General features: G+C 40.9%; 5 protein-coding genes across 7 annotated transcripts in view; 1 reads left to right on the forward strand and 4 right to left on the reverse strand.

Annotated features, from left to right (window-relative positions):
• LOC147230959 (guanine nucleotide-binding protein G(q) subunit alpha-like) overlaps positions 1-3,702 on the reverse strand; it is a 12,099-nt gene extending 8,397 nt beyond the window's left edge. Inside the window, exons 1-3 of the mRNA XM_086151932.1 lie at positions 3,524-3,702; positions 3,136-3,291; positions 1,713-1,897 (exon numbers count right to left, since the gene is read on the reverse strand). Coding sequence (XP_086008058.1) covers positions 1,713-1,897; positions 3,136-3,271 — 321 coding nt within the window. The 5' untranslated portion in view covers positions 3,272-3,291; positions 3,524-3,702. The remainder of the gene's footprint in view (positions 1-1,712; positions 1,898-3,135; positions 3,292-3,523) is intronic.
• A 351-nt stretch (positions 3,703-4,053) lies between these two features.
• hnrpkl (heterogeneous nuclear ribonucleoprotein K, like) lies at positions 4,054-21,104 on the reverse strand. Of its 3 annotated transcripts, none has more exons than XM_086151934.1 (16): positions 20,519-21,104; positions 17,935-18,041; positions 17,245-17,342; positions 16,513-16,569; positions 15,497-15,540; positions 12,906-12,978; positions 12,270-12,383; positions 11,223-11,351; positions 10,774-11,078; positions 10,640-10,693; positions 10,383-10,416; positions 9,476-9,491; positions 7,766-7,798; positions 7,573-7,640; positions 7,319-7,488; positions 4,054-5,277 (listed from the first exon to the last, which is right to left on the reverse strand). In XM_086151934.1, exons 2-16 carry the CDS (start codon positions 17,993-17,995, stop codon positions 5,247-5,249), a joined length of 1,287 nt encoding a protein of 428 aa, XP_086008060.1. In that variant the 5' UTR covers positions 17,996-18,041; positions 20,519-21,104; the 3' UTR covers positions 4,054-5,246. The 3 variants fall into 3 exon arrangements, with proteins under 3 accessions (XP_086008060.1, XP_086008059.1, XP_086008061.1); XM_086151933.1 differs by having other exon boundaries at positions 17,935-18,044; positions 20,519-21,103; XM_086151935.1 differs by lacking the exon at positions 17,935-18,041 and having other exon boundaries at positions 20,519-21,103.
• A 4,072-nt stretch (positions 21,105-25,176) lies between these two features.
• ntrk2b (neurotrophic tyrosine kinase, receptor, type 2b) lies at positions 25,177-45,914 on the forward strand. The gene is made up of 16 exons (XM_086151938.1): positions 25,177-25,491; positions 27,094-27,168; positions 27,271-27,342; positions 27,422-27,490; positions 27,573-27,724; positions 27,900-28,036; positions 31,230-31,362; positions 31,745-32,050; positions 33,384-33,457; positions 33,639-33,738; positions 34,646-34,834; positions 36,258-36,388; positions 36,515-36,687; positions 39,944-40,184; positions 41,534-41,692; positions 43,989-45,914. The coding sequence occupies exons 1-16, from the start codon at positions 25,292-25,294 to the stop codon at positions 44,172-44,174; spliced, it is 2,397 nt and encodes a 798-aa protein (XP_086008064.1). The 5' UTR covers positions 25,177-25,291; the 3' UTR covers positions 44,175-45,914.
• Positions 45,915-50,659: 4,745 nt separating this feature from the next.
• Positions 50,660-60,368, reverse strand: kcmf1 (potassium channel modulatory factor 1). The gene is made up of 7 exons (XM_086151936.1): positions 60,186-60,368; positions 56,816-56,983; positions 56,492-56,631; positions 54,355-54,456; positions 54,046-54,229; positions 52,020-52,314; positions 50,660-51,495 (listed from the first exon to the last, which is right to left on the reverse strand). The coding sequence occupies exons 1-7, from the start codon at positions 60,199-60,201 to the stop codon at positions 51,231-51,233; spliced, it is 1,170 nt and encodes a 389-aa protein (XP_086008062.1). The 5' UTR covers positions 60,202-60,368; the 3' UTR covers positions 50,660-51,230.
• A 1,860-nt stretch (positions 60,369-62,228) lies between these two features.
• Positions 62,229-121,559, reverse strand: itga1 (integrin, alpha 1). The gene is made up of 30 exons (XM_086151939.1): positions 120,744-121,559; positions 95,480-95,600; positions 90,168-90,277; positions 85,206-85,294; positions 84,154-84,268; positions 83,422-83,549; positions 82,649-82,797; positions 82,277-82,427; positions 81,871-82,045; positions 81,666-81,739; positions 80,337-80,484; positions 78,823-78,965; positions 77,612-77,752; positions 77,278-77,529; positions 76,379-76,509; positions 74,709-74,884; positions 74,445-74,596; positions 72,356-72,466; positions 70,754-70,830; positions 70,248-70,374; positions 70,097-70,174; positions 69,943-70,019; positions 69,724-69,813; positions 68,163-68,265; positions 67,932-68,048; positions 67,765-67,857; positions 67,063-67,167; positions 66,880-66,975; positions 66,395-66,508; positions 62,229-65,620 (listed from the first exon to the last, which is right to left on the reverse strand). The coding sequence occupies exons 1-30, from the start codon at positions 120,781-120,783 to the stop codon at positions 65,564-65,566; spliced, it is 3,540 nt and encodes a 1,179-aa protein (XP_086008065.1). The 5' UTR covers positions 120,784-121,559; the 3' UTR covers positions 62,229-65,563.
• Between the last annotated feature and the right edge of the window lie 11,987 nt (positions 121,560-133,546).

The following is a 133,546-nucleotide window of genomic DNA, read 5'->3' on the forward strand; positions in this document are numbered from 1 at the left end:
AATGCGCCACAAAGCCCATTTGCACTTTTTAGTTTGTAGTGAATGCTATTGCTGTGTATGTGTGTGTTACGAGCCTCCTGGATAAAACGGATTTAGACCAACTCTGCACAGGCCTGAACTACGTAAGATGCACTGCGATGCGAATTTACCTAAAAAAGAAAACATTTTCAGAGCAAAACACCCAGAAAGGCGCGGGTCGGTTTGCTACTCTGGCGGATGTGCGCTCGCTCCCTCTGGTTTCAGGAAGTGCACTCTGTAATTAGAGGATTGGAAGCAGCCTCAAGGAGGTGACAGGGATTCTGCTGACGGGAAAAGAGAGAAAACGACTGATAAAAAGACCGTTTTTAGGCGCAGCCTGGACGTCTGAAACTAAAATATCGTAGCCCTTCTTCGTGTAATTCTTAGCGTTGCACAGTCATTTTGGGAGCGATCGGAAAATGTGACCGGCACTGGCTTCCAACATGTTTGTGATGCTGGAAAAACAGCAAGAAACTAAATAGAAAAGTCAGTCTTGAAACAGCTTTCTTTTCTCATCTTTTTAAAACAGCCAACTGCTCAGTTGTATTGTTTTTATTTTTCTTGTTTAATTTTAAATTTCCGCTTTGTGTATGTGTGTCCGCACAACGTCCTTGACTGAAGAGTAAGATGCATCAAATAAAATGTATTATTATACTACTATTATTATTATTATTATTACTGTCATATCCAAACAAATGATTAACATCTGCAGTTGGGAATGTTGATTCTCTAAAGCAGATAAATCAATGCTACTTTTACTACAATGGAGAGACAATAATGTTGTAACATTTCAAATATACAAACAGTTTATATACTTTTTATCTTTACATTGAGAGGAAGTTGATTCAGTCCGTTAAAAATCTCGTCAGCTTCTGACAAATGTTATTGATTTTTAAAATATTCTGGTACGAATATATTTAAAATATTCTGGATTCATTAAATGAATCCTCTTGATGGTAAAAACAATCCAGTGTGAAATTTAACAATAGAAAATATCAGAAATCACATAAAAAAAAATTTCAATTAAATCTGAAACAGATCTGTCAGAAATTACTTTGAACATCAAAAAGTGGTAAAAGAAAAATGGCAGATATAAAAATGGTGATGCTGCTTTTTAATGTAATAGCTTTCAGATCTGTAAAATGAAAAAAAAAAAAAAAAAAAAAAAAAAAGGGGGCCTCTGAGTGATTTTGAACTTGAATCATCATGTGTACTTGGGCTTGCTTATTTCTTCAAAATAGTCACGACAGAACCATAACAATCCACAACCCCCACCCTGAGGACGGGAGACGGGAAGTAAGCCCTCGCGCTTACCTGGAAGTCCCATAGCGTGGCTGCGGGAACGTGCAAACGTGTGTGATTAATAAACTCTTGCCGCTGGTGCAACAAGGACAAATTCCTACATGATGACAGCGACCTTCTCTCGTGTCTTTTTACTGGTGTTTGGCTCCGAAGCGCCTGCCCGTACATGCTTGCGGGGTAACATCACGAGTAGTCTCCAGAAGACGGCCTGCTCGACAAATGACTCTCTGGCAGCGGGTTTGCAAATCTAAACACGGTTGTGAATTACTACACTGTGAATATACAATGACACGAACCGAAGCCCTGGCAGCGGCTGACGGCGAACCTCGCAAACGCTCGGCCTAGGATGGTAAGTGTGTGTAAGGTATCAAAAACACAGCTGTCCCTTGTACCTTGTTGTGTTCACACTTGAAGGGGATTTGCAGGATCTTCATAGCCTGGATCATGGCCTGCACGGCCGTGAAGATGTTCTGATAGACCAGCCTTGTGAAGCCTCTCTTGTCGTCATCCGAGTACCCGCGGCCGTGGATGATCCGCATTTGCTTGATGAAAGTGCTCTTCCCACTTTCACCGGTTCCTGGCCACAGACGGAGACGCGCGATTAAGGCAATATAATGGATAATAAGATATAACAGAGATAATAATCTCCACATACCGCCCGATGTTTGTGGAGACTTTCCGACACTCGGCTTTGAGGGTCAAGACTGATCGTTGGAAGTTCACAATTTCATTTCATAAATCTGCCTGTACTTGGATATTACCTATAACAGAATAATGGAAAATCTCCCATCCCCTTATTTTCGAAATCAAAAACACATGTTTGACCGCATTTACATTTGAGCAGTCATAAATAAGTGCTGCTCCTGTCCACATCGAGGACAGACAGATGTTGGGTTGCTATTGAAATGAATAAATCAAGCTGAGCATGAAAACACGGCTATATTAATGACTATTAAAATTCCGTGCAAGAAAATCTGATCAGATATTTGACACGTAATAATGTTGACATGTGCATTTGCATGTAGGCCGACACATCCACCGCTACTGAGGGGTTTGGAAAATAAGCGGATTAAAATCTTGCTGACCAATTCTCAGCCCATGCGGTTTTAAGGTTTTGATTTTAAATCAGGAATCTCTATGTCTTTTTAAGCGCTCGAAAGAAATAGCCATATTTCCCTCGTGCGTGACAGACCGTATTCTTAGAGTGATTCATCTATCAAATTACACTCTTGTTTCGTTTAGTTTCTTCATGTCAATCATTTCAGATTTTGCCACACAATCAGCAGCCATAAGTTACGTTTCTAAACTGTAAAGAAAAGTAATAAACCTAACAACATAATGTCTTTGCTGCAGTAAGTAGGGGTTAAGCAACAGATTCAGAACAGCCGGGCTCCAAGATGCAGATTAGTCTCGGTTATCCTCCGGCTGAGACTAGTTTGTGTGTGTGTGTGCATGATGTAGAATTACAGATAATTATAAACAAGCTCTGATGGGATTACGTTCAGCGGTGAAATGCAGAACAGAAACACAAACATGCGCTGAGCCACTTTCAAGTTTTAACACACACATTTGACAAATGGGCAACAAAAGTCTAAAATATATTTCCACATCAGTACTTCCCCTGTGTTATTTCTAACCCCCTCCTTATGTAGCCATGGCTACTCTACCATTGGGGAGATGATTATTATTCCATGTTTTTAAAATTTAAAAAAAAAAAATCTTCAAAAAGAAGTTGGAAGAGAAAGATGTGATGATGATGCTGAAGATAAGACAGATGGGAAATGTAGTGATAAAGAAACTAGCAGAAGAAGTTACCGAGCAGCAGGAGCTTGTATTCCCGGCGGGAGTCCCTCTTGTCTCGGCGTAGCTGCCGCTCGATCTCATCGTTGATCCGGCGAGCCTCTTTGGCCTCCGGGCTGAGGCAGCAGGTCCCCACGGAGCTCAGGGTCATCTCCTCCCGAGGGACACCTTCTACCACACACACGCGGAAGGATACATGATATCGGATGATGAAGCTAGCGGGGAAAAACTAACAAAAACAAAACAAAAATAAAAACAAATCTTCCGATCGATTATCGATCTCGCGAGAACGCGGAGAAACGAAACGACCCCCCCCACCCTCCCCTCCTTTATCCTCCCAACCCAGAGGCGACCGAGAAACGGCTATAAGGAAGCAGAAGTTGCGAAAGGCTGCCGGAGTTACCTCGGTTCCAACTTTTCTTTTTTTTTTTTCCTCCCCCCAGCGGGAAGGGGGGGTGAAGTGAGGCCGAGGGTTCGACCCCCCCCGCCGGCCGGCCAGCCGAGCAGCTCCCGGGCGTGGTGGCAGGGGGACGAATATGGCGGAGTTTGACTTCGATGCGCAGCGATATGAAAGTTAAACTTGGCAAAAAATCGACAAGGGGGATGAGAGTTTAAAAAAAAAAAAAACGAAACTTTCCGCGGTTTTTTTTTTTTTTTTAAAAAGAAGGAAGGGGTTGTTCTCGATCGGAGAAAAGTAGTGCTCGTCGCGGCTTCGGGGCAGATGACGGAGGGCTGAGCTGATGGGAAAACAGTGTGGGATCTCAATATTACATTAAGCGGGACTAATTTCCGGTGTTAACCAGACGACCGCGGATGCGAGTGACAAAACATTACGAATACATCACTGGAAAACTTTTTTTTTTTTTTTTTTTGCAAATGAGCGGGGTAGAAAAGTTTATTCCCCTCTAGGACAAAAAAATAAACACTACAACACATGGTGCGATATGATTTATTGACTGAACACCTGCTGGTACAGATATTAGACAAGGAGAAGGCGTGGCCGCCACTCGTGGACTCAAAGACAGTCTGTAAATACCCTTTCAAAATACTCTAAAATGCTTACAAAAATTAGAAACATGTATCCGACACGTTGACTGAGTCCATCCTGACGAGTGGTGGGGAAAATGGATCAAGAGGAGACGTCGTTTTAGATCTTCCTTTTGACCCTCGGGACCGTGAGAGAAGAGGGGAACAATGTGATGAGTCATGGTTTCTATGTAAATATATACAGTCATTTTTACAACGTCTTGTCTTTCAAAGAAACAGAAAAAATCTAAAAAGTCTTTCGATCACACTGGCACATTTATCAAAACTTAAAGCAAAGGCTTGACGTTATAGGAAATATGCTTATTTCTGTACTATCCATCAGTTTTGTATGCTAAATGCTAGGCTAAAGCTAGCAGCCTGTTAGCATGTGCGAGGAAACTGAGCGGGAATCACTGAAACTCGCTGATCCGTAGTTTGTTTTCAATTTGTACAAATACCATAAAGGAGTAGAAAGTATTGATTGAGTTTTTGAAGCACCGCCGGGGGGGTGATGTTAGCTTTGGACAAGCAAAAATAAGCATAACCCCAACAACGTCTGTTCTTTTAATGTCCATCTTACAAAAAAGCACTTTTATTTTACAGTGGAAAAGGATTTTTTTTTTTTCTTTTAATGAAAAAAAAAATATTGGAATGGTTCTTAAACCATTCTGTGACCATGCATTTCCATCTGGAGAGTGTGCTTAAACAATTGAGGAGGAGGTAAAACAAACAAACCAAAAAAAAAAAAGATTACATGAAATCGGTTACAAAAGGCTTACATTCTGCATGCTGTACTGTAATGGGGTGGCTCACAACATCAAGTATCACACAGATGGATTTACTTCAATTATGTCACAGAAAAATAATTACACCGGCACAGAGACTGACTGACTCCTTGGGTTGACTGCTGTTTGACAGCTTTAAGTTGTTTTGTTTTTTAAACTCCTAAATTAAAGTTGTAACATACAGATGGATGTTTTCATGGGTGATAGTGAGGAGACCGGGCACATCTACCCGCAGCAGAGGAATGTAGACTCTGACTAGAAGGAGCAAACAATATGGCAGCATGGCTTCTCTTCTTCTTTTTTCCTTCCTTCTTGCTAGAAGAATCGACCCGAGTACTGCTTCACACTGAAATAACAGAGGACGGTCATAAACTTTATGATCGGTCGCTGGCTCTAACAGCTTAGAATCACAAATCCATGTTCAGACAGTGGTACCCCTTTTTTCAGTCAAGCCATACTGCACTTACGGTTATTGCTTTACCGTTATTATAGATACCTCAATATTTTAAGGACAGGAAAATAATGTAATATTTGATTCTGCAAATGCTCGAAGTAAAAGATCACCAAAATATATTCATATGGCGGAAAATAAGCTCGCAGACAAGGGTTATTAGCCTCTCTCTCAAACCATATGGGGTCTGACTGATACCTAGAATTATGAACAAAGCCCAATCAAGATCAGATTTTTGCAGTCATTACCAATATCAGGGGTTAAAAATTCAAATCTACTCATCTGCCGATTTGAGAAGCAGCCAAACGTTGTATTACGGCAAAATTCAACCCTACTAACAACCATCGGGAGTCTAGCGCACATCAATTTTCCAGAGAGTTCAATGCAATGTCAGCAACAGCTCAGCATTAGAACGACAAACAGATGTTACTTTCATGTTGAAAACTGAAAAAATGCAAAAGTCAAAGTCAAATACTGGACAGTAAGACCCACACATCTATGTTCGTGTTAAAAAAAAAAAAATCATGCCACCTAGAAGATATCATGATCAATGTCATCAGTAATTTAAAGTAAATGGTGGGCATTGGTCCAAATGACATACATGCTCACTAGGTACTGAATATAAACCCTAATCACTACATCATGGAGCGCATCACTTTTTAACCTGTAAAGGCCAGCATACATTATGATACAGATAGATGGACATCTGCACCCTCCTCGATATTACGAGCTTGTGTACTCCTAAAGCAACTCATTTCAAAACACAGGTCATTACTGTGTTGCCAGATTACCCAGGCTTTCTGAGATAGAAAAATGTGGTTGCGGCCACGAGCACTGTCAAACATGCAGGAAGAAGTATCATTTCACAATGCAGCCCACTATTTCAGTGATTTTCATAACACGCAACGACCATACTTGAGATTTGAGTGCTGGTGTCACTGAAACAAAACAAAAACCAAAGATCCACAAAAAGCAACACAAGAAATAGATATGAGAACAGCAGGAAGAACGTCATGATGAGCAGTAATGAATCATATTTATCAAGACGGGCATTTTTCATTTAAGCACAAACTGGAGAGCGGTTATGATTTCAACACTTCCTCATTGTCTACGTGACCAATCACATTCATCATAACTTGATATTGTATTATGACAAATTGTGCTCTGCAAACCTCGAAACTGTAAGATTGACATATCATAAAGAGTATGAAGAACTAGCACGCTTCTAGTCACGGTCAGTTAACTCTTGACACCTTAATTAGACCGCTTTAGATAAAGTTGAATTTCGCAACTAAATTAAACTTCTGCAGGCTGGATAAGAAGCTGTGATTTTGCTGTTATATGAGATGAAATGCCTTTTTTCAGAATTTGGTCATGTGGATTTCATTGTAGAAATTGTAAGATGTGTGCCAAAGTCAAGAATAACATATGTCTGTAATGATCACTTTGACTTACTTCCAAAACCAAAATGAACCACTAGATTTAAACTTCAGCTTGAAAACGTTAAGTTGCAGCTATCAGTTTCTGTCAAAACCTTTTCTTTCTTGAGGACTTGTTTTATTGGTAAAATGCAAAAAAATATTCTTGAATCATCACATTCAGTTGAAACTCCCATTTTTTAGTCCAGCACCTTTTAAGACATTTCATTTACATTTGGAAAACTAAAAAGACGATGCGTCGTTTTTCACTCGACCACCCATGCCGACTGCTGCTAAAATAATCGCAGTTCAATCTCAACCGAATGCTCGAGTTTTGAAGAAGAAGAATGATGAAGAAGAATTCGGCGTCTCAGACGTTAACGTGACATGTAGAATAAATACTGGATAACACAAGTGAAACAGCATTAGGTGAATCTAGCCGTGGATAATCTAAGGGGCCGGCAGAGACCACATAGCTCTGCTGTGATGATTTCAGCAGAAATCACTTGTACACTTGCCTGTTCTGCAGCAGATACTGGGCATTCTGGATCTGGTCCTGTGTCCCTGTGATGGTGATGATACGGTCCTCAGAGCCCTCTAGTGGTTCATCAATCTTAATAGATGCCCCAGACTCATGGCGGATCTGTTTGATCCTTTGGCCACCCTTGCCGATGATGGAGCCAGCCAGCTGAAAGACGGGGGAAATTGGGGGTCGTCGTGTCTGTTTTCCCACGATGAGATTAATATCCCTGTGTGTTCCGGTTTTACTCACATCTTTCGGGATGGTGACCTGTGTCGTGATGACTGGGCCGCCTATATCGCTGTACGAGCCTCTGCCACCTAGGAGGTAAGTACAAGGTAAAATGGGTCTTAACTACAAGCATTGACTTCACAACAAAGTGAGAAACAATCCCTTTAGGAAAGAAACCGATTCACGGGGACAATAATGATCCATCTCCACTCACCAGACTGAAAGTGCTCCCAGGAAGAATTGTTGTCTTTGGAAAAAAAAAAAAAAAAAAAAAAAAAAAAACAGGAGGGGAAACAAGGAAGACAAAGGGTGAAAATACACCTCATATTGTGACAGTAAACAAATAATAAAACCTCCCAGACACCTCAAAACAAAGATGTAATAAAGGCAAACAGAGGGGTATTTGTTACTGTTGAGATCGGGAGACGTTATTCAACCTTAACAGTTTTACAACAGCGTTCAATGAAGCAAGTAATAGAAGATTTCAACTAGGCCAGCAAAATAATATCACTTTAACCCAATTATCTGAAACATTAATTGAGGACTTAAAAATAACATGCTATTAAACGACTTTTAGCGCTATGCATTACTTTGTAAAACTAAATACTTGAAGCGAGAAGAAGTGGAAGGGCTGTAGTACTCCTGTTCTAATATCAGTGGTAAAGAGAAAATGAATAGTTTTCCACAAGACTAAAAGACAATAAAGTATCCCTGATAACGGTCACAAAACATGCACGTACCAAAGTGGACAACTATGTGCTAAATAACAGTGTTGTGTGTGAGTGTGTACAGTTGTTCAAGTGTGGTTTCACACCTATTGATGGGGCTGGGCAATGAGGAAAAAAAAAAAACAACCAAATTATTCAGTTCCAGTTTTATAGGTAATTATTTTCTCACTTTAGTTTGTTTTAACCTGACTTTGAAAGCAAGTTCATTTGTTGAATAAATTAGCAAACACAACACCTAAAACAAATGTGCTTTTTTCTGAACAGTGACTTTGTTTTCAGCTGAATAAGTTATGCTAAATGTAAAATTAATGCATAGAATTGCAGCCTGACAAAAACATCACATTGCGAATGTTTGCACATCTCCCAACAGCGAAAAGCTTGTGGATGTAAGGTAAAAATCAGTAAAAGCACTTGCAACTGCTGCAGAAAACTAAAATGTTAACATTAACTGCAGTAAAAATGAATGGAAGGCGAGGTAAGACATGGGATAAATGATAACTTCTCTCTTTTTCTTGGTCAATAGCCAATGTAATCTTTTCAACATCCAATGCAATTTATTTTCGACCACACTGCAGAGAACATCTGTCACTTCTGTGGTATTACTAAACATATTATGACTGCCAAATGGCAGATGCACACATTTAAATACAATGCTTTTCAAAAGGGAGCCAGACACGGACAAACATGCCAACAATTTCAAGTCTGCAAAACTCAAAAATCATACTGTGAGTCCACAGTCTATTTACAATGCGTGACTCCGGGTCAAAAATGTAATTAAAGACACTTCCAGTCACTGCTAACTTTTCACTGAGAAGCCAATAATGGTTAAAACCAACAAGACGTTTATTACAGTGTTCAAAAGATGCACTGATCAAACTTTTTTTTTTCCCTTTTTAAGACTCAACACAGATACCGGCTTTGGTACCAATCAATACAACGGAGTAATCGATGACCTGAATGCTCCAGTGTTTTCAAAGAACAGGGATAATTTTGTACGCAAGAAAACTTCAGATGTCACATAAAGACAAGACACAGACCTTACTCTTTGTTCTTGAATTAGCATTTAGTAAAAAAAAAACAAAAAAAAACAATACAAATATCCATAATTTGTTAAATAAATCAACATTAATATACACTAAACATGAATGTTAGTTTACTGTATCATGACACATATAATACATATATTGTGTACTCACCGTAGCCGCCGCCACCCTGCATTTCAGGAAAGAGAGAATAAAAGATAGGACATAAAATTGGTTTAATTTTATAGCAACAAAAGCCATCAAGTCTCTTAGTTTTCTACAAATCTTTTCAATGACTTCATTAAAACAAACAGGCTGGATCTATTAACTTTGCAACAAATGATGAGACATGGATCTGGCATAGTTGTGGGAATATTACACAAGAACCTAATTTGCTAATTCCACAGCATTAAACAGTCTCAGCACATTTTCATAGACGTTCACGCTACAAATATCCCCACTCGCATTCGCTTGAATGATGTATTACTGCTCTAAAATCTTGGCCCTTCGGGTCACTAAAACAAAATCAAATAATTCTGGGGCTGTCCGGAGTCACAGTCATGCTCGAAGCGTTTCAAAAATGTGATTACGAGTCCAACTTCATTCCATAACGTCATTACATTTTCAAAATCCCACATCGGTGCAAGTCTTGCGGGTAAAAATGGGATTTCTGATATTTAAACTGATCAAAACATATGATCACAAACACATAACATGAACCGGTATGTAGTCCGGCCTGTATCCAATTTTGGGAGGGGGGGGGCCCGTTTGTTGCTAGGACCTGCGGGGAACTTGCTTTGGATTTGCTCTGGTTTCAGCTCAAGTTCATTTGCTAGCGTGGTAGATCTCCGGACTACGTGCTTGGCTGCTCTGTGGTAACCAAGGGAACAACTGTTGCCAGGCAACTACAGGCCTAGATCAGTGTGCTTACACAGCGAAAAGCATCAGTTTGCAAGTCTCTGTGCTTGTAGTACACCCATCCAAGAAATTCCACTCACCTATTGTCCAAGATAATTCACAGACATTCACACCCTAAAATCGGAGCGGCTGCAAACTTTCTGCGGAGCGACAAAGCACTCACCATGCTGTCATAACGGTCTCTGCCTCTTCTGTCACTGCAGACAAAAAAAAAAAAAAAAGATTTGCACTTCGGCTGTTTGTCTAATCTGGGATACCATAACATGACAAGGATCCGAATGGTTAGTTTGGTATGAACAAAGTGGTGATTGCGAGAAGGAAAGCAGATTTGAGAGTTTCTTGGGATCATTCTGCTGCTAAAAAACCTCTCCTTCTGCATCTGTGCGAAATTTAAATGACAGAATCAAGCTCCTCGCTCACCTTGGTCTGTCGTCCATGCTGCCATGATAGCTGCCATGTGAGAACCTGTCACCCCTACAAAGACGGGTAAAGAGAAATTCTATAAGTATGTAATTCATATTAAACTTTTGGAGTTTTAAGGTGAGTGTTCTCACCCTCTGGGTGGCGGCGGGGGTGGAAGGGGCAGGTTGCGAGCTCTGCTGCCCCCTCGTCCACCTCTGCTAAGCGGAGGTGGAGGACCTCGCCGCGGACTCATGTCGTCGTAATCCCTTCTGGAAGGAGGCAGCGGTCGACTGCCACGAACGGGGGGCATGCGCTCGAACCCCCCGCGGACACGGATCGGGAAGCCACCGACGGGTCGTCTGCCTCGCTCCTCGAACAACATCGTGAACCCTCCGTAATCGTACGTCTCGTCGTAGAAGTTCGGGTCGTACGGCTGGGCGCGACCTTTAATCGGTGCCTGTCGGGAAAAAGACACACGACATAAACGTGTTCAAGTTCTGTGTACTTTGCGACGGCGGATTCCAACTTTAACTCATAATATTGTGCAGCTATTTACAGCATTATTTTAAAGCTCGCAAAAAAAAAAAAAAAAAAAACAAACCTCTGACACCAGCTCCAGGATAACTTTTATACATTCAATGACACGCTCTGGCTTTCCTCCCACCAAGACAACTCTGTCAGTAGAGTGTGGGCAGCATTCCTGGAACAACTTGATGGTGGTCTGGGTATTCTGGCGCAAGGAAACATAAGCACGTTAGACCTCTGTCAAGCAATATTCTGGGCTCGCCAACGGGACCAGCGAGATAAATCATTTCTGCGCTTGCAAACGAATGCCCCTTTCACTCTGGCAATGCAACCTTCATCTTCCATAGGCAGTACTTGAACCTTGTAAGTACCAACACTAAAGTTCAGATTAGGTTTGGGCATTTGCAAGATTTGAGAGTGCAAAAGTAGCTCAGGCAAAGCCCAATTTAGTCAAGTGCCTGATGTCAAATTGACAAAAAAACAGCTATGTCTGAAATGGAACTAAGCCACATGATTTGCTCATGTGAACATGCTTTAACTGAAAGAATATGGCAACAGAGATCAAAATTGTGACATCATCCATTGTTAGGAATTAATTACCAGTAATATTGCATGTAAAATATTCCAACATATTTTTTCCCCATTAACTGGTGTTGTTGAAAGTAAAGGCCTTTCACTGCACACTGTACAGTGATATTATTACAGATTATTACAATGTTTTATATTTTCAATGGCTCAATAATCTCAAATATGGATGTAATATTTCTTGTCCCACATTTGGGTGATTTAGTTTTACCATCTATAAAGTTTTGTCAACATGGCCCGGCAAAAGAAGGCATCTAGATTTAAAAAAAAAAAAGAAGTTGTAATAAAAAGATTTCTCAAATATTCTGTCTCCCAGGTGTGTACTTAAAAAAAAAAACGGAGGAAATAATGTGGTTTTCCTGACATATTTTACAGTGTACCATTGAAACAAGTATGCTCAACCAGAGGCCGTGTCTTGTCCACACTAAGTCAATGAAAATGAGAAACCATTTGACATGGACCAACACATGCCATGTGCAGAACTGAAAAAAATGAGGGTGAGATGGGGAGAACCCCACTAACCAGGACTCTGCCCTACCTCTCTCAGCTCCTTTATCTTGGTACCTTTGACCCCAATGATGCCCCCCGCTAAGCTCTGATGGATCAGCAGGCGAAGCTCACAGTCAAAGTCGATCCCACTATAATGCTGGTACTACAGAAACACAGCACTGAATCAGGAACTCATATTTCACTGACATGATCATAGTCAGACTCGGCGAGGTCGACAATCGTCGGCACGGCAGAAACGTGATGGACACACTGGGGCAAAAATATGATATTGCATATTGTTTAGAATAAAATGTCCTTACAATGGCATTTACCAGGCAGTCATGTCGTGCAAACACACAACTATCGGTCCTGTCCACACTTTTAAATGCCCATAAATCTGCTGCTTTTAACCACTTTGGGACCGAGTATGTTTGTGCCAACTTCAAATGAAACCCGTCTTTATTTGATCAAATTTGAGTAAGAATCAAAGTGATAGACCAGCCAACAGATCTTGAACTAAATTACAATGACAAGACTCAGTACTGAAACAAGCAGATGGCGGTCTGACTTTAAAAGGCATTGTTTTTCATGCAAACTATTTATTTTCAGAATGCCTCAGCAAAATCTAGTGCGTGTCCACCAGGTTCTTAACAGCTTTCTTTTTATGGATTCATAGCTGTCCTACCTCCTCCAACGTTGGTATGATTTTCAGCAGAATCTCTCCGATTGTGTCAATGCTGGCATTCACACTCAGGATCCTGTCAGGGACCATTTTGGCAAACAGGAAGCAAGGAATTACAAATAAGATAAAAACCAATAGTGTAAAACAAAACCTGGTAAAACAGAAAAGCATGAGAGGCTCCAGCAAGAATTACAGAGAGACTTACATAACATTTGAAACTGAAAGGAAATATGAAGACTGCGGCAGACTTCGGACAATTTGAGCTTTTCCCCAACACTAGACCGATTGAATAAGCAGCTGACATGCACTTCATCTAATATTTTCAAAGTAAGAAGCCTTGAGAGAATGGGCAGCTTTAGATGGGCTAAAATTAACGTGCGACTGGCCACACAGAATTGGGAAGGGGAAGGGAGGGGGGTGAAATAGAGAGAGAGAGAGAGAGAGAGAGAGAGAGAGAGTGAGATAGAAATCATCTATTACCATCCCACCACCAGCAAGTTGGGGAAAAGGAACGTGAGAAACTGAAACAATAACTTGCCATGACAACTGTGCCACCAGCACACCTTCTCGTTGTGACCAGGGGTTGGAGAGGTAGAGTAAGGCAGGAGGGGGAAGGCTTCGGGCAGGGAAGGGGGTGGGGGGTTGGCGTGAAGGCTCTAGCCCCTTTTACACACATTTCACAGATATGGAACAACACCGCCCCCACCACTGTGTCGCTTTGTTTGCGCTGAACCAAACAAATGTGATGTTGCCCAAGTCGCGACCTTTATACTAGAATTTTGCAACTGAAGATACAACAGTATGTACTTATTTAAAATAAGCTGCCCAAAAGCGTCGACTTCAAATACAGCTGTGTGGTTACCCTGGTGACCAGCTAAAGCTTCGTCCGTACTGAGAGAATTTCATTTTTATAGTTGCCAAAGTTGTGCTACGTTTATCGCCCCACTCCAGATTACTCCAAAGCTTTCAGACCGGTCAAATGCAGAATAGATTTGATGGACTAGGCGCCTTAAATGGCCTTTTCCACAGAAACCGACTTCCTCTCCACTCATCATTGGACGGACAGAACAATGGTGCGGTGGCAAAGCCGAAATGGCTGCTTTTCTGTGATTTTAATCTCACTCATTCCGCACGTCACTGTTGGTCATGTACAACAATTAGCTAATGATTGGTTTTGCTTTAGCAGGTCAGCAGTAAACAAGGTTGAAGTTAAATCTTGTTCTAACCCCATCTGCGTGATGGCAAGCGTAGCCGCGCCATCAATTCAAACAGCCCGCTTTGCATGACAGCAATCGTGAAAAGCCCATGAACAATTTGAAAACATCATGTCGGGGGTGTCGTCCTGACATGCTAGATGCTACGTTTTTTTGGTCTTCAACTGTCTGCTTGCCAATTAGAAAGTCATTATGCGAGCGTCTTGGAGCTGATGGTGAGAATGGGGAAAATTCAATGGAAACATAACATCTAATTCAGCTCCGATCAGCCTCAGCGACAGACTACAGTCTGCATGTAGAAGGAACAACCGTCAAAAAGCTGCCAGCCGCCGCCGCCGTAGTTATACAGGAAACGTGGCTGTTATATTGTCTGAGTGAGGGGGGGGGGACTCCAGAAATCACCGTAATCCAATTTTGACAACCCAAACTGGTTTTCTTTGTAAAATGTGATATGCATTTCTGGGTCGTACAGATTTAGATTATGCTCGCTAGGATGGAGGTAATTTCACATCATAAAATCAAAGTTTAAATAACGGAATCTTCTGCTGCTTTCTACGGTTGTGGACTTTAACAAATGGCATGGCCTAATAGCTGGGTAATGCAGTGTAAAAGGGGCTAAGGTAGGTAGTGAAAAAGAGGAACAGATCAGAGGCTTGAGGTGTGGAAGGAAATGTGAGTGGTTGCAAGTACTTTATGGCACAGGATAAGGAGCGGGTGTTGGGGAGGTATGAAAAGTTTGACAGGCAGGTCTGATCTGATGTAGCCTGAGAAATTCAACAGAGGGGGAGGGGGGGGTCAGCAAAATGAAATAAAAGAGACAATACGAATGAATGACACACGGGGGAACGGAACCGACAACAACCAGCAATCTGAGATCTCATGGACTCCGATGCTGGAAAACAGTGGGGTTTGTAGAGGGGATGGGATTAAAAAGACCAGGTAGGCCAAAGGACAGAAATAGGAAAAAAAAAAAAAAAAAAAAAAAAAAAAAGAGGTTTGCTCTCCACAAGTTTCATGGTAAATATTAATTTGACAGCAAGGAAGGAAGAACATTTGTGGTGTTAACCATTAGATATTTGGTAGTGGGTTGTCAATGACTTTCAGCATGGACAATAAACTGACAAGAGTCCAAATCAATGGAGATGCTTAAAATGGACAGGAAAAAATTAAAAAAAAAAAAAAAAAAAAAAAAAGGAACAATACACGTCTCTTACAAGTGGAGGGGGGTGGGGTAGTGGTGTTTGGGGGGGGAGGGGAAGGGGGGGTGAGGGGACGGTCATGTATATAAAAAATGTTAAAATGAAACAGAAGGCAGGTTATCAAAAGACATGTGTTTCACTGATCTAATCAGGCAGTGAGGCAATAACTGGTGGGACATACCGCTCTGGGCCACTGCTGTCTGGGACTGATACACTGGCATTGTACTGCATGGGCCGAGGTGGTGGTGGTGGTAGTGGTGGTTGTGGTGGAGGAGGTTGGCATTGGGTGGGGGCATTCAATCACGAGATGTCAAGTTAGGTGCCCGTATAAGGTGGGGCACAGTTTATGGGCAGGGCCAACCGGGTGTGTCAGGTGGGCGGGCGTTCAGGGGTGGGCGGAAGTTGGGCCAACGTCAAGGTGGGCAACGCAGGAGGGGCATGTCGATCCGGTACATGGGCAACGGAGGAAGGTGGCCAAAAATTAAAAAAAATAAATAAAAAATAAAAATAAAAAAATAAAGTAAAGGAGAGGGGGAAGAGGGGGAGAAGGAATACATTTTTAATTGAATGCAAGCTATACTTTGTCCCAAAAGTGAAACGAGAGACTTTGCGCTGATTAAAGAACAGGTATTGTGACCTGCTCAAAAAATAAGTTTAATTAACAGACTGAAGAACCTCCGAGATTTATGTCCTGCAAAAATAAAAATAAAAAAAAAAATTTAAAAAAAATGTTTTTTTTAAATAGGCATGTCCACTCGGGGTTTAAGACACTTTGTGTCACGTCAAGGACAAATCTATTGGGGAACTGGAATCAGGTAGTAATCCATAGAAAGACATGCTTGCAAACAAAGTCCAACAAATCTGACAACGCTTTTATTTCATTATCGTCTGTCTCTCAAGACGTCTAAGACGTGTCTGTGTGTGTGCATGTGTGTGTGTACACTTGAGGCTTAGAGATATTGTAAGACAGGAATCTTAACAGTGCATGACAATATCTTGTCATAAAATAATTAATGACAATACAGTGAACAGGGGATGCACAATTAAGCCGTAGGGCTATAAAAATGAACAACCTTTTACATAAATTCAGAGACCGCAGTCAATAAAGTCCATGCAGGTTCTGAAACCGAGGCATTATCAGCTAACAAATTCTCTGCCGCTAGTTTGCAAACGCAATACTTTTTCACTGTTACTCACGTCTGTGCGCAGGGCTTTTATGTTCTTGCCACCTTTTCCAATAACAGCACCAGCGTTCTGCAAAGCAACGAGGGGGTAAATCACTCACAAATGTGTTTCAACGACAAGAACCCGCAGTTTAGCCCGATAGCTTTGAGAATCAAGAACCAGTTTCAGGTAGCAAATTGTTCCACTCTCCCGGAGCCACTGGAATTAGATTAGTCATACAATTCCAATTGTTCATAGCCGATTGATTCATCTCTTATCAGTGCTAATAGGTTCGTATCCGACACTGTAAACGGCGATGTCGTTATTATGATACAACCGTGGAGGCTGCAACTTTCACCTCATGTTTCATAAACCTTGCTAGGATTTTCAACACTGACTAAACAGGAACATTATGTATCACAAAACAAAATGTATGAATAAAATCCATTATGCAGTGTCACATAATATTCTGTGCATTCCATGAATTTCCATGTCATATTTTTCACACCACCGGAAATGCAGTTGGATAATTGCCTGCAGAAGCTCTCCTGGCAGAGCAGAACAGACAGTAAATCACAAGTAGTTTTTAAATCTGAGCAAGTAAAACAAGTGATATGATGATGATGATGATGATGGTGCTGCTTCTCAACCACTAAGTGAAGTCATCATTAAGCAGACCACAAGCCACAACTGACAAAAGCCTGAGGGGCAAAAAAATAATAAATAATGTCATCCGCTCCATCTCGAGAGCAAATCGGCCTTTACCTTGCTCTGGAGTAGCACACGTAGCTCCACCATTTCGTCTGTGTTGCGAGAACGTTTGAAGGTCTGCTCTTCGTCCATGTCCTCAGCTGGCCTTTTCCCTAAGTAGGAAGACAGTCGGTGATCAGCTATTAAATCCACCGTGTAGAATTTTGCTACAGCTGTGCAAATATCACAATAATATGGGTCTTTTTTTTTTTTTTTTGGTCTTTGAGTTTTTAATTTTTTCTAAACACAGAAGTCGCCACACATTATGGCTATAAATAGTTGGCTTATGCTTCGGTTGTCTTTTGAAGTAATTGCACCGTTTTAAGATAACTGCCTCCGCTAAACCTCAGGTGTTGGGACTACAGTATGTTCCATCTATTCCCGGAATGGGTTTCACTGTGCGGCCAACTGTGTCCTGGAATGAAACCAGAGTTACTGTGTACCCTTCCTGGATTAAAACACGGGCAGATCTGTTTAGGACTCACAGAACAGCAGTATCTTGGACAGGAAAATGCCTCAACCATCTGACATGTCCGCATGCTGTGTAATGCCAGCCAGAAATGTTCTATTTTCTGTTTCCTCCTCCCTTGAGTGGACCGATTAGTCAATACATCTACGCGCTGTATTTGATGCGGCCTCTCTCACTTCATCCGTATACCTGAAAGGCTGATTTTGAATGGAAACCCAGGGCGTGCATGATCTTACCATTAGTGTCAGTATTGCTAAATGTGATGTCTTCCTCCTGCTGTTCAATTTTCACCTCCATTGTCTGGCACTTGTAGTGGAAAACAAACAGGCCCCGCTCCCTGGATCTGCTGAGATCGGGGACATAACACAATCAGCCCGGATTGTGGGTTGTCATGATCTCGGGAATACGACGAGAAGATAGAGGATCTCCTCTTTTTCTATGCACGCATAGTGTTTGGATTGCATCGGACAAACTCTGTACAAAACACAAGCCATTTAAATCTCCACTTTGCTTGTTATCCTACATAGTAATTCGTTTTTTTCCAACAATTAGCAATTCAATATCCAACTTGATTTGAAGCTTTTCCAGGTGAACTCTCTACCAAACCAGAAACTGTGTGTCGTCACTGTGCTCAGCAGTTTTACCAAGAACATAATTCACTGCTTTTGCTTCAGAAATTAAAAACTTACTGTTATCTCACAACATCATGTGAGTTTTAGGCTCTCCTATATATATGAAAATATATGAAAACAATGACTGAGGAGTAAAATCACAAACATGGGATTCTTTGAGATTATTAGCATGGTTGTTTGATGACTTTTCTGGGATTGCCATTAATTGTGGGTTTTCCATGTTGCAAGCACAGAGCAGAAATGTCAATCAGGCAAGTTTCCCAAAATGGTAGTCTCATCTCTTTCAAATGTTGGTTGATGCTGGGTTATGTGCCCCTGCGTGGACATTCTCGATATCATCTGTGCTCATTTTGTGGAATGGATGACTTGACAATGAACAGTGCCGACAAATCTACCCAGCTCAACAGTTTATACCAAAAAAGAAATAAATGACTAAATTAGAAAAACAAATTCTAATCACCTTTTTCAGACTATTATTTGGCTAAATCCACAATGGAAATGTCTAATAATGGTAATATATTTTACAGTCATTCCTAAAAAATTACTCTTTTCAACAGTACTGGATATTGCACTTTTTGCAATACGTGATGAATTTGTGTGTAAAAAGTGTCAGGTTCATGTGAAAATCAAAAAATATGACGGAAACATGAAATGCAATAAGAAGAGAGGAACTTGAAACGTTTAATTAAGTATTCTGGCCAGGAAATTAGTTTACAGAAAGTAAAAAGAAGAGACTGCAAAATACAAAGTACTGTTCCCCAAATTGTGACACGATTTACAAGTTATGGCACTCGAGATCTTTTAAGTGTTCAACATTTTTCATTTAAATAGATGCCGTCTATGCTAGATTCAACTTTTGGCCTTTGAATTGAGTGTATCTTTCTACTAAATTCACCGAAATGGATTGAAACAGACATTTAGAATCAAACCAACTATTACTTTTGTCTCTATTGTGTTTAATTAACCTTATTCTGTTTTCCAGGAGGCAAAACAGTGTGTCAAGGGTAAATATCCTCTAATACTATGATGATCATAGATTATTGTTTACAGTGAGATCACCAAGCACGTTGGATAACAATTATTCTAAGTCGTATTAGTGACTACCTTCAAATGGACAAAAACGGAACTTTAACAGGCACTATTACAAGTGAAAATATAACTTATCTGAGCCCTGATTGTTGTATTTGTTTTGATTAGGGGACAGATCAGGGGTTCTGAAAGGGAGGGACAACGGTTTGTTTGTTTGTTTTCCCCCCAATGTAGCTAGATCTAATCTCATGTCTTACCAACTGTGCAAAACCTACAATTTAATGAAATTGTAAAAAAATAGAAAGAGTTGCTTGTCACTTCAGTTCTACTACCACAACGTGGTGAGTGAAATGTAAAATTAATTACATCTTTCAAATTTTTACCTAAATATAAAACACGGTCAGCTTACATTGCAGTCTGGAGGATGCGATCCACTCCCCCCTTACAAGTCAGGACGCAAGGAAGCATCACTGTCAAACTGAGGCCTACTAATTTGAACGAATATTGTGCTCTATGCAAAAGGGTGAGGGAATAAAAAGAAATAAAAATGTTGAGCGTCCATAAAACCGACAGAAGCAGAAAAAAAATACTTCTTTGCAAGCACCTGTTCGTTCGCATGTGACACCAAACAAACGGTGATTCGGAAGGAAGCGTCCGCTCCCTCCGCCCGTCCCTCCGCTCTTTTGGGCCGTTCAAACTCACCAACACCACCCGGAGACGCCACCCAGACACACGGGGTGTGTAAATTCGCCACCGGGGTCGATTTATTTCACGTTAAACGAGACCGACGGTCACCTCGTTTGACTGCCGGTGAGCGGAGGTTAGCATTAGTTAGCTAGCATTAGTTAGCTAACATTAGTTAGCTACCTTCGTGGTCAGTGTGGCTAACTTGGCATGACTTTAGTGTGCTAACAGGTTTGCGTGGCTAGCAAGTGTGCGTGTGTGTGTGTGTGTGAGGCGTGTCTCCCCCCCGGTGTGTGAACACGTTGAGGCTGAGACGCTTCAACATCCACGAACGAGAAAATACACGGACAACCCTTTCCTGTCAGCGGTCGAATCGTTTTGAAAGAAAAAAAAAGAATCACGGTCGATATATGTGTCTCCGGGTGCAGCGTTACGGTACACAGCAATTCACGGAAAGCATGTAAGGAAAACAAACCTGCAGTAACAACGCGTTCACTGCGGTCCTCCACGGCTCCACCGGAGACGTTTGCACGTTTCCAGCATGGAGCGCAGACGTTTCTGTGGGTGATCTCGATTCGTCGGCGCTGACTTGAGGGTTGTGTTTCCTTCAGGCGACACGGCAGCACAAGCGGGCGGTAGACAAGCTAATTTCATGCACCACACTGATATGGCTTATTCCTGCCACGCGGAACAACCTATCAAACTCTTCTTAAAGGCACATGGGGGATTTGGACCCGGATTGCGGACTCGCAGGGTCTTGCGTTGGCACTGATTCAGAAGACGCCCACATTCGTGGGTTTTTTTTTTCGCCCTGATTTTTGACTGCCAAGGGTTAATTCTCAAAGCGTGAAGGTTATGTTGACTCCATTTGATACCAAAGTCTACAGTTACGTCACTGAGTTTAACGAGAGATTATCAGTGGGGGCATCTTTTGCAATGATGACTCAGTTGACCGGTTAAAGAGGTAAATTAACAGGTGACCAGACAATTGTCACAATTAAGACAAATTTGTCTTGTCAAAATCGCAACGCAGCATCAGGGCGGCACAGGCCGTTGTCTCCCTGAATGCAGGGGGTTGCGTCAGGAAGGGCATCCAGCGTGAAACTTTTGCCAAAACTAAACATAATAACTAGATCATACCGGATCGGTTGAGGCCCGGGTTAACAACGGCTGGGGACCTACAGGGAACCAATGGAGACTGGGCTACTGTAGGTCAAAGGAGAGGAGGAAGGTGTGTTTGGAAGCAGAGAAAGAAGAGGACGTAGTGAGAGAGGATATGAAGGTAGTTTGTGTGAGAGAGGAGGATGCAGAGAATAGGGTTAGATGGAGAAGGTTGATTCACCGTGGTGACCTCTGAAGGGAAAAGCCAAATGAAGAAGAAGTCTTGTCAAAATCAAACCAAAAGGTGGCAAGATAAACACAAGGATGTTCCCTTTAGCTACATAAGCTACGTGAGATTATCTCCATTGACCCTGGTGGATCGACAATTCATTCATTGTCAGTTTACCTTCCGATATCTCTGAATATTGTGGCGAGTCAAGAATGTGGGAGGTTTATGTTGATGCTTGTTTTCAGTGTGATTTTGGGGGTTGCTTGGAATGATGTGGGTGTGGTTTGGGGGTGCAATGGAAATTCAGTTTTGTTTTTTTTTTACCTGGAATTGAGAGGGAACAGTTAGTTATATTGCAGGCTCATGTGGCATGGCTATGGCCAACAACAGCTATTGCTCATTAAACAGACATTTTACCGTCACCCAGGCGTTTCCCTTACTAAAACACTACAATATGAAGAGAGAGGCCTGTTGGCCATTACCCGTATGACAAAAGCACATATGTGAAAGCCTGAGAATGTTACGTGATAACGAAAGTATGTATGTGCAAACCCTCCATAGGGAATGAATTGAAGTGTCTGTTTTTTTGGGAAAAAAAGGATTTCACACGAGCGTCTGTGACAGGGCTCTGGGTGATTTCAACCAGAATGAAAATCGCCCCAAAACGGTAAGCTCCCCACGGAGCGGCTCCGCACGCTGATTGGACATTACATTCAGGGGCAGTGACAATATTAGAACTGCTGAAACAGCGGTAGAATGTGATTTTAAAAATTCCCTCCTTTTACGAGCTTTGGTGGTGCGTCCTCCAGTTCGCCCTTTTAAACAATGCACCCCTGTAAATACATGTTAGGTGAATTGTTATGACTGAGCACAGATAGGTTCATGAGCATCTCCTCAAAAATAAACCCAAATTAAGTCAAATATGAAAACAAGAAAATTATGACAAATTGCAAAAAAAATTAAAAAAAAATCTAATAACACAGTCATAGTGTTCTCTAAAAGCTAAGCAAAAAACATTAACAACAAGATATTTCTATATTTTTTCCTGATACACCTTTAATCCAAAATATGCAGAATTACAGAGAAATTACCTTCAATTTAACCGTATTTCATTTCCCGAGAAATTATACACCGGCTTATGGTTGATTGATCCTTCAGGACTTTGTGCATCAATCAATTCTGGACATGCCTCACCACAAAACTCTTTTAACATTCAAATTTTCACGAGAAACTGCGGCCACGTTAAAAAGAACATATGACAGCTCACTCAGCTGATCAAAAGCACGTCCCAGCCCCAGCCAATCTTTTGGCCGCATTTAGAGACTCACAACCAGTCACCCATCTTGGCGATTTAGGGTCTCCAATGAACCTACTGATGATTTTGGACGATAGGAGGAAGCTGGAAAAGCTGAGGGAATCCCACACAAACATGCACATTCACAGAAAGGCCGCCTGTCGGATTTGAACCAGGGACTTTCTTGCCATGCGGCCGAACAGCTAAATGTGTCGCCCATGTGGATATACAACAGTCTGAAATCCTCTGAAAGGCCTAAACCCACAGAAAATATTATCAACTGAAGAAAAAAAAACAAGTACGTGCGATGGTTTTTACATGGAGGGGCAATTACATTTTAAAATGCCTGAATTCTATTTGCTCTTTTGGGCTTTAATGATTACCTAAAAACAAAACTTTTCTGACCTTGCTGCAGTTCAACGTTCGAGACATATGTTGCTCAAGAGGAACAAAAGGCAGAGGTTTTCGTGAAGGCGCACCGAGGTCAAGAGTCACAGCGGGTTAGACCTTCGTCTGACGTGGATATGAGGGATTATCCAGACCGAGACGTCGGTAGGTGGCAAACTGAAAATCATTTCATTGCCTTCAAAAGGAATTGTAATCTTCATTACATGACCTGAAGTTTAACCTGATCAACAAGCACAATAGGAAAAAAAAAACTAATAATAAAATTTCTTTCAAACACACTCCATCAGTGTCCTCAGACCAGCCAGTTTATCCGTGGGTTTTCTGCAGTGATGAAATGATGGGGCCATGAGATCAGACTTATTAATCCCACACGGCCGGGCGGAGCGGCGACCTCGCCACCTATTTATTGCAAATCAAAAGCCCGAATTATGTCCACATTTGATCTATTTCAAACATCCCCTTTCTTAGTTCTGTCATGGAGCCTCTGATATAGGCAAGGATCTATTGCAAAATAAAGAGCTCTCTTCCCTCTCCTATACTCTGAGGTTACCATGGAGACAGATATAATTCAGTTCTTGATGTTTCTCATGAAAAAAAAAAAAAAAAAACCTGCGTACATATTTTCATCTGCAACCATAGCGACACTTGACATTGTCCGCACTATTTGTAAAAAGCAAGTCACCATAGCGACACTAACCATCCAGGCTGTGTCATAGATCATGTGTCCTGGCTGAGTATGCGTCCTCATCACGGGTGAAATTTAGAAATCTACTTGTTAACAGGAGTCAAACGTCGATCCGCACAGCGATGCTCAAAGTAATTGGGAATACTTTTAACGGCGACAAATGGATACACCACTGTGTTTATCGGTGGACACCCTCAAATCATGATCGATGCTTTCGCCTCGAACTTTTAATTCAAACGCGTCTCCATCAATTCAAATGAAGCATTTACAATCGCACGCTTTTCAATCCCGGCCCGCCGAGAATTAACAAGAAAGAAAAACAGAATATGTCTTCGCACAAAGAGAGGGAGAATTATGATCACTTTTCGGTTGGAATTCTGCTGCCGTACCCCCTCCCCAAACCCCCACCACCACCGATCACTGGCTGGAGTGAGACCCATTTGGAGCTTGCAGACATAGTATAGGTAATTATTTTTCATAGATGCATCCCGAGTTGTGCGTCAACGGTACGTCACACTATAGGCCTAATGGCCAACCCTACAAGTGTTGGTGTGGAAAAAAATAAATAAAAAAAAAAAAAAAAAGGAGGGGAGGTGAGGAGGGCTGGGCTCATCCAATGCATGGTTCCGGAGTAACTAAGACAGATCACGACATAAGAGTTTACATCCATGTTGTTGTTGTTGTGGCTGCTCTACACTTGACCCTGCGCAGATTAAGACTGCGGCTGCCGATGGCGGTGGCTGCTGCACGATAGTAAAAATAATAACAATAGGAATGATGGTTTTTTTATAATAATCATAGAAAAAAAAATACAATTTGAATGTTCATGAATAAGTAAATATCCCGGGTACCGTCGCAGCCGTCTCTCTCCGCTCAACCCCGCGGCTGCAGGAGATGCGCTCGTCCGCGGCGGGTAATCGATAGACGGATGCAGGTATGCCTTCCTCCCCGCACACGCAGCATCAGCACGCATCCCCGCTCCCCGCGCCTCCTCCGCGCCGCCCCGCACAGGAGCCCTGCCTATTGATCCCGCAACATCTGGAACGCGTCACATTCGCCTAACGGGCCTCGGAGAGACGGACGGACGAGGAGCGGCGGCGGCGGCGGCGGCGGCGGCGGCGGCGGCAGCGGCGGCGCTCCGGGGACGGACGGACCGCCCGGACACCTTCGCTCGGCTGCAGCGGCGGCGGCGGTGTCGAAATGCGGTAGCAGGCTTTGCGGAGGAGCCGGGAGGAAGGCCGGTCCACAGCACCTCGGTGCTGAGAACCGTGGGCTCTGCGCATCCATCCCCCCCCCCCCCCCCCCCCCCCCCCCTCCCCACGATCGCTCCCCCTCCACCCACTCAGGATTAACTTGCCCGGACGACGTCGGCGAGGGACGAAATCCTAATTCTATTTGATCACATTTGACTGTGTGTTTTTTTTTTTTTTTTTTTAAATTTTTAATTTTTTCTCGGTGTGTGTGCGTGTGTGGGGGGGTGGGGTGGGTGGGTGGGTGGGGGTGGGATCGGCGGGCTATCGGCGGAGCGGCGATGGACTCCGGCGCGGGGGGACGCGGCATGGCTCGCCTCGGATTGCTGCTGGCTCTGGCGGCGCTGTGGAGATCCGCCGCCGGCTGCCCCGCGTCCTGCACCTGCACCGTCTCACGGATCGTTTGTATCGATCCGGAGCCGCCGGGGATCGAGGATTTCCCCGCGCTCACGTTGGACGACATGGAAAACATCACCGAGATGTAAGTGTGCGTGTGCGTGCGTGAGACGCGGTGAACTTATTAGGATGCGGTGCGTAAAAGAAGCCCCCCCTTACACCCCCCCTCCTCGGTCGGCAGCTGGCCGTGACGCTCCGGGGTTGCGGGGGTTATAGGAATGATAAAGGTGGCGTTCCGTTCAGAACCGCACCCCCCCCCCCCCCCCGCACCACCACCACCTCCTCCTCCCCGCACGATCCCCGCCTGCGGCATTCGACGTCCACGCACGTTTCGCGTCAAACGCCACTTTTTTTTTTTCTCCCACCGATCAAAAACAGCGGGTCTGTCAGATCATGCATCCACGCGTATATATGTGTGTGTATGTGTGTGTGTGTGTGTGTGTGGGGGGGGATGTCGTGTATGCGCGTGCGCGTGCGCGCCAGTCTTATTGGGATTAGTCGGTGTTTCCGTTTTACCAAAAAAAAAAAAAAAAAACAGCTCCAGGGGTGGTGATGGAGTAAATGTTTAGGCCCCGACGCCGCCCGTCGGAGGTGTCGGCCGCCGTGCTCCGGGGGCTCCGGGTGGGTGGGTGGAGGGTGTGAGGGGGCGATGAAGCGCCGTCGATATTTCCAAAGATGACCACGTTGTTGACAGATTTTACACATGCGATCGGTTGTACACAGGCGGGGACGGGCTGCCCACGGTTATGTAGCCCTTATCTGCGTCAGCGTGGAGGCCGGAGCGTACCTGCTACAACCCTGCACAGGCGTGCAGCTGCAGAGCCAGGCTTCCCAGGCAGAGGGCGGTTAACGGATCCAAATCTCATTATTATTATTATTATTATTATTATTATTACTGTCATTATTCTGCACAAAAATCTATAACACTTAAAGTTCCTTCAGATTTGTTTTTTCCCAATGGGTAACTGAAGGTTGTTTTTTTTTTTTGCATATAAATTTGGTGGGAAAGTCAGGATGTCATCTGAACCTTCTTTAAACGTTTCCTTTCTGTTAAGCTACAAAATTCATATATATAACGCAACATATACATATATATGTTCCTCCACCTGCAGCAGCAGAGGGAAGTGCAGGATTCACCGGAAAGTTCATCAGAAGTTCAAAAAAAATCAAAGATATTTGTCCTGCGACTGTGGAAATTCAGAATATGTCCACATCGACATTATGAGAGAGGTCATTCCAAAAGATCCCTTTGGTTGTTGTCAATGTAAGATTTTGGGGAAATATCTAGATCCCTCGCTCTTTTCAAGAGCTCTAGTTTATGTGTGGAGGTTCTCAGTCATCCAAGTCGTGGTCAACTCTTGTCAAAATCTTCTTTTTGTCGCAATGGACTTGATTTTTCTTTTCTTCAAAGAAAAAAAAAAGAAGATTTTGACAAGAATTGATGTCTAGTTTACTTTTCAGGCATTAGGGCAGGTAGGGTGTCAGAAGAAAACCCTCCGGCGTTTGGCCCGTCGGCGTGCCGATGACTGTGACTGCACAGATCCAGAGGACACCGGCAATCAATTGTGCTGCAGAGTAGAAAAAAAAAAAAACAACAAAATCCCAGTGAAAGAACACGACGTGTTTTTACGCGGACCGTCCGAAGCGTCGTGCTGACACCCGTTCCTCTCCCGTGTTCTCCCCACAGATACATCGCCAATCAAAACAGACTGTTTGAAATCAATGAAAACAGTTTGAGGCACTACATAAATCTCAGAAACCTGTAAGTACCGGACGTTTACTTTCTCAAGTTCAGTCTCGGACACACAAAGGCGAGAGATCGTCTGACGTGCGTATCATTTTCTTCCTAAATCGACTCTAACAGCACAGTTACGAAGACCAAGCTGACATCCATATCCACGGACGCATTTTTCAACAACACGAGACTTCAATATGTGTAAGAAGCTTGTTTCTGTATTTGTCTATTTTACTTCTGGTCGGACACACGAGTAGCCGTTCATTGCTCTCTCTTGCAGAAATCTCAAGGACAATGACCTGTCGACGCTGTCGTGGAGGACGTTTCAGAACTTTAACACGACATACTTGTAAGTGGGCGTCACGGGCAGAGAGCGCCTCTTTCTCGGTGTGTTTCTCGAACCTCACGTAACGCTTCCGACGTTTCCCCAGGCTCCTCCTGTCCGGAAACCCTCTGGACTGCGTTTGTGAGAACTTGTGGATCAAATTGAGGCTCCAGGAGGAAAGCGAGAGCCAAGACCTGAAATGCACGGACGAAAGAGGAGAAACCAAAGCCTTCGCCACCCTCATCCCACCTGATTGCGGTAACGTGAAACCGAGTTATAAAAAGCAGCCCGATGCATGTGGTATCGACCGGTGAGAGAAGCGGCGCGGGGTCTGGAAACGGAGAAACAAAGACAGACGGACGTCTAGAAATAAATCAATGGCGCGGAAGTTTATATCGAGTATTTGATTTTGCCGTCTGCTCCTCCTCTGCAGTGGTTCCCCAAGTGGAGGTCTCCCCCACGGTTGTGACCAAGATGCAGGGGAGCGACGTCCAAGCCGTGTGCACCGCCTCCGGCTCCCCGTCGCCGGTCATCCTGTGGAACGCCGACATGCTCTCCACTCACTACGAGGTGAGGCCCGGCTCCCGCTTTGCACGTTTAGGCGTTTCTCTATGAAGCGGACCGGAGAGGACGGTCGTACTGATCGGAGCTGCCGACGGGACGCTCGGAAAGTGTTTTCTCGTGTCAGGTTTTTCTCCGATTTGTGGTCTCGGCCGCCGCATTTCCCAGAGATTCTCCTTTGTAAACGTTTACTTCTCGGATGAGACCTACTCCATTTGCTTTGGGTGAAAGTTGAGACTCGTGAATCGGCAACTCACGCCCGAGGCCGTGGTTTTCAGTTGATACGTGAAGTTGAGTTGTTTTTTTTAAACATTAAATTCACGAGACGATCCAAATTTGAACCGCTGCGTGTCGGAAAGTCTCATCTTCACGGTTCCTTGTAGGTGGAGTCTTGGAAGTTTAGATTTTTGGCTAGTTTTATTGGCTCACTTCAGCTTCCCCTTGCTTTCCTCAATTGAATACACCTTTTTCTGCAGACTGTTCACTGAGAGCAGATCTGGATCTGTTGCAGGCGGCGGCAGCAGCCACCTCTCATTCCGCAACCTTTCTGTTTCCTCAAACGAGCTGACTTTCTATTCGGGGCCATTTAGAAATGACATATTTCCATATTTATTCCAAGCTGTTTTCATAACTTGCGAAGAATTAAAAAATATCCGAGGGAGTTCAAGCTGAATAACCCGACATTCCTAATGTGGAAGGTTTAATGATGAGAAATAAGCCCTGTTAGTTAAACCTGTTAAACAGAAATCGGGTTTGGCTTGGTTTATTCGGGATAGTTTGTCGTTTCAACCTTCAGTGAAAGGGGTTGTTACTTTTTTTTTTTTTCATTTTTGGCTGTCAGCTCCACACCACAGTGCACTCTGCTGGACAATTAGCACACATTTCCAAGCATCTTCCCTATATTAACCGGGAACAACAAGAAAAAGTTAAATAACCGTGTCAACTGGAAATCTGATATGGCTACAGTTGCAAGATATCAGTTGCTAACAGCAGCTAAATCATGCAGCACTCAGGTTCAAATAACCATTTAATAGGCTTTTAAATGCATTTTGATATGCAGGTAAGATCGCTACAGCAAAGAAAATACAACTCAAATTTGTTAGTCCTATTTTTGTAATATTTATGAAAAACCAACATAGCCTTCTGCTTATATCTTTTAGTTGAAAAGTATATTTTCGTGCTCTCGAGTCATTTCTGTGTATTAATTGTTCATTCCAGCCCAGGTCTGTATTCGTAAAGTTGAAAATATAAAGCAAAAAATTCTCATTTGCGCTATCTAAGATAATTATAAACTAGCAAAGATTGAAAATGTGAATGTTAAACATACTGTTCGGTGAGGTGAAGTCGTGTAGCAACTCGGCGTCCGTTTCCACGTCGCCTTCACGCCATGTCATCCTGGAGCGTCGTATTTCATCTTGCTGTCCAACATAATTACCGGTATCTAAAAGCGAAAATCACTTTCTTTTGAAACGTCACGCCGTCACTTCCTGCGAACGTCATTTCAATTTAAAAGTCAACTATCAGTTTATCCAAACATAAAACTCCATCTAGTTGGGCTTGATAACATCGGCCGGCTCTTCATAACGTTCCTTCTTTGACCTTTTGAAAAATGGCCCTCGGAAAAAGTCAGTCCTTCTCGCCTGGTGACGCGTTCGGTAAAGGCGGACTAAATATCAATAATAATATGTTGACCATGCGTCCTCCTCCTCTGCATTTTTTTTTTATTTCATCAGTATTCTTAAAAATAGAGGTTGCGACAGTAATGCAAAAGCAAACACTGATGGAAGGGAGGCGGGCGAGTCTGCTCTCAGGACTCGGCTCCGCGGAGGACCTACGGCCCCTGAAGCGCGAATTTAAGGGAGCGCCTCGGGGCCGTTGGAACCGGGCCTCGCTCTCAAGGGCTCGAGCGCCGACTTGGACTCGTGTCAAACTGACTCAGGCTTAAAGGCCAGGGCTGTTGGACCGTCTGAGTGTCTGGGACTTTTTGTCTGGCCTGCACGTTAGAGCCGGCAGGCCCCCCCCCCCCTCCACCTCCGCCACCCGTCAGCAGCTTTTAGGCTGATTCAGCGCAGAAAAACAGACAGGACATTCCGACTGTACATAACTCACTTATCAGGGCTACAACACCGTTACACTGAAGCTAAATCAAGCATCAACATTTTCCGGCCTTCTGTTTCGTGTGTTTGCAACCCCCCCCCCCCTGAGAGAGAGAATGATATACAATCTCAAAGTCAGCTTTATTGTCAATTTCTCCGCATGTACTGTTCATACAGAGGAATGGAGAAGATGTGTCTCACAACCCCACGGAGACATGAAATAAACAAAATAATAATAATGATAAAAATAGATTTAAAAATAAATAAATAAACGGAAAAAAGAAAAAAAAAACGGGTACGGGGAGGCGGAGCGAACCGAACATTTTTGGTTCGATTCCCGGCTCCTTGTTGAGCAAGACCCCTAACCGCTCCCCTGACGCCGCTAGATGGCTGCCAACTTCTCATTGTTTATCAATGATGCGTTAAATGCAGAGAGGAATTTCCCGCAAGGGATTAAAAAAGTACGATAAACTAAAATGAACAAATTAGCAGTAAAGTGCACCGTTATATTAAACATTAAACTATGAAGTATAAAGTGTGTACGGTTTAGCGGAAAGGTCTGAAAAAATGTGTTGAAATGTTAAAAAAAAAAAAAAGCCAATAGCTTGCCTATTCGTGGCCAAGAACTGTTGTGAAAGCGTCAGACGTTCCTGGAGATACACTGGCGGTACTTGGCGCTTTTCCCTTTCGGATGATAAGAGGGATAAGTTCCTACAACGCGTGGAACTGAACGATAAAAAAAAAAGAAAAAAAAAAGTTAAGTTTTTGGAAAAATCTGTTTTTCATTTAAGTGCAGCTCTGGACGCACACCTTGTTTCCACTGAGCTCAGTGTTTGCACGCAAATCTCCAATGAGATGCTCCTAAACACCGATCGCTGTGGGATTCGGAGAGTCGGGCATTTAAAAACTAAAATAAAACCAACACCGAAGCCGTATCTCACACTGAGCTAGGAATATATTCTTATCTAGAAACTATCCCGTCGGGCAGGAATGATGTAAGATTTCAAATAAACTCTGGGGTCTGTTTTCACGGAGCTTGTTTAGCTTAATGGGTATAAAACTACACCCCACGCTGTGCTTAATGCAAGTAATAATGCTGTTTGCAGATCGATCCGATCGACATGAGGAGCACCCTCACCCTGTCCGGCCTTTCTCCGGACGACAACGGCAGACTGATCATATGCAGCGCCGAGAACATGGTCGGTCAGACGGAGGCCACGCTCCTGCTGAAGATTCTCTGTAAGCCCCCTCGCTTTTCCGTACGGTGACCGTTAACCGACTTCAGCCCGCGTTTAATTTCCCCGGAGGTCGTTCCGTAAGTGCCGTCTTCTAGACGTTGTTTTTCCAGCCGAAGACGAAAGGCTCCTCATTTTGTTATCATCACTGTCTCTGCGGATCTTATTGACTCTCCCGTGTTTCCTGTCCGTGACTCTTCCTCTTGTGAAGCTCCTCATGCCTCGCCGCTCTCCTCCGCTTGTTTAGGGTCGCATTTCTCCCCGTCCGAAACCTTTTTTCGGATTCCGCCTCTTCCCCCCCCCCCTCCCCCCGACCGTGTCTCGTCCGTGAATGTCGCTTTTCCCTCTCTGTGATCACTCTTCCTTTCCTGTTGCCTCCGTGTCAGTTGCCCCCACCATCCTGCAGCTCCTGGTGCCGGAGCGGGACCACCACTGGTGCATCCCCTTCAGCGTGACGGGGAACCCCAAGCCCGATCTGCAGTGGTACCATAACAACCAGCCCCTCAAGGAGTTGGACTTCATTCGCACCATGATCCACGTGTCCACCGAGAGCGAGTACCACGGCTGCCTGCAGCTGGTCAACCCCACGCACTACCAGAACGGCGTGTACAGGCTGGTGGCCAAGAACGAGTACGGTCAGGACGAGAAGACGGTTTCCGCCCAGTTCATCGACCCGCCCTACAACCACACAGGTCTCGGAAAATTTTCCTTTTTTTTTTTTTTTGTCGTGTCTTTCGTGAGGGTGTTTTGCATTTACTAGATGATATGATTGTCAACGTTAAGCTTGTTTTTTTTTCTCCTTCCTCTTTTCAGTGGATGATCACTTCTACTATTGTAAGTTCCGATTTTATCATTCATAAAAATGCAAGCTTGATGCTTTTTTTACAGCGAGCAAAAACAAAACAAAACAAAAAAAAAATCAAATAATAATCTCAAAAATAATGCCAAAAGGTATATTTATATTTATATCTATGCTCATATTCATGTTTATCCAAAAAAAATCAAATAATAATCTTAGAAATAATGCCAAAAATGTATATTTATATTTATATCTATGCTCATATTTATATTTATCCACGCAATCCTGAGTGCAGGATAAGTGGCAGAAGATGAATTAATGGATGTATTTATATTTATATTTATATTTATATTTATATTTATATTTATATTTATATTTATACATTCTGTGATTCCCAGAGACATAAATTAGCCAGAATACTAATTTCCCTGTCTTATGAAGGACTGAAATGCTAACAATATTCTGAGTATAGGATATTGCATAGGATATTGTGATACGTTTCATGCACACACACACACACATATGTATAAATATGTGTGTGTGTGTGTTACATGTGAGCTGCTGTTAACTCTGAGTGCAGGATAAGATAATGTATTGATAATCAATGAATGAATGATCATTTTACACATGGATTGCATACTTTGGTTCACCTCTCAGTTTCTTCAGTAGACGTGAGAATGAGGATGAAACCCAGAGCCAATGAGCGATGGGTTGTTTCCTTTTAAAATAACAGAATTTGGGGGATTCCAGGGTTTTGGACACAACACAAGTGTTTTTACAAACCTTGCAAGAAAGCAATGGGTCCACTTTGGTTGGAGGTGGACAGCAAGGATAATGCGTCCTTAATTGTAACTTTAAAAACACAATAACTTAATTACTCTTTTATTTACTATTGTTTTTACTCTCTCTGCCTCCTCGGACGTCTCCCTCCTGTCCAGATACACCCGGTAGGCGTTTGCACTTTTACAACACAATCTTACATGCTTGACATTTAGCCATCAGACTCAAAATGTTTACCTTACGCTGCCTTGCTTTTATTCTTATACGTTTTTGGAATCACATTTTCTCGCTTTGCGTCTTTTTTTGATTGATTTAAATTTTTCTCTCATATTTCTTCTGATCTATTGCTTATTATTCACATTATTTTCAGTCAACACCAAAAAATAAAAGTATCAGCCGCTGTCAATCGTTACTTCATTATTATCAATATTCTATTTGATTCATAGCTTTGATTTTACATTTTTTTATTTCCTTTTTTTTTTTAGACCCACCGGTCCCACCATTAGACGACAGCGTTGCGGTAAGTGTTTTGCATTTTTACACTCGTGGATCCAAAACAATGATCGTGTTTTAACATAAATATGCCTGCATCACCATGCATGCATGAAAATATTTATCGCTGCTTCCATTCTGCAAAAACTCCTCAGGTTGACTCTGCAGAGGACGACGGCTCAAATGTTTATCCTCCTTTCCCTTCCCAGGTATATGTGGTGGTGGGAATTGCAGGAGTGGCTCTGACCGGCTGCGTCCTCATGGTGATCATTTTAAAATACGGAAGGAACTCCAAATTCGGTATCAAAGGTAAACGCATACTTAAACTTTGACCCCCGACATAATTTTAAATATAGTTTTTACGGATACTGTATGAAAGGTGACAGCATAAAATACAGGTAATATGGATTTTTTTTTTCCCAATTTTTTAAGTATTTTTTTAAGGATTAATCAGCGTCCGTGATTGGATTCAACGAAGTTGCGACGTAATTAAACTTCCTTATCTTTTTACGCGCTACGGCTGCTACCTCGCCGCGCGCCTCCTATGACAATTGAATTATCAATTTAGTTGCACACGTAGTTACTTTGATAACTTGTCAGGTGAGTGGGGGTTAATGTGTCGCAAATGTTATTCTGTGACAAACGCTCTGCAAACGCAGCTCTTGAGTCAGGTTCTTAACCGATGGGTCGGGTGAAGAATGTTTTGACTCAACTTTTAAATTCAGCTATTCATACATAAATAATATTCTACATTGCATTTCATCACAAAATGAATTATTACGCCAGAATGCCTGCTTGCTGCATTTCCTTCAAATACCCAAACAAGTGAGTGAATAAATACATCAGATGCTACCGAGATAAGAATTTTTTTACTTTTATTCCCTTTAAGTGCAACGATATAATATTTTGCATCAACAAACTATAAACTACTTTAAATGCACCAAAGGCAGGTGATATTTTAATGCTTTTCTTCGTGTAATTAATATTTCAACAAGTGTTTTTATTTTTTTTTCGGCTCATTTTGTTGCCTTTTTTTTTAAAACGTGTGATTAACCGCGTCGTCCCGCTGAAGTTTCTGAAGTGGCGATGAAAAATATTTTTGTTGTCATCATCTCACCTGATATTTCATTTCTCTTTTTCCTCCCGGTCTCATGATCGCCATCCTTCCCCAACCTTTCCCCGCCGCTCCTCATCCCCGTCCTCTGCGGCTCCCCAGGCTCCTCCTCGGTCATCAGTAACGACGATGACTCTGCCAGTCCTCTTCATCACGTCTCCAATGGCAACAACACCCCGTCGTCCTCTGACATGGGTCCAGACGCCGTGTTCATTGGGATGACAAAGATTCCTGTCATTGAGAACCCGCAGTACTTCCGTAACTCTGGCAGCATTCTGAAATCAGACACGTGTAAGTTACCGCCCTCCCCTGCAACTGCCTGTAACCTGGACCTTTTCTGATAAATCCACGCTTGACGCTGTTATTAAATTGCCGCACTACACTTGATAGTTTCTCCATCTCTGCCTTGCAACCGGATGGTTCATAAACCCAACTTGAGCCCAACTCCAGAAACTCCGATCACATTTATGAAAGTCAATTTGGTAAAACGGCAAAGCTTTTTTTAAAACCGATGTGTTAATCTGGCAGAGGGTCATAATAACCCTTTCATGCACAGAGATTTAAATGGTGAGGAGAAGATTAATTAATTGAATTATTCAAGTAACAAATTCCAAACATCTAAAAATAACTCCTAGAATGTGAGATTTTTTATTATTATTATTGTTGCTATTTTATTATTATTATTATTATTATTATTATTATTATTATTATTATTGTTATTATTATTATTATTATTATTATCATTATCATTATCATTATCATTATTATTGTTATTATTATTATTGTTATTTTTATCATTATCATTATCATTATCATTATCATTATCATTATCATTATTATTGTTATTATTATTATTGTTATTTTTATTTTTATTATTATCATTATCATTATTATTGTTATTGTTATTATTATTATTATTATTATTATTATTGTTGTTGTTGTTGTCGTTGTCGTTGTCGTTATTGTTGTATTTCTATGCATATGTAGAAGAAAACATTAAACAAAGGTCCATACATGTCCATGAAAGACACGGGTGGTTTATTCATACATTGAAAGACAAAAAAAAAAAAGATATAAAATAACATAAATAATAAAATCATATAAATAATGAAATAAAATAAAATAAAATAAAATAAAATAAAATAAAATAAGCTTTCCAAAGTTTCTACATTTTCTGCCACATGCAAAATTGAAATCTCACCAGAGATCCTCAGACACTCACGCTGTTGTTGCAAGAGCTCCGTCTGCTGCCCACGTGCTCAACTGATGGAACCATCAGTTGGTCGGAGGTGGAGCAAGAAATTTCCATGATCTAATAAGGAGCTTTCAATCCAGCAAGATGGCTGTGTGGATGCTCTCATTTTCTGACTAAATCCAGACTGAATCATCGGGAATGCACAAATACACCGCTACGGCCGTCCTTGGTAACAATTAAATATCTTGGCCAGCAAAGGCCGTACTCGATGTCCATCTATTCATTTGGAAGGTTATATTAGATGTTAAAGTCCCCGAAGAAAAATCTCCGTTTATATTTTTCTTAACAGAGGACGTCACGACAAAGCGCGGTACTTAATTCGCGTAAATACCGATGGCGGAGATCACACGGGCAGCTGCTCGAAGCTTTTCGCCGAGGTCGGGGCTGGACCTCGAGCCGGGACACAGAGAAGTATTTATAAAAAAAATTCTTTCTTTTTTTTTTTTGTCCATCCCATAGTTGTCCAGCACATCAAGAGACACAACATCGTGCTAAAGCGCGAGCTGGGAGAGGGAGCATTCGGGAAGGTATTTCTAGCCGAGTGCTACAACCTGACACCGGACCAAGAGAAGCTTCACGTGGCAGTCAAGGTACATTTCCTCACACACACACACACACACACACTCAAATAATCAATGCCCTTGTCATTCCATCAGACAATTCTATCGACTGGGTTTGCGTTCCGGTCGATAACGCCTCTCGTGTTTGTCTGTCAGACGCTGAAAGAGGCCAGCGAGAGCGGTCGGGCCGACTTCTACAGGGAGGCCGAGCTTCTCACCAACCTGCAGCACGAGCACATCGTCACCTTCTACGGCGTGTGCGTGGAGAGCGACCCGCTGAGCATGGTCTTCGAGTACATGAAACACGGCGACCTGAACAAGTTCCTCAGGTAAGAGTCTTCCGGAAAAGCCGATGCGTTTTCAAGCCGGAGGTCGACTCTTTGGCCCGGAGGGGGCCGGTCAAATTCTTCTTCTCCTTCTGGATTTTCCCTTTCAGGAAATCAACCTTCTCCATCTCACCCTTTTCTCTGCATCCTCCTCTCACACACCAACTCACTTCATATCTGCTCTCACTACGTCCATAAATCTTCTCTTTGGTCTTCCTCTAGACCAGGGGTGTCGGAAACCCGCGGCTGCTTGCGGCTCCGAGTGGCTTGGGAAAATAAATTATAAATATTTAATTGAGGTGTATTTCATTTGTGTTAATTCCTTTTTTTTTTTACTTTTAGTTCTAAGTTGGAGGATTATTGTGATCTTGAAATTTTCCTCTCCATTCAGCCGCCGGCAACCATAAAAACCTATCTTTAACCTAAAAAAAAACAAAAAACTGTGCAATATTTCATTTCATAACAGCTGCACTACAATTTTTTATCATTTTTTTTATCTTTTATCATACCGCTGTGCACTCCTTACCTCACTTGTTACTAAGACACTTATAGTTTTATCACTTGTTTACTAAGACACTTTATAGTTTCACTGAGACACTTTATAGTTTATTTTTATTTCTAATTCTGCCTTTTTCTTTTCATTATTTATTACTGTTATATTTTCTGTAACTCTGGCACAACAATTTCCTTCAGGATTAATAAAGTTGTTCTTATCTTATCTTATCTTAAATATTGAATAAAATTATATTTATTATTTTTCGCCACTCAAAATAGCGTCACACTCGCCGGTATACCCGGTAAAGTCCCGCTTTGCAGATGCTGTGCGCAGAAGTTCAGTAGCAGAAGTCCCATAAACCAGGTAAAATAAATATCTATGAAGATATTTTGCAAATATTTATTTTCTATTGTTTACCGACAGTGATTTTTTTCCCGATTTATTTTTAAAATTCAGGTCAAGGCTCCGCTACACGCTCTGAAAGCCAAAAGCTCAAAATGAGTTCATTACATTAATAAAATTTGATATTCTCCGTAATACTTTGTGAATTTCAGAAGCAACACACTACACACTTGTTTATACAAAGTGTAAAGGTAATAAAAAGCAATACATACAGTGGTACCTTTATTTTAAAAAAAAAAAGTAATTGCGGCTCCCAGTGTTTTATTTTCCGAGGAAACCGGGTCCAAATGGCTCTTTGGATGTTAAAGGTTGCCGACCCCTGGTTTAGACCTCCAAGTCCAGCATCCGTCTACCAATGTATTCATTACATTACATTACATTACATTACATTACATTACATTTGGCAGACGCTTTTATCCAAAGCGACTTACAATAGAGGACATAGGGACTGCAAATACACTTGCAAATACACGATGCACAGGAAATATACAGAACAGTTAGCTTGGGTTAGTGAGTTTTTTTTTTGTTTTTTGTTTTTTTTGACAAAGACGTACACAAACACACACACACACTGCATAGCCTAACTTGGTCTGATCTGGGGCATCAGCGCAGTAAAAAAGTCCTGAAAGAGAAAAGGTTTTACCTGTTTCTTGAAGGTTGAGAGAGATGATACTAGTCTTGTTGCTTCCGGAAGTTTGTTCCACCACTGAGGTAGTAGAACTGAGAACAGTTTTGCCTGAGATCGCTTAGAGCGAGCAAAAGGTACTGCTAGTAGGTTTGTATCAGAGGAACGCAGCTCTCTGCCGGGAGCATAAGGTCTTATCCACGATCCCTCTTCAGTGCACGACCCAACCATCTCAGTCTGGCTTCTCTGGCCGTCTCTCCAAAACATCTGCAGCCTCAGAGCCCCGATAAACGCATCCAGCGTAAAACTTTTGCCGAAACCAAACACGCGAATCAAACCTAAGAATCATACCGGATCGGTCGTACCGATGACCTACAGGTTACCGGTGGAAATCGGGCTACCGTGAGTCGACGAAGGAGAGGAGGAAGGGGCCGGTCTTTTGCGATTTTTCGGTCAAGTCCAGGACGAGGTGTTATCTGTCCCCGTAAATTTTTTTTTTTTTTTTGGAGCAAGTCGAATGAAGGGATTCATTTTATTCTTGTTTTTTTTTTTTTTTTTTTTAGAGCTACAGCCAGCAGCTGACCAGCTTGTCTGGAGACAAATCAGAGGGACGCTTTACTTCAAAATAACAACGATGATAGGGAGCTAGAATTCAATTGAGGTACTCTTGCGGTGGAAAAGTTCCAGAAAATAATATTTGGTAAAAAAAAATCGGCCCGGTTCGTCGAGGCTAATCTTAGTCCTTTAAGCCCCAAATGACAAATCCTATCAATCCCATCGGGTTTGACCGAAGGTCTACGAAGACCCAGCCGGACGAGGAGCAGGACAGGCGGTGGAATTATCTTTCCCTTCAACCGCGACGCATTAACACGCCGTACATCATGTCCTCTGGAAGGAACGACTTCCAGTGACATGTTTTCCGTCGGACTAATTCTCGGAAATGAGCAGGAGGTCGGCAGGTAAACCGCGGAGTCTCCGGGAGGCGGACGCTCTCTTCCGAGAAATACTCTTGCATGTTTCCGCAAATGAATTCTTGTTGTTCCGCCTGGTTTGAAGTCCGATTGTACGTCAGAATTAGGCGATGCGGCCGGACGGTTGCACGCTCCCAGAATTTGTTCTCCGTAAATCTAAGATGAGTTCTCGTCCGACTCTTGGAGAGGATTTATTTGGACGAACGCTTCCCGATTCTCTCCCGCCCACCGCTCACCATAACAGGATCACATTTATTAGATTATTCATCATCATGTGCCGATTTATCGCGTTTCTCTCCTGGACCGTGCGATGCTAATGCCGTAATACTGAGTGTGTTTCATAATCTCATGATTTCGTACTTCCTTTATCGCCCGCGTTATCTCCTTCCTCGTCCTCGGTCACCCAAGTATATTTGTCCGGAGGATTTAATATGATGGCGTCTTGTCTCTTGTCAAAATGTCAGCATCTTCTAATATCAACATACAGAAATGTTCGCGTTTCTTCCTGTAATCAGAAAGGAAGTAACAACACGTTTATGATCTTTTAAGCATGAAAAAGAAAAATCTAAAAACAAAGCATTGTGCATGAGAATTATAGGAAAATTACAGATATTTATCGCATATTTAAACACTTCAATAAAGCTGAAATTCTCATCCGCTAACAAACCAACGCAGCTCCTCCTCGGCAAGCGACTTTTTTTGTTTTAGCGTCGAAGCACAAAAGGGTTTTGATTTCTCTTTTAAATCGATTTGTTTCGTTCGCAGGTCCCACGGCCCCGATGCGGTGCTGATGGCGGACGGTCAGCACAGTATCCTGGTGGAGCTCACCCAGTCCCAGATGCTGCACATTGCCCAACAGATTGCCGCTGGCATGGTCTACCTGGCCTCCCAGCACTTTGTCCACAGAGACTTGGCAACCAGGAACTGCCTGGTTGGAGAAAACCTCCTGGTCAAGATAGGAGACTTTGGCATGTCCAGAGATGTTTACAGCACAGACTACTACAGAGTGAGTCCGATCGCAAATTCTTTTTCCCCGTCCTTGTTCCGCCCCAAACGCTCGCGTAAACACGGAGATATGGAAACGGTCCAACGTACGCGCTGTTCCGAATGTGTAATTACGATTTTATTCCGGGCGTGGTTTAAAATAACCGCAGCGGCAGAAATTGCTATTTTAAACGTAGTTATTTTATCTGTTTTTAATACCATTTAAATGCAAATTCTGTAATCTGCATAAAATTTCTGCTTCTATGGTAATAAGGGTCAACAGTGCAAGACTGCACTAGAGTTTTTTTTGCTTTTTGCTTTTTTTTTTCCGCTCAAAAATCATCACAAACTACATGGAAGTCACACATGCGAGTTTCAGAAAAGGTGTGAGCGTTGATAGCCTTATACTGTAAAGCAGCGAGAAGATAATTCCCAAGTTTCTGATGTAATGCGGGAGCAGGCGGATGCATTGCGTTCCCTTCTCGGTTCGTCTTGGATCCCAGTTTAAATACCACGGCGCCCCCTGCTGCCGAAAACCGAGACCTGAATCTGAGCCGGGAGCACAGAGACGGTCTTGCGAGGAATCGGCCGGCATCAGATAAGCGAAGCGGCGAAAGCGCCTGTCACCAGCTCCCGCTCTCAGACGTTATTACGTTAAACACTCTTAAATCGCATCATCTGCTGCAGCGCCCCGATCGTTTTCCGAATAGAAGGCGAAATCGATATCGCGTTAAATTTGCGACCGTTCCGTGTCGTCGGAAGTGCATGTGATTTAATAGGATTTCGTCGTGTTATTAATGCGTATGAATAAGCGACCGAGGCAGACGTCTTACCACGGACGGTCCGTCCCGTGCACGACGCCGCACGATGTCTGGACCCAAGACGGACGACCGAACGCTCCGATTAGCCGAGGCCACGGGTAAAGGACCCGAGGAACCGCGACGGATCGCAAAAAAAAGTCACGTGAAAGGCCGACGGCCGGAGATAACGGAGATTCAAACGGCAAACGTGCAGGTTTTTAAACTAGGCCCGCTTTTGGAAACGCACAGGCTGGACAACGGTCACATTGTTGGCCCGGAATCCTGCGGTTTTCTGCGAAACTGAATCATTCCATTAGCAAATTCAATTTTCACCGAAACGGAGCGTTTTTGAATACCGTATTTGGTAAGAACGTCACGGCGCCGTCGGGCAGGAATGTCCTTGACGGGGGGGAGATGACCTGAACGGATGGAGGGATGTGGAATAGCGGGAAACGGAGACAAGGATATCATAGGTAATTTAGATCCCCGTAAATACGGCGATAAGTCTGGATCTGCGGGGAAACGACACTACAGGGTCACGTTGTCATTTTGGATTCTGACACTTTTGCAGGTGGGGGGTCACACCATGCTACCGATCCGCTGGATGCCCCCGGAGAGCATCATGTATCGCCGCTTCACGACGGAGAGTGACGTGTGGAGTCTCGGCGTGGTGCTGTGGGAGATCTTCACCTACGGCAAGCAACCCTGGTACCAGCTCTCCAACAACGAGGTCAGAATAACGGACTCCCTCCGCTCGGAGGGGGCGAATTTCAACCTTTCGGGAAAATTCAAATGATCGCAACGTCGCCCTCCGACCGCTTAGTTAGCTTAGCACAAAAGCGTCTGTATCCGTTAGATCCGAATCCTCCCTTTTTCAAGGAAACGGAAAGTCTATTTGAAAACCACACACAACCTTTGGCATTTTCACTTTCTTTTTTTTTTTTCTTAAATAATACGGTTTCCCAGTTTTACAAAATAGCAATACTTCAATTTAAAAGGGAAACTACAAACCAGCCTCACATTTAATTCATACATTTCCCTATATCTGTTTTTCTTTCAACAAAGCATTTGTGTTAAATTATTAATTGAAAAAAAAAATTGATTGAATTAATTAATTATAAATAAGTAAATAACATACATACATATATTTTTAAAATCAATAACATTTATCAAAAGACTTCTTTTATAGCGTCTTCATTGTAACTGGTTATTTGTTTTTCTATGAAAGGGTTGCAAACTTTGCCCCAATTCTGCCCGATTCATTCAAATGTTGGATTATTTGAAATCAAGTTGTTTAATTTGGTGTTTTGTGGAGGAAAATAAATCCGGGTGATTCCATTTGAAGGGCCTCTTCCTCCCACTTTGTTACTTTCAAGCATTTTGTTCCAATTCTCGCTTAAAAGTTAATTTAAGGTTTTGGGCCAGACTCTCGTCGAGAGATCGGATTTGAACAAAAACGCAGAGACGCTTGAGCGCCAAAGTGTGCACGTTTGTCAGATGGTCACATGGTCTTCGTAAATCCCAGTCCCAGTTTTAACACTTCATGTTCATTTTATATCCTCATTATCGCCCGTATTTGAGCTGAAATCAACGCAAAGCAATTCGGGATCATGACCGAACCACGAACCAGCTATCGGTGATTTCCCCGCCTCCGTCGATAACAGCGTTTCATGGCGTTTTGAGATTCCGACGATGTTATTATCATCAAATGGAATCTGACCTCGGCCGACTTGTGAGAAATGATGATGGGAAACACTCTGACGTGACTCCGTGTTTGTGTTTCCCCATGTTTCATCAGAATGTTCTTTTGGAGAATATACAATAGCGATCGCAAGCGTCACGTCTTGGTTTCGACAAGTTACGAAACAGGTGAATGCGCAAATCGGGCTCGGTAAGAAGTGAAATTATATCCGTGATAAGCATCATATATAATCCACCATCAGTGTCCCCCCCCCCTCCTCTTTGAATATTTAGATTTCTCCAGGAGGCCGGCACAGTTTTTACATGAATCAATTCATGAATTCATCCAATATCGATGCATTCAGGGTGGCGGCGGCGCCGCAGCCCAGCCGGTGAGAAGTGCAACCATTCATGTCTCACTCACACGTCTGGGCTATTTAAGGTCTCAAACGTGGGAAGGAAACCTGCAAAGGAGACATGCAAAGTCCACACAGAAAGGCCCTCTGTTGTAATCCAACCGGGTGCCTTAGCGGAAGCGCTAGCCGCTGAGGCGCTATACCAATATTTATTAAGAATATTAAATTTTGCACCGGAGGCGGGATAAGGCTTCTTTTGCGTGCACATGAAGCAATGGATCAAGGGGGCGGGACACATTTCTTGTTTAATTTTTATGCACGGGCCAACTTGGTATCATGCAAGTAGAACAAAATGAAAATTGCAATTTAAATATTGACATTTTTTGGCATTTCATTTTAACTTTAGAATCATGAATAATCATATAAATGCACTGGCATTACATTACATTATTACATTACATTACATTTGGCAGACGCTTTTATCCAAAGCGACTTATAATAGAGGACACAAGGACTGCAAATAACACTTGCAAATACAAGATGCACAGGAAATATACAGAACAGTAAGCTTGGTTTAGTGAGTTTTTTTTTGTTTTTTTTTGACAAAGACGCACACAAACGTACACATACACACACACTGCATAGCCTAACTTGGTGCCTAACCTGATCTGGGGCAGCTCAAGCATCAGCGCAGTAAACAAATGAAACAAAAGAAAAAAAATAGGGAGTTCCTAAATTCAATATTGATTGAAAATACAAAGAAAATAGGTTGGCGGGCCGGATAAAAAAGCAAAACGCGCCGTAAAATGCCTAAAATGCATAAAATCAACGCAACATCTCACAATTTGCAGAAGCAGGGACGGACGGTGAGCAAAACCCTTATCCTATCCCGTAAATTTATTTCTCGTAAAAATACCGCCGTTCTGCAAAGCCGCTCGTTTGAATCCCGCAATTTTGTTTTGTCTCGGCAAAAAAAAAAAAATCCCGCAGGTGATCGAGTGCATCACCCAAGGCCGAGTGCTGCAGCGACCGCGCACGTGTCCCAAGGAGGTGTACGACCTGATGCTGGGCTGCTGGCAGAGGGAACCCTACATGCGGCTGAACATCAAGGAGATCTACAGCATGCTCCAGAGCCTCGCCAAGGCCTCCCCCGTCTACCTGGACATACTGGGTTGAGGCAGCGGGGCTCCTGTATGTATCAGGGCATGTGTGTGTGTGTGTGTGTGTGTGTGTGTGTGTGTGTGTGTGGACCTCGTGCGTTTGCACACAATGAGACAGGAGGGCATAATGACGGGATGTGGAACCGCGCGAGTGCCCGCTTCTGTGTAAAATACCCGGCTGTAAATGTCTATGTAAATGCGAAATCGTCAGCGTCCTCATCGCGTCGAGAAAAAGCCTTAAATTTCGTGATTTCGCTTCGCTTTCCCTTTCCTTTGCGCGGTTGACAGAGGCATGTTTCAACAAAAAAAAGAAAAAAAAAAAAAAAAAAAAATGGAAACCAAAATGCATATAGGATAGGATCCAAAACATCAGCTTTTCCTGTGCTGAAGGCTTAAAAAATAAATTCAATCCAGCCATCACCACCGGGCATTCCGGCTTTGCGGAAAGGAAAGTGTCGTCTTTATTTTTTGCGATTCGATAACACGCCCCCGTGTTTCGTATCCGCTGGGAACAAAAAAAAAAAACAACAAAAAAAAAAAGGGAAGACGACGCATCTTTGTAGATAGATGGAGCCTCCTCCTCTTTCCCCCGCGTCACTCAGACCAATGTGTTCTGTCAGAAGAATTAAAAATAAAGTAAAATAAAAATACACGAACTGACGCTTTTTTTTTTCTTTTATAAGCCGAGAACTATTTTAATATTTGTAGAGTTTATAAATGTTAACTCCGTTCTCATGTCAAAGTGTTTGATTTCAGTTTGTGACTCTGATTTTACATGGGTGTGTATCGGCGTACGCACAGAAGAAACAGAATTCCTGTAGATGCTATGTCTGTTCTATATATTTAAAAAAGAAATATAAATAAAATAAAACAAACCACCAACTGGGGTTCCCGGTGTAAAGTCAGTGCGGAGGATGTGAATCAAAAGAGCGTAAAACATCCCGTTTCTTTAAAAATGGTTATTTCAGATATTCTGTAAATATACTTTCAATCAGACGACGGCCTCTGGGTTTCCAAAGTGGTGTTTTTCAATGTTGTAAGTGCTTTCGAGGTATTCAGTACTTTTATTTCGTGTATTTTAAAAGCACAGAGAACGCGGATTCTGCGATGTAGGGCTGAGCCCCCCCCGCCCGTATCCCATTTAAAAAAAAAAAAAACATTCATTGTGATTATTTTTGTTTTTCATTTGCGATGCTCTTTTTATTTTAATTTTATTTATTTTTTTTGTCGGGGGGCCCAGACCCAGACTTTACAAAATGCCGTGGGTTTTAATCGGTGAAGTTGATACTCAACCTGCCCAACCGCTGGTCGTCCAAATATAGCGAGGTTTATACATGGGTTTAGTTTTTTTTTTTTTTGTTTATTTGTTTGTTTCTCTCCCCGTGTTCTAAAGTAGCTAATCGTCCATTTGTTTCTTTGAGAACGAGGGTGTATTTTATTTATAAGATCTCGTATTTATATGTCGGACTAAGTGAATGGGTAATTAAGAGATTTCCCCTGACTGGGATCCCGGGGGCGCAGAAGGAAGGGGTCATTTCTGCAAACGGTTCTGCAGAGCCCAGACTAATGGCTCTCCTGCCAGCCGGCGGCCGAGGAGCGTTTGTGCCCGAAAACAGAAAACCCAGCGCTTAAAATTTTAAATGCATCCTCTTGTTTCCATAATTGATAATGCGCCACGGTGCCGGGATTTAAACAAAACATTAAAAAAAAAAAAAAAAAAAAAAATGACTGCAGTTGGTTTAAAGTATGAAGTAAAGGGGGAAAAGAAAAATATTTTCTTTTTAATTGAATTTTATTTTTGAAGTGGTTATCATGTGGACTGAAGTCGTGAAAGTCACATCGACAACGCGTGACAGGTTTTTACGCCGGTTATGAAACGGACCATGTCTGCAAACAATATAGAGGACAAAAAGTATCACAATAGCCAGGGGTGTGTCACGGTTTTCAGTATAATTATGGGATGGCGCTAATCCGGCTCACGCTTAAGGAGGGGTTTGATTCTGCCGAGACGTGGAGACGTTCATACATTGACTTTTTACATATACGGTCATTTAAGTGTACTCACTTATTTAATACGTCTCTATTTTTGTGCCTAATAAGTCACTTCTTTAGTTTTTACATTTTATATTCCTTTAGAAAAATTCAATTTTTAATTTTTTTTTTATCATACCTTAGTTCAAGGATTAGCTGAGCAGCCAATCATAAGAAAATTAAAAGGTTAGTAAAGAATTGTCATAATGAAATTTTCAAATTCAGGCATACATGATGAAATATCATAATAATAGAGGATATTTGAATGAATATTGGCCCGGCCCTTTGCAATTAGGTCCAAACCTATGCACATTAGGTATTTTAGACATGTTTTTTTTCATGGCGGGAACTGTTAGACACCACCGACACTCAATATTTCTATTCAAAACCAATTTTGTCAGATATCTGACTTGATTTTGCTGTTTTGCAATGTTTGCCGGGGAAGAAGGGCGCGTCTTCAGTCCCCTGGTTTCGAAACAAACGACGACACGTCTCCCTCGCGCCTCGTTTCCACATGGTTTTACCGAGCACGGGTGATTTCAAATTGAATATATAAATATATATTCTGCCATTCGACACAAAGGAGTGCATTCTTTCACAGGTGAATTCAAAGCCGTCGGTCAGGGATTAAACGTTTGCGCTCTCGGCAATCCGGTGAGGTGGAAATTGTCTTTTTTCTAACAACATAAGCGACACGTATAAAGGAAAACAACCTCTGTTCGATTCATTTTAACCCCATCCCGACAGAACCGTGTGGAAAAGAGGTCAAAAATATCCACTCCTGTGTTTATATTTTTTAAAAAGAGCCGCATTATTCTGTCACGATAAGCATTAATCCACGTGAAAGCTCTTCATCTATTTTTTTCATTTTTGTTTTGAGACGATAAGATATGTTAAGTAAAAACTTTGTAGCTTTGCTTAAGTCCCCTTTTTTTTCCTCCTCCCTCGAGCCCCTAAATGCACAAGCTAAGCTGCTGACTCTCTGCTTCACTTTCAACTGCACTTGAGAAAGAAGAAACAAAAAAAAAAGGAAGCCTATACTATGCCGGCCGCGAGGAAAATACGTTTCTATGTCTTTCTGTTTTTCTTACAGAGTTTGTCAGTTCTGTATAATAGTCCCGTGTCTGCTGTACATAAATTGCTGTCCATTCTGTACAGTTCTGATATTTGTCAAGATGAATAGTAGGCTATGTTTAATAGTATAATATGTTCTAAGCAGGTATCATGTCAAAACTGTGTGACATCTATTAAAGACAACGTGTTATGAGCCACTGGCAATACATAATATATGTAAATACAATTTGATTTGTCCGACATTGTATAATTTCTTTGTGCTCGTTCAGAATACCGGTGACAATACAATCCTTTTTTTGACGATTTTTTTGATCTGCGGAGAACTTTCTTCTATGCTCTCTGACGAAGAAAAAAAGAAAAAAAAAAATGTAAAAAAAAAATTAAAAAAGAAGAAGAGAAACAATCTCCCCTTTCCTCTCCACTGTGACGGGGAGTTTCTCGCGCAGAGGCTGCTCGGGTCTCCGTCAGACCGATAGACTCTCGATCCGGGATCTCACCTCGCTGACAGGCGTCCCAGCAGACGAGAGGCTTTTGGGGGGGGGGGGAGGCGGGAGGTCAAAGGTCGCCTCCTCGGCCATCGGCGCCGCTCAACCTCTGACTGACTGTAGCCTATTTTGATCACTTTCAGATGAATAACTGTGACTTTGCATCATGAATAGTATATTATTTTGAATGTAATCTAGAAGGGTCAGGACCTTTTTTGAATGTAATCTACCTTGGGTGGGAGGGAGGGGAGGGGGGGTTGAACATTTTTTCTTGTAAATATATGGTAAAATAAAAAAAAAAAAAAAAAAGTTTTCATTAACGTGCAGATAAAAAAAAATAATTACTGACTGTGTGACTTAAAGAGAGAGTGTGTTTGTGTGCTAGACGAATGAAGAAGTGTGTGCGCATTGGCACATGCATCTGAAAGCAAGAGTGTGTGTGCGTGTGTGTGTGTGTGTGTGTGTGTGTGCCCCCCTGACAGATTTAATCCTTGTTTAATCTGCCAGTTCTATCAATCAATCCAATGCTTTGTGCATCATGTGAGTAGCTTATCCACAATTAATGGAGATGTTCCTTGTGATACTGTGCATTTAATAAAGGTGGTACGTCTTACAATACGTTCGCTCGCCTCCTTCATGTTCCCGCGTCACAAAGTCAAGCTATCGTGAGTTTAAACCGGACGCTTTAAAATTTGGTACATTTATGCGATACTTGAAGCAACAGTATAATCATCTATATTTAAAAAAAGAAAAGAAAATTGTAGTTCAATGTATCATTTTTTTTTCGCCTTTGATTAGAATTCCATAAGTTTAATAACCAAACACAAAAATCCTGCAATCCTCATTGGAGTTCAGCCAAATAAAAACCTTTCATAAATATGCTTACTTTAATAGATTTCACTTCTTTTGTCATTTAGAAAAATGATCTTAAGTGTTGATGTTGATATTTGAAGTTCCAAAATAAAAGTGTTAAAACTAATCAAAAGTGGTGACTGAAAAATAATTAGATAGTTAAGACGGAGGCTCTCAGAGTGTGTATGTTAGCTATTCCAGCTAATCTGTATATTATGTTTATTTATCATTTGAGTCAATATTTGAGGGTCTTTTTCCTTTTAAAAGGAAAATGCAAATAAAGTTTTCTAAGGAAGTGTGTGTGCATGTTCTTCTCGGCCGTTCACGGGTCCCTGACACCTTTATTTCGGGGTTCCAGAGGCGACAGCTTTAACCTCCTCGACTCTTCACTTTGGACTCGCTTTTTGAAATGAGCAGCGCAAACACATCGGCCTGCCGCTTACTTTAAAAAGAACCGTGTGTTACGATTGGCATCCCATTTGTTTCTAACAATATCTTTCATGGAGCGACAGGGACAGCTGCCCTTGAGAGCCACGTGCACACACACACACACACACACACACATACACACACGGTCGTATCAGAAGCAAACAGTTGCTGGACCGTTCTTAGGAAGGTTATTTAGCTTGCATGTCATAACATTGTGTGTGTGTGTGTGTGTGTGTGTGTGTGGAACCTACCTCGGTGTATTGGTTGTCGAAGACGTTGACAGGGGTCACGGGGTCGATCCACAGACGGCGTCTTCTTCCACGCGAGCTGACAATTCATAACTGGAAGAGAACGGAGAGTTTTGTCGCTGCCGCCGCTGCACCGAGTTCATCTGTGACATTTGAGGTTTTTCACGCCACATACCTGATGTTTATCTCTACATTCGGGTCAAACGCGACCTCCATTTCACAGAAAAATCTCCAGGCTTTGGCTGGTTAAGGTTGGAGCTACTGATCAATCGGCTATGTTTTCATATTTCATTATTTCATGGATTTGATTGAAAAAAAAACGACCTGTTTTAACAAGCAGAAGGGCAAATATCAATAACCATAAGGAATTAAAACGTGTCTTTAAGATAAAGCTGCTATTCACATTTCGATATTAATACAGTATAATTTTGCCTCTTTACACAAAAACATAGGAAAAAGAATTGTGTTTTCCAGGACAAACTTTCCCCGAGCTGTTTTTTTTCTCTCATTTTCCTTTGTCCTTCTCCAACCTGAGATCCTGTCAGAGAACGTTAGCGAAATATAGAACAGCTGTAGACTCACAACAACACAAAAATGTGATGTTCTCCTTGTTTCATCAAAAGCTGTGCGCAGTTTAGATTTATTGTATTCTAAATTTACATAAAAAAAAAAAAAAAAAAGATTCTGCCCATGTCTTGGAACCGTTATGAAAGTTAAACCCACAAATTCAATATACATTTCATTGTATTTTACACAAGAGGATAAAAGTGTAGGCATGAAGGTGGCATGATTCATTTCAAGGCTCAAAAGACTCAGAAACAAACATAGAATAAATAGAAAGTGCTATTCTTAGCAGGGAAAATAAGGATGTCTTCTCTCTCTCGCGAAACAAAACAAAAACAAACCCGAACGAATGAAAGCGCAGAGTGAAAAGTCTCAAACCCCTGTTCCCGGCAAAGTAGCCGGTCTGAGAGGTTTGTGCAGAAGAGACGGTGAATCAGGCGTCTGTTAATCGTAAAGAGTAAGGCGTCTACACAGCTCGTCACTAAACATCTAGGAAAAACCAAAAAAAAAAAAAAAAACAACCTCCTCTGTGCCTCGTTCGAATAAATCGCAACTAAAAAAAAAACGTCGGGAGCCGAGATTTTCTTCATTCCGTATCTGAGAACGGCCTTGTAAAATAAATGTAAAAATTGTTAGCGATGAATTTCGGTTTTTTTTTTTTTTTTTTTGTCATCTAATCTATCTGCGTTAACTTAAGCGTGTTGGAAACAACCATTTAAAACCAGTTGAAAACTTTGGGATCTTTTAAAAAGTCTTTTTAATGACAAAGTCATTAAAAGTCATGCACGCTGCAAATAACTGCATGCAGTAGTTATGGTAACCCATCCAAGCACTTTTTATTAATTAATAGTCATGAACACACACAGCAGCTTCATCAGAGGAGCCGACGTCCTCTTGACTTCAGAATGTGGAGTATTTATACGGAGAGCCGTTTGCGTGTCACAGGAAGCAAAGGTCTGCCACGGCTGCCTGTAACATCTCACTGATAAAGAAAAACGTTATGTGGATTGATTATCAACTTCATATATATTTTATATATATTTATATATTTCTCTTCTCTCGCTCTCTCTCTCTCTCTCTCGCTCGCTCTGTCGCACGTTTAACCCACTTGCTCTCATTTATTTATTATTATTATTATTATTATTTTTTTTCCTTTTTTTTTTTTACAATGTAACAAAAGTGGTGACGGGCCTGAAATTACAATCACCGAAAAAGAAACCGGGGTTTCGGGGGGAGGGGAGCGGAAGGGGGGGGGGGGGGAGGGGGGGGGGGGGAGAGGTGGATGGAGACGGGAGGGTCGAGGCCGGGGAAACGGGAGGGGAGGCGTCTGCTGCCGCCCGTCACTGACAGTTGCAGCAAAGAGGACACAGTCTGCTCGATGCCCGGACATCAAAGAGGAGGCGGCGGAGGCTCCTTTCCCGTAGAGCTGCTCTCTCGGAGCTGGAGGTTCTCCAGCGCCACATCTAAAGGCATGACATCCACGCAGCCCATGGCTCCGAAGTCGGCGAAGTCTCGGCGTTCGTCCTCGTCGGAAGAGGAGCTCTCTTCGTGCATCAGCGTGGACAGGAGAAGCTCCTGGACGAACAGGCTGCGGTCGGCTCGCTCTCCTTCTAGATACTGACGCTCCGCTTCCGACATCTTAGGTTCGTTCAACCTAAAAACAAAAAAAAAAAATTTCATAAAATCAAAAATACGACACACACACATCAATCTTTGTAGTTACAGTTAACAGAATTCATATTGTATTGTATTTCTTATTCTTCCTCCTTTCTACTATTATCTGCGATGTTATGTTATGTTTTTTACTTGAAACTCAGGCACAACAATTTCCTTCAGGATAAATAAAGTTGTTCTCATCTCATCTCTCACCTCATATCCATCTCCTCCTTCCACTAATGTTTTTTTTTTAATTTTCATTCAGGCGTACTAGAAAATGTTCCCGCTAAGCCGCACGTTTAGGCAATCGCACACTTCTCCCGCAAAGCTGAACTGTAAATAAATTAAAACACATTTATTTTATTTTTTACAGTTCAGCTTGGAATTTTATTTGCTAGCAGCTTAGTAGTTCTGGTGTTCCTCTGGTGTTCCTCCCCGGCATCTTGGCATAACAACAATTATTTAAGGATTTTTGTTTTGTTTTTTTTTTTAAAAAAAGAGGCCGATCCTGGATGCACTCACCGTGCTAATAGAAACTGTGAGCTATGAGACGAGGACGAGGGGTTGCTGTCTCCCGTGGCGGCGGCGTTGGCCGAGGCGGCGCTGGGCGGAGGGATGGCGGTGCCGGTGTTGCCAGGGTTGTTGCCGCGTCGCGTGGCGTGGCGGCCCGTCTCCACTTGCTGCCGCGCGGCCTGGGCTTGCTGCCGCTCCAACTGCAGCTGCATCTGGAGCTGCTGGAGCTGCGAGGCCGAAGGCCCCGACGAGTTGATTTGACCCCCCGCCGCGCGCCGCACACCTGATAGCTGAGACAACAACTCTGCAGGACACACACACACACACACACACAGAAAGCAGGCCTCGATGTTGACTGATTCACAATAAGTCACGATTTCAACAGATTCCTCGGAAGGGGACCGGACAGCACGGGGGTTTCAGGAGACGTGACAAAAGGTTTTCGTTTGATTTGAGAAACTAATCGATGACCTCGGTGATTCATCAAAAACGCCGCCGGTACTTTGGGCTATTGGATTGGATCGCGGTTATCTAATCGGAGTAAATAATCATTTTGCTTTATGTTAAAGTGGACACGCACGTATTGATCGTAGAACCATTGCCTTTAGTAAAAGTTGACACCCAACACACTCATTATAAAGACATTGTCAACTAATCATGACAAAGGAAAATTGCGCTAAATGGAAATTTCCATCAGCTTCTCATCAAATCTAAAACAAATAAAAATTACAGATAGAAAGCAGTTTTATGACAATATCAATAAATAGATTAAACGCATAAGGAGTGAAAGCTAGAGCTCAGTTGTAAACAGAAATAAAAAAAAGATCTGCAATATCCCACCTGTGCGAAAGAAATCCTTAAATAATGGATACTGAATTTCTGGACGGCCAATTTGTTTATCAAACAGGATTGAGAAATACAAAAATTGGACCCCTCTTTGTATTTGTATGTATTTCACTGTTATTTCTGCCGAGCGTCATGCTTAAATATTTCTGCTCGCTCGAAGCTTAAGCAACATTTCTCGAGCAATATCCCCCAAATGAAATATTTACAGAATTTTCTCAAATAAAAAGCTGGGTCGTGTTGTAGCGGTGGAAGCGCTGGGGGAGGGGCGGGGTGACACAAGCGTTTCCAAAATAACTAGCCGGACGGAAATTGAATAAAAGAAGAAGGGAAAGACGGGAGACAGGATTCACGGTGGGCGGGATGGGAAATAGATGTATGGAGCTTTTTAGGGTTGCCCATCTCGGGAAAATAAAGAGCAAATTACAAAATAATCCGAAGACTATGAGGGAATAAGTTACGACAACCCTTGGTGCAAAACCTCAATATCTGAGTAAAAACAGCCATCAACTTTTTGATTTGAAAAAAAAAAAAGTCTTAAAACAATGACACCTATTTAGCAAATATTACAGAGTCCTCTTCCTGCAAACTATAGCGAAACAACTTGTCGTCCGTATTTCGTCCCAGAAATCCAGACGTGCAGAAGAAGACCATTATGTAAAGCTGAATCAAAGGAAAACATCGCGGCGGTGAGCGAACACACCCTTTGCAACCACCCTGCGGTCTTTGCCGCGGTAGAGTCGTCCATTAATTCCTCAGAGAAAGCGTCACTGCCTGCAGCTTCAGTGTTCTCAGCAAATACTGTTAATCGCTACAGTATCGGAATATGTACGGGCTGCCCGATACTTGGATGAAAACACGCTGAACCGCGAGGTCTTCGTCAATATCCAGGTCAAAGGGGACAGTCCATTTTATTAAGAGGGAAATTTCAGAATGAATGTAAACATTGAATTCCGGACCTTTACTCGTCTTTGACGATTCCTCGCAGACGTAACCGCTTTTTAGCATCTAAATTTATTGTTATTCGCATATTTCTGGTGCAAATTCACTGGTTGGATGGGGTGCGAGGGGGGGAGTTCCTCGCTATTCGACTTTGATATTTTAGCGAATGAGCAGCGGCTAAATTCTTCTCATTTCTCCCTGACGGCGCTGCGGGCAGTCAAGAATTTATCAACGCAGCCCCGATTCTTACCGGCGATGGGGTCCATTGCCTCTCTGTTACTGGGGGTGTAGGTCGAGCTCTGTGATGAGGAGGATGAGAGTCCCCCCGTGGAGCCACTGGTAAAGTGCATATTCGTCCTTCGTGCTCTGGGACCTCCGAGTCCTCGTCCGGGGTGAAACATCCTACGTACGTGCCGAACGCTGCTGGACTCGTCTTGAACAGGGGCTGTTAAGGATCTATGGAGTGATCTGCCGGGGAGCAACAATGTCATCTTCTCGCGAGCGTTTCAATGTCACACCTGCACGCCGTCTAAAAGATGCAAAGCTTTGGAAAGGATATTAAATCTCTTGGAGCTCTGTGTTCGAGTGTGAGGTGGGCTGTGAAGTCGTCTGTGACGTGGTTGGGGTCCCCTCCTGGCAAGGCGGCACATATTGGACAGATCTGGAACCAGAGATGGCGAGAGCTTCTGAGCGTCTCCGTGCTCCAGACAATGTGGGAGTTTGCCGTCTACGCCGTCGCAGTTACAGAATCCATTTTCATACCGGTATATTTTTGCCAACGTCCAGCGTTTAAGGGGCGACGACACATTCAGCGTTTCCATTCTGGATTTAGATCATGTTCCTCTCGGAGGAAGCAACGTGCAGCTCGGTCTTTGGATTGATTTTTTTTTTTTTTTTTTTTTTTTAAATATAATTGAGTGATCTACTGATCATTTAGTGATGAGTAGATCATTGTTGTTTATGCAACAATATCAGCATACTTAGTCCCATTTAAGCAGGAGACCCTGTTAAGCACGTGATCAAACGATCAGAACAGAAACAACAAACTCTAAATCACTCGCCCTTTGGATGCGCATACACACACACACACACACACACACACACACACACACACACACACACACAAAATGATCAGAAATAACAAAACGGTGGTGCACGACACAGCATTCTTCTCCTCTAAATACTTAGCCGGCGTGCCCGTGGACGGCTGGTTCAGACAATTACCGAGCTGTTCTACAAAGTGGAGCTATATTTTGTGAACAGTTGTCTTTTTCGTTTTAATTTTTAGGAACAAATTGGTTTGAGGCTGGCAGCCACAGATAGTGCGGGGACGTGATTAAGGATTGTGTGATGAATATCCTTTTGCTGGTTTTGGTCTATTCATGGGAATTGACGAATATGATGAAAATATAAATTAATGCTAGTTTTATCTCGCAAAGTCCGCTCGCTGTTACACAACACCACTCTGCAGCAATCCATTACAAACAGACAACAATGGAACTTAGAGGAACGCAATGACTATATTTGAACACAAATAATGGTAATTGGATCAACCTGTTGACCAAACCGATAAGGTGGTTAGTTAGTTTTTAAGTCAAATACTGATCTTTTGACAGATATAGTGCAGGAGCATACTTGCTTGAGGATATACGCTGAAATTAAAAAACTTCACATCGTTTATGATTTGGTTCCTAAAGAGCAAATATTCCTTCCTATCAGGAACCCAAAAGTCTGTACATAACAAGATAATGCAAATTTGACGAAGAATACTTGCCTCTGAAATTTAGTGTAAGTTGTGTTAACTACCCAAAAGACACCTTTTTCAAATGCTGAAGTGAATAAACCGCTGGTCTTGAGGGCAAGCATTAAAATGTAAAGTCAGACCAATATCGCCTCAACCGTTGCCATCAAATTTTAAGGCCTCTGCTGAAAAGCCCTGTGTCGTTCTCGTGTTCTTATTCTTCACAGCAAGTTGTTGCAGCAAGAGGTGCATTCATAACTTTTGACTGATCTGCCAAAGCATGAAAATTGGGAAGAAAATGTACAGGCCACTTAAAAAAAACACAAGTGGCATTCTGGCTTTTCGTTATTTTATCGCGGCAAAGATCTCAGAGCGCCGGTGTTGTCACCTAATGGTAAATTGTTTGTTTGTTTAGCAACACCAAATGACATCGCTTTATGCAGGCAAAAAATACCAGCCAGTCTATCAACGTAGGAGAATTCTACTTCTCGATATCGTGTTGCGGGCTTCGCTGAAATTTCTGCTATTGGTCAGGCTTCCAAACAAGGGCCTCTTGTTTCCCTGCATTGCCATGACTGTAGCTGCTACTTTGCAGCTCTACCTGGCCGTCAGACACACAGGTGCCAGCGCAGTCAGCAGCTGTCTGATCCACTTCCCTTCCTCACTTAACTCAGCGGACGACGATTGCGCTCAAAACAAGCGCCCTCTGACGCCAGCAACGACAGCATCGGTTAGCTTGAATTGATATGTTCCCGATAGTATTCCAAATTTTGCAACGGATAAAGTTCTCACATCCACTCATTGTCTATACCGCTTATCCTGCACTCAGGGTTGCGGTGGGGCTGATGCCAATCCCAGCTTTCACTGGGCGAAAGGCGGGGTACACCCTGGACTCGTTGCCAATCTGTCACAGAGCCGCTCGCCGTCTCGTTCGGAAAACGCGTGGAATACTCACCACCTCTGTGGAAGTCTCTGCATGCTCTGAGGTAACATGCTCCTGAAGAGATGTCTCTGTGAAGCCCATCTTTCCACAATAAGGACATGTGAATGACTGGGGTTGCTCTACTGAAAAGGTGTCACCTCCGTAATACAAGTCTGCGGGAACAGAGGAAACAGGAAATCCATTACTGTTTGCTGATCCCTACTTCAATGATTAATGTAAATAGTATCCAGACAAATTTTGCCTGAATAACTCACTCATCTCAATAAAGTATGCAATGATGAATTCTACAGGCAGGAGGAGTTGGTCCTACCATCTGGCTTTCAGTCAAGTCCTTACCATAGTCTACCCTGGTTAATATACACTGCATGGGGTGCTCTGTAGTATGTCTTGTTGTTGTGGCTCCACTCTCGTAGCACGATGCGCACAAGTCGTAGTCGTAGCAAATTAAACACTTGAACCGCCTTCCTCTAAAGTTTCCTTTTAAACATGCATCGCAGCTCACACCTGCCAAAAACAAGAGTGTTAAGTCAAACATAGGGAACTGACAATAAAGTTACAAATTCCTTATAACTGCGCGCCGAGGCTGACTGGAAGAAAGCAATTTCTATCTGCGGGTCGGTCTCGCTTTCATGAGCGTGTGTTTTGGAGTGGCACCAAGCCACAAGTGCCAGCAATGAACAACTCTAGCATTCCAGAGTTGCCTTCCTTTCAAAGGCATCACACAAACAAGCAGTTGATTTTTTTTTTTTTTTTCCCATTACAGACTTTGTGACTCGCCCATAGGACAGTTCAAACATTTTTAAAGGCCATATGAAACACAAGTCATAGTGCTGTTTTTTTTTTTTTTTTTCTTCCACAAATATATGTCCGCCAGAAACACAGCACTACGGGGCGGTCGGGGGGGGGGGGGGGGGGGGGCTTGCTGCTGACATTGCCTTGCTGTTTTACAGCAGACAATATTGTGACCAAACATAAAGGGACCACCACTGTCTAGTTTATGGCTCCTGTGTACCGTCTGAAAAAGGCACGGTGGTTCGGAAGGCGGGGGATGCATTAAACTTCGATAAAACCTTTTAATTCGATGACATATTTTTTAAAGACCCGAGTGCAGGATGAGTCATTGAATATTTTGACAGCCAGTATGAGAAAAGATGATGAATTTACTGTAAATAATAAACAGGTGCAACATGATGAATTACTATCTAAAACACATAAGTATCAAGGCTGAGAATTTTTTTCAACCATTATATGAGGGCCTTTCAGATAGAGATGTACATAACGGGTGCAGGAACTGGATAAGGACAAACAAAGGCGTCCGATAAGGTTTCATTCGAAAAAAAATTACACGTTACAACCTACAAAGTCAGAAATCACAGTCCCGAATGAGCGGACTGTGGACGAGCACCAGGCCTGTACCCAGTTTGATCCAGCATGTAAAACATTGTATCAGCATTTTCTAGCACAGTGCCTTACGCCAAAAAAACGTAAAGGCACAAACATGGCATACAATTATTTCACAATAGACCTGCTTCCATTGATCGGTGTGAAAATCTAAGTCTTATCTCGATACTCGAAACCAGGGATCATTTCACTGACCCTGCTGCACAACGTAGGAAGATGATGCAGCTCCTCCCATCGATCTCATACTCATTCTCACGCTTAACATGTGCCTGTTTGTTTTTGTTTATAGTGGATCTGAGACACAGTGACGGACATGAATATCATATAAGTAGGCCCTTTGTTGATATCTATATATGTACATCTCTACATATACTCAAGCGCTGACGAGGTGGGGAAAAATCAGACATCAGCTAATCTCAGCTGTGTCGTCATACGGGTTCAGCGTGGAAGTGAGAAGTTTGATAATCAGTCGAAAGTGTGTATCAAATCTTACACTGACTTGTCAAACCAAAAGAGTGGACAAAATAGTGTGCGGAATTTGTAAGCAGATTACGCTATCATAATTCTCACAATTTCTTTGGTTTTTCATACCACAACAAGCTGATACTTAAAGATAATGATGTTTAAACCAGCTCGTTTTTTTTCTAAATCTTGTCTACTAGGCACAAATTTAGTTGAACTATTTTTAAAAGGAGTTTGACCGGCTGAACAGAGCTGGTAATGCTGAATTATTAATCTACTGACAAATCTTAAAATCGAGTTATCCTCTTGTTATCTCCTCTTCCTTTTGTTGGCATATTACATCTTTTAAGAGTTTTCGTCCGGTCTACGAAACTATACCTAACTTTCTTCAAAATCGCATTTGTCGTCGAGCCTGTGCACACAACCTAACTCTTACATGTGATATACCAAAGTACACATTTAATTTTTCTTATGTTTTGGACAAGAAAGTGGGGTGTAAAAATCAACAATTTCTTCCAATTTCACCGACAATTTTGAAATTTTAGAAAGAGGAAATGGCTTGATAGGTATCAGTATCAACGGAGTACATTTCTGGTGCAATATTGCCAAGGTCAATGTCAAAGTACACTCCGTTTATCAGAATGTCAAAGATTATCTGGTCTCTCCGTGTGCCCACCACTTTCTGCCAGGGATCATTCACTCATCTCACTCGACAATCAAGTCCAGTCTAGCTGTACCTTACGTGAGAATGACTCATTTACCAATCCCCAAATCTAATTTGAGACTAATTCGGCGTTTGCTACAACCGTTTCGAAAGAAAATATCCGCAAAGGTGACTAAGGTAACCCGCGGCATGAGAAAAACAAATCAGCTGCCAATACTCAACAATTAGATCTATGGGTTGAACGGGGCTTTGGTTGCACCTCAGCAACTTTTCAACAGCATTACGAGTTAATGGGTGCCCTCTGCCCGCACATTACGACTAAAAGCGGGTGAACAAAAAGATTGCCGGTACTTGACAATCTTTAAAACCAGTTGGTCCACTTTGTGTAATAAATCTGCGAGACAAGCTCCTTCTTTGTCCAATTCCAAACAAGTTGCAGGAGTATTCCCCTTTCTCTTTTTAGTGGCACCCACGAAAGACACATTGCCAACTGTGGAGACATTACAACAGAATAACCTACCAGTTGGCCTAACAGTGCTCAAGCTGTGTACTTTTTGAAGAGAGCGATTTTTACACTTGGTTTTAAATCTGGTTCGCGGTTTTAACACACCGATTCCACGGTCGGAGTTTGAGGCCTCAGACTTTGTGTCTTCTTGATGACAGTGCATTCGCCAACAGTAGGTAATGTGACAACACGGGACAGTATGGCGCTAACATTAGAGCAAATGGCTATCTTAAGAGATAGCTGACGTTTTAGCAAGCGATCCGATCTCTTTTTCATACGACATTGTTATGCATACCTAGAACGCTATAAACGCCGGCGACAGGAACGTTGAGGTGCAGCCAACACTGACCACCCCTAGCATACAGTAAGTTAGCCGACTCGCTAACCCAGCTAACGCAAGGTAACGCAGTACCTAGCAACGGCTAACTGCTAAGCACCGCTATGTTGCCGTATCATTGCGATAAGGTTGAGTCTTTGGCAGTTCGCCCCGAAATACTACACCTCGGCTTAGTGTGAAATACTAACACCAGTTGTGTATTTGTTGGCAGAAGCTTGGAAACAGGCTGCGAAAAGCACACATGCCCCCTGACTTGAATTGAAATTAGCACAGCTAGCTAAGGAGCTAGCCGCTCAGGTAATGTAGCCACCGAGCACAGCGCTGTTTATCAACTCACCCTCATGTCGGGACATCCTACAAACAGCGGCACAGCCCCTCCTCGGGCTCCCCGGTGCGTTAAACGGGGGGCGAAACAGTTTTTTTCAATGCTAAACTAAAAAAAAACCGTCACCCTCGCCTCTTTTTCGAGCAAGATGGAGCCCCTGGCAGCTTACAGTTTGTTCTGCTTCCCCTCCCAGTCACTTATCGCACAGTGCTGCGGGTGAACACTAGGCGGCGCCCGTGGCGTGAAAACCCCCCTCCCCGGATCCCGGCGGCTCCGTCCGCGGCTTCTCCCCGCCGGTGTCGCGTCTCAACCCACACGGTGATGCATGACAGCGAAAACACCCTCAGCACTCAAAATTGTGATCATTTCCATTGATATGTGCAATAACACATGCAAAATCCGCCCACGTTTCCTGCAGGCAGGGTCGCGGGGATGCCGGAGCCTATCCCGGTTGTCAGCCCCCGACCGGTTGCCAGTCGATCACAGGGCTGCATATTGATCAACTCATTCACATATTTAGGGGAATTTTACCAATTGCATATTTTGGGACTGAGGGAGGAAACCAGGGAATTCAGAGTAAACCCACGCAGACGCGAGAGGAACATGCAAACTCCCTACAAGCTGACCTGGACGCCCAAGTTCCTTAATATCGTTCGATAAATGAGGTGTAACGTATGAGTAAACGTTTAGAGATGCGGGTGTTTTAATCAAATATACTGCAACAGTTAGTTTGCCAATATGTTTTTATACCGTACATGTTGACAGGTATGAAGATGAGGAGGTCCACTTTGGGAGTGACCAGGATGGATAGGATCAGGAATTAGTCCATCAGAGGAATAACACATGTTAGATGTTTTGGAGAGAAGGTCGGAGAAGCCAGACTGAGATGGTTGGGTCATGTACAGAGGAGTGAATATGGAGGGATGCTGGAATTGAAGCTGCCATGTAGGAGGTCTAGGGAGAGAGGATATGAAGAAGAAAGAGGAGGATACAGAGAATGGGTTAGATCGAGAAGGTTGATTCGCTGTTTCGACCCCTGAAGGAAAAAGCCCAAGGGAGAAGAAGAAGACCGTACATGTTGAGTGGTTTTATGTTTGCAGATGACATTGTGATCTATAGCAAGAGCAGGGAATAGGTTGAGGATCATCCAGAGAGGTGGAGGTACGCTCTGAATAGGAGAGGAATGAAATTTAGTCGCAGCAAGACAGGATATATGTGTGTGAATGAGAGGAACCCTGGTGGAACGGTGAGACTACAGGGAGTGGAGATTATCAGGAAAGGTGTACAAGACAGTGGTGAGACCAGCGATCCTGTATGGCCTAGAAACAGTGACAATGATGAAAAGACAGGAGGCAGAGCTCGAAGTTGCAGAGATGAAGATGCTGAAGTTCTCTTTGGATGAATAGGATCAGGAATGAGTCCATCAGAGGAACAACACGTGTTAGATGTTTTGGAGAGAAGGTCGGAGAAGCCAGACTGAGATGGTTGGGTCATGTCAAAGGGGGGATAGTGAATATATTGGTAGACGGATGCTGGAATTGGAGGTCTAGAGGAAGACCAAAGAGAAGATTTATGGACGTAGTGAGAGAAGATATGAAGTTAGTTGGTTTGACAGAGGAGGAAACAGACAATAGGGTTAGATGGAGAAGGTCGATTCGCTGTGACGACCCCTGAAGGGAAAAGCCGGAAGGAGAAGAGAAAGAAGAAGATATGTTGAGGGGTGTTTGTCCTAGGAATCAGGGATCGCTCCCATGACTTGTTTTGTTTTCTATTTTCCTCGCTATCACAGGTCTAAGGACCGAGCTGGTTTTGATTTCCAAATAGTACAATATGGATGAATAAAGACAGAAAACAAAAACTTGAAGTCTGTGATGTAAGTAAAAACAGGTAAGATTAATCACGGTTATAATCTCTACCTGGTGACCAGATGAACAGTCAGACAGTGGCCCTATCTTGGTTCAATCGATAGAAATCGACATATATTTTCTTCCTCAAAAAAAGTTGTTATTCCATGATAAGTTAGTCATATGAACACAAAAAAGGAGGAGGGAGCAATTCTTTGTAAAAAGTCTTTATTTTCTAAACAGAAGACTCCGTATCTTTTTGTGCTGATGAGGAAGCATACAGCCTGACAAACCAGTGCATTACAATGAAAACTTCACAGCAGTATCGAAGGCTGGGTTGAAGCTAACAACAAGCCCTTCAAGCCCACTCTCTCCTTTTTTTTTTTTTCTAAGTTTAGTTTTTGGTTTAGTTTATTTGTGATGCCACATCACATCTTCGTATGCAAGCAGATAAACTTCATCTCGGTGCTTGATCCTGATAAAGCCACAGAATCTCAAATATGACGGTTACACATTCAGTACATAAAAATGTGTGTTTAATATGAAACGTGGAGAGTGAGCGCTACGAAGCGTGGCTTCATTAATATAATTTCTCTCTCGGCGTTTTCCTCAGCTTTATCGTACGTCGGCAAAGGAAAACAATGAGAAAGAGGAAAAAACTCGGTCGTTACCAACACGTAATATAGACCCAGATTCCGGATTTGATGCAGATATTTGGGTTGAAAAAAAAATCTGATTGCAATAAAGCGGTTGACATTTGAGCCCCATCGAAATGTTATCGTTGCAGCGCTAAGTTCATTGCATGACGCTATTGTATAGTCTTAAACAAGCAGCTGCAACGGCTGTCGTTTTAAATTCAGACAGAGGCCGTACGGCGGAACGCTTCATTTGAAAATGACAATCAAGTTGACATTGAAAATCCAAAAATTGGACTCAAAACCAACCAAATATGAAGGTTGAAAGAAATCAATGTATTATATTTGTGATAGTTAGCACTTGGGGTTTTGGAAGACCTTGAGTTTTGGTTAGTTACAAACAGAAAACACAATATCAACATCGGCTGTTGTTAATATTATTCTGGACCATATGTTTGACATTAGTCTCCCCAACTGCGGCATCAAATCATTCAGACAAATATAAACAATATGGGTGTCCAGCCGGGTGCCTGCTGGGATTATATAACAAACTGATCAGATATTTCAAATATAAAACATCGATTTTTACAGTTTTACTATTGGCCAAGATATACGCTTGTACTGAGACATCCATACAGTAAAAACAGCCCATAAACTCAATGACTGTCCGACTCTAGTAAAAATACAATCTCTTGACAATCTGCAGAGCTGTGGCACACCTCAAAAAATTAAAAAAGGCGGTAATCCTAAAGGACTAGGTTTGCAAGGTACAGCATAAGGGGTCATATTGAGCTGATTATTAGCTCATACTTTGTTCACCATTCGAACCATCTACCGCTGAACCCCGAGCGACAGGGAGACACACCTATCTACATTTGAGCCCATTTTACTCTTTATATTTTTTGATTAAAAAGATTGAAATTACATGGAAGAATAACAAAATACTTTGTCGTACAGACTTGAGTCATCACTTGCAATCAAATTAATACAAATATTTATGAAACCAAAGTAGTGGATATAAACCCTTGTAATGTTGGTACAGAATACATAAACTTCATATTCTACTCAAAATATGACAAATTATTTACATATTTGCATCTGCTTTTCCACTGCGAAAGGCCAAATAATTGCTTTTCCGTCAAACGTTTCCGTCACCATTCACGATACAAGTAGAACCTGAGCAAAAGTATGGCTGCTTGTAACAAAAAAAGGTAAGAGTTTAGGATAACATCTCTTAAATTACATGAATTATTGCAAAAAAAAAAATATGTACATTTTTAAAGCCTTATATTTTTCAGCTTTTATTATATTTACAGTACAATCAAAGGGTATGATTTCAAAGATGCAGCTCACTATCCCTTTGGAACAAAAGGCGACTTAAAATACAATCATTGGCATTTAGGCAGTTTACCCCTCCCGAACTACATTATGATTTCTGAAGAGATTTCACTGCTACGTGATTCAGATGTAGAGAAATGCCGTCCGCACTGTTTTCCAGACAAGGCAAATATTTTGACAGTTTTCTCAAAAATCAGCGTGAACCATGGCAAGTCGAATGGCAACCATACAGGATTAAGGCAAAGTATTGTTTTGCCTCTTTATTTCATTTGTGGTAAACTGTCCCTTTAATACTATGACACGGTTTTATTGGTTTTTGGTGAGTTGCTTAATTCGGATGGAAAATTACACAGCGCCTTTGTTTTTACCGGAACAAGTCTCGCATTTAGAACAGTGTATTTAGCCAACATCGTGGAAAGTAAAATGTGCCGTGTTCTATTGCTAAAACTCAATGACAAACTGCTAAAAGATACAGTGTTTCCTCAAGAAATATTTATGCAAATAAGCTTTTTTTTTAACACAAGCGTGTATAGACAGACAGACGGGCCACTCTGACAACGCGCAGAGGTCACATACCGCGCGATCGGACCTTTGGACACGGCGGTGACGTGAGCGTGTGGAGTGACTTGGGTGACTTTGGATTGTTTTACTGCAAAAAACCTGAGTACTTTTTTCCGTTAAAGCTGGAGTCGCATATCTCTGAAGGTTTTTTTTTTTTTTTAAACTACTTTATGTGAAGACACCGGGCACGTGCTTTGCCAACAAACGCTTGATCAGCGATGGTGTGTTCCACCATTTCGGCTGCAAAGCAGAACGTCTGGGAAGAATAGCGCTTGGAAATGTTTTACCGTACAATACAGTGAGTGTTAGAAAGTAACGTATCGTTACTTCCTTTTTGAACAGACTGTCCGAATTGCCCAGCCTCTCCTCACGAAAGAATTCCCGAGAATTCCTTAAACGGAAAGTAAAACACAAAAATTCAATTTGATGAAATTCAATATGACAAAATGCCCACAATGCAAGTCCGGTATTCCTTCCCTGCACTGCAGAACCTCTCCTCGCCTCAGTCTCCAGATGTTCAGGGGTTGAAGTCAGATTTAGGCGCAAATCACAGAGGCTGAGGTTAACGGAAAAAAAAAAAAAAAAGAACCAGAAATGCAGTTCCCTTCCAGCAGGCACCGCCCTGCCCTGCACAGCAGGTCATGTGATGGCGAGCCCCTGGCGCCAAACGTTCGCTGGCTCCCTTACGGTTTTTCATACTTTCGCTATTCATATGAATTCACATAAATCATTTCACGGACCGAATGGAATCGCCCCCCGATGTTTAAACCTGTCAAACACAATTCTGAAAAGCAGCGAAAGGACCAGGGTGAGACATCGTGCGCAAACATTATTCGAACAGAAACGGTAACATAGGTAGTCACGTGTTGTAGCACTGAGGTGGCTGTGGGTCTTTTTGGCGTCTCCACTGTGTCCGACTCTCTGTTTAAAAGTCCGTCCGTCACTCGGCGTGACCTGGTGGCTCCTGAAGCAGTCAATCACAGAGCTAATTGCTGCCGGTGGTCTGAATCACTCAGTCCATCATTTCGTCCTTCGAGTATTCCCTCGATTTTCTCTTAAAGAAACCCATCTGGAGGAGCAGAAACATCAGTTTCAGATATGCCAGGCCCCCCAAAAAATTCCATCAAATTATACCAAATACTTTTCTATCTGCCAGTTAAAGGAAACCAAAGAAATATCTAGGCATAGATGTTCAGATGGCAACAATATATTATGTAAAATACTTTAAAAACTGGCCAAGAATGTTAATACATATGGACTTTTTACATGTAAAATACATGATAAATTGTTGAATTGTTAGAAAGTAGGGTAGACTTTTTTATTACCAGAGGATTTACGAAATCAAGATAAGATAAGATAAGATAAGATAAGATAAGATAAGATAAGATAAGATAAGATAAGATATACTTTCTTTTATCACAGCAGCGTAACAATCACAGTATCAATAAATATGGGTGTATATAATCTAAATATAGATATAAATATAAATATAAATATATAGTCAATCAAAAGATAACCAAAGACATTCACAAATAAATAGACAGCAGAGTGAATGACAACAATGATAAGAATAGACAACAGAATGGGAAAAAATAATGCAAGATAGTGCTTATATTATATATAAAATTCTTATATTAATGGCAGTTATTAGATTATCTAAAATGTTAGTATGCCACAATAGCATCTAATATCTTATTTGAGAGCTACATTAAAACTAAAGTGTAAAAAAAGTTATTCTATATTACCAATCATCAACATTTGGACATGAAGTTGGACAAACATTTCTTATTATATTTGATATGTCTAAAATTATATATCATTATGTTTTCTGATAAAAAATTACCTTCCAAAGAGCAAAAATGACCAGTGCTAAGATCAGAAGTCCTATCAGGATGCTGATGATGATGATCCATAGGGGGATTCCTCCTAAGGTCTCCTTGGAAACCTGGATTTTTACCTAAACAGAATATATGCAATATAGTGTTTATGTAAAGCACAACAATTAACAAACAGGTCCAACTGTCCTAAAACATGCAGTATAAGCGAGATGGCGCAGAGGCCAAAGTAGGACCCGACTGCCGACCGCATTGATTAGCACGAGGCCTTTCCAGAGTTAATCTGATATCGAGAATGACCTCTAGTATGACAGCATTTAGAGCGCAAATGTCACTTAAGCCGGAGTAAATATGATAAACAAAACCGTCCGTCAGGATACTTTGCATTGACTTTTCTTGTACTCGATCAGGCATTATCAGTTGATTTATTGACGTTACATTTTCAAAATATCCGCATCGTTTAAGACAGTCAGTTAGATGGGAAGCCACTTACACTTCTGTGTGTGTTGGTGCTGCTCAGGACGAACAGGTTTGTGTTTTCAGTCTCCAGAGTTGCGTTCACTGTCATATAAAGGCTGGAAAATTCCGCCTGTAATATAAAAGTTTGATTGCAAGCGCATGAACGCATTCCCCCATGGATTCGAAATTCTGGATGGGTGTTTTATACTTATCTTACCTTAATAAAAGTGGGTTTCCACACTCTGAATGTGACATTTATATGACTGAGTTGGGCCTCTTGGATGGAGCATGTAAAAGACTCACATTGGATATTTTCACAACTCTGCAGAGCAAACCGAACAGGGCAGGTTTGTTTTAGTGTAAACCAGAACAGGTAAATTATAAAAATCTTCATATGTAATGAACTGCTCCTTTAAAAAATACATGACGAACAACCTGAGAAGTGGTGAAAGTGCAATTTTAATAACGCTATGCCGCAGTTCTGTCCTGTTGTATTTTTAATCTCTTAGTGGCACCAAAACTTGCTGCATCTTATTAACCTCAACCAACAAATAAGAAGTGGTCCAATTTTCTTGGAAAACTCCATGTCCACTTTTCTCTTTTTTGACAACTTTTTTGACTTTTATTTTCTCTTTTTTTGTTTAAAAAACATTGCTAACAATAAGTAAAAAAGCTATTTACAGACCCAGAAGCCGCATTGCTACCATCTGCTGTGTTGCTAACACTGAGTAAAACAGACAATATAGGAACTACATTTTTATTTTAAAAAAGGAATTCATGATTTTTATGTATTTTTTCAAATTTTAGATATATTGCACAGGCCAGATCGGAGCCCCCGGCGGGCCGATATTGGCCCGCGGGCCGTACGTTTGATACCCCCTCCTGCTGTAAAGCCAGAAAAACAATGCTCATCACCTACCACTAAGAAGTTGCTGAGAGTTTCTTTTTTTGGATTGATTTTCACATTTCTGGTGCTGAGCTGGTTGATCAAGCCTTCGATGTCACATTGAACCTGCAAAGAGACGTCCAACATGCATTAAACCTGCGAGATTAAACGCACGCGTCTTTCTGTACGTTGACATTGACCTGCGGGCTGGTGGCGAGTCGCGTCAGAAAAAGCAAGTCGTTTTTTAGAAGAGACATTCTGGGAAAGGTGACTTTTAGGTTGAGGGGTGGAGTCACCGAATCAACCACTTTCTCCACCTGTAGGCGCACAAGATGGAAAGATTATACGCATTAACCAGCATCCATAACATTGATGCAGTCGCAGATTTATGTCCGAATCATCAGACAGAATTTTTTTTCTTGAAATTCTACCTTGTAGCTGATGTTGACCTCATTTCCGATCAGCCTGGTGTCGTTTATGACACTGGGGTACTGTTCCCCTTCCTTCACCACGATGTGTTCATCCAAATGCTCCCTTGAACATTTAAAAATATCACATTCGATCACTCATTTCATATTTATTTGACAATAAAAAAAAAAAAAACAATGGAAGAGGAGCTATTGGAGCATTTTCAAAAACACCAAGGTGATTTTTTTTGTAGCCTTCACAACCATCGGTTGGTTGTCTTAGGAACGGTTTTGTCACTAAGAGCTCTAGTTTTGTATTATAACAACCTCACACAAAGATTTAACCTGACGCAAATACGCCACAAACTGTTCGCCTCCCTGGAGCGACGGCGCAGCTCACAGAACTGCGATAAATATTTCGAATTAGCATCGAATTAGCACCCAATTGAAAAGTAGCTGATCTGAAGCAGCCGTTAAAACAAAGATATCCTCTATTTATTTGCTTATTTCATTCACTTATTTAATCATTTCAAGTTTGAGTTGCGTTTTTCCGTTGAACTTTTTACTCCTCATTCGATTTAGCGTTCTTATTTGTGATTCTGCGTGATTAAATGAGTTTGATCAATTGAAAATAAATAAATAAACAATAGTAAACAGCAATGTCAATTTTTATGTCTTATGTTCTTTTTTGGTTCATTACTTCTCAGCTGTTCCGACTTTAAAAATGAATTCATTGATGGCCACTTGGGGGCAGTGGAAACACGCTTTAAACACTCGCTTCGTCTTCAAAGTGCACTTTGGTTAAAAAAATGTAGAAAGCTAAAAAAATAAACCAAAAAATAAATAGATAAATGAATAAACACATTAAACTGAAGATTCTGCTTTTGAAAAGAAGTTAGTTATAATCCGTTGTGATCCAAGAATGATCATTTGGCTTCATTTGGGACTGATTTGAATCCTTCCTTTGCGTTGTAAAGCACGGTTTGGTTGATATGATGATATAATCTCGAAGTAAATCCCTCTACACCGCAATAAGTGACACTGCCATCGGGAATCTTGACATTTCCATTTCCAAAGGAAGAAAAAGTTCTTATAGAGGATTTCAAGACAATGTAAAGACACGTCTTTTGTGCTGAAATTAAAAAATTCAAACCAGAAATGTCTGCAATTTAGAGTAGATTGCAGGTCAACGCTGGTTGATGACATGGCAGCTAATTTCCTGTTAGTGCTGTGACACTTGTTCAACTATCGTTTGAACTTTGCTGTTTTTGGGGGTTTTCAAAAAGAAAAAATCCTCTAAAACCCGAGTGGCGTTTCGGATTCGGCCGATAACCCGCGGAAAATCATCGGCGCACGTGGACGTCATTGATGATGAGCGACATTTCGCACGAAAATAATTAAAGAATAAAGAATAAAGAAGAATAAAGAATAAAGAATAAAGAATAAAGAATAAAGAATAAAGAATAAAGAATAAAGAATAAAGAATAAAGAAAATAATTGAGATAAATGTAACTTTTTTGAGATGTACCACTTTAGGGCAATGATTTTTTTTTAATTCCTAAGAGCACGGAGAAGACGCACTTACACTGAGAATAGGATTCCGACCTCGTACTTTACGGGGATGGAGATCTGCGCCGCGTTGTCATGGAGGGTCGAGCTCAGTTCGTCACTGTCACTGCGGTCAAAAAAAGATTGTACTCTTTCGATGCAGAATGTGGTAAAACTCAAATATCTCAAATTGCAGCCAGAAGCGGCTTCTTCATAAAAATGCAAATAAAAAAAAAAAAAAAATTAAAAAAATCACCTTGTCGCCGTCACGTTGATCTCAATGTTTGGATGAATGTGTTGGGAATTCACTTCAAATTTCACTTTGAAAAATTCCTGTGGATATTTAGAAAGTGCGGCGTCTTAAACAAAAACAAAGTGGATCGTATTTGTACGATTTGAAAAAAACCTACCTCTACGTTGCTCCCGAGGAAGGGATAACCGACGGCGCAGTCCACTCTCGTAAGATTCGGAGTGCAATCCATTTCCGGCTTCAAAAAACGCAAACGTGGTTTAAATCAGAACGCAGGTCGCCGTTTTGCAAAACGTCAGGCGACGTCTCACCTCGACTTTCACGTAGTTGATGTTTTCTGTGAAGCTGAGGACGACCTTGGTGTTGTACGCGTTGTCTTTGCGGTTTCTAACGCTGAGGTTCACGTCAATCTTTTCTTTATTCGCCTTGATTACCATTCTGCCGAGGAAAAGGGAAAAAAAAAAGTTTCACAGAGCTTCGCTTATTTACGTTTCCAAACTCACTGAATGCTTCATCCACGGACTCTTTAACGGCGGATTGCAATGGGACACCGTACAATCCCCTTTTTTTTATCGTATTAATCCTTTCTTCTCGATAGCATCAGTTTGTGTCTGTACCGGAAAAGCATCATTTAAGAAACTTCGGCAGTAGCTGTGCAATTAGGATAACTCAAATTCTTCAGGATTAGGATTGAAATGAGTCTTATTAGTAAGGAATGTTTTTGCAGCCACCATAGGAAAGAGCATTAACTGTAATAAACAAACTTTGACATATCAGGAGTGTTTGGATACGCTGGAGTCGTAAGAAACGTGCTCACCTTTTTACGCTGGGCTCTGCTTTGAGAGAAAGGTCGGCAATGCACTTGCCGTCGCTCCCACAATCCACCAAGGGAATCTACGGGACGAGTCAAAAAGTCTGAGTCAGTGAGTTCGATGGATATATAAACAGGAAGATTATTATTAGAAACAAGCGGGTGGTCTCCTTTTTGGCACGAGAAGTACCATGTGGCGGCTCGCTTCATTTTTCACCGACCGACCGAAAGTCTGGTTGTCATTTGTCAAGTTTTTGGGTTCGAACGTTGTGAATTTTCAATTTTCCCACTGACCTCCGTCCATGTGTTATTATTGTGTTTCTGGTTTACATTTATGTCCCGTTTCAGATTTTTTTTTTTTTTTTTTATTTCCATCCCCACCCTGCACTCACGGCCCTCATTTGTCTCACGTCATGAAATGTGTTTACATTTCACTTCTGCCGTCTGTTTCCGTCTTCGCCGGGCCGCTTAGCCGATCCGCTCGCCGGCGACTTTTATTCCAGAACCCGTTTGTTTGTTTTGAGTTTCCTAATAAAGTTACACAATTCCTGCCTTTCTGCAGGGCACAGCTTGCCATACACACCCTGACATTTTGCCACTGAATTGACACGTCATTTCAAAATACAGCCATTGTCCTTGTACTTTCCCGCAAATGAGGACGTTGACTGATGTGATAAATGTTACAAATGTGTCTATGTTGATTATAAAAGCCAAAATAAAATTAAAACTTGGCCACTAGAGCCTCCCATCAGTCTCTAACTTGTATATTAATGTTTTTAATACGTTCCTCATTTAACTTGAGTCTCAAGGTGACATTCAAACTGACTGGAGCAGGGAAATAATAACAATAATAATAATGATAATAATAATAATAATAGAAAGGATTTTGCCATTTTATATTTGTTTGGCTTTTGACCACGGGGGTAGATTCAGATGACCTTAATTTCCTTTGCCTTTTCCCCTAGAGTGTTTGTCTTCTTTATTTGTTCCCATTCTCAACGCTCTCCCACCGGACAGCTGAGGTCAGCAGAGTGTGTTCTCTCTCAAAAGTCGACGAGAAACCAGAATATTATACCCGGTGCAATGCCAAAAGAAAAACTGCAGCATCCGTTTGATGACTTCCCCTTGCTATTTGTGCTTGTGTGTGTGTGTGTGTGTGTGTGTGTGTGCCTTCTCTTCCTATCAATAACAGAAAAACAGAAAAAGTCCTAGTACGCCTCCTCGCTCCTCGTGTCAAGACGTGCAAACGCATTTTATTTTCCTTTCTCACACGCAGCCTATTTGATTAGCATATCGAAGCTTGTAGAGACGGAAACATTTCTCTTCCCTAAATCTGGACGTGTCGGTGATTCCGAATCATTATTTGGAAGTTGCTGGTGTTGAGGGATTAATGCGGTCTTAAGGAAACACTGAAGAATGGCGTTCAGCTGTTGCAGATGCTAATGTACTGGAACTGAGGCTTGAAAAACCCCGCATTTCGACCAACCAGGCAGACAGATAGAGGATGTTTTCTTCCTATGACTCTAAATCTTGCACTTTGAGTAATTTGGAAGCTCATAGTTTAAGAACTGAAGGAAATCCTTATAATGTGATATGGTGCCATCTTACGGTTTTATTAATAGACGTGGGAAGGTTCCCGTCCAGGACCGGGCCTCGGTCTCCGTCAACCAGTCCAAACTCCAGAGACACCATGAGAGGGTCACGGAAATCCAGCCGGGCCTGCGGACGAGATGGAGATGGTCAAAATGTGGACCGTATTTAAATATACACAGGAAGTCGACATTCTTTTTGGTCCAAATCTTCTTGCCGGACTTGAAATTTGTCACCCCTCATCCGAGAGACTTCACTTCGGTATGAAACGTCTTCAAGTGAAGAAATTCAAGTCCAGTTGCCACAAAAAGAAGATTTCGGCAAGAATTCGGCTATGCAGTGTGTGTGTAGGCTATGCAGTGTGTGTGTGTGTACGTTTGTGTGTCTCTGTCCATTAAAAAAAAAAAAAACCCTCACTAACCCAAGCTTACTGTTCTGTATATTTCCTGTGCATCATGTATTTGCAAGTGTATTGGCAGTCCCTATGTCCTCTATTGTAAGTCGCTTTAGATAAAAGCGTCCGCCAAATGTAATGTAATGTAATGTAATGTAATGTAATGTAATGTAATGAATTCACCACGACCCGGACATTCTTTTTCTATCTTTCCGAACCTGTTACGGTGAGACATCTTCATCCATGTGACAGAAAAATGCAGAACTTAAAAAAGCTCTTTCTTGCGCTGGGACTGACAACGCTGTCTTGTTGCTTTTTTGGAATAAACTGTCTGAATGACCAACGTTAAGCCGGATTTACTCAAAATGTATAAATCCCACTGCGCAGAATATATTCGGAATTTGGCTAGCAAAAAAAAAAGACAGAAAAAAATGAAAGAAATGACAAAAAAATGGCTTCTAAGTTCACCAACAAGGTGCTTTCTTTGTATTTTTGTGCTGTTCTGTGTGGAGCAGATCAAAAAAATTCACTTATTTTCCAAAGTGCTTATCCTGCCCCCTCATGAAGCAGCTGGGCACATTTAGAGACATGAAACCGGTTACTTTCCTGGGCAATTTAGGGTCTCCAGTAAACTTAGTTTTCAAACTGTGGGAGGACCCTGAAGGAAATCCGTGCAAACACGGTGAAAACATGCAACCTCCACGCAGGAAGGCACCGTCTGTCAGACACCTTGTTGCTGCAAGGCGTAGGCGCTAACCACCGCGCCACCACAAAAAGTCCCTTGCTCGTAAATATAGCGCATACACGTGAGAAGACCGTAAAAGTAATGTTGTCATCATCGTGAAAACCAAAAAAAAAAAAAAATTTTTAATTGTTCCTCTTACCAGGCTTTTTAGGTGTTAGCTACTCATGGCAAGCATCATCAAAATGTTTCATACACTTTTTGGGAATTGAATAAATAATTTAATTCATTCTAATCGATGATTTTTCCACCTGATTTTGGAGTTACACAGGAAAGTGTGAAAAGTCAGAACAGAGGCAGGTACTCAACAGGGACATTAAAGCATCTCTAAACATATAATTTTGATTTATTTTGGACGTTTATTAATTTCCACCGCACCCAAACTTGTTGAGCCGCCCATGAATGAATGGACTACCTCTTTTCGAAATCATGGATGCTTTTTTTTTTTTTGTGTGTGTGTGTGTGTGTCATATTACATGATGCTCAAAGGTCTTGGAGATGTGGCAGTTTCTGAAAAAGCCAAGGAAACAGAACAGAGCAGGTATTCATGCTCGGCGCACAGCGAGAACAGCTGTTTCCACTGATTGGTTCCTCTTTCTCTCGCCTCGGGGAAGCTAATCAAAGAAATCCATTGCTGAGGCAAATTGTTGGAATGAGAAACTGCACACACACCGACATCACACACACACACACACAGACATGGCTCTCTATGTCACATTGCAGGCCTTGAAGGTTTACAGTAGCTGCTGTTTTTGTAAAGTAGACCTACTTGCTGATAAATTCCCCTCCCCTGAGTCTTACTGACTCGTCTTCTCTTTCTCATCCGAGCCAACTCTGCAGCTGCCCGGGGATGATTTTCCTCCCTTTGACCTGATTTGAACTGTAACCCTTCATATCAAAAGCGAGGCCGCGCGTTAGAATTCGACGTGAAAACAGCGCTTCGGTCGTATCGGAAAGGTAAGGATACTTGCCGACATCATGAAGACCGCCTGCTCGCACTTTTCCTCCCTGTCCTTAATGGTGATCATCCGTGTGATCCTTCGATCGCTTTTATCATCCAAGCCGAGGAAAGAAGCCCTGGCTTTTGCGCGCAGGGCATCCAGAATCAAATGAACGCGAATCTCTGCAGGGACGCATCGGGACGGACAGAAGTGAGACTGACGGCGTGTGAGAAAGCAAAGTTCAACGATGAAAAATCCAGCGGTCGGACGGATCGGGGATGTCGCTCGTCTCACCTGCGTCGGCGTGTGACTCCTGCTTGTCTGATTTGACCTTGTAGAAGAAACACACCTGCGTAGTCACGCACGCAGATTTGCGTCCGCCGTGCTCACACTGGTACTGAGACTGCTGCAGGTTGATTTTCGTGGGGTCAAAGGTCATGTTGGCGTGCAGTTCGGCCACATCTCTTGACCTGGTAGAGTAAAAAAAAAAAAAAAGATAGATAGATAGATAAATAAATAAACAAACAAACAAACAAACAAATAAATAAATAAATAAATAAATAAAAGAAGCAAACTGGTGCAAAAAAAAAGAAGAAAAAAAATATTGACCCAGAAAAAAAGAAGCAAACAAGTGTAAAAAAAATACAGACCCAGAAGAAAAAGCAGAAGCAAACTACCACATCTCTTGACCTGGTAGAATAAAAAATACATAAAAACATACATAAATAAATAAATTAAAAAAAAATAAAAATAAAAAAAAAATAAATAAATAAATAAATAAATAAAATAAGATAGATAGATAGATAGATAGATAGATAGATAGATAGATAGATAGATAGATAGAAGAAGCAAAAAGTGCAAAAATAGAAAGAAAATACTGACCCAGAAAAAAAGAAGCAAAAAGTGAAAAAAAAGGAAAAAATGGAGACCTAGAAAAAAAAAGAAGAAGCAAACTACCACATCTCTTGGCCTCGTAGATTAAAAAAAGTAAATATAATAAATAAACAAATAATTGAGAGGCAAACAAGTGCAAAAAAAAGAAAAAAAATAATGACCCGGAAAAAAAAGAAGCAAACAAGTGTACAAAAAAAAGAAAAAATACAGACCCAGAAAAAAAAGAAGAAGCAAACAAGTGCAAAAAAAAGAAAAAAATACTGACCCAGCAAAAAGTTACTCATCAGTCAGTTCATAGGTGATACCACATGAATATGTAATAGATTAAAAAAAACACAATGGTCACACTGAATTTACAAGATCAACAATGGTAAGCCTGACTTCATCCATGTATCAGTAAACCGAGTTTTTATATTTCACTACGGTTCATGGATGAATGTGTGAATTATTGACAACACTTTGCAACCACCTGCTAATTCTCATTTATTACATTGTGACTGCTCCTTATGTTACACCCCCAGCGGCACGTCCACCCATTCAGTATTTACGTGCTCGCTGGGAGCTGATTTCCCCTGTGGAGTGTTAAAAGATAAATGCATATGTAAAAATAGATAGATGATAGTGGAGAGAGAGAGAGACAGAAAATATGCGCATATATACGCACACACAACAGTCAACAGAGAACAGCCGCTTGCTGCCAAATCCCATCTAAACGTGAATCCACTGGGGAGTTGGGGTTTTCTCACAGCTTAGCTGAGCCGCTGCCAGTTGAAACTGTGGGAGAAGGTCTTCCTGGGAAGTTAAATCATGGGGTGGGCTTATGTTTCAAAAATGTGTGGGCTGAAGTCTGTAGGCTGGTCTCCAGAAGTTGAGTTTGTAGCCGTGGGTTTTAACAGAGAGATCATTAGGAAGTTGTTGGTCTCAAGCCTACAAGCCCAGTGGGAAATGCACAGCTGTTTAAACCCGGCTAAAACAATGCAAGCTGACATGTTCGCTGAGGTCTGAGGGATACAAGCGGCTGGTAACCATTCATGTGGAATGTATAGTTTTGGGGATGGGTCACGTCTCACCAGAATAAAGAAGCCCCTCCCAGACCTCCTATGGTAACATCCGTGATCCCGTCTCCATTTAGATCCATGACTCCATGTATGGACTGACCGAAGAATTTCACTTTCTCACCGTCCCCGCCTGCTGGGATATGCTGTGGAGACAAAGCATCGCCGGTTGAGACGAAAAACGAGAATCAGAACGTTTCGTCCGGCGACGTGCAGCCGGGTGAGGCGGGAGAGGCCGTGCCTCACTAGCCCATCTTGGAAAGAGAAAAATGGAAAATGATAAAAAGAATTAAATAGTTAGATTGATCGGTGATTTTGCACTATTTTTCATTTACCTTCACCAATTTTAGATTGTTTTTTGATTCAAAAGCACAGGATTTTCACATTTACTGTATAAACACTGAGAAGAGACATTGCAGTGAGGCCACGGACTGTCGAGCCTCAACGTAGATTGCGCAATGACGGCCGTATTGTTGTGTCTCTGTATGTCACTATTAAAATGTTATTGCTACTTTTGCTTTTTGAACAACATTTCCAACACACAGTGTTGTCAACAGCTGCATGTGTGTTACTAGTTTCTTGTGCTGAGGGATCATTAAATGGCTACAAAGAGCCACTAAGTGAGGCAAGCAGTTCTCCTGCCTCATGGTAGAGGGCGCTTATGAGTCCAGGGATTTTTCTAACTTAGACTGGCAAGTGAAGAAATTCAAGCCCAGCTGCCAAGAGAAGAAGATTTCGACAAGAATTCACCAAGACCTGGATGACCGAGAACCTCCACAGACAAGACCATAAAAAGTTTTGTTTTAATTAAATGTGCTTTTTTGTGCGCTACAGTTTGCATGGTGACTAAGCTACTCCGTACGAACCTCACCGCACGTCACCGGTATCGTCTGATATCGACGAATGTGACTCACCTGCACAAACTTCTCTTTCAGCGACGTACTATCTCCGTGATAAATATACACGGCCCCTCTGTGGTCGTTCTCGAACGGCGCACCGATGGCCACATCGTTAAACCCGTCGAGGTTGAGATCAGATACTGCCGCGATTGCCGTCCCAAAACGGGCACCGCAAGGCTCATTTTTATTGGCGCAGCTGTCGGAGTGGGCAGAGCAACAGGTCTGATTGATAGGCTTTAGGGTGAACTCATGCTCAAACTTGTCGTCCTGGAAACGGAGGAGAGAAGGCATGATTGAAAATCTCGCGGGGTCGTCGTTCGACGCGGACGGTTCGCTAAATCGTCCGTACCTTGAGTTTGTAAACGTAGACCTGACCCTGTTCGTTCCTGTCGGTGCCCATGTACATCGGAGCGCCCACCAAAAGGAGGTCGGTGTAGGAATCTCCGTCCACGTCAAGAGTCTGAAGGACGCTGCCGAAGTAAGAGCCGATCTGCGTGGAACGGACAGACCTTATCGCTCAATTATTGTAAAAAGCTAATATTCACGTTTTACGACAAATTCAACATGTGGCGAATGGCAAAGTGTAACAATGTGTTCGGGACCTGTCATTGGCTGATTGAGGAAAAACAGCTTTGGAAAGGCTGATGAGATTTGCCAGGTTACAGCGCAATTTGCAAATACACTTATTGTCTGAAAATGTGTATACAGCCGTCTCGAGCGCGGCCCTCCAAACAATATTTTGTTTGCGTGTTTTTTTTTCTCACAGGCATCTGGAAGTTTTATACAGTGGGTTTCAAAAAATAAAACAGGCAAGGAAAATATGAAAAAAATTACTTTTCAAATTTTTTTTTTTGATTCAAAATTTGAAAACAATTTTTTTTTTGATGAAAAAACATCTCACAACATTGTTGAAATGATCCTTACTTTTCTTTTTTCTATAAAAACTACAAAAACCAAAAAAAAAAAAAATAAATAAAAAAAATACAGGCAAAATTAAAAGATTGATTTAATAACCAGAATAGCCACCATTCCCACGGTGACAAGAATTTCGTTTTTAACTCAACAATATTTTTAGGGTGTAATTTCATCAATTCTGTTTTAATATTGATTTTTAATATCAATTCGTCATGTACTTTTTAGAGGAACAGCACATAACATATAAAGATTTTCATAATTTGCCTGTTTACCTCCTTTACACTAAAACAAAGGAAAAATTTGGACTTAGTGTTACTTCTAGGTCATGATTTTACCGATTTTACCATACGTGGCCCCCGGACCAAAATGAGTTTGACAACCCTGGTACGCAGCCTGTGTTTGATGATGGTTTATCCCGATAATCAAACATTTCAAGTCATAAGATCCTAAAACTCAATCCCAGAGGGTAGAAATTGTTACACACACCTACATTTTTACCGAGTCTATATCACAAATAAACTTGACTTGGACTAAACGGCTTCATTCTTCGTGCTCTGAGGTTTTTTTTAGAATATCATTAAGAGGAGATAATCCTCCGCGGTAAACAAGTGGGAACAAAGGTTTGGCTGAAATGCAACGGCTGACCTGTTCTCCTTTCAGGATCTGAGAGACGACAACCTTCTGATCGACCAAGCGATAGACAATGACACGGCCAGAGTGGTTGTAACGTGGCGCACCTGTGATATACAGCTCTCCATCTGGCGTGGATGCGGACTGAACATCGTACCCTGCAAAGGAATACACACACACACACACACACACACCTCGCGATGTCAATCGGAAAACACGGCCTTTGTCGGTTATTTTCAAATGATTCCTGGGTCGGCTATTTAGATCTAACTGAGAAGCTATTATATTTTTTAAGACGCTATTTTCAATCGGCGGTAGCACGTGCACGAGCATATGTATGCACAGGCTATAGACAAACCGTTAAGTGCGAGCCTGTCTCAACAGCTGAGTTTACAGTAGGCAAGCCTGCAGCCGGCAGTTCTTTTTTTGAATTGACATGTTGATTAAATAACTTTATATTAAGATCCTTTGGTTGGTCTGCAGGCCATAAATGGACGGAGAGAACAGGCCTTGCGTACAAACAGAGGCGTCTGCGGTCAATGGGAGACCCATCATAATTTTTCCTCTTTTGGTTATAATGTTTTAAAGAAGTTTCTGAAGTTCTGAAAAAAATATATGTGTCTGCTCCGACAAAGAATAAGATTTCACTAAATTGCGTAGGATCGGAATGAATTTGAATGATATGATGAGCTAAACAAAGTCGGTGAATTAAAAACTCAGAAAAACCTGATTATACTGTATTTAAACTATTTTGCGCTGATCCATATTATTCTTACTGATAAATATGCAGGGTTACACTAAGTGTGTCAAATGATTCTGATATAAAATTGTTGCTAAAATTCTGTCTTAAGATTTGAAAAAAATCTGCACATCAAATATAAAGATAATTCATTTTACGTAGAGAACAGAAAATGTATTTGAGCACGACGTTTCGAGCAAACATACGCTCTTCCTCATATGCTTACATCTTTCAACACATTTCTAACATATTTTTGTCTATTTAAAATGAATTATCTTTATTTTTGGAGCACTCTTGGCGTTTTTTTTCAATTTTTTTCAATTTTTCAATTTTTTTTTCCAATTCAATTCAATTCAATTTTTCAATTTTTTTCAATTTTTCAATTTTTTTCAAAATCTTTATTCAGTCGATAGAATTAGGGATGCACCCATCCCTACCTGGCCAGCGGATATGTGTGTTTTTTTTTCTCTTTTTTCTCTAGCTAAAGTGATGCAGTCATATATTTCCTCTTATGGGTCAGTGTAACAAAGTAAAGCTGAAATAGTGTGTTTTCACAATAATAGGATAAATCTATATAAAAAAAAAAAATCAACAAATTCCATATAATAAGTAAAAAACAAAATTTAAATACTGGTAAACAAATCAGTGAAATAAAAAAAAAAAGGGAAAAAATTGAAAATGAGCTATGATCATATGTGAAACATTACAACTTTCTTAGGTTTGGATGTCCATTTAGTTTTTAAATTGGAAAAAAAAAAAAAAAAAAAAAAAACAGCTCCGATTTATTTACCGATGTATCCGGCCAGCCGCTCGTACCCGACCTCAGTTTTGGGGTCAAAGAAGTTCTCTTTATCTGGGGGGATTTCTTTTCCCGGGAACTGCATTATCACCGTCCCGTTCCAGTCATACGCTCCTACTGCGCCCAGCAAAACACCTTCCTGTGAAAGATTTGACACGTATGGTTTTAAAGTTCTCACCGAACCCATCCTGAGATTAAGCAAATAATAGTTTGTAGAATACTCGTGTATTTAACTGCGGACCTACTTTTAAGAGTAAACGGGGGTTATCTGTTTAGAATACTTCTTCAGTCAAAAGGTTATTTCCTATCACCGACCGACAAAGCAACACACAGACGGCGGCGAATGAATGACACGATTGGCATTTGCGAAAAGCAAGCACCTTGTTTTTAAATCTGTGAATGAGGCGTCTGATTCAGGCTCCGTCACCGTCTCTGCCGTTGCACTTGCCGTCCCGGTCACTCCGGTGCTATCAGACTAAACACCACCGGCCTGTGGGCTCGGCATTTCAAGCAGAGAAACACAGAGAGGCTGTGTCTGGAAACGTCTGCTGACCGCGGTGAATCACCAAAGGCTTGAAGATGGACCAGAGATAACACTACGCCGCTGTGTCTGGATGAGCTCGTCACTTGAGAAAACATCCTCACGCCGACGCGCCGGCGCATGAGATTCCTCGCGAACTAAACCCGACATATTGAAACTTTGCCGCGACCTAGAGATAAGAAACACTCGTCTATTACGAAGCGCCATGTTTTGCGGAGATAAACTTGACGTGGCCTCTAGAACTCACAGATAGACGGAATTTATGGTTCCAGACTTAGAATCCACATCGGACGAACAGCTTTATTTACTCTAGAGGAGTTAATGGAGTCACAACTTAGACATTCACAGGCTTTCTGATGATATATATCTTCAAGACATAATAGCAACCTCGAGTCAAATCGACGATTCTCGCAGAAAACTGGAGAACTGGAGAACAAAAACTTTGGTGGTGCTTCTTGATCACCAGTGAGATAAAACCAATCTTGCAGACACATGTATCTGTTTTAAGAAAAAGACGTAAAATGTTTGCATTTTCCATCCACGCTGTCAATAGCGTGAATCATTAAATGATGATTGCCCAGAGAAACTTAAAAATAATGGAAATGACCAAATGTTGCTCGGATGTGCAGCTTGATGCTTTTTTTGGGGGGGGGGGGTTAGAAACAATGCATACGTTGCAATTTCTGCAAACCCAAGAATACGGTAATATACTGGAACATGTTGCTCGACCCCTTGTTTATCGTGCAGCCTGAAGAAAAGTGGGAAAAGTGTGCACTTACTTTAGAATTATGTGCGCTGAACCCGGCCTGGGACATCTCCATGTCAAAGGACGAGGTGTAATTGCCAGTTGTCGCTGAGAAAGACAAAAGTCATGAATATTTTATAAATGCAATCGCATGCTACGTTTCCATTGGCTGCTCATTGTCATGGTGGGAGTATTTCACAAGAAAGCAGAGAAAGATGATAACAGAATTAAATTGTTACCTTCCAAGGCCAGAATCTTGCTCCCCAGGCTGTCCACGATGGACACCAACGCCAATTCATCGGAGACGTTGAAGAAGTGGTCTCTCAAAGGCTCGCTGGAGATGGATTCGATCTCCTTGATAAACTTCTGCACCTCTGTCATACTTTTATTCTGACGGTTGTAATCTCCCAAAACCTAAAAAAAAAACACAAGAGGCGGTATTAAAATGAGCTTCGAGGAGGTCGTTTTTTTTTTTTTTGTTTTTTTTTTGACTTCTTCATGACAGCGTCGGTCAACAAATTCAACTCCCTTATGTTATATTTTCGGATTTGTCACATTTAAATTCAAGATATAAAGCGGTTCCTCAGAAGCCAGGTGTATGACGGAGTCCACTAGGATGTCAACATGAACACTATTTTTTCTTACAGCAATTCCAAACCGCTCGATGAGATCGTCCTCGCACTCCTGGATGACTTCTTTTTGCTTATAGAAGTCATGTGACTCCCCGTCCGTCACGATCACCATGACTTTCTTCACGCCGGGTCGTGCGCCGCGCTCCGGCATGAAAGCTTCCCTCCTGGAAAGCGGATATGGAATAAAACATTTTGATGTACAACGGTTATTCCCCAGAAGCGGTACGTCTGTTTATCGGTCCGAGTGCGTTGGGCATGCTTTGGCGTCTCCGAGCACCTTTTTTTTCCGTCCTTTGACAAACGACAGAAGCCAAGTCTAAAAATAATCTTGGTATGAATCCAAGTGTTTTACGGAGACGGGAGGAGAAGCGGGAGCGTCGAGTACCTGGCGGTATCAATGCCAAGAAAGGTCATGGTCTTCAATCCGGTTTGCTGAGGAAGATCTTTGACAAAGTCAAGCAGCTCCTGCGTGTTTTCGAACTGGCTGAGGTTGACGCGATGAGTCACGGTCTCACCATAAGACACTATTCCCAACTGGAAAATGCAAACAAGCACAGGCACACATATGCTCTTTTTTTTTATTTTTTAAACATTCTCCAACATTTACTTTTGCCTATTTCTCTCCTTTATGTTCGCTACTTTTGGGCCACCCCCACCCCTCCCAGACAGTCTGCAGAGGATGTGGTCGGGTCTGGTGGGGCTGATATGACACAATGTTCTGTATTCAGACGGGAGAGGACTTCTGCAGCCGTGGAAGATGTGACTTACAACCACTGGAGGAGGACTTTCCAGTGTTTCTCTTTGGAAAAAAACTCCACGTGCTCCAGACCAGATCAATGTAACCATAATGAAACGAACCACCCGTACGCTGAGCGGAGGAGATAGAAATACACACGAGCGGCAAAAAAAGGCTCGGAGGTTTTTTTACGGAAGGCTAAAAACACGGCGGTTCATTAAACATACTTTATAACGGACAAATCGCAGAAATCCTCAATGTTAACACACCAAAGTTGCAAAAATAGATAGATTTTTACTGTAACTTTGCAAGGAAATGTATCTTTTCATGCACCATTTTCCTTGGTTTATCATGTCACCCCTTATTCGCTATTTCGAATTTTTGATTTTCGATAGACTCATAGATTTATTCACGCGACTGACCTGTGAGAGTTTAGGTCCGATGTTGATGTGCTTGATGAAACGGATCAGGAAATCAGTGATGCTCGCCCAGGGGTAGATACTGTTGGAGCCATCAAGAACCATCACAATGTCCAGCGGCTTGGTACACTCTGCAACAATGTAGAGACGGACGGAAAATGACAGGGTAAATTTGGGGCTAAGCTGTTACCTGATTTTTTTTACAAACTGTAAAGGTGTGAGATTCACCTAGTCTTACATATCTTTTGTTCTTTTTTTTTTTGTTGTTCCCATCTTGCTTATTTGAATGAATATTTTTGAAGAAAACTTTTTGCTTTGAGATAGGACTTAATTTACAATTTGTTTTTTTCGTTGTTTTTTTTTGTTTGTTTTGCTTAAAAAAGTGACATAAAATAAAATAAAATGAAATCAAAAAAATAAATACATTTGAAAATTAAATTAAAACAAAATATTTTTGATTTTTTTTTCCTCTATTCAGTGTATTAGGATTATTCAGAAACTGTTATAAATAGGTCAGTCATTGATTACATACAGTGGAATTCAGGAAGAATTCATGAAAAACAAACAGAAGAGCGAGCAGGGACTCTAAACTCTCTCCTAACTTGGTCGTGTAACGTGGCCGAACGTCAGGCAGGGTCAACCCGTGGATTTACACGGTTCTGGAATAGTTTACATTAAAAAGAATGCACCAATACCGTGCTGTAGATTATAATCCCCGACTATGAGGCGGCATACCTTGCACACCCGGAGCCATAGAGTTGAGGATCTCGAAGGAAGAGCTGACGTTCGCGCAAACTCCCGAAATGTACTGCGTCTGCCCACACATGTAGCCGTACTGAGGACCACACGCCTGCGGAGACGAGAAACACACACACAAACAAAGCGTATGCCCGTCAAACCGAAACGCACCGATACCGAACGGTTAGCTTTCCACCAGCATGAGGTCATGAGCGAGAGGAGATTCTGGCCTACTGAACAGAGAAACCCAGAGGAAAGAACGACTCAAACTGGGGATTACTGCGAGACTATTAAAAACCACAATAGATCCCTTTAGACTGTACTCGTCCAGAGGGGAATACAGGGGAGGGAAATGGGGAAATTGAGCCTGGAAGACAGCAGGGCTTTACAATTACCAACAATAACTGGAAAATTGGATAACATCTATTAATATGTGGCTGTCGTTACTCCAGAACTCTATATATACTCCTGAAAGTCGTCTTCACGTGGAGAAGGATATGGAAAAGAACAGAAAAGAAGCCGCACTTGGGTCTGGTTTAATCCGGTGTAACGGATAGAACCCGACAGGTGTTAAATTAGAATTTTAAAAAAGAAAAACGATTACATCACGATAGCGGAGAGACCACGAGACACGGAGTTTTGTCAGCGTTCCTGCAAACGGAGGTTTCAGTTACACGCCATCATCTATCTTTCAGCAAAGCTGTAGTTATTAACTACCAACTGCAAAATCTGCAAACATGTAGCCATAAAGTTTCACTGGAGTCCATAACCGTAAAAAAAAAAAAAAAGGGATGTGTTTTGCTGTCTCCTAGCATTTTCATAGCTGATTCATTTTCACAGTTGATTCACAGCATCCTGTTACATTCCCAGGACCGGGAAGCTCACAGTAAACCAGCGAGGGCGAGACCTTCCTCTGAGTAGAGAGAATTGGTGAAAATGGACTTAAAGCAGCGTGCTCCCGAAAATTCCAGGCAGCTGAAATACTGAAACCTGAAAAACGGAGTGTACTTTCACTCATACATAGCATAAAGAGCAGCATCGGCCTTTACCAGAAAGCCTCCGTTGGGATTGGTCACAAGCGTGGTTCCCATGGTCATGTTGTCTTTGACTTCGTCTAGGTCGGGAACTGTTGTGTTTTCTGAGTAAAACAGGGATGAATAAACAGAGTGAGACAAACCAAGAGAAACAAGAAGGAAGAACAGCGGGACAAATTCCTCGAGAGCTCTTTCCCATCGGAGGAGACGCCGCTCGCCCTCCTTTCCATCCCTCCGTCCACCCCGGGATGTAATGAACCCTGACGCGGTTAAATATAGGCCGGTACATTACATTACATTACGGCGCTGACCCAAAGCGTGCAGCTTGGTCTCGTATCTAAAGCGAAAAACAATGCATTTTGCATGGAGGTAGGGCTAAAATCATTACGTAATCACAGCTTTCTGCTGAAATTACAACATCGTGTCAACGCGTTGCTTCATGCTTTGAATCTGCCCCGGTCTTTGTGTTGTTTTTCCACCCGGATTCAGATTTTCTCACAAACTCAAGCGATGGATAAACATATGCATGTGTGGGCCCAGATGCATCGCTGGGAATGGAAATGATTTTCGGGTAGAGATATATTGATAAGAGAGTAAAAATGGAAGTTATTTTAACAGTGAGAATTGCAGAAGCTCTGCAATTGACTTAACCTCACTTTACATCTTTGTTTTCAATTAGGATTATGATTTTAAGCCAGATACAACATCGGTATGTGTCTCCGTTGACAAGAACCCTTGGTACTTATAGTGAGGCGTGGCTGAAAACTCAGGATATAAAACCCAGATTCTGCTTTGTGAGTCTGTTTATGACTTCCTGCTCTGCTCAGAAGCTCAGATGTTTCTATCACACTTTGTTTCTGATGTTAGATCAGGAACCAATTAAATGGAAATGAGTGGGTTTATAAAAACATGTGTTATCATTCCATTTCTTGTTTCATTTCTTTTTTTTCCAAACTATAAAATCCAATGAGTGACATAAAGCAGGAGCCTGCACTCGGTGATCTGTTTACATGGAATGAAAAGTATTTTTAGGAGAAAAGGAGGAGATAAAAACAATACAATTCCGGGTAACAACCAGAACAAATCATCCTTTGTTCTGGCATTAGCTCTTGGAAGACATATATATACATAACATATATATGTATATATATTTATATATATGTGTGTACATATATATATAAAATGAAGAGTTTGAATAACCACAATCCATCGTCTTCAGAATGTCCCAAATTTAAACCTGACATCAAACCTGCTGATTTCAGCAACAAGATGATTTTCTATCCTTTGTTGAAATTTCAAGTTCATCTGTAAACACGACAGCTTGCTGTCGGACTATTCAACAGTATTTTCTAAACTGAGCTTTCCCATGAGAATATTCAAAGACAAATGATGAGATGAGAAGTACTTTATTGATCCCAGGATTGGAAACTTATTTCAGTTAAATCAAGATCTGTTAGCACCCTTTCCTATGCAAATGGCCAGGGAACCAATCTTAGCTGGTGTTTGGGACAGAAGGGTGCTGTATATACTGTATATACTGTGTATACTCTATACTGAACTGGATATACTGCATACTGTACTGTATATACTGTATACTGAACTGTATATACTGTACATACTGTATATACTCTATACTGAACTGGATATTCTGCATACTGTACTGTATATACTGTATACTGAGCTGTATATACTGTATACTATACCGTATATAGTGTATGGTGAACTGTATATACTGCATACTGTGCTGTATATACTGTATACTGAACTGTATACTGCATAATGTACTGTATATACTGTATAGTGAACTGTATATACTGCATACTGAACTGAATATACTCTATACTGAACTGTATATACTGTATACTGAACTGTACATACTGTATACGGTACTGTATATACTGTATAAACTATATATACTGTATACTGAACTGTATATGTTGCATACTGAACTATATGTACTGTACATAATGTATACTGTACTCTATATACCGTGCACTGAAATGTACATACTGTATACGGTACTGTTTATACTGCATATACTATATATACCGTATAATGTTCTGTATGTACTGTATACTGTGTTGTTTGTACTGCATACTGTAAGGTACATACTGTACACTGTACTGTATAAACTGTATACTGTACTGTGTATATATTGTATACTGTGCTGTATATATTGATTATATGTAAATATTCAAGTTAAAGTGATGATCTCTCATGTATGAACATACAATGACAATTAAATTGTTGATTGTATGTATCAGTGACGCGCATTCAGTAGACGCCGGGCCTCACCTGTGCAAAATGAAAAAAAAAAAAAAAATGGTTGTATTTATTCAGTTATTTATACCATAAAGTTAGTTTAGCGGCACATGGACTTCATGTATAAGTAAAGGTAAGAGATAATAAGTTGTTTTTTTTACATTTGCTTTTTTCTTTGCTACAGCTTGTATATGTAAAGAATGCTGACACGATATTTTAAACAAAACACGTCTACTGCTGCCAATAAAATAGTGAATAAGCTACTCTGTAGGTTTATAAGTTTGTAAATCTGACTGTGGTGAAGTCAGTGCCTCCCCAGCCATGAACCTCACCGCACGTCACTGGTATGTATATATGTTATAATTTGCTAACCCACAAATCAATCCTTGAGGACTTATTTCTTAAAAAGGGGTGGATGAAGATGAAGAATGCATCCCAAAAATAAACAAATTAGAGTTGGGTGTTTTGAAACAATTTTAAATTGGTTTAATTGCACATTTTAAGTCAAGGAGGGCAGCGATCAACGATTCATTTTGTTGGAAACAAGAAGGAAAGTTGATGTTTGCAGGGTGGGGTTTCTCTAGTGAGCGTACAGAACCATGAGATCACAACCAAACCAAAGTTCTGTGTATTATTATAATTATTATGGGGACTGATGGAAACAAAGGCTCACCAAGATCACACTCTTCAGTCACACACATCATTTCCACAAACTATTATTATCATCGGCAACATTGAAAAAAATAAAACCTCCGTCCGTAATTTCCCCGACCTTGAACCGCAGCAGACTGAGTGTGTTATTGTGCAGTAACGGCGTGTTTATTATTTTGTCACATGGGCAGAACGCTACAAACAACGTGTATCCAGGCTGCAGAAAAGCCTGGATACTGGACTCTCACCAGCTTTTTAATCCCTGCATTGTAATTCTGGCAAAAGGCACCATTTATTTTTTATCGTTTGGATGGGACGGTGATTAAAACGTACAACGCAGCAACCGCGTATCTTTAATGTTGCTCATTATGGTCTGGCGTCTGCGGCGGTGGAGTCCGACCTTGCCAAGACACAGATCTGGCAGCGACGCAGCGGGGTGTTGTCTTTGCGGATCGACGGAAATGATCAGACTTCGACATGACGGATGAGCTCTTTGCTTTAATAAAACCTAAACATGAATGATTACCGCTGGATTTTTGCCCCATTTTCATGGAAAAGAAAACTCATGAGATTGATGTCGAAGTGTGTCTTGCAGCATGGAAAGCCCATTGTTGAACTTCAAGCACTATTGTCGCCGTCACAAGCAACACCCTGTTTTTTTTTTTTTTTTTTTTTTTGGTGGTGTATTTTGGTTCTTGGTTCGCCAATCTCAGAAAAAAAAAACACACTGGAAACACTGAAAATAATGAAAAAAAAAATCAAAATAAAAAAACTGTTTAAATGAACAAACAGGTAATCATGAAAAATGCATTAAATCAAAATAAAGGAAAAATCAGACGTTTTTTTTTTTTATGAGAAAACAGTTTGTATTGATAATCAAACAGAGCTCCAGTCTGCTGATGCAAACTGCAGAGCTCAGGCCGGATCCATCCCATAAAACACTTCTTTCAGACCGCTGTCCAGAGCCTTCGTTGTGTTTTTCTGTTTAGTTCAGACATTATCATGGAAGGTCGAGACAATAAAACCTTGTTTATTTACAGTCTTGGCCCCAGCCAGTTGGAGGAGACGTGTCGCAGTGCCGTTTTACAAAAACAGCACATTCTACGGCACATATGCACACGGTTAGGTTTTGTTTGAGTTTTAATTTGATGCAATCTCTAAACTCTTTTTTGGAGTGGGAACTTTAAGGGATCTAAAGCAAGCACCATACTGTGTGTTATCATCATATAAACCACTCGCCGCTGCACTAATAATAATTCAATGACAATTGTTTGATTTTTCAGAAATCAAAATCCAAAATCGATCCCAGGGATGAAAAAATGACCACATCTAAAAGCTGAAATTAATGATTATTTTAAATATAACTTTAAATATGATTTAAATATGATTTAAATATGAATATAAACACACATATATGCGTGATATATATCTATAAATACATATACATATACATATACACACACATACATATTTGTATGTTTTTAATTTTTTTAAATATTACTGACACCAGTAGAAATAAAGACAAAAAATATATAATTTAAATATAAATATAAACATACAAACATGCATGGTGTATGTATGTATATATATATACATATGTAAACACATATGTATATATAGATATATATAGATATATACACACACACATACATACATACATGCATATATGTATATATATACCATTAGAATTAAAAAACAACACAAAATTATTTTTATATACATAAATATGTATATAAAATTTATAGTTTAATACATATATAATTTGAACTGTGTGCTGTTTTTTTTTATTTCTACTGGTATATACATATGTATATATGTGTATATATGTCTGTATGTGTGCCTGTGTGTGTGTGTGTGTATATATATATATATGTGTGTGTGTATAAATATATATATATATGTATATATATACATACATCATGCATGTATGTATGTTTATATTTATATTTAAATTGGATATTTTTGATATTTTTTATTTCTACTGGTGTCAGTAATATTTAAAAAAATTGGAGGGTCATCAAAATATCCCAAAAAAGAAACACAAAATATAAGCAAAGTTCTTACTTGGCAGCTCCAGTTTGACACAGGTGTTGTTTCCTGTTCCCACCGGACACTTGTAGACGTCTCCTGTCCGTTTGGCTGGTTGGCCTGAGAGCGGTGATCCAATCAGAACCCTGGATAAATTCAACGACAACAAAAAAAATAAAGAAAACAGTTGTGATCCGTTGGTGAATAATGCAAGCCAAAGCTGCGCAGTCACATTTTTGTTTTATAGCTGTGATTACCATTACAATTTAACCAATTACAGCAAAAATGGAACAGCAAGCAGGGTAAAGTGAAACGTTAATACTGACCACAAAAACGTTTATTCCCTTCATTATTGTCATGTAGTGAAATTAAACAAGAAAAAAAGGCATTCTTACAGGGCTGTAAAATACATTGCGTTTGGCTTAACGGTCTGCGGCTAACTTATTGACATTATGGCATCTACAGCCAAATGACATTCAAAAAGCAATAAAAACTAAAGAAGATATTATTCATTTTGACATTGCAACATGTGTGCTAGACATTCGTGTCCCCTTGTGGGACTAAAAACACGCTGTCACCCTCCCATTAAATGGATGTTAAAAAGATTTGGTCATCTGGCTTCTTCTAAACATTCTGGCTTATTAACATTCCTGGAGTCTAATGGGCCCCGGACATCTAGATGAGACTCTGACTGGAAGCACAATTCCATCCATCTGGGTTTCTGGAACTCACAAAGCACCTGATGTTTGTCACTACTCTTATTAATATTTAGAATCAAATCGATGGACGGGAGTTTATTTGATAATTACCGACAGCAATACTATGAATACGGTTTCCCCGCTTGCAGCGCATGGACAATGATAGTTAATGTATTGCATCAGGATGGGATCCTCTTTAGGATTTCCTAAAATTGTTTTGACCATTCTTCGCAAGCACCATTTCTCAAATGATTATTTAACTTGTTTCAACGTATCCCGAAGATCGGCCATGCTTGCAGCTCGAGCGGCCCCGGGGAGTGAAATATCTCGAGAATATCGAAAGGACCGTCATAAAACTTGGTCTCCGGTATATTTATTTACATGTCATCATGTTTCATTGCGACTTTGGCATCTGTGGTTCTGCTTGAGATGCAGTTACTTGGATTGTTTAATGTTATAATAGCAGGTCTACATTTTCAGTTTCCCCCTCAGGAAAGTTTTTCGGGGTGGCCATATTTTTATGGCACTTTTAAATAAACATTTTCTTTGCTTCGTTTTCGCCCATCGGTCCCTCGTGTCGTTGGGAGTTGGGGGCGCGCCGGCATCTACGTCGTAGCATTCACAAGCTCAATCATCTGAAAGCAAAGCGGCAAGATTCTGAAAGCTGAGGGGAGGAGAACTGGAGATACTCGGGCGGTGACAGTTAAGAGATGCTTGTCCGGAACGAAAGGACAAATGTCGTAGCTTTATCATCTCAATGTCGCTAACAAGTACCTCCAATGTCATTTTTGGGATCGGAAAAGCTACGATGAGCCACTCCCGTCAGTCAAAACCGTAGTTCTGGTCATACTAAAGCTACGCAGCTGGTTGACGTCGGGCTCAATTGGTAGATCGGGCATCCCTCTAATCGCAAAATTGGCCAAACTGTCCCTGCACAAGACACCAACCCTTGGCTGCTCCCAATAGCCTTGCTAGTGGGGTCACTATTGGTTTTGTGCAGTGACGTGGGGTGAACTTCATGGTTCGGGAGGCACCTATTTCATCACAAACAGATTCAGAAACATATCAACCCTGCAGAGGAGCTTATTCCCAGAATAAACCGAGGAGCCGCGAGAAAAATCACGAGCGCCCCCTACCGTGAGGCAGGAGGGCTGCGTGCCTCACTTGGTGGCTCATCGCAGCTGCTGTATGATTGCACAGCACAAGACACTAGTTAAACAAATACAGTTGCTGCCAAGAAACACTTTTCATCGGAAATGTAGTTCATTTTGTAAAAGTGTTGAAGCATTTTAAAAGATAGCAATACATTCTTAGTACAAAGCATACGAGCAGTCAGCCGTCACTGAGTCTCAACAGTTGGCGGCCTCACCGCACATCTCTTAGTATTTGATCAGCAAATGTGAAAATCTATTGATTTAGAATAAAAAAAACAAATCTAAAACCAGTGAAGTTGAAAGAAAAATACCTTTATCGTGCAAATCACTGATAACTTTAACTTTTTTTTTTTTTTTTTCATTTTTTCTTTCCTGAATTGGCAAGTGAGGCACGGCCTTTCCTGCCTCCCCTGCCTGCACCTCACTGGTTTTGTGAGTGAGTGGGTGAACGCAATCTAGGTTGATGAGGCCGCCAACTTTCATTGGATTTTACTTTTCATCTGTAGAGCGCGTGTTAATTATGAAGAGAAAAGTATTCTTGTCGTGGCAACTGCACTTGAATTTCTTCTCTTGAAGGCGTTTCAGCCCTCAGTTCCGAAGAAGCCTCTCGGACGGATCGAGTCCAGCTGCCGCGACAAGAATCCACCATGAGCAACCTCCACTGAGAGAAATGTAATTGTTCTATCTGGTTTCTGAAAATGCCCAATTTCCCAGTTAGTCATAAAACAAAGGAATTATGACGTTCGTTCCTTTAATTGTCTCGAAATTTCCTGTAGATTCGCCACCATTTCTCTGTCACGTCACGCCACGGTCCGTTCATCTTAACAGAGTTGTCGGCTGACTCAGCAACCGTTCGCTACACATTCACTGGAATCGGTGACAAGTCCTCTAGGATGAGTCTTAACAATGAAGAATGAGCTCTCTTGTGGTTTCTTCCAGATGGATCCCTTCTCTCCGTTTAGTTGATTTACTTTTCAACACTTCTGATGTACACAGAGCTGCTTCAGTCTGTAGGTCTGGCGGAGACATCTGCCATGAATCAAACTGCACTTACAGTAGAAATGATAACCTGTTTCATCATAAGTTTGCATCGCTTCAAATTTTTTTCTCAGATTCTTTCCCACAGGAATTCTAATTCTACTCACCCTCTTGCTCTTTTCCCTGAACTCTATAGCAATTTAATGCATTTTTTTTCCCCTTTCTTTCATCTGCTCTTCTTTTCTCCCCCAATTCTGCAACATCCTGCTTCTGTTTACTGCTTGTTTTTTTTTGTTTTTTTTTTGTGGGCTTGTTTTTAAAGTTCTTCAATCGGGGTCTTATCGCTCTAATCGGACCCCGTACGTGTGATTCTCAACGGGAACGTTTAAATGTTATCAGGAAGGAAACAGAGTGCGAAGTGTTCTCGACTAATAGCGAGAGGTTTCGGTTACAGCTGGCTCCGAGGATTAGCGCTGAGTGAATTACTTTAACTTGGTTCATATGAGTCCGATAAGAACCACTGTACAAAACGGCACCAGGTACAGCAAGGAGAGAAAAAAAAAAGGTGGGAAAAAGAGACAAATGGAGGAACGATACTGACGGATATAGAGAAGGAGACACGTTGCCATTAACCACATGGATTTTTTTACAAGGTTTTAAAAACGTCTGTTCGCTGGTACTTTTGGTCCATTGCTACGGATGCTTGGTTTTATTGTATTTACAGCCTGGGTGTGTGGATACTCACAGCTGGACATAAAACCTCCTCACAACAGCAGCTGCATACCACTTTTACTCAATAACCCTGGCGATTAAGCGTTTTTTGGTTTGTTTATGTTCGTTCGCTCGTCCGTTTCAATCATTTCGTCCATTCGTTTTACTTAAACGACCAGCTCAACCTAAAATGATATTCTGTTATTTTCTAAACTACAATGAGGGAAAGCCGGTTGAAGTTTGTTGGTCGAAACAGTGATGGCAATTCAAAAGAAAATACGATAAAACTGCACACACCAATATGTCTGTAATTCACAAACTGTAAACTTTAAACCCAGTAGAGGCAAAACGTCCACACCTCAGGCTTGTTCATTGGCACTGGTTGCCAAAGTCTTTGCAATATGACCCTCATATTGGCTCAAAAGGACTTTGTCAGCTTTTCTTTCTTTTTTTTCAACAAAGAGGTGGAGGATGTCAAATATGAGAAAGACTGAACGAGCAAGGTAACAACACCGGCCCGGGTTGTAAGCCTAGCCTAGGCTATTTCTTAATATCTTCTTTGTCTTTTCTAAGATAAGACAAGACAAGACAAGACAAGACCAGACAAGACAAGATCAGATAAGATAAGATAGTACCTTATAAATCCCAATTGGGGGAAATTCGTTGTCACAGCAGAGCGACTTAAGCAATATCAATAAATATGAAAATAAATATAAAATCGAAGAGACATATAAATATAAAAGAAAATAGTGACAACAGCAAGGATAAAAATAGATAACAGAGTGACAAAAAAAAAACAACAAGAAGGGGAAAAATTGGATCAACAACGTGAGAATGGTGACAACAAGCAGCATAGCAACAACTGCTATGTTCTTATTTAATGACCGCTTTTTGCACTAAACTGCACAGAAAACTGCTGTTAGTCTCTATATCAGTGGTTCTGAATAAATAATAAATAATTTATAAGAAATAAATAATATGATTTTTTCTCAAATTCAAGACATAGGTATATGATTTACTGGTGCACAAAATGAACCATGCATCAACATCATGGTGTCAAAAGAATGAAACCAGCAAAACATGATTTTCACACAAAAAAAAACATAATAATGAATAGGAAGGTATAATAACTTAGTGTAAGTATAATAAGTTAGAATTGCTTAACCTAACCTGGCATTGCAAATCATGCCGTTAGGACGCTGACAATATGTGATTCCCGTCTAACCTCATCTATCAGCCTGTCCATCACCACTGTAAACAAGAGGGGTCTCAGAGCTGATCCCTGATGGAGCCCCACCCCCAAATTGAACCTCTCTGTTACCCCTGCAGCACACCCTACCACTGTCACACAGCGAGCATACATGTCCTGCACCAGTCCAACATACTTCTCTGCCACTTCAGATTTCCTCATACAATACCAGCGCTCCTCTGTTGGCACTCTGTCGTATGCTTTTTCTAGGTCTACAAAAACACAATGCAGCTCCCTCTGGCCTTCTCTGTACTTCAAGGTTAAGAACCACTGCTTGATAGTCAACATTCAAATGACGTAAATTTACACATTTCAGATTTTTATGCTATTAAATCTCTGTCATCCTTTCACTTCAGTACCGGTAGGTTGTATCTGCGTGCACCTTAGACTCTATAGTCTAATGTTTGTTTATTTATAGTGCATTTTCCTGTTAATGTGTACTATTATTATTTTGTTCATCTCATAACACCGTGGGAAAGTGAGAAACATCTCCATTACTGCGGAGAAATTGACAATAAAGCTGACATCGGCTAAATCAGCCGTATGGAGGACACTCACCACTTTCCCTCACTGTTCTCAAACTGCTGGACGGTGTAGCCGAACATGTCCTCCAGTGGACCTTCGAACGACATGCCGTTCTTCTGGTCCACGTTGAAGGACAACACACACGCCAGCAGCGCTGTGGGAAGAAACCAGAGGGATCATTTTACAGGACGCCGGAGACACAATAAAGATATGCATAGGATTACCAGATTTATGAACCCTTCAAAATACTGCACCCTGGTGTAGTTTATAAATGAGCTAATGAATTAATAAACAGTCTGAATAAGATACTTTACGATATTAGCATCAAGAAGCATTCTTAATAAATATTAATGGAATAATTAACCAGGAAAATATTGGAAACAATGCAGAAGTTGAAAGATCTTAACCATAAAACACACATTAACAGTATATGATATATCTTCAGTTACATTAAAAATGCATTATGTAAAATACAGAGATGTTCTGGTGAGATAAGGGATGAACTTCGTGACCCATATAAACTATGGGCCCACGCACACGAGCGCACACTCACACACACACACACACACACGTTACCGCTGTCATTTTTAGAGGACGTCGAAGGAATTTCAAACATCAATGCGAAGCACTTTGCTCGGAAAGCATTCTGACCTGCTGTACAAAGGCTCCTTCTCTGCGCTGCACACAGTCTGTGACCGAGCTGAGGATATCACAGAGGCTCCGTATAAATCCATCCATCTCCCATTGTGTTGTTATGACAATGACACCCTTTATATCTTCCACGCCAGAGAATTCCTCCATAAAAATTTATTCAGTTCTTGAACTTGTGAGGAAGAGCGTTGGAGGAGCGGATTCAGAAACCCGGAGCAGATATAAAGGGGACACAAATCACCGGCAGCGATTCTTTCTTGGTTTGGAGCGAAAACAAACAGTTGAGAGCTATCTTATGGAGTCTGAACGGTTAAAGCGGAGCAATTACGTGCTTTTTATTTTCTTCTTCACCATGGTAGCGGTGGGAGAATAATGATGGTGGTCAGCCTGACCGCCATTTTGGTTCAGACTGGAAAACAGCAATGGAAAAGATAATAAATGGAGCATAACGTTTTGAATATTCAATTATTGCCTTGTAAAAAAATTTTTAAAACCCTGACTGGGGGTGAATTCCAAAACAGAAAAAAAAAATAGCTTATACATGGCAGGGATAAATAGCTTTTATCGGTTCTTGATCGTAATTTGCTGACGTATACATTTTCAGTTCTGTATCAAAATTTAATCTAAAGTAATGATAAACAGCCGGGATGCATCCAGTTGTTGGAGAGCGAACAAACTCTCCAACCAATAGTACTGACAAAATTCCAAAAGAAAATTTCCCACTTGAAATATTGCAATTAAAATGTCAAATTCAAAATAATCAAATATGCTTTTACTTTTAGTTGTTCCAAACCATTTAACCCCATCTTCAACTTTTTCTAGTCGGGTCGTCTGTCTCTTATTTTCCTCTTTGAGCTGAATCTGTTCAGCTCAAAAAAAAGCTGTTTGGACAAACATTTTTGAATAAACCGCAAAATCGGCTTTATGAGTTGACTCTTGTCATCATTGCGATGTATCCAAAAGTCGTTTGCGAAGTCGATTAAACCACAAAACGATATTTCACGACTGATTTAATCACTAGTTCAGTGAATGAATGATTTTCTTACGCCAAACCCTTGAAGGTAGAATGAGCCACAATATTATTTGTTATTATTTAAATAAACTAAAAAGGGAGTGGAGTAATGGGATGGGCTGGAAAGCGGCGATGAAACAAGACAAATGTCTGGACATGAAAACAAACAAACTGGAGGGAGAAGCCGATGGCGAGCGCCAAGAAGCCAGACTGACTTTTGTTGTTGTGCTGTGACATAAAACATCTGAATTTGAGATCTCCATAAAAAAAAAAAAAAACCAACATAACCATTAAATTTTACGATTATAATTCTGACCCCTGCGGATTCAGAACTAAAACTGACAATCGCATTGTGCAGCTGTGTTATGTTCAGATTAGTATTATAATACTCTGTTTGCTTACTTCTACAAGGTATTGAAGATAAATCAGTGTGATAAAATCCCACTCTAGCATCTGTTTCCTTCTCGAGATGAAGCAGATGCTTCCCTGTAAACCTTTAAGTCATTCTAATTGATGTTAAAAATGTCCAACAAAGCATACATCCAGTAAAGATATTGTGTTTAATGTTGAAAATTGTTATTCTTGAAAATCACATTCACTCTACTTTAAGTTGCAAGATGGGATTTATTCGTGGATTTTTTTTTTTTTTTTTTGTCTTGCTATATCTCCTGCCTTTCTATTTATATTTATATTCATATTTATTTCCTTTTTTTTTTTTTTAGGAATTTTCCCTCTGGGGTTCAATGCAGTTTATCTTATCTTAAGACTGATGAGTAAACATTGAAAGAAAAAAATCCAAATCAGGGCGTTTGCATGAGTGATTGTCAAGAAATGTGAAAATCTGATTCCGGTTTTCCAAACGTCCTGACCACAGCTGATGGGAAAATATATCCTGATTGTTTAAACTGGAAAGAGACATCGCAATAACCATCTCTAATTTTTCCCACTTGATGATAAATAAACAATTTAGTGTGTTGCTAAATTGGTCAGGTTGAGTACAGGCAACACCTGGGCGGGGATTAATGCGTGTTTTATTATTGCACTCAACAATTGAAGGAGATTTGTGCGCGTGAATAAGATGTAATAAAGTTGTCGCTCGCTGCTTTGCATAAACAGAGGACTTAAAATAATACGCAGCTGCCAGTCATTATCCCGTCGTGTTTGGATGTTGATTTCACAAAAGATTATTCCTTTACGTTCCTCTATGGTCATGAGAGATAAACATGCAGCGAAAGAGAAAGAGAGAAAGAGAAAGAGAAAGAGAGACATAACCATAAAGATGGAATCCCAGCCAAGAAATGTTCTCCCCCCTTTTTCTCCCATATTCCTTTCCCTGCTTCCTGTGTTGCGTCACTCCGTATCCCAGAGAAGCACCATTTCCTGTTCCTATTAACCTGATTATAGACATCCCCCAAGTCCACAGGTACACACACACACACTCACAATTTAACTGATTTAAAATGGATTTGTGCCAATCAGGCTTTTTCCATTTATCGCAGGCCGAACTCGAGCTGAGCCGCGAGTCATACAGGAATGTCTTCTGTCCGCGGGAACGCACGTTTCTGGGTTTTGAATCGCGTACACTGATTTCCTTTAAAATGGCATCTTGTGCCTATTTTGGTGAGCGGGGCAAACATTTGCCCACAAGGGGTTGTGCCCTTGTAGATACAATAAAAATGGCCTCACAAGTCTCTTGTGGAAATGAAGTTTGATTTTTTTTTCAGCTGATCACATTTTTATGTCATATGTGAAGGAGAGCGTGACGGGACGGGCGAGCGGACTCCGCTAGGCGATGGTGGATCGAGCCAAAAATACAGAGGCAATGGAAAGATTCCTAAAAAATGTTTTATTACCAGAAAACCCCTGCCAAACTGTCGCTTTATCCCAAAAACAAAACTTGCTAAGTCTCCAATATAAACAACTGTGCAACACACCAGACAAAATCAAACACCGGACTCTAAAACAACTTGCTAAGTTTCTAATAAAAGCAGAAAACAAATAGCAGCAATGCTAAACCCAAGAGGCAAAAGCAGAATCCGACCGGCACCATTCTCACATAAAAGGTGGAACCCATAATCAACAACAATATCATAATCAACACAATCGACGACATACCGGACAGTGGTTGCATCATAAGGACATTTCATGATCTTTAAACAGCAAGATTGACCAAGGATGTTAAAATGTAACTCAGTGCAACATTCAGAGACAGAAACAGGGCCGTCTCTGTCGTCCCCATGACATTTCCAACCTTTTGCTACCGGAGGGTCTCATCGTCAACAAGGGACTCTCCGATAGGCTACGTTGCTCTTCTTAGCTACGCAAGTGGGCGATTACTTGAAGCTCAATAAAGAAGCAAAGTCTTTTAACCTCGTCTGTCCAGTGCGTTCGTTTCACTTTCTGGTCCCTGGCGGTCGTAAGTGATTGTTTGTTGGCAGCATCCCTGCTTTGGAGTCTTGCACGTAAAAGCGATTATCGTGCACACGGGTGTCTGTCCACGTTGTCAAACAGATCAAAATCATTGTTTGCAAAGAGCACAGCTTTGACCTGCATCATAGATCCTGCCGATTGCAGGAACGATATACGCTAACGTGTCCTGAGATGTATGATAATCTAGTCATATAAAACTGGATGAAAAGCGTTGTTGCAGAGTCTGTGTGGTTCCAGTGAATTGAATCGGTACTTCCTGCACACTCCATCATTGCCAGAAACAGGTGAGAGTTGGACAAAATGAAACAAATCGAGGTGGTCTTGATAACGGTTTCTTATCGGCCAGCCTGCAAATCTTCTGCAATCCGCCTGAATATCACGACGAGAATGATCCACTAATGCCAGATCTGCTCCTGAAGTGAACAATGATGATGATTCACTTGCTCACCGTTGAGCTGCTTTATCTGCAGAACTTCATCTCCGCCTAACAGCATCACTTAGGATGAAAAAAAGAAGGTATTCCCCCGGAGGGAAGATTGTCGGGCAGGTGGACGAGGGCCAGGGTATTGAAACACCGCCACCAATTGAAATCCACGATAAAATCGGAAGAAGCAAACCCTCAGAACTGCTTTTCTTAGTTACTTCCTCTAGGTCAAGGGTGCTCGATGCGTCGATCGCGATCTACCAGTCGATCGCAAAGGTAATACCGATAGATCGCATGATGTTAAATAAGATAGACGTCTGCCTATCATCCATCCCGTCACTTGATTGTTATACAGGGCGGCCAGTCAGATGACATATTTTTCTGACACTGAGGTCATTGAGGTCAAACAACGGCGCCAAGTGCAGCAAAACTAACAAGCTAGTCAGCAAGTTACCTCCAATTTTTAGTCCTTGGTTTTTGCTCTTAAATTTAAGAAAGGGTATAAAATGAGTGGGGGAGCCGGACCAAGTAAGAAGACAAAAATTTTTTTCTTCTCTCAGTTTACCATCGCAATACCAAAGAAGGGTAATGTGGAGCGGCATTTTCGGACGGTTTGTGGAAAATACAACCCGGACGGCCCGCCGAAAAGCGAGCTGAGAAAGAGAAAAGTGTGGACTCTGCATCGGATTCAATTCAGAGTGAACTTGGGCCATGACAAAAAGTGTAGATAATTATTTTGTGTTATGTAATACTGGCTCCTGTGGTTATGCAAGGTGCATCAACACTGCACATATAGAATGTTTCGCATTAGCATGCATAGCTCGCATGGTGGAAAAGTGTGAGCACCCCTGCTTTAGGTCATATGTGTCAAACTCAAGGCCCGCGGGCCAAATGCGGCACGCCACGTCATTTTATGTGGCCCGCGAAAACATCTTAAAAGATCGGATTGTCTTAAAATATACAAGTCAAACATGCACATCGGCCATAACCTACATTTCCTACAATTCATGCCGATCACGTTACCTGCGAAGTGACAATCTATGTCGACATTTTGACACCAAACACGGAGCTAAGAATTCCAAAGTAAGCATTCCCGAAAAACAAGAAATTGTCCAAGAATTAAAAGCCAAACTACGATTGCAGCAGAATGTGTAAAACCAAAGCTGCGTCTAAAAAACACTGCAGCAGTGAAAACTAGATTTGGAACAGAGCATTATATAAGTCAATGTAAATGCATAAGGAACATTATGGATTCCTGATTTATTCAACATTAAGGAGTAGTTACATTTATTTTACATTACATTTGGTTACATTTACATAGTCACATTTATACTGTTACTGTCACAAGTGGCCCTTTAAGGGCCACCTTTATGCTTATGGCTCTCAGTGAAAATGAATTTGACGCACCTGCTCTAAATCATCTTCAATATGTTTTAATATTTGATCTGATAGAATATATGGCCAAATGACAAGCTGTCAATGAAAAGATTTGTTTTAACGTCTACCCGAAACTGCATTACATAATTTGTCTGTTGATGTCATTTTTTTCCACAGGAAAAAAAAAAAAATCTAAAAAAAATTGGGAAAATATGATTGGTAAATGGAACATAACATGTACAAACCCAAAATAACCCCTTAATTCCCTGGAGGAAAATTATAAAATAACATTAAATGTCAGCAAAAGCAACCCAGAAATTCACAAACATATCATATTTGAAAGTGAATTGTTTTAAACATGTTTAAATTTGAATAAATTCAAACACTATCTTACATGTGATTCTCACAGCAAAGCAGATATTGTGATGCCATAAAACAGGCTTTTGAATTTTCTACACAATTTTTTTCACTTCATTGTGCAGTAATAGTGAAATTTAGGCTACAAAAGATAATGAAGGAATGGAATACAATGCATTTTATGAGCTTCATAGATCAACGCTGTAGCCACATTGTTACGGATGAACAGAAGTGGAGCATTAAATCCCATCAGAATTGAAGCCTTTTGTGGAATCTGAAAGCAGAGCGTTGCTAATTCACAGTTTTAAAAAGCCAATTTAAAACATAAATGGAAGACTGGCATGTATCATCCGGTCCATGACGGGCAGTATTTGTTGGGAAATCTAATTTCCTGTCACCAGAAATATTTCATCTCAATTGGTTCAAATGGCACTTCCTGAAGCCGACAGTGTGTTCAGCCCTACTTCCATGTGGTCCTGATTGATCAGGGCAGGCTTTCAATAAAAAAAATAATCAATAAATAAAAAAAAAAAAACACAACTGCCCCGGCCTCCATCATTAAAAACAAAAATGACGCCGCTCTGCAGGATGTCATGCAAGTGGCAAAAGTCAGATCTGGTCAACGGTGCGACGATCTGCACCTGTGGGCCCTGATAGAAAACAAACGGGTAGTAAAACAGGAACCGTGGTCAGCACCTGCGGTCTTCAAAGTTCTACTAGTTAGAATGAAAACACACGTAGGACCCGCACCTGTCCATCTGTTACATGTCCAACGATAATGGGCTTTAAAACCATCAACACGTGTGGGGCGCAGGGCCGTGAATCCGGCTCCACGCTACAAATTGACCAGCTGTGGAAAAAAAAAACCCTGACAGACGGCTGGAATTACGGCTTGGATATCCTTCATTCTGAACATTTCATGTATCAAATTACACAGCTTGTATTTTTTTTTCCTTCATTTAAAAACCCCAGTAAATGATTTACTTATTGTGAAAGGCCATTCATTGTTTTTTGGTCCCATGTCAGTAGCTAAATGAACTATTAGATTACTAAAGTATTATTCATGAATTATATTTCTAATTGTTCGTTTCAGAGTCAAAGCATCAAATGAAAGATAAGGTCACAATATGGCAATTTATGTACACATCCATATACGTATCAAAAATATAATATAATATAATATAATATAATATAATATAATATTACTACAAATACAAAAACCTAAAAAATATATGTATATATTGGTTGTTTATATATATATATATATATATATGTATATATTTATATATATATATATACACAAAAACACATACCTACATACATACATATATACAGTACATATATAATATAAAGCATAATGTATACATATGTATGTATATGTATATGTTATATATTATATATATGCATATATAATATAATATAAAAATATATGTATATATGTACATATATACATATATACTTATATACATACATACATACCTACATACATATATGATAACGTATATGTACATACACATATACATATATATACATACATACATACATACATACATACATATGTATATATCACTGGCCTGTTCAAATATCCTCATCTGTGATATAAAAAAATGTAAAAAACAGAAAGAAAAAAATAAACAGCAACTGGATGTTGAAACTAATTGGTCAGTGTTGTTGTGAACCAAAAAAATATGTTTCTCTAACATGGTCCTGTGTTTGTCCCTCAGGAGAAAATCCAAACCAAACGCCCCCTTGGGTGTGTCTTTTAGCTTCCTTTTCCCATGTGCTGCCCATCAACAACACACTCTTTAGGACCAAAAAAAAAAAAAAAGAGCTTCAGATTCTTCCCAGCCGGGAGAAGCCTCGAGCCATGACAAAGTTATAAGAGAAATATTTCCAGGTTTCCTCCTCCCTTCTTTTTACAAAATGTTTTTCTGTTTGTTTCCCTTCTGCCACATGTCTCCTCCTGTCCCCTTCCCATCCCATTTTGGATCCACTGTGCTCCTGCAATATCCCTGCTTTTCCTTTCTCGTCACTCCCGATGAGCTTATCAAGAGATGAACTTTTTCCAGGCTTGTTGTTGGCTGACTTTCAAATTACTTTGGACTCAAAGAGTACTTCCTTCTTGGCACATGTCGAGTGTGGGTGTGCGGCGGATAGAAATGCACCAAAGTAGCCCAATAACACTTCCATTGAGTGTTGAGGTTAAAGACAATGTCATAAAATAAGGGAAATTAAAATTGGAGATAAGGCAAAAGTTCACTTTTTCTTTTGTTCAAGTTTTCAAGAATATACAGGGATTTAAATGGCATTTTAGGGCCCGTTTTGCTTTTTCATCCGGCCTGCCAAAGTATTTTCTTTGAATATTTTAAAAAGTATTTTCAATTTCAATTTTTTCCCTCTGTTTCCTTATGGATGATTACATACAAAACAATGTCGGTTGGTACATTCGTATTATTATTAATGATTTTAAAATTGAAATAAAATGCCAAAAAATTGAGATATTTGAATTTAAATTTTCATTTTATTCACCTAGTTGGCCCTACGCATAAAAAAATGAAATTGCCCACCCCTGCTATAGAAGGACATTTGCTTTTTACACTTGTGATTTTCAAGTGAAGAAATTCAAGTCCAAAATTTCTTCACTTCCAACTGTCACGACAAGAAGATTTCGATCAAATCTCTACGTCTTTGCACATATCGATGTGACCAGCATTTTTCATTTTCTCCCAGCTTCTTCTTGAACGTAGATGTTCAACCGTAATCAAAAAGACACAAGTGTGTTGGCGCCGTGGTTGGCGTCATGCTTTCTGAGAAGCGTTTGCATGTCCCACTGGGTTTTCTAGGAGTCCCAACGCGGGAGTAAATCGTTGTGTCTCTGAAAAAGATTCGGAAAAGATCTGGTCTCGGTGTGGATTGTGTTGGGTGAAGATTGCGCGATGATATCGAACACGTGAGATATCGTCGTATATATCACTGGCCCGTGACATGCAAAGGGTTCTCTTGGACCCGGTTTCTCTCAGTGCAATTTTTATTGTGTTCTCCATTCTTATCCTTGTTGTTGTTGTTCTCTCTGCTGTCTATCTATTTATTTGTGGATGTCTTTTGCTATCCTCTAATTGTCTCTCTCTATATATTTATATTCATATTTATTGATACTATAACTGTGACACTGCTGTGACTAAAGAATTTCCCCCATGGGAATCAATAAAGTTTAACTTATCTTATCTTATCTTATAAATGATGCGGCTACTTTATGGATTTTTTGGGGGCTGATGAGCTTCACGCCGCCGAAAAATTTAGCCCCGTCACATCCGACCAATGAAATAACCATGAAATTCTTAATTGCCGTTCAATTCCGACAATGAAGAATACGACTTAAATATTTTCAGTGCGCAGGAAGAAGATTAAGATCCGCTGGAATACGACAAAGCGGTGATAGAAGATGGATGAACGGATAGACTTTTCCTTGCATTATTTATTATTCACCTTTTTTATCAGCCGTGTTACAGGCATTGTTCGGAAAAAAGTCATTGCCAGTACGTATTTGTGGATGCTACCGGTATGTATTTAATTAAAAAAGTAAAAAAAAAAAATTGTGTGTAAATATCTAATGTTATAACGTGGGCACCTGCAATTACGATTTATTGATCCCTGTCCGGGAAATTGCTTTGTCACAGCAACGTAACAGTTATAATGTCAAAAAAAGGAAAATATATATGAATATAAATATAAATAGAAAGACAGAAGATAGCAAGACATCCACGAATAAATAGACAGCAAACGGCAACAACATCGGGGATAACAATCGGCAACATAAAGGAACAGTGAGGGTGAAAAATACAAAAACAGAATTAGATGATAATATAAATAGAGGTACAAAAATAAATAGCGGTGAATAAAATAAATAAAAATAGGCATGGATGTGTGCGGGCCGGGACAACAAGGGCATGAGAATAGGTCAATTATAGACAAGTATGGCCCATATATGTACACATATATTTATTAAGTTACTCCGCCGGCAACCATAAAAACCTATCTTTAACCTAAAAAAAAACAAAACAAAACTGTGCAATACTTCATTTCACTGTGCAATATTCAGAACTGTGCAATATTTCATTTCATAACAGCTACACTACAATTTTTCCTTTATCATACTATTGTGCACTCCTTACCTCACTTGTTACTAAGACACTTATAGTTTTATCACTTGATTACTGAGACACTTTATAGTTTCACTGAGACACTTTATAGTTTATAGTTTATTTTTATTTCTAATTCTGCCTTTTTCTTTTTATTATTTATTACTGTTATATTTTCTGTAACTCTGGCACAACAATTTCCTTCGGGATTAATAAAGTTGTTCTTATCTTATCTTATCTTATCTTTTAGCCGGTGCGGCTTATATTCAGGAGCGCTCTATAGTCAGGAAATTACGGGAATTATTAGGTCGAACTGTTCTTCTGGAGAAAATTCTAAAAAAAAAAAAAAATGAAACCAAACCTTTTTGTTTGTATGACAACATTGCGCATCAAGATGTTTATTGTTTTAAAAGAGTCAATCGAACCACAGGCCAGGTGGATGAGGATCTTCCCCGCCCTCGACAAAGCACTTCTATTGATCCGCTTCCTCTTCTCCGTTACCTCTTTGATCCACCCTACGATCTCGCCATCCCTCGGGATCCTCGGCCGTCCCTCTCCTCTTTCCTCCCTCCATTCATCTCCTTCCATTCTCCCACCTTCTCACGAAAAGCATCTCCTTCCCCCGCCGTTCATTGACCGAACATGTTTTGCGCTCAGGTGTCGGGTTCCATCCCGCCGAACCTCCAGATGTGCTTTGCGTTCAGAAAACACGCCGCCTAACAAGCTGAGACCCACGCAATTACATCATTCTCGTGAAATCCTGTCTCCGCAAAGCAGGGAGCGGTTGACACAGTTCAAAACCGTGACCCTCTAAACGGGAACACGCTGCTAAATCTGCTGACGGCAACATTTTCGACACACGGAGCAGCTGGGATGAGGAAACCCCATCGGGGAGGGATCGGACACCCCTGGAGAAACTAAAAATACACACCATGAAGGGGTCAACAAGCGACCTTCCTCCAGAATCAATGAGCTGCGTGCAAAAACTGAACGGCCGTTGAGACGCTAAAGCTACGAGCTCGTGGGCGAAGTCCGGTTATTTACATTTCCGTCCATTTATTTTGAAAAGGCGATCGGAAACTTGCTAAGGGGCGGTTTTGCAATGAACACAAGTGCAACTGTAATTAAATGCTTTTTCTTTTTCCCCCCAAATCAATTGCTTGCTGACATCGTCACACCAGCACACCGATCCACTCAAACCGTTTGCATGTATTACATTTGAATTAGTGGTAAATGGACAGTAAGTGCTCTGAGCTCACTTTACACTGTTTGACTGGGGTTAATTCATTTAAGCATCAAATGTATTTAAACAATAAACCGATCAGGGTGTCACTTAACAACAGTGATAAATTTCCCCTTATTTTCTGGGACATTTTTTTCCTCCCTCTGCTAACAACTCTAAATGTCTTTTTTCTTTTATATCATCATTTTCAAGTGATTTCTTTGTCATCTCCAGCTGATTTCTCTATATATTACCTACTTGACGTCATTTTCCCGGTACAGTAAAAGATGTCCAAGAGTCTTTTTCCTTTTTTTTTTCTTGCTCAATCCCATGTGTTTTCCATGACTGTTAAAATGTCCAGGTTTTTCTGTTTTGGCCGACACGTGGAAACACTGATAATTGTGTTTCGCTCTGTTCCTACTTATCATTATTGGCTTCGAATTTGATCGTCGCACTTCACTTTCGTCGTGATTCCCTGCCGTTTGTGGCTCTGTAAAACCGTTTTTTTTGTTGTTGTTGTTTTGTATTTGTTTTACAATCCCTGTTGTTTTCGCAGATTAGCGTCTGCACGTGTCCCCCATCCTTTACCGTGAGGGTGTTTTGAGTACTTTGACACTTTTCACATTTGTTTCCCGCTAAGAAATGGCCCGCCTTTTGCCTGTTCGTCGAGTCCAGCGCAGTTTCAGATGTTATCAATACCGAGCATGAGTTCACAGCTTTTCCAAGTCCATCATGAAGCCCAGATGGCACGATCTTTGAAGCACGTTGGCTTGTTTTCATCATCCCTCATGTACATACTTGCCATCAAAAGACCATTTCTAATGCTCCCTCCGGGTGGAAGTGATAGGAAAATAAAATAAAAATATGGATTAACTCTCGGCTAATCAACAGCAGGTCTGCGGTGCTTCTATATAACATCTAATTTTTCACATTTTCATTGATTTCATCATGTAGTTGCCTCACGTCTCGGCCTAGAGGACACGTCGAAGCCCACTGTTGCTATATATTTAGCATTGTTTGCCTTGTACAACTTTACATTCATGCTCAATCATTACAATAATACTCATCAAGCCAAATCACTAAAGCCTTTTTGCATAAAGAGGTCATGAAATACAGGAGCGCATCAGCAGAGCAACCAAAACCAAAATAATATTATGTGCAGAGGTACAGATAAAAGAGCGTGCAGTGCACGGCAGAAACTGTTGTACTCGACCACATGTAAAGAACATGATTGTAGAGAAATGGTAAACCACACCATAGATGCGTAACAAAAACAAGTTGGTAGTGAGGGAGAAGACCTTAACAACCGTCAATGACCAATGAGAAGAAGACACCTACATCTGCACATTTCATGCTTTGTATTATAAAAACACTGACTAGAAGATCAGACCCAGACCTGTGCATACTTTACATTGACTGCTGAACTAAATACCGATTTAAATATCTTCTTCTCTTGCTTCATCATCGATCCACCCACACATAGAACGGGACAGGATCCAACACGCTCAAGGCTAACTGATGAGCGAGGTGGTGTTGAAGTCCGGTTACCTTGCCGAGACGCCGCCCGACACCTGATGAAACTGTTTCTTCGACCAATCAGATTTTTAGTTGAGACACAAAGGCCTTCCAGAAGGCTACAGTAACGCCAGCATGTCACCCACCCTTTTGATTGGATAGTCAGAGAGTGTGCTAGCAAGAGCTATCAGGCTGCAGCTTTTTGTGGCTACACAACTTACCGCTGCAATGTAACGGCTCTTTAAACCGCATTTCTGCATGATAAGATGGTTTTAAACGCGATAAAACAGTTATTGAGGGGCCGATTAATAAATGGGGGACGACTGAAGGCCTAGGTGTGAAACGCTTGGGTTCTATATAAGTATGGGAAACATGATGAAATGTGAGGCACTGACTTGCTCACTCTAACTTGCTGTCATTGTATTCTTCAGCTGAAGATTCACAAAAAGAATCCCTGGATTCACATGCGCCCCCTACCTTGAGGCAGGAGAACTGCATGCCTCACTTAGTGGCTCTTCGCAGTCGTTTTATGATCGCTCAGCACAAGAAACTAATAACACAAAGACAGTTACTGACAAAATACACTGCACAATGGAAATGTAGTTCATATAGCAAAATGTTTAAACATTTTAATAGCGACATACAGAGAGACAGCAATACGGTCTTAGTGCAGTGCAGGCCAGCAGCCAGTCGTCATGACTTAAGGCCTAGATGTGAAACATACAGTCCGCCACTGGGTTCTATGCAAGTATGGGAAACATGATGTTGAAACATTGAGTGGATGACAAAATTTGCCACCCAAAATAGGGGTTTGCTCCGGTCACGTGACGTGCGGTGAGGCTCACGGCTGTTGAGGCACTGACTTGACTTGACTTGACCTGCCCGACACCTGCACAAATATATCTTGGGCAATCGGCGGTTATTGGGCTGATTGAGACCAAACGGTTCACCTCTACTAATCAGCACAAGCCAAAAAAAAAAGCAAAAAAATAACGTAAAATCAACCGCAAGAGAAAAGCATGGCGAGCATCGCTGCCGTTTGTCCACATTGGCCTCGTCTAGGACGGGTTAATAGTGGACAAGTCGCTCCAGGCAGACGCCAAAGCTCCTCTGCAGCCTGGATGATGCCAGTTTGATGGATGGATCTGGCCTGCTGCTGGCCTGGGAGCGGGTGGGGAGGCGGGGGGGTGGGGTTGGAGGGCTCCAACAGGCCTGGTGCACAGATGCACCAGTGCTCTGACTGCAAATGCACACACACACACACACACACACACATACACACACATACACACAGGATCCAAGGCTATCAGCGCATAACAGGTATTGCAGTCATGGAAGAGTACCAGTATGTGTGTATAATGATTCCTTATGTGCGTCTTCTGGAAAAATGTGAAGGGGTGTTGAGGAAAGCCTGTCTAAAAAAAATAAAATAAAATGAAAAAATAATCCTTAACTGGTCCACACCTATTCAAAAGTGTAAGAATACATATTTTTCAACACAGAAATGTAAACATTTTAATTTGATCATTTAACAATCGCAGGCTCAGACCATTTTCGTTAATGGGTAGAATTGATTTAAATCAATGTTCGCATTCATATCTATAATCACATTTATAATAATGTTTACACTCTGTCACCGTGCAGGGAAACACGTTTGCACGCTCTTCATGTGACAATAAACGCTTTGAATCTTGAATCTTAAATCCTCAAATCAAACCAGACGTCAATACTCACAGCAAAATAACCCAAGTGATAATTTTGGGACTTTCATTAATAAATTAATGATGCAGACGGCGCCTCCGTCATACCTTTATGTCACTTAATGTTACACCATATTGTTGACCGGAGAAGGTGATATCCTTCTGACCCCGACCATCTGCCTACTGACTGTTAGTTCTGGTTGTTCCGCCGCTAATCCAGAGCCTGGACACACCGTCGCTTCTGTTGAACTCCATTCGTCACGCCATGGGAGAAAAGCTCCGACTTCTCTTCCAGTGTGACTTCGGTTTCCGACGTCTCATAATCGGATCGCCGCTTTTCCTTAATTCGACCGGGAAGTTCAGTCGAAACGTTTAATATCCTTTGCGACTACGAGGGGTCGGAGAGGCTGATTTTTTTTTTTTTTTAATCTACTAAATGGGTAAAATTGATTTAATTTGTCTGAGAATTCTTTTCATCGCGTGATCATATGATGAGGCCGTGTCTGCTCGGAAGGCGTCCCCCTTTGGCCTCCACGCTTTTCCCTCGACTCCCTTTTGTTGCACAAACTTGCGATAAGCTAATCTCATCCCCTCCTACCAAAGATTGTCTCAAACATACCTCCCCTCTGACCCAGAGTCATTTCAGTGGCAACTTTCCCCTCTTGACAGCCTACTTTACACTTCCCTTTTGCCTCTCCGTCTGCCCTTTCTGCCCTCTTCCTCCCCGAATGGCCCCGATGCCCCGCGACCAACGAACAACGCCAGAGGTCGTACGACAGAAAAATAACTCTGTCGTCGTGGAGCGACATGCTGATGGAACAGATACGGAGAATTCCTATACGAATATGCGATAACCTAAAACGTGCCGCCGAGATACGTACAAACGCGACGATGCACGGACGCGAAATTGGCGACCTGATGTTTTATTTATCTCATGCTGATTTTAAATTTTTCTACGCTGAAGTAAAGTGGTTTTCTAGAAAAGTTATGCAATGTGAACAAGGTTTTTGTAGAAGAAAGAAGAGGAGGAAGTAGGAAAATTCAGTGTGTGTGTGTGTGTGTGTGGTTTGACCTTTCGCAGAGGTTAAAACCAACGCAAGCAGATGCGACATGTGATCTCACACCTTCGCGGGCGTTGTGTTTATTTGAAGACCTTCTATGAGACGTATGCATTTCTCTACAAAGTGTGTGTATGTTCTTGGGTGAAAATTGGGGATTATTCTACACTTATCTCACTTTCATGCAAGCCCCCGTTTGTTTTTGAGCTTTAAGGACTACTTTTGGAGGGATTTGATGTTCAAATAATTGTTTTATGGAGATATTTCAAACCAATCACATTAACGGGCAATTGGTCATTCACACAAATGACCTATCGCATAAATCCTCATCCTGCACCGCCCGTTCTCGACGCAATTTTTTTTTAGAATGAGGAAAAATAAAAGTCTTCATGTTGCTGGTAAATCCATAAAACCCTGGGAGATTACTTCACATCCACCGTCAGAAATGAGAGGGTTTGGAAAAAGCATTGCCTAAGCAACCTTGAATTTACTGTTGTTCCTCTCTCACTTGTCTGTCTGCTGCGATGGCAAGAAAAAGAAAGTGACTAAAAGTATGACTCAGTTTTGTGGGCAGAAGTCGACCCCGCTGTCTATTAACTTGAGTTTACTGCGCATTATTCAAAGGCTTGGTGTTAACACCTGTCGTCTTAAGTGCTGAATCTGTTTTGGTTTACACACTTTGAGGGTGGATGTCATCCTTCACAACATCCTTCATCAGTGCGGGTGTTTCTACAATCTATGTCATGCCTAGAAAGAAAATATGGGAAACTAAAGATCCTCACAGCAAGCAAGTGAAATACTGTAAATGTCTTTAAATGTCCAACCATAAAAAAATAATAATAATAATAATCATAAATCAACCCCCGTATCAGTCGGGGTATATATTTTATAGTGGTGAGTCGTCAGGGCCTGCAAGACCTTCTTTGCTGGCCTAAGAAATATCTGAATCTGACTGATTTTAATTCTATTTTATCCATGAATCCATTTTTTAATTCCAAATAGTTTGTCGGCTTCATATCATAGCTTTTTCCCTGGCTGTGCCTCTTCCTCACCTTTTTTTTCCGCATTAAAGCATTCAACCAATCACATTTCAGGCATTATTTGTTGCTTGTAAGGGTCAAAGTCAAAGAAATCTGCCTGGAGGCCTGCAGAATCAGATTCACAGGCTTTCCAGCTAAAAATAAGTATAGATAAAACTGTTTCTTCGACCAATCAGATTTTGAGTTTAGACACGAAGGCCTTCCAGAAGGCTACAGTAATAGTCATACCACCTTTTGATTCGATGGTCAGAGAGCGTGCTAGCCAGAGCTAGCAAAAGAAAAAGGACTTCTTGATGGAGCTGAAGCGCACAGATAATCTATACAACGGAGTAATTGAACTCTTTTTTTCGAGTAAGAAATTATCAGAATTTTTGGTAAGTAAAATGTTTTTATTTTCCAAAATAATATTGCAATTTATGAGGATATTATTGTTGGTTGTTCATGTGTGATGAACAAGCAACAATCATGTTGTCATGTCTATATAAGTATGGGAAACTTGATGAAATGTGAGGCACTGATTTGCTCACTCTAACTTGCTGTCATTATATTCTTTAGCTGAAGATTCGCAAAAAGAATCCCTGGAATCACATGCGCCCCCTACCATGAGGCAGGAGAACTGAGTGCCTCATTTAGTGGCTCTTCGCAGTCGTTTTATGATCGCTCAGCACAAGAAACTAATAACACACATAGATGAAAAATACCTTTTTAGTGCAAATCACACTTCTTTTCTTTTGACATTTTCTTCTTTCCAAAATCGGCACGTGAGGCACGGCCTCTCCTGCCTCCCCTGCCTGCACTGTCACTGCTCCGGTCAGTAACATCAAGCTTTCCTCCTGCTATTTCCATCATTGTCCTCTGGTATGAACTCTTGCACGACTCTTTTCACGATGGCAGCAATTTCAATAAATGTCACATTCCATATTTATGAGACCCAACACTATAACAATCTCCTCATGTTCAGCTGCCACCGCATTGAATATCAGAGAAACATCAAGACGGCAGTTGTTTTCATCGGTGGAATGATGGCACAGCACGCATCACAATGCTTTCATTGGTTGCAACACATGGACAGAGTTGAACTGTCACAAATGTGTAAATTGAACAAAACAATGTGCATTTTTGTGTAATTGTCAGCATCTTTGAGATGTGAATAAGACTGCGCGTACAGGGTTTTTAAGTATACAATGGCCTCTAAAGGCTGGACGGCTCTCAAAAATGAAAGCCGCCTCAAAAACCATCATTTTGTTCAACGTAAATCTTTTCGAAACTAACATGATCCAGATGATCAGGAACACGGGCTGATGTTCTTCATGCCTTGCAGGCCGCAGATGCAGCGACACCTTTGCAAGAAGTTGTGGTTTGAGGGCTGCAGGGTTAAGTTTGGTTTGGTTGCCACTAACAATTTCACAAGTTCGCAGATGAGTATACTTTACTTTGACTAGCAGTGGCTTAGAAGAATACACATCCCCTCTGTTTTTGTTTATTCCCAGGCTGTTGTTTCTTTAATGGATACAAGCGTGTTTTTTTTTTGTTTTTTTTTTGTTTTTTTAACATATACTGCACAAATACAAGCATGCTTGTCTGCGTGCTACGAGAGGTCAGCGTGTTTCAGACACGGTGCCGCTCAAATCCTAGAAAAGCCTCTGAGATCTCCCTCCGTATACACACATCTTCCTGAATTTTATTAACTTTCCCAAGCCGCGAGCCTTACAAATGATTCACCACAATAAGGTGTTAACGTTCAAACATTTCCAATCATCTGGCAACAAATTCTGTCACTTTTTCCCCACATAAGAAGGCGAGTGGAGGATTTCTAACATTTCACATCAACCGGCAAGGATATCACGGAGGATAAGCTGCTACAACTTGTATCTTTAAGTGTGATTACGCAGCTTGTTGTTGATACTTGAGCTAGTTATGTGCAACTAGATGGGGGAAAAAAAAAAGGGCACCTCTGCTTAAAGCAAGCAACCCACCCACACAGCCTCGATATGCACCGTTTAATTCTCAAGTTAAATGTTTGGGGGGGCAAAGGGTGATTTTAACCCGCCGTCAGCAGCGGCTGGGACCGCTAGCGAAGCGGGAACGAGTCTTCGGGCCAAGTCAAGCATGGCGGTCAAGCACCCATGTCGTTGCACAGGCCTGTGAGAGCCGAGAGGCAAACATTCACCTGCCTCGAAACACGGAATTTCGGGGCGTCATCGGTAAAGAATAGCAACGTCCAGGAATGAAATCCACGGTGAGCGGCGCTACAGAAACAAACAGGACGCGAGTTCAAACGTCTTGACCCCAAGGTGTAGAAATAGACTGCGTACAATGGTGTTATGATAAGAAAGGTTTGGGTTATTTATCATTTCAGTTTTATTCTACAAGTCAACCAAATGTGGGAAATCTGAGAGAGGAACTTTTCAGAACGTAGCTAAGAACAGCTAAACCTGCTATTTCTGCAAACAGCGCCAGCGTGCACGGAGATGAATCAATGTCACAGAGCGGAACACTGTTTCAGTGCAGAAAAGAAAATCTGAGAAAAAACACTGGCCTTTCTCTGTTTTTTTTTTTTTTCAACAATTCACTCCCTTTCCTTGGTGAAAGATTGAAAATATAGCAAATAAATAGTTATATTTAAACACCCTTTTTTCTGCAACAGGGACAACGGACTCACAGTTAAGTTAAAAGCCCCGAAAGCTGGTGTGTTAACATCATGAGACCAAGCTGCCTGAATAGTTTCGGTTATTGTGGTCTTGATCTCTTATCTATCAGATACATATTTTAAAACTGTGATGTGGTAGCACAGCCAGGAAACCGACCGAAGATCCTAGTTTGCACACACTCTGTAAAATCTACCACCTTTGCAACACAAGTTCTAGCTGAACCCCGAGGGAAGTGAGAAGTGAAATAACGAGAAACGCATGATGTGAAAGGTCGCGTCCTAATACTCAAGGCTCCATATTCAATTCATCCAAAATAGTTTTATAATCTAACCTAATCTGCCGCATTCAGTCCACGCGTAAAGACGGTAGAGCCAGACAACTGTTTTTGACATATTGAAAATGGATATATGAATTAATCATGTAATTTGTCCCCTCCATCATTCATTCATTATCTATACCTTTTATTCAGCAGTCAGGGGGCGACTGAAGTTCAAGTTGCAGAAGCCGTGACGTCCGTGACGGGTGTTTGAGCAGTGACGCCTCAAGAAATTTGAACATTCGCTCGTTTTTTTTTTTAATTTGAATTTTGAATTTTAGGTAAATAGTCAATATAATTTTAAAAGTATCAAAAAAAAATCCTGAAAAAACAATGTAACCTTATATGGGCAAAACATCATGGTTCTCCAGCAATTTTATAAATCCAAGCAACTGTCAATAGATAGATAGATTCACTGTAAAGCATTTATAATTGCACAAATATACTTTTTTTGGGTTGGAATGTAATTTATTTTTGCACATTCAGTCCTTCAGAATCCCAGCTAGTTAACGGAAATCAGCAAAATTCCACCCGACAGGCGGAAAGAGGCTGCGCAGGTCGGTAGATCTCCCTATTAAAAAGATGGGCTACTAATGTGACCGATCCAAAATGAAAACGTTCATTAAAGCAATGCTCTCAAGTGTTCAAATGCTAGTGGCGTCTGTTGAAAATCCGGATTCTGAAAGCCGACGACCGGCAGCCGATCTTAATTTCTTAGCGGGATTCTGCCCCCTCCTCCGCCGTCAACAGACAGTTTATGTGTAATTAGCGCTGATTGCTGTAACCGATGGGAGGGCGCTGATCTGAGCGGCAGATAGAGAAGATACTGAGAGGCAGACGAGACATCCTGCTAATGAGCGAGGTGGTCGAGTTCACCGGCCGGCCTTGCCGGTCTCGTAAACTCAATTCGGAGCTTCGGTTTCCAAAGATTTTCATTCCTTGACCTTAAAACGCTCTGGGGGGTGAATCGGCGGTCAGCTCTAATGCAGATGAGGACAGATTACCCGCTACGAGAATCCGGGGGGAAAAAAAAAAAAAAAAAAAAGCCATCTTCTGAGAGGTCTGAATGAATTTGTTACTGCAATGACCTTTGACCTCATCCGCCCCACACGGAGTTGCAGCCGTGCGTTAAATACAGGAATTTTTGAGGGCACCTGAATATAAGTCGCACCCCCTAAATTTGAATTGTCGATTTGTAAGCTATTTACACAGAAAGACGTTACACAGACAGATTTGTCTTTTACTTTTAATTAATTTAATTACTTTTTAATTCATGCCGAGCTGTGCCGGAACGCGTCTGGTTGAAAAAAATTAAAAATACAGAAGCCCACCAGGAAACGTCATCGATGACTATCTTCATCTTAATCCTGCACACTGAAACAACTAAAGTTGTTTTCTTCAGTGTCAGAATTAAACAGCCTCGGACATAAACGGACTCGGAAGTCTCTCTTTTATTGATCCGATATGACGAGGGTAAATATTTTGGCAAGATGAAGTTCATTGGCCTCCCCCCGAAAAAATTAAAATAAGATAAAAAATGCATTTAAGAAAAAAAAAAAAACAATTAAAAAAAATGTGAATAAGATAAAATTTATTTATTTATATAATCTCAAAAAAAGAAAAAAAATGAATATATATAGAATTAGAAAGGCAGAAGCCAGAGGATAGCAAGACAAAAAAAAAAAAAAAAAGATAACTCACTGCGTCATTGTTTAAGCAGCAGTGTTGAAAACAGAAGCGGCTAATAGTCCGTAAATCCTTAATGATCGTATAAATGTACCGGCATTATTTTGTATGCAATCAACCATACGAAATTAAACAAAAGGAAGAAATAAGGAGTTTCTAAATTCAATATTGATTGAAAATACTTGTTAAAATATTCAAAGGAAATAGTTTAAATGTGGCTGTAAAAAGTCTGATATAGATTATAGAATTTCATATTAGCGTCACACTTTAGCTTCCCGCCGTGGAAATATGTTTACATCATTTTTCATTTGAACTGTACCTTTGCACTTTATTATCTATACTTATTTATTCGCATTATTTTGCGTTGTTTTGCTGTCCCATCTTGCACCGTTTGCTCAACTTGTCTTGATATTTCCTGCAGGAGACCAATAAAGTTTTCTGAATTTGAATTTGAACGCTTACCAACGTGCACTCTTCGTATGTACGACGTCCTTGAGTGTCAAGAAAGGCGCCTTCAAAAAAAATGCATTATTATCATTGTTGTTATCATTATTATTATCATTAAGCGATGGCTTTCACAATGGTGGAAAATTAAAACACAGAAATTGCTAACTTTTTGAGATTTTCCCAATGTGGGACAATTAAAGTTATGTTTTATTCTATTTTAACTGAAGTTAAGAATGTCCATCAGAGCATGCATCCAGTATTTGAGAGTCACATTAAACCTACTTTAAGTTGCAAGATTTTAAGAATTTATCCCCAAACCAAAGACAGCAGGGTTAATCGGGTACGAGAATAGCGGGTGAATATTTAAAGAAAAATCCAGATCTGTCAGTTTGTGAGAAGATTACAAAATTATATATGAGCTATTGTAGAAAAATGTGAAAATATATTTTCGGATGTGTTAAAAAAAGACTTTTTTTTTAACGTTTTGGCAACAGCTGATGAGAAAATATTAGGATTGTTTAGACTGGGAAGAGAAATCATAATAACATTACAACTATTCATCGCTATTTTTCGGCACTTGAGTTTAATGACTGTTCCAAAGATCGGTCAATAATAAATCATTGATGCTACACACTTAAAAAAGATTTTTAACTTCTTAAAAAAAAAAAAAAAAAATAGTATTCTGTGTGAAGAGATTACACAGGTCTGTCAAGTTAAAGCAGCATTTTTTTTCCGTTATGGTATCTTTTGTTTGTTTTTTTTTTGACTACATTATTTAGCGCGAGGAAATGACATCATGCACGAAAGAGTTTTATGACCGCAGAACGACAGCGCGTCAACATAACAAAATAAAGAATAGCTTGAACACACACAATGAACTCAGGACTCGTCAACAAGGAGGAATAACACATTGTAGTACGCGCAATCTAAGAAATCTATTTTGACAGTGATTAGATGCATTTAAAAAAAAAAAAATTGTTACCAATTTTTATACTTCTTGATGAAATTTGGGTCATTTATTGCATTTTTTCCCCTAATTTTGCTGATCATTTCACACAATCCTTGATGTCTCACTCATTCCCATAAAAAAAAAAAAAAAAAAAAGATTAAATGCTACTAAATCGCAGACCATAAGTCACGATCATGGACAAGGACTTTTTTTCTGCATTAAAAAATGAAATCTATGATATGGAATCCCAGCTAGATGGTGCGTCCATATACATTTTCATAGTAAATGAAACAGTAAATGGAATTATTTGTATTTCCGTGCGACAGTTTCATTTTAAAAGAATGGTTATGCAAACAGTGACATATGCAACCCCTACAAATAGTGATTATTTTACAATACTGATTACAGTATTGTAAAATAATCACTATTTGCAGGTTTTGTCTGGGTGCCCGTGCTCGTCACATCCTTCGTAAACTTGGTGACTGCGGTCCGACGCGTTCTGATGGAAGCCAGATGCCCGTCTCCTTCTCAGCGCCGAACTCAAACCACCTGTAACCCCATCTCCGTTAGGAATTTACAGAGATTAAATACGGCCACTACAATAACCACATGTGGGCCTCTGAGAGAGGGAGCTCCCATAGCAGGACGCGAGATCTACGCTCTTCGAAACGGATTCTCCGGCTTCCTGGGCGGGGGGGGGGGGGTTGCATGGAGGGAAACACAGGTGACCCGCAGGGAAGCGGCAGCGACGACGCAAAGGAAAAACCCACATCTTCTTGATGATGATGATGGGGCTGTAATAGCCTGCTATGTGACCTCAAACCTCTCACGTAAACACACATTTATCTGCATCTCCATCTCTAACTCAATTCTCTAATGATCATCACAAGCCAGCGTCACATGTGAGCTCAGCACTGTTTACTCTTTCTTCTCTACTCCATGAGGATCCAGGTCTAAAACCAGGTCTATTTCTTTTTTTTTTTTTTTCTTTGGGTCGCAAAATTCTGATTAAAAAATCCCGCCTCACTGTTTGAGCCACTGATATTTTTTTTTTTTTTTTTTTTTTTTTTGGGGTGCAAAATTCAGATTGAAAAATCCTGCCTCACAAGTTGAACCACTGATTTTTTTGGCGGGGGGGGGGGGGTGCAAATTTCAGATAAAAAAAAATCCTGCCTTATAGTTTGAGGCATTACTTTTTTTTTTTTTTTGGTGCAAAATTCAGATTAAAAAATCCTACCTCACAGTTTGAGTTACTGCTTTTTTTTTAGGGGGGGATGCAAAATTAAAATCAAAAAATCCTGCCCCACAGTTTGATCCACTGCTGTTTTTTTTGGATGCAAAACTCAGATCAAAAAAATCCTACCTCACAATTTGAGCCACTGCTTTTCTTTTTTTTTGGGGGGGGGGTGCAAAATTCTAATCAAAAAATCCTACATCACAGTTTGAGTAACCTCTTTTTTTTTTTTAGGTGCAAAATTCAGATTAAAAAATCCTACCCCACAGTTTGAGTCACTGCTATTTTTTGGGGGGGGGGTGCAAAATTCAAATCAAAAAATCCTGCCTCACAGTTTGAGTAACTGCTTTTTTTAGATGCAAAATTCAGATAAAAAAATCCTGCCTCACAGTTTGAGTCACCTCTTTTTTTTTTTTTTTTTTCCTTTTTTTTAGGTGCAAATTTCAAATCAAAAAATCCTGCCTCACAGTTGGAGACATTGCTTCTTTTTTTTTTTGGTGCAAAATTCAGATTAAAAAATCCTACCCCACAGTTTGAGTCACTGCTTTTTTGGGGGGGGAGGGGTGTGCAAAATTCAAATAAAAAAATCCTGCCTCACAGTTTGAGCCACTGATATTTTTTTGATGCAAAATTCAGATCAAAAAATCCTGCCTCACAGTTTGGCCCACTGCTTTTCTTTCTTTTTTTGAGGGGGGAAGGGGCAAAATTTTGATCAAAAAAATCCTACATCACAGTTTGAGTCACCTCTTTTTTTTTTTTTTTTTGGTTGGGGGTGTAAAATTCAGATGAAAAAAATCCTCCCTCACAGTTTGAGCCACTGCTTTTTTTTTTTCCTTTTTTTTAACAGCGTGACAACTTTTCCAGAAGCTCCTGTCAGTGCAGTAATCACATGCTGACCAACTGCTCTGAATGCAGGGACGATTTGGGAACATCTGGCAGGAAACTACCCGCCTGTTTAGGAGGGATATTGTCACCGACACGCCTAACGGATGCTTCGGATCGCAAGAAACCGCTTTCCGGTGCCAGTCAAGGAAGAAGAAACGAAAAAGCGCAGTGACTTTGGGGCGGTTTTCAGTAGGACGCACTCACCGGCCACCGCCGCTGTCAGACCAGATGAAATCCTGAGCATCTCGGCTTCTGCAGGGGGGAAAAGCTTCCTTCTTCTTCTTCTTCTTCTTCGTCTGGGGTTAATCCACCTTCGTGAAAAGGGAGGAAAATGAGAGAAATCTCGAAGTCAGACGGCTGGATGAGCGTCGAGGAGCCCGATCATGGTCCACAGCTGACTGGGAGATGGTCTCTAGTCCATTGCGCGCCGGATCTGTTGAGCGGAGCGGATCGGAGGGAGGAAGAGGAGGAGAAAGGAGGAGTTGGGACTTTGTGTCATGTGCAGGACCTTCTCCTGCGGTCTTCACGGGGGGATTTGGTCTCGCCAGTCCGTGGGAAAAGCTTCGCTGGCATTTCTATGACAGTTAATCCTCCACCACCGTCGCCATCTGTTCCGTTCCGCAGTCTGGATCCGATCTGATCGATAATGAGCTCCTACTTGTTTTTATTTTGCAATGCCATGTCATTTAATAGGAAAAAAAAACCAACATCACTGGGCTTGAAATTTTATTTCCTTAACAATATACTCAAAAAAATTGAACTGTTTTTTTTTCTTTTTTTTTCTGGTTATTTCTATGTTTTTTTAATACAGTATGTCATGATCCAATGGAAAGTCATACAGCTGCACTTTAACATGCAACTTAAGGAGCTTAAATTAATATAATGCCATTTGTGTCAACCTCCTCACCAATGCAATGCCATGTCACTTTATGGGGCACACACACACAGGATTTTTATTTCCATAAAAAAATTGACTTTAAAAATAGAATTTGTATTTTATATTAGTATTTTTTTCAATTTTTTAAGTTTATTTCTATTTTTTTTATATAGTATGTCATGATCCAATGGTAAGTCATGTAGCTGCACTTTAACATACAACTTCAGTAGCTTCAATTAATAGAATGCAATTTTTCACTTTTTAGGGGAAAAAAAAACACACACACAAGGCTTGAAATTTTATTTCCATAAAAAATAGACGTTAAAAATAGAGCTGGATTTATTTTTTTTATTTTTTTTTCATTTTTTAAGTTTATTTCTATCTTTTTTTCTTAATACAATATGTCACAATCCAATGGAAAGTCATACAGCAGCACTTGAACATGCAACTTCAGTAGCTTCAATTAGTATAATGCAATTTGTGTCAACCTCCTCACCCAAAAAACTAAATCTCCTTTTACTTTAGACAATGAGCTTTTATTTTTCCCATCTGTCTGGCTGTTGTTGAACTCAGTGACAGTTAGCTGTGTTTTAGTTCCATCGCGGTCAGAAAGAATAACTTAATGTCAAATCATCATTCTGTGGAAACAATGATTGTTGAAATACTGGTTAGTCATTATTGTGATTGGAAAACGCGCTCGTATCCGTGGATATTCAACTGAAGTCCATCGCCGCTGAATCGACATGTAAACATGGACTTTCTGGAACGGGATTAATGCATGACCTTCTTATTTATGATGGTAAAGAAAACTATTAAAGAAAGTCAACCTGCCATTTTAACTGTCAAACATTGACACTAAGAGGAAAGAGTAATAATCAATTCTAAACCCATAGGCTATTTTTAAACTCTGTGTGTTGGCAGTGTGCAGCTTTCAGGTGACGTGACTCATCAACCTTAATGCAGAGCAGCTGTACGTCCCTGATCCCTTTTTTTTTTTTTTTTTTTTTTTTTGGAAATTCTGAAAAACCTCCTCACTGTTCTGTCAAGTCCTGTAAAAACGTCTCCCCCTGGAGGGCAGGTGGCGCTACAGCTCGTAGCTGCACAGGTGTATCCATTACGCCCCCTCCTCGTCTGCACGCCGATTCGTATCCATCTGTGCATTAAAAAAAACACAGTTTTTTTATTTTTTATTTTTTTTTTAACTTTTAACAGTTTAAAACACTGGTCCAACTCGCTTCCACGATTCAATCCGCCTCCAGGCCTCTCAACACGACTGGAAGTCTCCACCTCCCTGTGATACGTCTGTCCAGATGTTTACTCAAACCCACTCTTGTGCAAGTCTTGTATTTCCTGCAGGATCCATATGTATGTATGTATATATATATTTTTTTACCAGGTGTGGTTTTGTGTTGAAAGCTTGCGCCAAAAGTGAGTTTAGAAAACTCTTGTGTGATTTTCTCCAGAGAATCTGAAGTCCATTCTTCTATTTGGTCATTTCTTTTTTCCATGTTTAATTTCATGCATTTCCCGCGCCCTGTCTGTGTGTGTGTGTGTGTGTGTGTGTGTGTCATTGTGCTGGCCTCATGCAAAGTCTTTTATTGTATGTTACGTCCTACTTTACCTCTTACTGTGTCGTCCCGTTTCCCTGTCTGTTTGCACTTCCTGTCTTTGTTTGACTTTCCCTCCTGTTCGAGCGGTTTCGCTGTAGCTCACCTGTGTTGCCGCGTCGTCTCCATCCTCACTCAATATCTATTCAATCAACTTCCTGTTCGTCCTTCTTCTTTCCTGTTGTTGTATTTTAAGCCGCGTCGGTAAACTTGTTCTTCTAGAGCTTCCTTCATTTCGTGCTCTCCGCTGTCTTTCATTGCCACGTTGTATTTCTCTAGCGTTTGTTTGTTTTGCTTTTAAAAAAAATAATATTTTCATCCATGTATCCCTTCTGTTCAAGCCAGATTTTATATATGTTGCTCAAAAAAAATAAAGGGAATTCTCATAAAATACTTTGTTCTTTACATAGTTGACTGTGCTGATAACAAAATCACACAAAAATGATCAATGCAAATCAAATGTGTGATTCAAGTGTAAAAACACACGACAGGCTGATCCAACTGTGATGTAATGTTCTTAAAATAAGTCAAAATGAATCAGTGTTTCTGACAGTTTGATTTCACAGAAGCGTGATTGACTTGGAGTTACATTGTACTGTTTAAATGTTCCCTTTATTTTTTTGAGCAGTATATATATATATATATGGTGCCATTATACATACAGTACACAACATTATATATTATACAAACCGCTATTAAACAACAGTTGCATCTTGTAAAATTAACCAAACCAATGATGATGAGTTGAGTGACTCATACATAAAAAAAAAATGAAAAAAAATGAAAGCTGACATTTTTTTTTTTTTTTGCTTTGAAATATGTCAATAATTATGTAAACATCAGTCATCGAAATCTTCTTGTCTTGGCAACTGGACTTCAATTTCTTCCCTTGAGGACATTTGGCCCCTCGTCCAAGAGGCTTTTTCGGTCCTAATGGCCAATGGGGAGTTTCCAAATATAACTGATATATTTGGAATGCTGTTATAAGACAAGCTGAGAAGAATTCGACAAGAATTCCCGATGACCTGGATGACTGACTCATTATTCATCCATTATCTATATCAGGGGTGTCAAACTCATTTTGGTCCGGGAGCCACGTACGGCCTAATTTGATGTCAAGGGGGCCAGAACAAAAAAATGAGTACCTAAAAGTAACATTAAGTCCAAATTTTTCCTTTGTTTTAGTGTAACGGAGGTGAACAGGTAAATTCTAAAAATCTTTATATGTAATGAGCTGTTCCTCTAAAAAATACATGATGAATTAATATTAAAAAAGAATTGATGAAATGACACCCTAAAAATATTATTGAGTTAAAAGTGAAATTCTTGTCACTGAGGGAAAATTTGCCACTAGAATTTAATAGAAAATGGATTGGCAGCATGTATAGGAGGAGATATTCGGGTTATTAAATCAATCTTTTTTTTGTTTTGCTATCGTTTTTGTGTTTTTTATAGAAATAAGAAAAGAAAAGATCGTTTTAACAAAGTCACTAGACATTTTTTCATCAAAAAATAATTTTGTTTTCAAATTTTGAAGCAAAAAAAATACATTGCAAATTTACTTTTTCATCTTTTTATTTTTTTTTTAAACCCACTATATAAAACCCCCAGATGCATGAGTGAGAACTAACACAAAGATTTGACTTTAGGCAGGGGGCCACAAAATATTGTTTGGAGGGCCACTATTGGCCCGTGAGTATGAGACCCCTGCAGTGAGAGTCAGTTACCTCTATTAGAATCACTTAAATTCAGCGGATTTTTTTTTTTTATTCATGGGATTTCTTGTTTATTTTTCCAAAATATGTGTTTCTAATAAGTTTCCATCTTATTCCTAGAAAGTGCCTTTTTGGATTGTCATATTTTTTTCAGGAATTCAGCAAAAAAAGCCTATAAAATAAGCCAGTTAATCATCAGAAAATGTAAATCCATAGAAAATCAAGATTAACTTAAGTTAATCTTGATGGATATACAGGGGTCACGGAGGTCAAACAATGACGGCAAGTGCAGCAAAACTAACAAGCTAGTCAGCGAGTTACCTTTCCAATTTTTACCAATTTTTAGCCCTCGGTTTTCGCTCTTAAACTTATGAAAGGATATAATATGAGCGTGGGAGTCGGACCATGTAAGAAGACAAAAATTTATCCTTTTCATACGAAATGGGAGAACTTTTTTTTTCCACTGTGACATTTTCAAAGTGCGTTTGTGTCATCTGCCGGTCTAACGGCGCAATACCAAAGAAGGATTAATGTGGAGCGGCGTTTTTTTAGACCGTTTGTGGAAAATATGACACGGACATCCCATGGAACTCGGGTAATGACAAAAATTGTTACATAATTGTGTTGTGTTATGCGGTTATGCGAGGCACGTCAACATACATTGTACATACAAAGAATGTTTTGCATTTTTGTTGCGTGTAGATCATTTTAACGACTCCCTGTCTTTTTGAAAATAACCAGCTTTTAATTAAAATGTATTCTATTTTACTTCGATCATTTTTTAAATGTCGTTTTAAATTTGAAAATCATGGCTTGGGACATCTAAATAAAACGTGTGAAAATATTTTTGTCGCTCTTGATGAGCGACTGCACTCGCCAGTAAATGATGAGCGAGAGAAAGCGGCATTTTCGGTTTGCTGCCACAGGATAATTGGAGTTTGGCTCTTTTTCTTTTGTCATAAATACAAAAAGGACACAAATAGGCATTGAGTATTTTGCTTAAAAGTAACCTTCAACCCAATGTCTTTTTTTCGGAGTTTGAAATGTTTTGTTGCATTCACAAATTTAATTTTCTCTGCAGCTGTTCGCTGATTTCCAAAAATGTAACACATTTTGTTGATACATAACATAAAGCATGTTCGTTTTCTGTCATTTTATCCGGTAGATGGATATAGAAATTTGAAAAATAAGTGACTTCACCTGAAGTTACTCAATGTTTTCAAGGCCAGAATATAACCCCGCAATTTGCATTCTGCATTCATATTTGTTTTCTTACCGTTACATAACAAAATAACCAACTTCAAGTCAGATTTTTGAAGCATCGTGGAGATTTCGTCTTGCAAAGTTGCAGTGAGAAAGCAACAGAGGCGGGGAGATTTCTACTTGATTTATTTAATAAAAAAAAAAAATTTTTTTTAAAAGTGCAAGGTTACAAATGGAAATGCGATGCAGAGTCCGGGGACCCGCCGCTGGAGCGGGCCCGCAAAAATTCCCATAACATTCTGATGGGGAAGGAGGCGGACAATGTTTGTTCAGACGCACTCATGGCTTGATTGCAACCCAAAACACAAGGACATTGTTACTCGAAAACGCTGCGAGAATCACTCGGGAGATTTAGAGCTGTAATTTGAAATGACTGCTTGTTATCCAGTAATAATGCCTGCTTATCCGTAATTAGTAAACGATCCCTCCGACCAAAGCTTGCCAGTTTTGCACTATTTTGTCTTTTATTGCAATTTACTTGAGCTGCTTCGCATGTAAAATGACTAAATCCTATGATGGTAGAGTTTCTTCAACCGACCGCTTCGGAAAATTGCGCTTGTCGGCGGGAGAGCGGGACTTAAAGTCATGCCAGCTTGTGAAAAGTCAGCATTTAGTGCGACCGACGCTCGTCATAATGGGCGACGCCAGACGCAGCTGATGGTGAGGCTTGGGGTCAAATAAAATTAAAAATAAATAAATAAGACACTCCCAAAGATTCCACCCTTAAGTTAATCTTGATTTTCTATGGATTTACATTTTCTGATGATTAACTGGCTTATTTTATAGGCTATTTTTGCTGAATTCCCTGAAAAAAAATGACAATCCAAAAAGGCACTTTCTAGGAATAAGATAGAAACTTATTAGAAACACATATTGTGGAAAAATAAACAAGAAATCCCATGAATAAAAAAAAAAAAAAAAACACTGAATTTAAGTGATTCTAATAGAGGTAACTGACTCTCACTGCAGTAATTTCAAGATAGAGCGTAGTGTGACTTAGAAATTTTAATAAGTACATTTTTAGGCATCTGACACTTGGCAGACGGTATCCTTTTTTTTTTTTTTTTTGTTAAAACACTTTGTTACATTTATCATTCTTATTTTCGTTGTGTCTGTTGGAGCTCTATTTTGCGTACGTGTATGTCCCTGAGTGTTCTACAAGGCCCCATCAATGAAATGTATTATTATCATCAATTATTGCAAACCATTTTTACATAACATTGCAGTTGAAGCCAGGGAACGACCAGCCCGTGTCAATGATCTTGACATCAAATGTATTTCACTAGTTAGCTCGGTGGCTAACAATTTGTTCCGCCGTTGGCTCCAAGTGCCAGGGTCAGAATTTTGGGGCTGTGCATCCGGCCAGGACTCTGCTCTGTTTACAAATCTTTATTTACCTTCAGCCTTGCAACTAAACAAGCGTTGCAAACTGTGAAGTTGCATCAAGGAGTGAGGTGCTTTCCAGATGGACAGTTTTGTCTTTTGGCGGCGACTTGAACCCGCCAGGTTTCCGATTCACGCACTCTGGGACCGTCGCTTTTGACCTGCGCGTCACCAAAAGCATTTAAATGTCGCCGCCACCTTTCATGTTTTGGCAGAACGGGTGACGTGCGGTGACGTTCATGGCTGGTGAGGCACTGACTTCATCACAATCAGATTTACAAACATATGAGCCCTACAGAGTAGCTTATTCACCATTTGTTTGTCAGCAGCTAACGGGTTATGTCTTCACATGCAAACGGTAGCACACATTAAAAAAAGTTATGGTCTTACCTTTACTTATAAATGAAGTCCGTACGAGTCAAATTTAGAAAATTTGGATGCGTAGTCCTCCATTATCAAAGTGAGAAGAGGAAAATGTAAATGGATGGCTGCACTTGACCTGTTAACTCTAGCTTGCTGTCACCGTATTCTGCAGCCAAAGAATCCCTGGAATCACGAGCGCCCCCTACTATGAGGCAGGAGAACTGCGTGCCTCACTTAGTGGCTCTTCGCAGCCATTTTATGATAGCTCAACACAAGAAACTAGTAACACACATACAGTTGTTGACAAAAAAAACACTGTACATGGAAATGTACTTCATATAGCAAAACGTTTTGGTAGCGACATACAAAGAGACAGCAATATGGCCGTCATTGCGCAATATACGGTGAGGCTCGACAGTCGGCGGCCTCATTGCCCGTTCCTTCTCAGTGTTTGAACGTTAAATGTGAAAATCCAGCGATTTTGTACTCAAAAATACCTTTACATTGCAAATCACTGATGAAAATAACTGTTTACATCTTTTTCATTTGACATTTTTTTTCTTTCCAAGATTGGCAAGTGAGGCACGGCCTCTCCTGCCTCCCCTGACTGCATGTCATTAATGGGTACACTCCATTGAATAAGGAGACTGTTGTCAAAAGTAAGTACTTATTTCTCACTTATATTGATCACTGTTGGCAGAGTTTTGAATAATATCAGTAGATGTTAAAAAAACGGATTTCATCATGTTCAGCGACAGATAACAAGTTCTTCAAACAAGATTTTCATGTGTTCTCCACAAGTTAATGCATTTTCATAGCTCCTGAGGCTCAAGTGTCCCTTGCCTCCGTGTTCATTTTAATGTCCGGTTTTTCCAACTCATATCAGTCAAAAGTAATCCCGGACAATGTTACATTTGAATTTCCTTAATATACTTGTTTTCTTTGGGCATTGGTTGATTAAAATACGAAATCATATGATAGTACAGGCACTCCACGCCGAGAGAAAAGCTCATCCAGCCGTGCAGCCAGGCTGCTAGCATACACTGTACATTACCCTTCTCCATTTCTGTGTCTAAATATTATGAACATCCTCCAAAGAGAAGCCAAACATTAATATGTCATCAGCTCGCATCCTGAATGACCGATCGTCTGTACATAGAGTGCGTCCTGTTGTAGTGTGTGTCACATTACTACGCACACACAAGCAAATACCCCAGATGTTGACGAGCGCAAACCTCAGGAGAATCTCAGGAACTCCCAGTGAATGAGACAGTTTACAGAGGTCCTTCCTGTCGTCCGCCGTGCAGATATCTCCCACCGAGACGCAGGAAGGCTCTGATTAGTTTTCACGTATTTCCTCGCTCTTCTCCACCCATCTCGTCATTCTTCAAAACACCTCGGCGCATTCAAATATCACGGTAACAGATCAAGTACATCAGCACTCCTCTTTGTTTTCTGACCTCTCGCACAGTTTCCTTTGCTCCTCCAGTCCCTTGTCTTTCCCCTATGACATACTATATTCTTCTATTGGCCTTGGAAGTCTATTCTAATGTGTTTTTCTTCTCTGTGCACCTTCATCAGTCTGTAGATGTAGACAGGAAGACAGCATTAGGGACGGGCAAGGCTCCCTCGGCTCCCTGATGAATGAAAGGCATCTTCATCTAACTTTGCTGACGCTCCCCATGAGTGTTCTCCCCCCGAAACTAAAAAAAAAAAAAAAAAAGAGAAAGTTGCTGTTTTTGCTGTAATGAAGACAAACAGTGAGTCCCAGTCACTGCAAATCCCTCACAGTGAAGGAAATTAGTTTTACTAAAGTCCGACAGACAATATTTATTCGGAGACAGGCAATTATTGTGCGATACAGCAAAGTGGCCTCCTCGCGAGCAACGAGCCCTGCAAATGGAATTTACATAAACCATCCGAAGAATTTCTAACGTATACAAAAGGGTAGTGCATGTGTATAAAGGTGCACGCCAGCACGCTGTAAACATCTTCTATGTATTTATGTATGTATCCTCTGTTATTTAAAAATGGCTGAGTATATTCTGGTGCAGGGGGTGTCAAGCTCAATTTCACAAAGGGCCACATGTTAAGCTAACAGCGCAAATATAGCTAAATCATCGGCGTGAATTGTGAGAAAAGTACTTAATGGTCAACGCACGCTTTTGACTTATTCATTTTGAGATAATCGGATCTTTTAAGATGTTGTCGCGGGCCGCGTAAAATAACGTGGCGGCCCACATTTGGCCCGCAAGCCTTGAGTTTGACACGTGTTGGAGTGGATATCTAACATGAGACTGATTACAAAATGAGATTACATGGGGACTGGTGCTGCCAAAGTGGGAGGGTTTTTGAGTGACGGATTAAATCTAGGTCTGTAGCTGCTCTGTATTTTTAAAATTAGTCATCCAGAAGTCACATTTGAGAAAATTTCAAAGCTGTAAGGGAAATGTTGAGCTTTTCCCAGCTCACTTTTTCTTAGTTTAAGAAGTGTAACATTTCTTAGAAAAATACTGATCCAACATTCAAAATGTCCTTTTTAAGCACCATATTCATTTTGTAGAGCAAAATTTCCCCCAAATTCTTTGACATTCTGAGGCATTTTTTTTTTGACAAATTATGTGTGATTTCTTGCTGAAAAATATAAGACATGGTATTCACTTCCCCGATAAAAGTAGAAACGGTTGTCTGATAACCTTTGCCATGACAACACTTCAGTCAGTTCTGCTGCCATCCAGAGGCTAAGCGGCATCATTTCACAACAAAAGCAAACAGTCTAAAATGCATTTTTCAACCATAAGCTATAAAAAAAAGAAAATCCCCCAGAGACACAACCACTAATCCTTTGATTAGACCCGTCCTGCCTTGTAAATACATCCAAGGCCATCTTTCTCAAGTGTAACACCATTAGTTTTATTATAAATCTGAAGCCTGGGCTTAAATGAAGATGATGACATCTTTGCGGTTAATAATCTCAGACATGATAAAAATCCGCAGGATCGTGGAGACGCACGTTCCACTTTATTCCCGTGACCGATAAATAAACGTCAAGAACCTTCTTACTTGGAAAGGCACTCAAATCCCCCTGTTTTTGGTTTAGGTTTATTCATTTGCAGGCTGGTGCTGCAGCATCTCATTGCTATATAAGGAGAAGTCGGCCCCAAACTCCGATACCGTGGTTTAGTCTGTGTGTGACTTCTGTTTTTATGAGTACCAGCAAACAAATTAAGATAAGAGACGACGCTTTCTCATGACTTTACCGGCTCTCCATCGGTGGTAACAGGAAGGCTGATTGCTTACAAGCAGGACTTGGTGATACCAGCGAGGATGAAGGTCGGGGAAGATATAAGTCCTGTGTCAGCTCAGCGTGAAACAAAGCAGACTCTTCCTCACTGATTCCTCCTTGATGAGAACAGCTTTTGACAATGTTGAACATTAACCAGACCGGGGGGAGCAAATGGAGATATTCTGAGTCTACGCAGTCTTGCTTGATCATGTGCTCGCTATCTTTATTTCTAACTAATTTATTGTAATTTATTTATTCCCTTACATTGAAAATAAAATAAATGTTTGGAAACTCACCAAAAAAAAAAACAGGAACTGACGAATAAAAAGAAAAAAAATGATGGCAACCGATGTGATAAGTGGATCTGTTTTTTATTTCCTGTGCAGGGCTGAGCTTTGTCAGACCCTAATTCAAACTTTTAGCCAATGATGGAAAAAACTGCGTACATTCAATAAAAGTGTGTGTTTCTAAGTCAAAGTCTCAGCTTTATTGTCAATTTGTCCACATGTGCTCGACATGCAGATGAATGGAGAAGGCGTTTTTCCCTTTTACACGGTGACATGATACGAACAAAATAATAAAAGCGTGCACATCACAAAGTAAAGTGCAGAACAAACAAACAAAAACTAGATTATAGAGCAGGGATGTCAAAGCTAAAGGTTTAAGGGGTGAATTGAATAACAGGTACATTAACAGAAGTTAATGCATTGCTCAGAAAAATAAAGGGAACGCTAAAATAACACATCCTAGATCTGAATGAATGAAATATTCTTGTTAAATACTGATCCGACGTTGCTGAATGTCCTTAAAACAAGTCAAAATGAATCAGTGTCGCTTCCTAAACTGACAGTTTGATTTCACACAAGTGTAATTGCCTTGGAGTTATATTATTTTGATTTTTTTGAGCGCCGTACGTCATGATTTTACCCGTCCGACCCACTTGAGAATAGATTTTCCTCCATGTGGCCCCTGAGCAAAAATGAGTCTGACACCCCTGCCATAGAGTATGAAGTGCACGCAGATCTAAGTATCTAAGTGTTTGTATTGCCATTTCATAATGCTTCATATCTCTATTCTACTCCCATAAGCATTCATTTATAAATTATGTATAGTGATAATTCTGCGGTCAGTTTTGCAGCCTATCCCAGCCATCATTGGACCGGTCGCCTGTCAATCACAGACATAGACACCTGGATTTAATTTCTCAACTCCATTTGCTAACCATGCTTTAATCAATCTTTAAAAGAACATTCAAAAAAATAATAACGGGCATCCATCAAAAAATATTTGGAAAGTTGAAGATATTATCTCTATTTGACTGAGCTAGATGTTTTGTTTTTTGTTTTTTGTTTTTTATCTTTCGCTTGCTAGTGAGGAAATAAGTGACCTATATAGAATATTGTATAATGTGTATCTTGTCATGAGGTTTTGTAAGAATGTGTGTGACTCTGTCAAGGAACCTGTTCTAATAAATGTTCAAAAAAAAAAATAATAATAATAATAATAATAACATGTCATTCACTTTAATGAGTCATTTTAACCACTATTTTAGCATCCCAATACGTTTAGCTGCTTAAACATGACATTACAAACAGATTGACAACACGTTTGTCCCAAGATATTAAAGAAAAGTAAGTTACATGAAGACAAAAAGCAAATTCAGTCTGATCAATCTCCTTCTTGTCTCCTTCCAGGCCCCGCAGTTGCATGTAATTATGGATTAACACGGCGTCTTCAAAGTCGACCTCCAATCCCCCTCGGGCCGCTGAAAACAACAATCTGAGACGTGGACATCAATTAGAGGTCTCCTCCTTCCCAGGCTCTGTCTCCTTTCTCAGATCTGCTGACGGGACCCGGAGCGTCACTCCGCTCCGCAAAAGGGGCAACGTTGGAGTCTCGACCCCTTGACTCTGTCAACACTGAGTCAGAGCTTCGGTTACAGCCCGACCAGCGGCTCCCCGTCCCTCCCGCGGATACCCGGGGCGCCTCGAGCCTCCGGTGCCACTGTGGCAAATCCTCCTCCTCCGGTAAGAGCGGTCAGACGTAACACCCCTAATGACCTTTGCGTTTGCATATTTAATCCGTCGCAGCTTGTTTTATCGGGCGATGTTTGGTCGAGAGCCCGTTTTGTCATATCAAGTGCGCACGTGAGCTTAGGTGAAAAGGAAGCATTCCTTTGAAAACTATACAATTATGGTGGAAAATCTACTTTTCCATCATGTGGTGAGCATAAGTTTCATGTGATCTGACCGTGTATTCACCAGTTACGCACTGATGTGTTCACTGTAAAGCACATAGCATAGGTTGGATTTGACATTTTATTTTATTTTGATTAAATATTCAATTTAAATAGGCAGAAATAACAGGAAATTTGAAAAAAAAAACAAACAAACTTGAAAATCTACTTTTCCATCATGTGGTGAGCATAAGTTTCATGTGATCTGACCGTGTATGCACTGATGTGTTCACTGTAAAGCACATGGCATCGGTTTTATATGACATTTCATTTCATT

This window comes from Fistularia commersonii, chromosome 9, assembly GCF_037954325.1.
Source record: "Fistularia commersonii isolate RoL2024-O1a breed Wild chromosome 9, RoL_Fcom_v1.0, whole genome shotgun sequence".
Lineage (NCBI taxonomy): Eukaryota > Metazoa > Chordata > Actinopteri > Syngnathiformes > Fistulariidae > Fistularia > Fistularia commersonii.

Excerpts from the sequence above, each read along its gene's own strand:
- ntrk2b (XM_086151938.1), top strand. The coding sequence starts at position 25,292 with ATGGACTCCGGCGCGGGGGGACGCGGCATGGCTCGCCTCGGATTGCTG. Across the intron at positions 27,725-27,899 it reads CCTCATCCCACCTGATTGCG|TGGTTCCCCAAGTGGAGGTC; the intron begins GTAACGTGAAAC and ends CCTCCTCTGCAG. Across the intron at positions 41,693-43,988 it reads ACCAGCTCTCCAACAACGAG|GTGATCGAGTGCATCACCCA; the intron begins GTCAGAATAACG and ends AAAATCCCGCAG.
- kcmf1 (XM_086151936.1), bottom strand. Across the intron at positions 54,457-56,491 it reads CAGAGACTTCCACAGAGGTG|ATCTGTCCAATATGTGCCGC; the intron begins GTGAGTATTCCA and ends CTCTGGTTCCAG. Across the intron at positions 54,230-54,354 it reads ACAGAGCTCCAAGAGATTTA|GACGAGTCCAGCAGCGTTCG; the intron begins ATATCCTTTCCA and ends GCCCCTGTTCAA.
- hnrpkl (XM_086151934.1), bottom strand. The coding sequence starts at position 17,995 with ATGGAGGTGAAAATTGAACAGCAGGAGGAAGACATCACATTTAGCAAT. Across the intron at positions 12,979-15,496 it reads GACAGCAGTGGCCCAGAGCG|GATCCTGAGTGTGAATGCCA; the intron begins GTATGTCCCACC and ends GGTCCCTGACAG. Across the intron at positions 5,278-7,318 it reads CAGTATCTGCTGCAGAACAG|TGTGAAGCAGTACTCGGGTC; the intron begins GCAAGTGTACAA and ends CTGTTATTTCAG.
- itga1 (XM_086151939.1), bottom strand. The coding sequence starts at position 120,783 with ATGCTCAGGATTTCATCTGGTCTGACAGCGGCGGTGGCCG. Across the intron at positions 70,020-70,096 it reads TCCTCGGGAGCAACGTAGAG|GAATTTTTCAAAGTGAAATT; the intron begins GTAGGTTTTTTT and ends AAATATCCACAG. Across the intron at positions 66,509-66,879 it reads GCACCAACACACACAGAAGT|GTAAAAATCCAGGTTTCCAA; the intron begins GTAAGTGGCTTC and ends TATTCTGTTTAG.